This window comes from Psittacula echo (genome assembly GCF_963264785.1).
Source record: "Psittacula echo genome assembly, chromosome: 21".
In the NCBI taxonomy this organism is placed as follows: domain Eukaryota; kingdom Metazoa; phylum Chordata; class Aves; order Psittaciformes; family Psittacidae; genus Psittacula; species Psittacula echo.
This window is the reverse complement of record NC_137757.1, coordinates 6,598,609-6,722,364: the sequence shown is the minus strand read 5'-3', so window position 1 is coordinate 6,722,364 and position 123,756 is coordinate 6,598,609. Positions and strand designations below refer to the sequence as shown.

The window sequence follows — 123,756 nt, the reverse complement described above, 5'->3', positions numbered from 1 at the left end:
GCTGCGGCGGCGCGGGCTGCGGGGACTCCCGGCTCGAGCGCGCTGCTTCCCCGCTCGCCTTGACTTTGCCACAGGACTCCTCCGGCTCGTCCGCAGGAGCTTGCAGCATCCTCAGTTCAGCGGGAGAAGTTCCTCGCCAGGGAGGGAGGGAAGGAGGGAGGGATTTAAGGCAGCCCCTGCCTGGGATGCGGGTGCCTCCGGGTGCAGGTGAAGACCCCCCTCTCGCTGGGCACCCCGTAGCCCTCTTCTCGCACGCCCCATCCCGGGCTCCGTGCCCCAGCGCGTGGCTCGTGGTGCGCCCGGCTCCAGGGATGCTGCACGGGCGAGCCCTGCTGAGCACCCATCTCCCTGCTGGACCCGGCTGTCACCAGCGCGCACAACCCGGCCGCCTCTGCCCCCCGCTGCCTGCCCGTGTCCCCTGCGCCACGACGGGGGTCCTGGAGCAGTGCCATGGGCAGAGCTGGGCCCAGCACTCGGGAGGGTGAAACCGGTCACGGCTGCAGCTCCCCCAGCCCAGGGCAGCCCCACAGGGACGGGCATCCCCGGGCCGGTGTTCTCAGCACCCGTGGGGCAGCGCTTTTAGCATCCAGAGCAGCAAAGCCCGGGGGTCCAGGGGTACCCCGCTGTCCCCAGGCTCCCACTCAGCCTACCTCTGCCTGCAGAGAGCCGGCGGGGCGAGGGGGACCCCGGCTCGGGGCTGCAGCGGGGGCAGGAGGCTGGGAGACACCTTAGAGTGGTTCCCAAAGGGAAAAGCCAGGACAAGCAGCAGCGTCCCTCCCGCGGCGGTCCCGGCGGCTCCGCGGCGCCCTCCCCACGCCGGGTGCGCTCTGTTTGCTGCTATTTTTGGCAGCCTCCTAAGAGCTCCTCTCGGGCTATTAATAATGAGAGTGCGAAATTCGTTTGGCCTCTCCTATATAAGGGAAGGTAGAGGCTTAGAGGCAGCTAAATATACTGGCGCGTGCGGGAGCAAGCGGGGAGGCTTTGGCACTGAGTGTGGAAAAGAGATTGTTTGAACAATGGAAAGACGGACTCAGCGGGCACACGGGGCCCTGTGCGGATGGACGGACCCGTGGAGGGATGGATGGAGGGCGATGGTGGCCGTGGGCCTGCTGCGCAGCGCTCACATCACAGCCTGATACCCCTCAGGGCGCTGCTTCAGCAGGATGAGGCAGCACAGGGCACTCCAGGCAAACCCTGGCTGCTCCTGGGGCAGCTCCCGCAGTCATGGGCCATGCTGGGTGCCAGCGGTGCCACGGTGTCCCAGGAGCCACCGGCATCCCTGCAGCACCCACATCCATCATCACAGGGGTCTCAGTCATTACCTCGTCACCCCAGGTGAGGAGTGAGAGCTCTCGTCAGCGCTGGGGCTCCGGTGGGAGGAGGCGAAGCAGCAGCAATTGAGGGGATCCTGATGACAGAAAGGTGCTGGGGAGCGGCACCAAACCCACGCGAGGAGCAAGGACAGCGCGAGCAGAGCAGGGAGAACGTGCGTGGAGAGAGGAGAGAGCCTTGAACCCACCGCATCCTTGTGCCCCCTTCCCTGGACCACTGAGCATCAGACCCTGGGGCAGCCCCGGCAGTGGTGGGCAGCGTCCTGGAGCTGCTGCCTCGGCCACGGCCACCACGGCCTCAGCTTCTCGAGCTGTGAAGCTCCTGACACCAAACCTGCCCGAGAGGAGCAGCCTGGGGGTGCTCTGAGCCTCCAGACCAGACGCAGACCCCACCTCGGGGAGGTGACGCTGCTGAAGGCAGGAGCACTTCTTTGCCCTTGGGGCAGTGAGAAACCCTCTCCCTGTGCTGCCCTGGGGCTGGTGCAATCGACACCCACCCGAATCCAGCAGGAGCTGTTTGAAGCCTAGGGAGGTTTGGGGTGGCTTAGTCTGAAGGCAGCTGCTGGGGGCAGGATGGGAGCCGGCAGATTTGGCTTCTTACATCCTCAGGTGACAATTGAGCAGCGTGAACTCCAAGGGCTCCAGCACAACCCGAGGACCACGTGAGATGTGCAGTGGACAGAAGGGCGGCTCTGAAGGTGAGTCTCCTCCTCCCTCTGAAATATCCATGTCCCACGGTGCCATCAGATCCCTTCTGGCTGCCGTGGTGCTACAGGGACAGCTGGGCAGCCACCTCCATCTCCTTCAAGGACTGCAAATAAACGCTCCTTTGCCGCACGAGGAGGTGCAGTTACCCCAGGTGTGGGCGCAGCTTGAGCCCTGATGCTGCTGCTTTCCCAGTGAAAGCCACAGTCAGACCCTGCCTTGGTGTCAGGAAACAGCCCACAGCAGGTCAGGAGGCTCCGTACCTGCCCAGCAGGACACCAGGGGCAAGAGCCCTTGGGCTGAAAGGTGACTTCAAGTAGCAGAAGCTAATTACGGTTGTGCTAAAGCAGGGGCAGGCAAACAGAGCAGGGGTCAGAACACAAGCACTGGGGCTGCAGCACGCACCTTGGCAGCTCCTGCTCCCGACACCGAGCACAGCCTCCAGCACGGGGCTGCCGCACACTTGGCTCTGTGTCAGGAAGCTCTTGGCAGCCCCGCTTGCTGCGCTGGTCCTGGAGCCCCACCGAGCTCCAGAGCTGGAGCAAAGGCAAAGCCTTGTCCCTCAGCGCCCACCGGGACCCTGCGGGCGAGGGGGAGCCTCCAGTTCTCACCCCCAGAGCTCAGCGGTCCTAGGAGCCGTCCCCCAGCTGCAGGCGCAGGACGCGGTGAGGCTGGGCCGCGGCACAGCGCCTGCCCTGGGTATCTGCGAGAACACTTGGTTAAAAGAACGACTTTTAGCCTCAATCCAAGCAATGCTGCAACCACCACCACTGCTAAACCCGAGCTCAGGCTGGGCAGGCCCCCCCAGCACAATGAAGAAAAGATTTAAGAGCAAACTGCCTAAAAATGAGACTGGATTTGCCTCAAGCGTCCTCAACCGGTGCTGGAATGCGCTGAAAACAAACCCAAGTGAAGCTGATGCTCAGCTTTTGACTTCCTTCCACACACGGGTAACTTGTAGCCAGCGCCTCTAATTGTGAAATCATCGTGCATAGCAATGCAGAAACCTTCCCCAGCAAGGTCAGCCCTGCTCATGGCACTCAGGTAATGAACCAGCAGCGCTATCAGGGATGCCACAGGGAGAGGGTGCCAAGGGATTCCTTCCAAAGTAAGGCCTATGGGGGCCTGCCTTGGGAGAGGTGCACTGAACAGCCTGCTCTGTTCTCTGGGCCAAGGGGCTCCTACACTGGACCAGAAGTTGCTGACGTCAGCCTGGGAGCATCTCCTTGCCTCCAGCAGCTTCCCAGGTCCTCATGCTCCCATAGGCCAGGGTGCAGCCCCTGGAGTATTCCCTGTTTGTGCAGCCCTCAGTGCTCCTCGGCACCGAGGGTTAAGATGAGGAGCGAGGAAAAGCACTGCACAGCCAGGGAATACCAATGGGAGCCCCATGTCTTGCACTGTGCTCTGTCACAGACCTGCGCTGGGTGATGACAAATGACTAACGAGTGAGGAAGTCATCCCCTCATCCCCACTGACTCCTAACCGAGCCGCTCGGTGCAGAGGGAAAGCCACAGCTCCCCCAAACCCCAGCCTTCCCACGCAGTGCTGCCAGCTGAAGCACCCCAACCCAACAGTTGTTCCCCACAGTGAAACGCACGGAGGAAGAAAACAACCTCAGCTGAAGGTGATGGTGGCAACAGGTTTTAATTCCCTCTTCCATTAACAGGAAGCTGGGAAGCACGGCCTGCACTCCTGCCAGGGGACTGCTCCCTGCAGCAATCACCAACGCACCCAGCCCTGATCTGCGCAGGGACTTCCCCAGGGCCAATCCTGCAGCTTCCAAACCCTCACTTTGTCGTAGTTTGTCCATCTGACACCCAAATGAAAGGACACCCATCAGAAGGTGGCATCACCCCAGAGTTCAGCAGCCACTGTACAGAGCCAGCACTGGGCTGTGCCCCTTTCCATGGGGAGCATCCTGGCCTCAGCCATCCCCTGTGTGGTCCCAGGTGGGCTCAGAGGGAAGGAGCCATTGGGAAAGCGGGTGCAGGAGCTGCCTGGGAAGGGGAAGCCTGGCTTGGAGCAGCAGCTGCGTGTGACACAGACAAGGCTGAGGGTGGCCCCGGCTGTGACGCAGGCAAGAGAGAGGCAATTCCACAGCCTCAGTCCTCAGGAGAGCTGCAGGCTCCAGTGCTGGTGCCTGAGGAAGGCAGCCGAGTGCCCAGGCAAACAAACTTAGCAGCAGCCATGACTACATTCAATGAGGGAACATTCCCTCTCATTCAAGAGTGTTTAATCTTCATCTAGCTCAACACAAGTCAGTAGTGCAGCAATATAAATACAACTGAGGAACTTACAGCCTTTCGGCTTCCATAGCTCAAAAAAAGCCAATGAAACAAGTTTCCAGTTTTTAAATTAAACACAAAGAAAAGGCAATTAACTGCCCACCCATCCACAGAGGAGTAGTGGCGTCCTTCATGCCAGCAAGAGGCTGATTTCTGCAACCCACAACAGCAGCACAGTGAGATAAAGGAACCAGGATGGTCACACACCTGCTTCCCAGAGCCCAGGCAGCAGACACATGGTCCTTTGGTGCTGGCACTCACCATGGGATGCCCTCGGGCAGAGTTCCCTTTTCCACCAACTAAAGGACACCAACATGTTAGGAGCACAAAGGGCTCTTCAACCGTAACATGAGGCTGCTACTGCGAACCAGAGGAAGCAGCCAGCTGCTGGGAACTGAAGATATCAACCTCTGTTAGCCTGGGTTGTGCAAATCTTAAGAACCCCCCCTAAACCCAACCCCCCTGGTATGTAGCATTTCAGAACTGAGATATGGTTAATGTCCAGACTCACGGACGGCTTGGTGACCAACAGAAGCTGCTGGGGCCACTGAACAACATCTCACAGCTTTGGAATTAAGCCAGACATTAAACACAGGTACCAAAGGCGGGTACCCAGGCTCTGGTACCCAGGAGGAGAGCTTGCTGCAGGAGGGGGTCTCCTAGCCCAGCCAATTACCACAGACAGGTCAGCTTTTCACACCTGAAGAGGCACCATGTCATCAACACTCCCAGTGAGTAATTCAGAACAGCTACAAAACCCTCTCCTACCTGCAAGCCGAGGAGTGTGACCATAGTGTTTAGATTCCCCCTCCTCTACACTCCAAAAGCAGCCAAGTGCATGTGAAAGGACAAGTCTATATTAAAATAGTGCTTAAACCATTAGGGAAGGTAGGAGTAAAAGAGAAGAAAGCTGTTCAACAGCACAAGTAGCCCCTGGAAAGCTACTGGAGCATGAAGGGAGCTCAGAGCACAGCTCAATGCACAGCCTTGACCTTCCTTCTCTGAGGATCTCCCAAGGAAAGAGACCTGGAAGTCCATGGGTGTTTCCTCCACTGCAGTCTGAGGTGGGCTAGGAAGGTCCTGCACATTCACAGTGGCTCCAAGTGGTTCTGTCCTGCCGCTTTCCAGACACCAGCTCTGTCCTTTCGTGATGCCTCACCTGGGGCTCACAGTTGCCTTCTCCCTTTGATTTCCCTTGAAGTTCAAATTCAAGTACAACCAGATTTAACTGAAAAGAAACCCACAAAACCAAAGGTATTTTTTGTGAAACGAGTTAGCAGCGTTGTCCTAATCAAAGTGGCCTCCATAGGCCCTTGTAGGATAGGGACGGGAGTGGCCTTTCCCACTGAGCTCCAGCAAAAGGCCACCTGAGGGGAGCTATAGGATTTCCTCCCTCTGGTTCTTGGGTTTGAGCATCACTTGTCCATTGCGCAAGGAGCCGTTCTGGCTCCGCAGCAGTTTCCCTTTCTCATGGTCAGGCCATGTGAAGATGGCTTCATCGCTGTCCAGTTCAGACTCCGAGTGCATCAGGCTAGTGTTGAGGACCTGGGATTTCTGTCTGCCACCTTTGAAGCAGAGAGATTCTCAGGTCAGAAACACTTTGAATACTAGTCAACAACCTCATCTTACTCCATTCCCTTTAAGACTCTTTTCTTATCATGTCAAAGGAGCAGCCTAATCAGACTTTCCTGTGTGGCTGAAGCCAAAGTGACCCTGTTTCAGATACTTTGGCATGACAGGGATCACGACACTCCAAGATACTGCAAAACACAACAAACAGGTAGGAAAGCAAATGACATTACCAGAACGGGCTGTGAATATTTGTGGGAGCTTGTCTCCCTGACCTTCCTTGGCGCATTGCCGAGAAAGCTCTCTGAGTGCTAAAGGCTGTAGTAAAGAGAATATGCAAGTGCGTGAGAGATCATGGTGTTCTTACTACCCTCCTTACTCTCATCTCTGCTTCTCTTGCCCGAAAAGGAAGAGAGATAAATTAGCAGGATGAATTTAGATTAAAGCACAAGGACAGGAGAGAGATATTTACTGTCAGCAGAGGAAATATTTAAACTGAGCTTTTCCTTAATGGACAAATGCAACATTTCCTCTGTTTGCAGAATGCTCCCTGGACATACCTAGCAAGCAAAAAGACTTCAGTCAGCTGCCAGCCTCAGAAGCAGCAAGATGAGTTCAGTTACCAGAGAGCAAACGGTTGAGGCACATTTGCTCCAGCCTGCAGGCAGAACAATAAGCCCTTCATTTAACAGTGCGGCTCTTGTACGCAAGGTGACAGATGCTCAGATTAAAGCAGAGTTGGGTGCTGACGGAGGAAAACACCCAGGTTTTCTTCAAGGGTATCTGTATTTATGCAGCTGGGACAGCCTGGTTCTCAGAGGAATTGTCTGATCAGCTCTGTCACTGCAATGCCCTCCAATGCTGCTGTTAGGTTCTGTTCACTTTGCTGAACACCATTAAATAGGATAATACTAGAGGAGCAGTTATTTTTCACTAGCCAACAAGGATCAGGGACTATTTCCCATGCACAGTTAACCCCTCCTCTAAACAAAACCAGGGTGCACGCTCTTATTAGAAACACACATTTCAAACTACCAGAACCCAGTGGAAAACTTCAGAGCAAGAGAAGGTATAGACAAGACCCAGGTTCGGGCTGCCTGGGTCAGGCTGGTCTGCACAGCTTACATACATTCACTTACTATTTCTGTGATACAGAGACATTAGGACCAGGACAGTTTTGGCTCCAATTTCTAAACCAAAGGGATAACTCGACTGTATACAGATCTGAAACAAGCTCTTAGATCTTCTGAGACTCATCTGTCAGTGCCTAGCATCACATTTGTTTCACTCTGTGATTTTACGTCCGCTGAGGATGAGTGCTCTTAGTCAGCATTCTGGAAATGCTGAGTTCTTCCCTCTCATGTTTTACCTGCTTTGGGATTTGGTTTTAACTCCAGGCTTTCTTGATCTGTTGCATCCAAAATCTTGTATTTGCTTTTTCTTTTGGCTTTTCCTTTTCGTCTAAAGGGGAAGACAAGGAATTCAGAGGCAGTCCATTTCTAAAAAAAGGCTGAATAAAAACCAACTCTGATCTTAAAAGCTTATTTCAGATTACCTTCATATCAGAAAATAAAACATTGAAAACATTTCCTTAGTTACACATTTTTAGGTTAATCCAAATCTTGCTTCTTAACTGAAGCCAGAGTTCTAGGACTTCAACGTTCCACTTGAAACACTAAGTGACAAAAACTAGAGTCCCACAGCTAAGCAGATGACCTGCTGGGTTTGAATCTTTCACCTAATGCAGCTCCTAAAGCACTGGTACAGTGGAGGGGTTATGGCCTCAGTCCTACCTTTTGCAACAGCAGATCACCATCCAGGATAAGATTCCAAAGGCAACCACAATGACGAAAGATGCAATGATCACATACAGGACACTCCACTCTGAAAGCAAAACACGCCAGAGATAGACAGTTTGGCACCTCATACATTTGATGGTGTGCACTTTAGACAACTATTCTTGCGGTGAGAAAAAAGGAAGGCCTGACCCTTTGCAGAATTAGAGGCTACCACCCATCACTGACAGCACCACTAACTCATCCATGGAAGCCAGACTCGCTGCACAAGGGCAATGTGTGTTAATTAATTGCTTTCTCATGGCAGGAAAGCCTCTGTAGGGCACAACAGAAACAAGAGGTGATTTATACATTAAGAATGGACTCAGATCTTAGTGAGCATTCACTGAGAGGGTCTGAAGAGGAGTCCCTTCCCTATTCCCTACCTAGAAGGTTGTGTTGTGAGACTGGGGCAGGGACTTGGTGAGAATCATGTCAGAGATACTGTGAGAAAGGTGCCTGCTACTCTGCCCACTCTGGCTTTCAAACACTGCTTTCCACAGATGAACAACCCCAGGGAGGTTGCACATACCGCAGTTGCTTTCACCGTCTCCCATCTGCACCCTGATGAAGTTCTCCATCCAGAAAGGGTCACAGATGCAGCGCTTGGTGAAGGAATCACAGCGACCATGCTCAGAGCAGTTCAGCTGACACGCTAGGGACCAAAGCCAGCAAGGTGAACTAAAATACTCACACGTGAGGCAAAACCAGGACATTACAGTTCAATAAGGACAATTCCCATAGGCTACTATTTGAATCTAGTCACCCATAGACTAGATTCATAGCTTAGCCGTAATCACAAGCAGTAACAAATGCAAACATAAGCATGTAGGCTCATCCCAAACTAAAAAGTCCCACTTCACTAACAACATAACACACATAATATGCTAAGAAAACTTTGCCTAATAAATCATGAATTTGACATGAAAGTTATGGAATTTGTATATTTGTAACAGAAATGCTTTTAAATAAGGTTTTGATTTCCAAATTCAAACCCAGCCTGCGAAACAAGAAACAAACAGATCCTTTAAAGGGACCAAACAGAACTGAAGAGAGGCTTTTGAAGGCCACAAAACCATAAGATCAGGAAGTCCTGAAAATAATTACTTTACATAACTCTAGTTTAAAATATCTAACAGATCAGCAAATGATCCTCACAGGATGGAACTCATAAAAGAAAAACAGTGCTAACGCAAAGCTGTAACAAAATGATGGAAAGGAAACATTTCCTTCAGACTGATGTATGTGCTGCAGAGGAAATGAGTATGTTCACAGCTACCAAGATCTGCAGTTCTATTGTTTTTAGTATGACACTCATTTGTTGGCTCTATTCCATTAACACAGTATTTTAGTTTTATAAGGATCAATCTGCTTTTGATTTTGTGAATTTTTATCTTCCTAGCAACACAAGTAACCATTTACATAAATAGTGAATAGACAGAGCCAATGGGTAAATAACTGATTAATGTGTAGTCTAACAGACTCTTACTTACTGACTGTGTTAATTTCCAGCGCTCTGAAGATGAGGAAGTCTGACTGTTGTTTCCTTAGTTCGTTTTTCAGCGTCCAGGCTACCTCTCGTCCTTTGAATATCTGATGGGGAGGCTGGTTCTGCACAAAAAACACCATCTTCGTGCTGGAATCAGACAAAAATGATTACCTGCTGCTTCTCCAAACATCAGGTAGAGAGCCATTCTCCCCAGTCTGTCATTAGAGGGACTTATTCAGCATCCCAAATTTGAGGATTAGACTTCTGGCTCCATCTTGAAAGCAATGATGGTAGAGCTGGTCATACAGCACAAGACCCTTCAGGACATCTGAGCCATCCATATTCTCAAAGGTAGGGCTGGACTGTTCTTGAGTTTGCTTATCAAGCACATCTTTGCATGTTCATGCTAAGCCTGCAAACCTCCAAACTTGAAGGTCATCCCATTTTCATAAACTCCCTCTCTTGCTGTGGGATCCTTAGACTTTACTACACATGGAACTTGGAGGTTCATTTAAGCTCAGCACAGAGCTCCAGCATCTGAGAAGACAGTGAAGGTTTACAGTCTTTTGCAAAGCTGAGTTTAAATGCACAAAGCATTCTAGCCAGAAAAATACCCCACAGGTGTAGAGGATACTGTATTCTGCATCTTTTATTGCATTAACTTTATGACAGAAGAATTTGCTCCCCTAGGCTTGCTCGCCTTGCAGAGCCCTGCATATCCTTCAGATTCACTGAAGGATGCTTCGCATTTAGTATTACCAGCGAGCCTGTGAGTCAACAGCATGTTAGCAAAGCCCTCAGAGTATGTGAACAGCAGCTGGGGGAAAAAGATCTTTTTTAAACAGTACAAGATACTTTGATAGTTGAGGCAAAAATGGGATCTTCAAGCCATCTGTCAGAAAATAATCTGCATTTTTGTAACACTTCCCACTCTTTTATTTACTTAATAAACACAGAAACAGATGAAGCGTTAATTGCAAGGATCCCTAACTTGCCTTACTCAGTGAAGAACAGTGGCAACTGGCCTGGTCATGGCAGAAACAGAAAGGTAATATTACAACAGAAAGTGCTGGCTCTTCTCCTCTGAGCTCTTTAGGTTTGCATGGATAATGAATTCTGATTTTACTGCTACAGCAGGCAATGTGGACATGAAGGAATCGATACGTTACAGAATTCAGGAAAGTGTAAAGTACAACTGCAGATTTATTGCTGACTTGCTGCATGACTTCAAGCATGTCCCTTAATTCTTTTTCAGTGCTTTATCTACCTTAAAGCTATGCAACTTTAGTAAAAATTAAGTGCAGTGTTGCACTTATTTCAACAGATTACCACTCTGCCCTTGATAAGCTGTTGCCATGCCACTCAGACCCATGTTCAGGCATCCTCAAACACCTCTACAGTAACGATGGACCACTGTTAGTATGGAGATATGTCCAGCTGCTGTTGTGACAATGCTGTAGTACCAGCAGCTGAAGTTTTCTGCAGAACAGTGCATTACCCTAACCAGCCATCTGTGCAGAGGTAGAAATACCCTTCAGATAGTCTTCACAATTTTCAAAAGCAGGTAAGATTAGTTCTTAATGTAATTAGTTCTTAAAGTACAGATTTGGGGGGCAAAGACATCAGCAACAGCAAACACTTTTTAAGAACAATGCACCATCTCCAGAGGGGAAAGATACCACAGACCTGCCTGGCAACACACCTTCTCTGACCCGAGCAAGCAGGAATATCACATGTTAAGCAACATCTCCACACATTCCACTTGTCCAGTCTATTTTCCAAAAGAAAACAGCTCTTGGTTTACTAAACCCTCAAGCAATCCCCCTCCAGGTACAGTCCCAAATGAACCCTACCTTTGCTCAGTGTATGGCTGGATCTTTTGCACAGTGATGTCCGAGTCGAGGACCCCCAGCAGAACACCTATCTGTCGGATGAACATCCCCTTCTGCCTCTCGGTCAGCTGGCTGACATTAACATCCAGAATTATCTCCACAAGGTTGTTTTTCCTAGGATCTAGTGCGAATGTAGATAATACAGATCCTTAGAACTTCAATTTAACAGTCTGGGGACAAGTCAGGTTTCTAGTATCTTTCCAGAATGTTTCTGCTTTGAACACAAAATTACAGAATCACAAACAGAGGGCTTGCTAGTTCAATGTAGGCAACTGTGTTATAGCGCAAAACCCAGACTCACCAGGTCTGACTTCCACTGTGGTCCTTTCCACATCGCTCTCTCCTTTGGCATCTGTTACTCTGAGGTGGAATGTGTAGGTCCCTTCTACCAGATTGGACAGGAGGAGAACAGGGTGATGGTCTGAATTATTTAAGACTTCCTGAAAGGCAGAGCAAAATAAGTAGCAGGAAACAAACTAAGCATGATATCTCATCATGCTTGGAGATACCACTACAAGGTAACACGTACAACAGTGAGCTTTATAGTTCCTCAGGAGCTGTCACTGCTCCTTTCACTGAATCTGTGATGCACTAGACTGCCATTTGAAAAAGAAACCTCACCCCAGCTGCAGGGCTCCCCTCGTCCCGGGTCCACAAGTAGCTGACAATTCCCTTATCGTCAGAGGACTTCGATCCATCTAACTCAGCTGTACTGGTGGGCAAGGTGATGACAACATTACCAGCAATCTTTGCAACCGGTGGCTTGTTTATTTCTAAGCAAACAAAAAGGAAGCAGCTGGAGGAAAAATCTGGTAACATCTAATCAAAAACTACTGCATTAGATCTCCACTCTATCCCAGCAATCCCCACTAATGCTGGGAGAAGGGAAATTACAAACTGCAGGATTCAGCTGAAGATACTGTCCCTCCAGAAAAGGGTAAACCCCTGACTTAGAGAAGGCCATTTCAGTGCTCTCCACATTATTTTGCACCCATTCCTTACTCTTATTGTGCCTCTGAACTGCTCAGAGGTAACCTCTGTCTCAGGCAGCTCTGCTCACAGTTGGACATACCTTCTTTGACAATGACGTTGACGGAGCTTTGGCTCTGCAAGTTCCGCTCATCTTTAACTGTCAGAGTAAACTCGTATGTCCCAACCTGAAGGCCTGTTACAGTCGCAATGCTGCCGTTGGCATTCTCCAGCTTGACACCATCTGGGCCCCTAACCAAAGTACAAGAGGATCAGTTCAAGCTTTGCACAGACCACAAGAGCTCACACCAAACAGGAGGCTTGAGCTCAAGCAGAGTTTATGGGGATGCAAACAGACAGCTGCCTGGAAATACAGAGTCCAGGACAAAAAGCAAAATTATTTCCTCCAGTTACAGCAAGATAATCAAAAGAGGAAGTGCAGCATTCAAAGCAAAAGCATAATTTCTGGTGGTTTCGTGTTTCGGTTATTTTTAAACCAGGGGAGCACTGATACCAGCATTCAAGTAGGGCTTAAAAAGTGGTACTTTCAGAAAAATTGGCTTGTGAATTGCACAATAAGCCACATTTTTACAGAAAGTATACAGCAGAAATAGTTCATTTCTAAGAGCTTCACACACAGTTTGCATTAGCAAACAGAAAAAGCTACTCCAAGTTGCTCACAGACTTTTTCCTGAATTCCCTAAAGCACTTCCGTGTTATTTAGAGTCTGAAAGGAAGCATGACAATGGAACACCACTGCCCCATCCAAACATTCTGCAAAAGCATCAACTTACAAGAGTCTCTTTTACAAACCACAACCACACTTCATCAGGCCTAGAGATGAAGGCAAAGCTACCTCTAATGCTCAAACACAACTCCATCTCTCTCTAATTAAAGATAACATAAACATCATTCTAGTCACTGGTAAAGCTTGTCAGGGCCAGCGTGACCAGGATTTAACACAAGTAGGAGGAGTCTTGTTTTAAATTAAAGCCCCAGCTCCATGCATAAGAACAAGTTGGAAGATGATACCCACCGGGTTTTTTCCCAAAGAAAGGAGACTATCTTCTGGTCATCTGAGCTCTTGCTGCCATCTAGAGTGGTGCTGTCCACAGGAAGAGTTAATTCTTTATCTGGACCAGCATCTGCCTTTGGGGGCTTATTGTTCTCTGAAAAAGAATGCAGTATTTTTCATACACATGCTACAAACCCCAGCAATAAGAATTTTTTCTGTGATTCCTAGTATATTTCTTGCCCACTATCTCATCTTGCACTCAAGAGAAAGTGATGTTAAAAGCAGTCAGATCAGTGTTTTAGTCACACATCTGCAATAAAATGAAAATAAGATGTAGGAGTTCTGATTTTTGCTCTCATTCTCTAAGTACTACTTCACTTTTCCTGCTCCTGTCCTGGGACCTAGCACTGTGGGCAGAGACAGCTGCTAGGAAATACAATCCTGCCATTACACTGGGATAACATCAGTTAGATTACATTGTGTAAAATAAGAGAACAGCCTAGAAAGGCAATAAATCAACAAATATGAATATCAGCAATATACCAGCCCAGAACAGTCCTAAATTAGAGCAGCGTTTCTGAAGACAGCACAAAGCTACCATAAACTCTGGAGTATGTCAACAGATTGATGCTCACCTTTAACTTCTGGAATAGAAGTGGCAAAAGCAGCTAATGGCAGCTTACCTGGCTGGACTATCACAGTGACCTCTGCCGTGGACTGGTGCCCAGCAGAATCAGTCACTATTAGCTGGTAAGTGTAATCCCCTTCTTGCATTGCAGAGAGCTGCAGCACTGGTGTTCTCACCCCCTTTAAGAAAACATATTCATGTATTAAAAAGAATCCTTGTGCAGATGAAAACAGAGAGAGCAGACTCTGCTTCCAAAATAACTATTATCAGCAGATTCTAGGGGCTTATTACTAATTCCTGCTATGGGGCCAGGAGTCTGTGCCACTTGAGCATACAAGGCACTTACAGCTAAATTTATACACAGCAACACGGACACTGTTGTGGAACGTAACAAGAGTAATGCCACACAGGTGCTCACAACGTCTGAGATTCAGTAGTTAGCAACTCAAGAAAACCCTGTGCAAATCATACACATCATGAAGCTGATTCATGGACTTTCTTATTCCATAGATTTAACAATAGTAATAATCCTTAAAAGAAAAATGATGACATAGAAACAACTTCTGTCTTGTGCTGTTCAGGACTGAGGAGTGTCTGGCCAGTACCAGCAAAGTTTAGACTTCAAGGCTCAACTCAAAAGATCCAGTCCACTGCATTTGCCCAGCTTAGGAAATGCTTCCCCTGGCACAATGGGTTATCCTGTGTGTTTAAATGCGATCCTGACCAGCAGGTACTTAAAGGGTCACACAGTCTGGCTTCCACACCTGCTTAAGAATCCCTGCTATAACACCACTGATTCAGCTACCACTGATGTTCTGAGAAGTCAGCAAACGAACAGAGAAAGAACATGCTTCCCTAGCAGCCACACAAGTTCAAGTGAAATACATGGGTGTGATCAAGTTATGCTGAGACCTGTTGTACGGCATTGCTCAAGAAAGGAAACAGGATGCCAGTGAAAACCTGCGGCTAGACTGGTACACAGCTGAATCACTAAGCCAATCCCAGCTTCATGCTGATTTAGTTTTAAGTATATATTTAATCATTGCATGCTTGCTCTGTAGGATTATAAAAGACATTCACTAACAGTCAATTAAAAATTGTTTGATTATAGAGAAAAAGCTAGTTAATCAGTAAACCAAATTGAGTCCTGGAGACCTGCACCGACCTGCATCTCCATCACCTTCCCTTTGCTGTTAGGGCTGAGCAGCCACTCATAGCTGACAATGCTGTGATCATCGGTGCTCTGATTCCCATAGAGGGTGATGGAGTTCTGAGGCAGGGTAATCACTTGGTTTGGGCCTGCATTCGCCACTGGAGGATAATCCACTGCTTTGTTCACAGTCAAGTTTGCAGTGGTGGAGTTGCTGGCACCATCCGAGTCCACGACTGTTAGACTGAAGTGGGAAAAGCAAAAAGTGAGAGCAATGAAGAGTCATGATCATCAGAGCTGAATACAAAACACTGGCTGGAGTGAACCGAAATCAAATGCAGGTAGTACCACAAAACAGAACTGCTTTTTCCTAAGTCTAGATGTGAAAATCAATCTGATTAGTTCATGTATCAACTGCTTAAGAGGAGAAAAGCATTCAGTTATAGGTACTCAGGTTTATTTTATTTTAAATAGATCTGTTGATGCAGGGCATGGACATCACACCAAAATACAGACCAAAGGAAAAACACAGAACAAACAGGAAAGTAAAATCAGCTAGTCTCCATTACTCAAAGATATGTGAATAAAACTATTAGGCCTCATTCACTTGTCTGGGACAAACACACTGCATTTAAAAACCGGATTTAAAGTCTGCATTTCTTCCTAAGCCTCTACCCGAGCAGTTTAGATTTGATATTTCAAGAGACATTTTGTAGTGCTGGCAGACCATTTGTTCCCTTCTGCCATCATCTTGAACCAGTGCTACAACGTCAGAGTAAAAAGTAGCTGCATAGCTTATTTCTTCTGAAGTGAAAAGCTATGAACTACCTGAAAGTGTCGAAGCAGAGAGAGGACATCACAAAACAGAGTTCTCTCCACACTGATTTTCTTTTTTTTTCAGGAATCTTGTAGGTTTTATTCTCAAGAGATGAGAACTGATCAACTTTTCCAGGGAATAACCTACCTGAATGTGTAATTCCCGGGTACCAGGTTGGTCAGTGTCAATATGGCAGTATCACTAGAAACCTTCTCCTCTCGCAAAGGACCCTTTAGTTCTTCCCAGTGATAGCTGACAATTTTATCATCATCAGTGCTTTCTGTTTCAATTATGGAAGAAAATGCACATACAAGGAGTTGGGAAATGCTGCTTCACAAACCCCAAATGTTCAGTCCCCAAATTCAGTACTGGTTTAGTGAGCAAAGGCATTTTTGGTGCAAGCCCAATTCCTGTTTATGAAACCAGACTAACACTTCAGGAATCTCTGATGCACAGATACCCAAACTGTGTGCTCTCCTCCACCCTGTTTGATAGGTATACTCAAACACCCTCAATCCCAGGTTTCTACGTGTGCAGGGGGAAAAGAAAAAACCCAAACCAAAGCACTTACAAAATAAAGCTAATTGAAAGTAAAACAACCTAAAACTATTTAAAGGAACTCCCCTCTCCTGGCAGGAGAGGCTGATTCTTTTCACTAATGTGTGTTTGACAGTGTCACAATTCCTCTTAAGACTTTTTCCAAAGGGCCAGCCCAGAATCCAATACACAGAAGCCAGGCTTGCTAGACAGACTGCTGCATTTAAAACTGCAGGTACTCACGGCTGCCATCAATAACAGTCGAAATGGTTGGCAGTGAAATCTCCTGGAACTGTGGGGACACGATGGCAACAGGAGGCCGATTCACCCGAGGCTCTGCAATGATATCCGAGCTGTTACAATGACATCTACAGGTAGATCATGATAAAAAGCCCTGGCCAAGGAACTCTACAAGTAAAACTACTCGGCCTTTGTGTGCCAGGAGTAGCAAACAGAATACGTACTACACATCCTCTTTCATCTCCCCAGCCCTATCTATACCCTCAGTCCTGCAGTCAGCGAGTCCAGGAGAGGAGTCCAAAGCGTGGAACTGCTGTGGCCCATAGCTCCAAGACAGCCAAGATCAGACTGACTGCAGAGGACTGCACAGTCAGTGACAATGATTCATGCTTTCAGCAAGTTAGACACCAATTTGGGGAAACAGTGCGAACAACAGGGATTTATGAAAGCAAGGAGGTGAACTGCCATCACACTAGTACTCTGAAAATGGCTGCTTTGCATCAGTTCTCCCATACTGGGTCAAGCATTCAAGGACAGACTACAGCTTCACACCTCAGGAAACGCCTTAATGCACATACATATATCCTGAGTTTACAGCGCAACGAATTTTCATTACATTAAACCACAGTCCAGTCAAATAAGCCAAACACCATGATGCAGGTATTGGTTTGTCAGAGACAGATGAAGTTAAAAGATACAATGCCAGTGACTCACTTGGATTCACCGTTACGTTCACATAACCCTCTCCACGTGCATTCTCCCCATCGACGACGACTTTGAATTCATACAGACCAACAGTAAGCTGGAAGGAAGCACAAAAGATTGTTTACCTTCAGGATGGTCAGGAGCTATTAGAAGATCAAGTTACCATGTTTTAGCACACTAGCAGCATAAAACATGGGCAATTATACTTCAACCTACGCACACACAGCAAAGGATGGTTTCCAAGCCAACAGGGTATTACGTATCTCTTAATTTACAATGGGCTATGCAGAAACCAGGCTAATATTTCTTTCTACCACAGGTGCCACAGGCTTGTCAGTCAGGCTGTATTTTCTAGCAACAAGAGGCCAACAGAAGAGAGATAAGATTAGTTCAGGTTGTCTGGTCACAGGAATCTGTATGAGTGGACTGCATTTGAGATGAGAAAGGCTGAATGGAAGAGAAGAAAATCTCTTCTTGGGTGTTTTTAAACAGGGAAGTATTTCTTCTCTTCCTTTTATGTGACATGGATCAGACGATAACCCCCTCATCATTAACTGTTGAACCAAAATGAGAGGGTGAAGGAGGACTATGTGCTGGACAATGATCGTGATATCCAAAGACCTGAAACTCTGACAGAGACAGACATGCTCCTTTTGAAAGACTTTCATCTGCATGACATTGTGACTAAAGCCTGTAGATGTTTTCTGAGTGCAGCAGAATCCAAGATGCTCAAAGGAATGTCTCATAAATACAGAACTGTATACTCACACAATATTTAAAGCCATTTCCTTGTTAAGAATACTTTCAATGTTACAGCTTGGCTAAAAGCAGCAGCCAGGGACATGCTATGAGAAACTCCACAGCTCTCGTTAATGGAGTCAGCAAGTCCCTTTTTCAGTGAGACTTCAAGGCTTCAGACCTGAACAAACCACCACACTGCTTCAGAAGCAGAAATATTCACAACCCTTTGTTAATGTTAAATTGTGCCATTTGTATGGCTTGACACACTGCTGTAGGCAGCTTTTAGATCCCAAAATCAATTTCTTCCTTCCCTCATGCCAGATCAATCTCATTTTTATAAGAGACTTATAAAGAGACTTGCAGTCAAATGTTGGCTGCCTGCCCATCATGCAATTTCCTATTCATCTTGAAATCACACACAAGTCTTCCCTGGCTGCCAGGGTCCCCATCTTCTCCACTTAGCATTTAACACAACAGGATACGAAGCAGCAAAAGCTTTACCTTAGACAACTTGAGGGTCTGGGAGTGTTTCCCTTCCATTTCTCCACTGTAGTCTTTTGGATGAGTGATCAATTCCCACTCATAGGAATAAGTGGTTCCTTAAAAATAATAATAAAAAAGATCCAGACATCTGTTTTTAAAAGACTGTCTTTCTGCCATGATAAAAAAAAAAGCAAAGGTATTAAACATTTACAAGGCACATTCTGCCACACTACGGAGAAATAAGACAGCTTGGAGTTTGGGCTGCAGCTTTTTGGGAATATACCCAGGAAGAGAGACAATCTGTGCTTCTAAACACATGGAGCCAAAACCCATCTTTCAGCCTCTAAGGCATTAAAGAGCTTTGGAACAATCACAGCTCCAGGATAATGAGAGAGAAAAGTCCTATCATACCCATAAGTCCTGCAGACACAATGTAATGTCAGTTTTTGAACAAGAATGCATCTATTCCTGTTGCTGTACAATACATAACATGCTCACCTTTCCTCTGCAACCTCCCACTGCAACTGTGGACAGAGTTATAGATAAGAACTTTACAAATAGCTGTGAACAATCTGCATGATGAAATGAGGAGTGTGATGAGCAGAGATATGTGTTCCTCAGTGTGCCAACCCTCCCAAACCAGATTTCAGATCACCAAATGACAAATCACTTGCTAAGACAGCTTGTCACCCATCAGCAAATATCATGAATATGATGCTGAAGATCCACTGCTTCCTCAATAGCACTCTGAGAACATGCCATCTCCTAGATCTAATGACTTTGTAGCACTTTCAATGTTTTTTGTGCCTGGCTATTTTCTGCAAGAGGCAGCATAAGGTAATAGCACAGGATGAACAACTTCCACAGGAAAGTGTTCCCTGACAAAGATATTTTCAAGACTGTCCTTATTTAATGCCCATTTGCCATTTCACCATCACAAGCCCTTAGCAGAATTCCCAGGGAAGGTTTACCAGGTGGTGGCTCAGGCAGCACAAAAGCATTCAGCTGAACTTCATTCTTTGGCAGGGTCACTTCGACGCTGTCTCCAGCAGAAACCACCAGCTCCTTCATAACTGAGAGGGAGAAACATAGAATTGAAAGAGGAACAGCGAAAATAATTCAATAGGTACATCAAAACCACCTTGGTTTCAGAGTCTGTGGAATAAAAACCAGCTACAAATGGCTGTATTTTGTAAACATCCCATCACTCAGTATAGTTCGTGTTTCAGGTTTCATTCTCATTGTTAATGCAAAAGCACTAATGGGGTTTTACCATTTTAAGACAAGTCCAAAATGACTCAGTCACCTCTTTCTCTTTGCAGGCTCTGTGCAGCTCCTGCTCCGTTTCTAAAGAGCTGAAACATGACCCTCAGGCCCTGTACAGGGGAATCTATTCACCCAGGCCCAGCAAGATGGAAAGGGTTTTACCTGACAGGTTTTCAGCAGTGAATCCAGCTGCAGCCCCATGAAACACACTGCTATTTACCAACCTGCAGCTCTAGACCCTCATAAATAGATGAAGAATCCATCGTATTTCTGTTTTGAAACACTGCCTGGGGGCTGAGATTTTTTTTCTGAACTGCATAACTACCTCACTGGGTATGGAACCTCAACATTCAATCCTCGTCCTTTTATTTGTATTTTCTTTTCAATCCTTGTCTTTCCATTTCATTTCAAATAAATTGACAGGTAGCTTGCTGTTAAAGACTAGGGGGTGAAGGCTTGAAAACTGCAGCCAGTGGCATCTTTCTTCTTGTTTGTAGCATTAAGGTAACCAGAAAGTTGACTGCATTTTGGGCGCCCACGTTCTCACCTGGAGTGGTGGCAGTAGTACTTGGTGACACAGCAGCGGTGGTCTGGGTTGTAGGAACACTGCCATTTGTGGGAACTCCACTTGGCACAGAAGTAGTTGTCTGCATCTTCACTGTGCTTTTCACTGGCACAGGGCTGACCGTGGGCAACACATCTGAGGAATGAGTATGGATCAAAGAATCATCTGGCTGCCCAGGCTTCTCAGTCTTCCCTGTGGCTGTCAAGCCCTGTGCTACAGGACTGGAGAATGTAGCCAACACTGATGGCTCTGGTGCAGATGTTCCTGTGTGGATCTGTAAAGGAAAAAGCTGTCTTAGTTTGACTTGAACACCAAATGCCAGTTTTATTTACTGTGTTTAAGCTCATTTCACCTCCTCCAGTTAGAGGCTAAAAAGTCCCTGGTTTGTTTTTCCCAGAAGCAGGATATTTTATTGCTTCCTCTTTTCCCCTCTGCATTGCTTCTCCATGTTCTTTCTCCACAGCAGATAGGCCATTTCTAGCTCAGCTGAACACTAGTTAAGACCACAGATTTAACTACAGCACCTTAAGTACCATGGCTGCTCATGTGGCAAACACAACAAAAGATTTAGGCTCATAATTGCAGTGAGTGGAACTAAAAGAGAGGTGGGGTAAGACAGAAGCATGAAACTGGGACCATTTGGGCTATTTTGTCCAAGTATTCTAAAGCCGTGCAGTTGGCAAGCAGGGAGCAGGAGGACTGCACTGGCATTTTTATGTAATAATCAAATCACTGCAGCAAGAGGAAATTCATTTCAGAATCACTCTTCAAAGCAAGGTGAACTGCCCCAAGCAGCTCCCTGCATGCATGCCACAGGAGATGCTGCTGGGACAGGGAGCTGAGCTGGAGGGTAGAAAGCTTGCTCACATCCATACAGGATGAGGCACTTTATTGAAAACAATCAAAGTGTCAAGAACAATTTCCTTCCTTTCATCAGAAAATTCCTTTTACAATACCCAGCTCCATTCTAGTTGTTAGCCTGCCAGGCAATACTCTTGACAATTTGCCTTCCACCATGAAGAACATGTGTGCAGCAGATTTTGTTGAGCTAACTCTATTTTGAGAACATCTGCTAAATATTTCAAATGGAGCCATTTACCATCTTGGACTTGGGAAGTGTTTTGGAGCTGAATTACCCACCACTAGAAGAGCTGATCAAAAGCTCATATTGGAGGAAATATTCTCAAGCTTTTATACCATGCTGTTGGGCATTCAGGCCAGGAAACAGGCACTGGAAAACGCTTTAGACCATAGTGGGCAAAATGCTGCTCAGTGAATGGGCTGGGTTCCAGAAAATACTAAATGCCAGTTGAAAAACTCAAGCCATGTTGCATGTATTAAACGGCCAGCCAAGAGTAGCAACAAAAGCAGCAAAGGCTTCTCTGCAAGAAGTTCCTTTTGCAGTTGGACAAATTGTTTTCTCTCCCATCTCTCAGCTAACTTTCCTTCAGTCACCAAATATAAAACATCTCAGTCCATCAGTAGGTCTGATTAATATCTCAGAGCTTTATGGACCAAAGAATCAAATGCTATTTGTTAGTGTAACATACATGAGCTGTTTTTCTCTATTTGCTTACTTGCTGATGGGTTTCTTTTATCTTTAACAGAACTATGGATTCTCTGGAACAAAGATGCAGGCAAAATCTGGCATACTGCTCCATGCTGCTCTCCATCGGCAGGCTCAGGACTGTGGCTGTCCCAAGCAGTATCATCTTGCACCCATTCATAACTCTGGTCAGCTCAGGATACTGTCTCCCTCTTACCCAGGTTAGAAATGCTGGCATGAAGAGAGGAGCAGGAACTCAAGACAGACTGCACAGGAGCAGAAGGTCTCCTTGACTTCATACCACTATGGGAGACCACTTTTTGCTTAGCAGAGACCAGCATCTACCTGCTGGGCACAGCAGCCAAGGCTCCACTTTGGTAGTATTTTCAGAGAGTTGGATACTTCCTTGACTTACTTTTTTAATGCCTAAAATAACCCACTTAACAGTTAAGAGAGATCTTCTTCCTTCCAGAAGTCTTCGGGATGAATTAACAGCCAAATGTCTGAGAAGAGCTGGAAATAGATAAGCTTTGCCTGGGGCAAAGTAACAGTCAAAAATGCCTCTAATGCAAGCTGAGACATTTCTTATCTTTACTCCATAACCCTGAATTCTTCAAAGCACAGAACAGAAGATTTCATTCTTGGGGATGAACAAGGAAGAGACTAGAAGTTTGCCAGCTGTCCTACCTCATTAGCTTAGAAAATAGAGAAGTAGCATACTGGCCTGAGTGAACATAGGAGTATCAGACACTTTTGATTCCAGCTGCTAACTGCTTTTGGCCTGGGACAAGTGACCTGGTGTCTGAGACTTCTACATGTGTAAGGTAAAACTCGAACAGCTACATGCATCAGAATCCACACTGAACCTGTTCATTGAAGGAATATCTGTAGAATTTTCTTTCATGTTTTTAATTTAAATGGGCCTTGCTTTGCTATGCCTGGTCTGAATTTACAAAATAGGCTCTTTTCAGCTTAGATTGTGTCCTAGATGACTTGTTTGTAAAGATCCCTAATACAAACATGTGGTTAATGTCACAAAACGTGTCAGAGTTAGCGCTGGCTGCGAAGAGAGACCTTTTCTCCTCCTTCGTAGGGTAAAAGCACCCAGCACTAGCAGGAAGCGTGACAGCAAGAGTCAAACACTGGGCTTGCTAGGGCCAGCAGTAGCCAGAGCTGAGTGCAGGAATGAGCTCTCTGGCTCTGCTGTAGCAACTCCACTTTAAAAGGCTGCAGCCTTTCCCAATCTGCCTGCAGAGCTGCTGCAGTGCTGCAGCAGCCCTTCACATCAGCAGTGCTGCACTTAAATACTTCTCCTGCTTGGCTATTAAATGCTGTATTTTAAAATTGACAAGTATTTCTACAACAAGGCAGAAAAAAACCTGGTGCCTGGAAAATGTCACTCACTTTAATGGAAAAGCACAATTTTCTCTTCCTTAGTTAAGGGCTGACGATCAGGGTGTGCTCTGGTTCATCCTGGTACACTCTCCTTCAGCCACCTCTGGTTCCATAGCATGGGTACAGTAAGACCAAATCTAATCCAGGTTAGGTTCCACTGATTTCAGCATGTGTGTAACTTGACTTATTTTGGTCCATAAGCAACCCAACTTGGAAAACTCCCTGCTTTAGCACTGACCTCCTGCAGAGGCTGGCCACATCCCAAGTACACAGCCTTGAATGTTATCTCCTTGGCCTGAATTAAACTGCTCACAGATCAGAAATGCAAGGACAGCTGCATAGGTTGCTGTATAATTTTGCAGGTGAAAGTTGGATGGTTCAATAAGCAAGGAATTAGCCCAGGGCTGGATAGAACCAGCTTTAGCTCAATACTCCTGTTAAGGTGGATTTTTTAATTCTTTCTCCTCCACAAAACCTCCATCCTAAACCTCAAAAATCTGACTGCCAGGAATTCCATCACAGCCAATGTATTTTATTCAGACATTTTTATCTGGACGAACCTGCATTTTGTCAAGAGATATCAACTTCCTTCACAGGAAGAACCAGTAAGGAGAAGAAAAAGATCTTGAGTGAGCCTTAAAAGCTGTGGGGTTCTAGAAAACCAAACATTTGTGAAGCTTTAGTGCATGATTTCACATGCTGCCCGGGCTGCCCTGGAGCTCTCAGCAGCGTCCCTTGGCTGCTCTCCACATCCTGCTACACAGGGTGGTGGCTCAGACCAGTCAAAGCCCTACCTGGAACCAAGATTTGAATGCAAGGGAGAGAAACAAATTCAGTTAAGTTTCCACAATAAGAATGTAACTACACAAAAAAGGCATTGGGCTTCAACGGTGCCAAATCCTAGAAACATGGCAAAAGGTACTTAAGGAACAGTTTCACAAAGCAGAATTCTTTCTACAGACATCATTTAACAATGTAAACGTGCCAATTTCTCTTTACCATCTAGATTTACTAATTTAACATTGTACATGTCTGGAATAGACTAAAGTGGTTTCATTCAACCAATGCCAAAGTAAGCTTTTGTGGATTTGAGAACCTGAAGCATTCTTCAAAAACATAAGAAAAACCATGGCATTAAGATGCCAACCCAAGCAAGCAGCTGATGTGAAAGTACACTGGAAACTCTGTGCAGGAGTCCATAAAATACCATATTTAATTGCCTCTATTCAGCGCTCGAAGGAAAGCAGCTGATTTTAGTTTTGTGGGCCTAAAAAGGTACTTCTACAGGCAACAGTTTTCAGCTCCCAGGCACTTCCCACTGCCATCACGTCTCACTTTTCCTTCTACCTGGCAAATACACCGTGTGATTATACAAGAGATCAGCATTAGCATTACCATGACCTCCATCTCCTCTCACCTTTCCAAAGACAGTTTATCCTGGCTAGGAAGAAGGGGAGAGAAAAAACCCTACCACCCAATAAAGCAAACAAAAACCCCAACCCTTGGCCTTACGTTGTTGACAAGAGGCTGAAAAAAGGTATCCAGAAAGGTATCTTATCACTTAAAGACTTTTAAGTCAAAGTCTACATAAAGCAAACTGAGCAGAAGGGTGACAGCTGTCCAAAGCAGCCCCATTTCAGCCCCAGCAATCACTTACCTGTGCCAGACCAGCACCATCCACATCACTTGATCTGTTCACATTATTGCTTTTAGGAGGGAACAGGCTTTTGGGTTTCTGCTCTCTCGGATTCTGTCCATTTTTCGGCAAGTCTTTCTTTTCATTTGGATGGCCTTCAGGAACAGGCCTGTCTGCCACTAAGCGCCTCAGTGCTTGATCCTTCAAGAGCTCTGCTTCACTTCGGCTGCTTCTAGATTTGCTGTCTGATGCTCTGGCTGCAGCCTCCCTGCTGGGGCTTACTGCTATATCCCTTTTCAGGAGCTCTACTCTGTTACCTGACACACTCTGCTTCTGGAATGACCTCCGCAGTCTTTCTGTCCTCTGGACAGGGATGCCCCAGTGCAACCACTTGTCAAACCAGGTCTTCACATCACCTTCCCTTTGAAACTTTAAGTAGTGCTCTGTGCTTTTTGATTTCTTTAAAAACACCAAAACAGAGTCAGAGAAGCCAGTCCTGTTTGCCTCACACATGCCAGGGACAGTGCAGTTCACCTGGATGCACATATTTTCCAAGAACCAAAAGGCATCACAGGTGGGGCTCTGGCAGCAAGCAGCCTGACAGGAGCGCACGGTGTGAAACCCTTCCAGCAGCTTTAAATGGTGATCTTCCCACCATCTCAAACGGCCACCAAATAGGATCTTCCCTGGCTCACATCTTGATCGGTTCCAGTTTGCATCTGGGAAAGGGGAGGGAAGACAAAGACAATTCTCAACCCTTTAAAGCAACAGACAGTAGACATTCATCACTGTTGTCAAGATTAATTTAGGGCACAGGAGTAATGTGGGGGAGAGAGGACACGGACAACAAAACAAAGGCTTCTCAGAACCTATACCTGACCTCGGTACTTACACAAAGTTTTAAGCACCAATCTGCACCTCCTACCAAAGGGACCATCCCCCTTTTTGACAGTAATGAACAGTAAAGCCATCCACAGCAAAAGAAGTGAGAACAGAAAGGTTTCTGTTTCAGAGATGACTGTGAGGCACAGCCTGGACAGTGAGGCTGAGGCTACACAGCAAGTTAAGAGGCACAAACTGATAACACAAATTATGTCAAACATTTTCAAAAGAGTGCTGATCAGCACTAAAGCAGCAACTGCTTTACATATTTTTTCTATATTTTCCTTAGCATGAAAAAAAATCAGAATGCTTGCAAGGATCAATGGATTAAAGGCTTCCAAAATTCAGAGCTCTGCAGATTAAGGACTCCCTAAAAATAGACTAATGACCTATGAGGCTGTTATGCTGTGCTGTGTTCATCATCCAAGGGATAATAGGTCACTGGAAGATTACAAACTGTGTCGCTGGACTCTGAGTAGTGCGGATGCAGATGCTCCAGATCCAGCTCCCTGTCTGTTGAGAGTGGAGTTCTTGAACATAACACAAATGGGAATCTTTCTTCTCCATTAAAATAGTCTGAATTTCAGTTATAATACCCTGATTCCCATTTCTTGACAGCATATACAGTTCAGTAACATTACTACTCAGTAACTCTGAATACAGACTTCATGTTGCATTATACCCACATTCACTGTGTTTGGAACTAAACAAATAAACAGGCATGGATGTCGAGACTACTGATCCATCTGTCTCCCTGAGAAGTCTCACCTCCCTTCTCCTGTCACTTCCAAGTTACAAACAAATTAAAGATTAAATATGCTGGGGCACAGCAGAAAGACCACACAGATCTCCATGTCTCGCAAGCCAAACAGAAGTAATTTAATGATGGCACTGCGGTGTGTTATATCATTCTTGGAAGAAATCACGCAAGGTCCCCACTGCCTGGCACTACTTGAACCATTTGACTTCAGGACTCCAGCCACAAGGACACTTAACCTCACACTACTAAGATGGCAAGGAACTCCGACCCTCTGAATCAAAGTGGTATCAAAGTGGTGCTATGACTTTGACCTTACTCCTGTACCATACCTCAGGTGCATGGAAAGTTATAGTACTTTTATAACCTTTTGTGACCTGATTAGCATTGTATGACTGAAGAAAGCAAGTGGAGAAGACCTTTTGTTGTTAATTTTTTTTGTTGTTTATTCAGTTATCCCAAACACCAAAACAGGTGTAACAGCTTCTGTACTTGTCATTAAAGATAACACACAATGGTTTTTCTCACCCAGAATGGATTAGCCACTTGTTTAAAATGAAGGAAAATGGCTGTATTCACCTACCTTTTGTGTGGAATCTCTTGTTACACCAAAAATTTCAAGCCAAAAAGGGAACTAACATCACCACAAGGAAAAGTTTGGTTTTGAAATATCAGAAAGCAGGAAACAAAAGTGATATTTATAGCTTATTGTCAAGCCAGCTCAGTAAAGGCAGTTTGAAGATAAGGCTCCAAAAAGCTAGTATCAGCTGCGACAGAATGCACTCTGTTGACCAACTCTGTTGATCTGTGACCAACTGATGGGGGACCCCTGCAGGTGTCTGAACCCACAACTGTGCAGAAGATGGGGAAGCTCTTCACTCAAGCAACGTCCAGCTGCTTGAGTGTGCAAATGAAACTTTGCATATGTTCCACAGAAACCAAGGTTGACATCAGCACCTTTAAAGTCATCACCATCCTTGTCACACTTCATCAACACACAGCACTTCCGTGGAGAGCAAGCAGACAGGCAGCCTGCCTGCCCGGGGCAACAACCAGCCTCATTACACTCCAGAGTGCTTGGACTGACAGTCACCCTGACACAGGGACAAGCACCTGGCACTAACCTGATGGGTCTGAAATTAGGACAGGATATGGGTTGCACACGAAAGTTGAATGTATGTACATACACACACTCCAGGCTTAAAGAAACAAGTAACTAATGAAAGAATAACACTATCGTTGGGAATTTCAAAAGGATCTTATCCATTCAAGCTCAGTTGAGTTTAAAAAAATTAACTTTCTATTAAAGGTGAAGCACTGTCCCTAACATATCCCATGAAAAGAATAATGTACTGCTTCCTACATCCCTAAAATGCCTCCTCCTCCTTGCCAGGGCTGACATCTCAGCTCTGGCTCATACACACTACTCAAATTTTCAACTTGACACAGAACCCAGTGAAATTCAGCAGCAGTTATCTAGTAACAGGCTTAGAACTGGGGCACAAACAGAATGGGCCAAAAGTGTTCCCAGGGAAAATTATCCCTTGCGAAAAATCACCACATAATACAAGTATTATATTAATTCATCTAAAATGTAAAACCTGAATCCTCATAAGCATCTCCTAAGCATGCCAGAGCCATGACTTTGCCCAGATGACACAACACTACCATGCTGAGAACATTCTGCTTCTCTTTTAACCCACTGGTAAACCAAGATGCAGAGATTTGAATTATATTTTTGGCCAGATTTCACTTCCAGAACTCTGCTAATGCCCACAGAATCTGGTGCAGCACCTGCACTAGGTGGACATGGACCTGAACCAAACAAGAGAGGGCAGCTGAGTACCAGCAGAGTTACTAACTCCTCCTTACTGAGAGCAGTCTGGTCTATTCCTTCCAGTTCCTTGTGCTGAAACCACACATAGCAGGCAGGTACAGGAACTCAGGCTGGGTCAGGCCAGTAAATCTGGTCACTGATAGCATCAACACCAGCAGCTTCAGAGAAAAGCACAAGAAACGTGTCAGCACAAACAGCCCTGAGCACAAGTTCTCTCCTAAGCCCCAGCAGCCAAGCCAGCCTTGCACAACACACATCACAGGAGGCTTGCACAGCGGGTGTGCTTAGTCACTTCTTAACAGTGGTTTTGCCATTTTTTTATTCCCTAATATATCAGTAGAAAAACTGCTGCTCTTCTCAGGACCTCAGGAGTTCCTGTGCCAGCAAAGCAGCTCACAGCAGGGAAATGGAATGGACAAGAACAGTTTCTATTAATATGCCCAGGTTCATGGGCTTGCTCAGGCACTTAATCCCTCCTGATGTCAGATTAATGATTAAAGACTTGACTCTATAGACTTTTTAAATCTGTCACATGTAACCAATTATGTCAACACAAGTTCCTTTTACACAACTCCACAGCCACAATTCCTCCTCAGCTTATCAAACTCGACTGCTTAAGTGACACAAACAAGACCAAAAGAACAAGAACTCTGGAATGGAAAATGTCCCCACATTGGGATAATTATGTCATATATAATTTGATTTATTTCCACACACTTCATGGCTTTAACTCTCCCACGCAGACCAGCCCTCAAATAGAGCAGCACTCTCCAGAAGGCAGTCCAGGAGTGACACTGGATTCACAGTTCTATACTTCTAAGATATTATTAAAGGCAGAAAATGTCACACAGGAAGTCCAGTCTACAAGGAAACCCACAATCCACCTGACACACCATCCAAACACACAGTGCTGAGTGCCCTTTGCTAGACCAGGAATACAAATACATCTTTCCAGGTTCTAAGTTAGCTGCTTAAGAATCAAGTCAGAATCTGAACTTTAAAAGAAAGCCAAACAACAAACAAGCAAAACCCCACACAATCCATTACATGAAAGCCCCATACAAGCCACTAACTCAGTTATTTACTTGAGCAGGAGGTTGGTAACTCAAGTTTGAACAGGAAATAAAAAAGCAAACACAACTGCCCATAGGCAAATACAGACTATTGACACACTGCATTTGTGGAGAGTGTTAAACATTTGAGGGCTAAAAAACCATTCCTGCCTTCCCAACTCGCTTTGAGTAACTCTCAGACGAAATTATTTTCCAGATATTTTCCACAATAGCTGTGGGACAGACAGATCCCTGCTGCTGACCACCTCGGTACTCAGAGTGACAGGTCCTTGTCAGAGCAATTTAGGGTTAGAAGAAGGAATCCTGTTATACCCCACATCTTTCCCACCCTTTTGACGGCACATTTAGTAACTATAATAATTTCACTTTCAGAGTATTTTAAACAAGTGAGAGGGACAATATCACAAAAACTACAGGCAGGATCCCAGAGAGAGCAGGAGACTCACCTGCTGAGGAGCACAAGGCACACAGGCAAGCGCACAGGTAGAACAGCTGCAGACTTCTCAGCTCTCTTGCAGCTTTTCCCAGGCAGTATCGTGACAGAAATCGGGCGCTGATGCTGAACTTGGCTTCCAACCTCTTCTCCATGGCCTCTGTGGGCAGCAGCAGGGTTCTGGAAACACGTAAGATATGAAACAAAAACCATCCACTAGCAGTTGGTATGCTCCTGCACAGATCCCAGCGACGCTCTAAAGAGCATGGAGCATTTGCTGAGGTAAAGGAACGTCTTATCTGCTGTGACTTAGTCCAGCTGCTGCTCAGTAACTACCAACATCTGATATGGAAGCAAAATCTGTAGTAGCAAAGTTCCCAGTGTTGAGCCACAGCGGGCCACCATGAGACCCTTTCCTCTCATCCTTGGGATTTCCTCCTCCAAACCCCACCACTTTCAGTGGCAAAACATCCAATATATCTACTATCCAGCCTGCTGGATTGCAAAGACACCTGTGAGAAATGCCAGTTCCAAATACACCCCACGGAACAGACACCCGGGAGCATCACAAGCATAACACAGGCTCCGATTAACCCGGCACATCTGCTGGAGATGTCATCGCCTGCACATTGGTGCTGGCTGGTACCAGCCAGAGACAAAGAGAAACAAGAATACAGCAACACTGAGAAACACAGTGCTAAAGACATGCTTTGCCTCGGGTTTTGCTCCACAGGGCAGAGATCACAAAAACACTGGTGACCCTTCACAGCCTTTCTAATACCAAACGCTCTTTTATAGCCTCACATGGTACTGAAATGTAAATTAGCTTTGGATGATGTGAAATGAAAACATAAATTACTTCACAAGTAATCAATAGTGTCTTGATTTTAAAGAATAGTGAAGCACCTTTAGGCACAAGCAGTTAAACCTGCCATTCCTGGAGAACAAAAGGGAATATTGTTACAGGGAATACTGGGGATGTTCTCACTGACAGTCAGACCCACCAGCCCGCTGCTCAAACACTCCTGTTTGTTAAACCCCAAGGGAATTTCACTCCCCGACCGGCAGCAAAGAGCGTGAGCCGCAGAAAGGACAGACACGGGAGAAAAACTTCGCGATGGGAGATGTAAATCCGCCGGTGCTCTGCCAATGGGTCGGTAACGGAACTTCTCCTCCCGGGGCTCCGCTCCGCCGTCCCCTCGCTCCCAGGAGGCCGCGGGAACAGCCGGGCTGCCCCGTTCCTGCCCGGCCGGCGGGACACGCCGAGCAGAGGCCCCAACCCGGAGCCGCCTGTCAATGCCCCAGGGCCGGGACCGGGAGGAAGCAGCACAGCGGGTACGTACCAAGGGCGCATGGCGAGGCGAGCCCAGCGGCTCCTCGGCAGCCTCAGGCGGGCGGCGGGACTCGGCCGGGCCTCCAGCGCGGCGGGCCGGGGGGCAGCGCGGCCTCCTGCCCCGCGGCCATGGCGCCAGCAGCGGGCACCCGCTCACCCCTCACCCGGAAGCTGAACCTTCGCTTCCCGGAACCGGGACGGCCTCCGCCGGCGCCTGTCGGTCGGTGCCGGAGCTGCGGATCTGATTGCCCTGGCGGTCCCGGCTCTTTGCGGGGCGGCGCTCCCTCAGCAGCGGGCCAAGAGGCCGGGCAGCCACAGGGGATTTGCCCACAGGCCGCGCAGGGGCAGTGGCTTCAGGGACCGCCCAACAAGGCGGCAAGCGGTTGGGCTGTGGCGCGGAAGCCGCGCGTGGATTGGCTGGAAGGCAGAACGGGGCGGGGCATCCGTGGAGGTGCTGAGGGATCGTGGTGCCGCCGTGTCCGCTCCGTGTTCGTGGGGCGGCCGCCGGGACATGGCCGAGGCCGCGGGCAGCTCCGCGCTGAGGCGGTGCCTCGATGTGCTCAGGGACGCGAGGAACGACAGCGAGCAGTTCGCAGCGCTGCTCCTGGTAAGGAACCGGGGCGGAGGGGGGCGGTGCCGCGGGCGCCATCGCCTCCGGAGCGGGCAGGGGGAAGGCGAAACCCGCGTGTGCGAACGTCGGGGCTGAGCGGCGTTGGGAACCTCGGGGCGCGGCGCTTCAGCGCCCTCATGGTCCCATCAGCAAGGCAGAAGGAACCCGGCCTTGTCCTGGTGCGCTGAGGGTCCATGAGTGCTGCCACGCTCCCAAAACCTCCTGGTAAAGCTCCCATTAGCACTTAGACCAAGCGCCCAGCTCAGTGAGTGCTTCTCTGCACTGATAAAAGCTGTTTAAGGCTTCTTACTTGACTGTTGAACCCTGTAAATTCAGCAAAGCCTCTTGCAGTGCTCACCCCTGGTTTGCCTTACAGGTGACCAAAGCAGTCAGAGCTGGAGAAGTAGATGCCAAGACCCGTCGCCAGATCTTTGATGCAATTGGATTCACGTTCCCCACTCGCCTGCTCGCGTCTGGAAAGCCCCCACCGGGCTGCCCCGATCACACCTTCCGGGCGCTGGGCCTTACTCTGCTGGCATGCTTCTGCACCGATCCGGAGTTAGCAGCGCACTCCCAGATCCTGAACAAAATCCCAACCTTCAATGACATCCTGGTTTCCCCGTGCAATCCGGACAGCGCATCCATGGTTGATGATGTGTACCAGTGCCTCAGTGCTGTCATGGCCACAACCAGGGGGCCCAGAGAGTTGGTGACCAAGGGGACAGTGTCTGCCCTGTGCCAGGCCTGTGTGAATTGCAGTTATGGCTCTGACCGTGCGTTGGCTCTGCTCATGGGGCTGTTGGCCATAGCAGAGGAGAAGTGCTGGCAGAGAGATGCTCCACACCTCCTGGCTGTGCTGACCAAGCTCTCCGATGATTTCCTCAAGACTGAAGACATGACCAAATTTGAGCTGTGCAAGGTTCTGCCTCATTTCATCCCCCTGTCACCACCACTCATGCAGGACCCACAGGGCTCTGAGTGCCTCCGTAGGCTTTACAAAGGGCTGGCTAACATCTTGGGCAGTAAACTCAGCCAGTCACAGCGGGACCCTGCCCTCAAGCTCGCTGCCTGCCTCGTGCAGGCCTATGGGTCACAGTGGATCCCAGCAGGCAGTGCTGGAAGCAAGTTCCTGGCCTTGTTGGTGAACTTGGCTTGTGTGGAGGTCCGCCTGACCCTAGAGGAGCCAGATCCCTTGGAGGTGGAGGGGAAGAAAGAAGTGGTAACAGCCTGCTATGTCCTTATTGAGATGGGGATCCAGGAATGCCTGAGAGAAGAGAAACCACTGCTCGAGGAGGTGCAGAAAATGCAGCTCATGAGGATCATGGAGGAGGCATTTGGAGCTGTAATATTCTACCTGAGGCAGGTAATGCAGGGTTTGCAAGCAAAGAGCAAGTTTTTGTGGGTTTCTTTGGGAGGCTTTGACAGCTGCTAACCAGGATGCTTACTTGGTGCTCAGCAGCTTGTGGCTGTAGCTGTGTAGAGCAAACTCTGCATCTGGGCCCACTGCAGTTTTCATACCTACAGCAACTCGATAGGACAGTGGCCCAAACATCCTTTCCTGTCTGCTTGCTTCTTCATGCAGGTTAAACAGGAGGAGCTACAAGATCCTTTCATTTTTGCTTCTGTTCGAATCCTTGGAGCTTGGATGGCAGAAGAGACATCATCCCTCAAGCACGAAATCTGCGAGCTCTTGCCCTTCCTTGTTCTTTATGCCAAAAGGCTTTTCAAAGAGAGCAACTCAGCTGGGAGTCCTCCCCAGCCAGAGCTGCTCAGCACCGAGGGCTCTGGCTTATCCCAAGATGCTCTGAGGTATGTATTTTAAGCACAGAATTGATGCATTTTAGCACAAACCTGCTCAAATCTTCTCTTTTCCATTCTCCCTGCAGTGCCAGTTCCATGGCTCCTTTCCCCGCCCCCCCCCACAGCTGGATTAAATGCAGGGCTTAGACTCATTCAACCTCATGCTCCCAATTTCTTTCCCCTTCCAGGTTTCTGCTACCTGGCTTTTGCCATTTAACAGCAGAGGACAGGCCCCGGGACATCCTCATCTCAGAAGGGGCACCAGCACTGCTGTGTGATTACTTCCTCCGTCAGTGGGAGGTGCTGACCTCCAAGCCTGGGTCCCCGACTCCACTGACAAGCACTGAAATGAGTCTACAGACTATGTGTGGGATTTTCCTTAACCTGGTTGTGACAGCACCAGACCTCATCAGGTAACGGAGCCACAAGAGCTTGCGCCCTCTTTCTTCCCAATGACACTGTGAAGTGAGCTCACGGGATCTGTTAACACAAAGCTGAAGAAGGGATGTTCCTTTTTCAAAAGCAATTACATTACGGTTTTGGTGCTGCATTTAACCTTGACACTTCCAGGTGCTTCTGGCTCTGCTCAGGAAGCATGTCTCAGGTTTTGCTTTCTCTCTAGGCGAGACAGAACCTTTTCCTCCCTGATGGACATGTTGCTGAAGTCTCTTCCACTTCTGCTGCCCCAGAAGGATCATCTGTCTCTAGCAGCAAACGTTGCCACTCTGGGCCTCATGATGGCCAGGATCCTTGCAGATTCCACAGGTAGGAGGAGTTCCCATTGGCAAATCAGACACTTTGGCTGGTTGGGCTGGAGAAGGCAAATATGAGGAAAGCAGGTCCAGTTTGTAGTTGGAAAAGTGGCAAAACCAAAAGCCTGATGGAGTAAGGAATAGGCAGCAAATTCATCAGGCTGATGCGCTGGGATTAAGAGTTTTCTCAGGCCGGAGGAGGGTGTCCTGCTCTCCCCAAAGCCCTGCTGCAGACAGAGACACTTACGGGTGCTCTGTATCGAATAATTAGTTCTTTTTTCTTCCAGCTCTCCAGGAGACACAGCGTACCAAGGAGTTCTTTGGGGCTGCCATTTCCTTCCTATCCCAGGCCCACACTGCCCAAGCAGAGCCTGACAGTGACAGCTTGACCTTGGCCGTGTCGCCTGCCTACATGAGTGCCTGGGCTGACATCAGTGAGCTCTGGTTCCTGGGAATGCAGGCCTTGGCTGGCTGCATCCCACTTTTCCCCTGGCTGCCACAAGCCGTGCTCCAGGCACGGTGGCTGGAAGGGCTCTCCGAGCTCCTGACCCGTGTTGCTGCAGCCTCAGTGGACTTTGAGCTCATCGCTGCTTTCCAGGGGGTGCTGGTGGAGCTGACCAGAGCCAGCAAGCCCTGCAGGGACATGATCCTGTCACACCATGGCAGGGAGTGGGCCAACCTCTATGGTATGGCAGCTTTGGAACAGTGTCTGTCTGAGAAGTGAAGAGCCAGCAGCACCCTGGTGTGGGGAGCAGTCAGAACAGGATCTGTTCAACGTCTGCCCCACACTCTGGTGCCAGGTGGGGACAAAATCACATTCAGATACCAGACTTTCTAAGCCTAGAGTGATGTGGCAGAGCTCAGCACTGCCCAACCTGATGCACAGAACTGTTGCTGCCTCAGAATGTTTTGACATACACCTACTTGACCCTCTTTCTCTATTTCTTTTCAAAACCAGCCTGTGTATTATTAAAGACGTTTTTCTGTTGCTTTATTTTTCAAACTCCTGCAGTGTTGGGATTTATTTCTGCCAAGGGCCCTCAGAGGTTGCCTGCTTCTGCCGTTAACACACTCCCAGTTTTGTAACAGCAAGGATATCACTTTATGTCAGAGGCTTACATGTCTTTGTTAGTAAAGTAACTTGGCACTACACATAGAAGCCTGCAAAAAGCAGGAACAGGGACAGCTTTAATATTTACTGATGGCAGTGAGAATAACTCCCTGTAACTTGACACAGACCTGTCCCCTTCCAATGGGAAGCTGTACAAATGCCCTTGCACTGTGTTGTGGGACAACAACTCTCTGTTCATATCTGTGACTGACACCAGATCATTATTATAATTCCAAATGTATGTTTAGAAACCCTTCACAGCACACTTGAAATGGCCCGGTTTTCCCTGTTAAGCACCCACACATGGCACAGCCGCAGGGATTTGTATTTCCCCGGGCTCCCTGGCTGCAGGGACGGGATGTAATGGGATTTTCCACTCTTGCCAGGCGATGGCTTCAACCTGGGCTGCAGCTTTCCACCAGGTGTCAGTCGAGGAGCAAGTTGGGAGCAGCAGCCTCGCAGGAGCTGGATCTGCCAGACCCAGACGCTGAACTTGGCTGTCCCCAGGACTTCTGCAAGGGGGCTGTGGAATCGTTTGACTGAGAGGAAATCAAGCAAGGAGCTGCCTCAAAAGGAGAACTGAGCTGGGTGTATTCCTGCTTTGTACCAGATCCTTAGCTCTGTGAAAGCAAACACAGCTGGAGAGGAGGCAGCCGCTGCTGCTCAGGGAAAGGATCTTTCTGATCTTTCCAGCTCAGCTCAGAAAAGTTCCTGCAAGTTGGGACAAAGGTGGATGCTCCCAGAAGGCAGCGATGTAAGCCAAACACACAAATGAGCCTCCTGGCCTTGGAAAAGAGCGTAACTGCATGAGTGTGGGCTGGGAGAGCGTCCCCATCCTGCCAGGAACACCTCAGACCTGCACCACAGGGAAACAGCAATGCATTGGAAGAGTCAGAAACACGTTTCAGATTGCCAGAAAAGCCATCCCAATCCTCAAATGCTTTACCTTCCATTCTTCCTGGTCCTGTGTGCTCTTCTGCCTCTGGTCAAAGGGTGTGGAATTCCTGTTAAGGAAAGACTCTCATTAGTACTAATGAGAGAGAGGCACCTGTATCAGCAGGAGGGTGCTCTGCTCTCCTCCCTCCCAGCACTGCACAGGGCTCGCTGTGGTTCTCCATGCTGGCTTGGCCATCCTTCATCCCCACAGGCAGTGGTAGGAGCTTCCACAACACCTGACCAGAGATCCAGCCTGGGCCTGCAGGACCCTATCCAAGACCAGAACAGCCCCAAACCCAGAGGCCTTTAACTGCTTGTCTTCAACTCCAAGCAGGCTACGTGGGAACAAACCAAAGCCTAGCAAAGTTCTCTGTTTTATCCTTCCCCACATCCTAGGGCACTGGGGTTTGGCCACCAGCAGGTGCCTGGGAAGCACCTGACCCTCATTCTCATGCTTCTCCAAGGCAAGTCCCATCAGGTGTGAGAAAGAGCACCCCAAAGACGTGGGTTTGTAGATGTGGGGGCTCCTTGAACACTATCATAGAATTTCAGATTGGTTTGGGTTGAAGGGAACTTAAAGCTGATCCAGCCCCAACACTTGCCACAGACAGGGACGCCTTCCACTTATAGCAGCTTGCTCCAAGCCCCGTCCAACCCAGCCTTGAACACTGCAAGGGATGGGGCAGCCACAGCTTCTCTGGGCACCCTGTGCCAGCGCCTCAGCACCCTCACAGGGAAGGGTGGTGATATCCTCATATCACCACCCTCTTGTCCTGGAACACCACTTTCCAAGCACATTCTAGGACTGAGCACCCCTAAAAGGCTGTTGTCCCTCCCCAAGGCCCCTGGCTCTCACAGCAGGAGCACACCACATTCATTAAGGGAGAGCATGGGTGCTGGTGAAGGCCCCCTGCCATGTGGGTGCCTCCTTTGGCTCTGCTTGTGCCAGTCTGCAGGCCCTGGCGTGCCCAGCACGGCTCAGCCCTGCGCTAAGGAGATGGTGCCAAGGCTTCAAAGGCTGTGGGGTGACTCCTTGGCCACCCCAAGCTTTGTAAACCCAGCTACAAGTTCTACCCTGGCATCATTTACCACTGTGGCATCAATGCTCCAGTGCCAGAAAGGCATCACCTAACATCCCTTGTCATCCGCACCGCTTTGAGATCCCAGCACAGAGTGGAATTGCAGCCAGCAACACCCAGAGCAAACTGTGCTTTATCTCCCAGTGCAGTTTCAACACCAGGACAAGCCCTCCAGGAATAAGGAGATCGTTCGTCGTGGCTTGGATGAGCTGGATGAGCCTCCAGAGGAGCAGATGCGCATTCCATTTCACTTTGGCAGCTCAAATGTCATAACACCATTGCAAACCCCACCACAGCATACATTATCCTACAGCATTTATTCACATCACCTCAAAAGCAGTGGCAATAAAAGTAAATGTTTCGTAAGGCTGTTACGTGGTTGCTAGTGCAGCCCCTTCCCACAAACCTCATGAAGTGAGATGTGTCAGAGGTGGTGAGGAGCAGCAAGGGGCTGCCGCTTTCCTTACCTTCCCCTTGAAAAGGTCCCCATCCTTCTCCCCAAAGCCCTGCCTGGCTCTCCAGCCCCATAGCAAGGACCTTCCTTCCCCAGCTGGATTCCCAGGAAGGAGATGTGGGAAATGATAGGTGCAGCCCACATTTCTCCAAGGTGTTGATGGGAGCCGGGCTTCTGGAGTAAAACCAGTTCACCTTTGGCTGGGGCAGAGACCTGTGCTCACGTGCTCTTGCTTCTGTGTCCCTACTGCCCTGCTCAGCAGGTAGTTTCACTGCTGACCTCCGAAAGCAGAGGTTGCTGCCTCAAGGAAGAGCCAACAGAGGCACTGATCACTGGGAAGCAGCTTAGGGAACTTCGGTACAAAACCAGTTTTCCAGAGATTTCTGGCTTGGGTGCAAACGCAACAAGTGGTCCCTGGGGTGGAGACCTAGCCCAGAACGACAATAAGTGCTCCCCATAGCGGGGGGCGAGGGAACAGCTCTCATGTTGAGGACCTCGACACGGTCGTGTCATTCTATTAGCAAACACAAAGGGTGTTTGGTAGAGCAAAACACGAGCACAGCTGGTCCTTAACCTGGGAGGCTAAAGAGCAGGTAGTGGGGAACTGCATTTGAGCACCCGGTGTTGTGATGACCCCCAGCACTTGCCCTGGCCGTGATGAACCAGTAACAGAACCAGTGTGTGTGCAGCACCCAGTGTGACAGTCCTTTGCCCTGCCTGGGACCTTGGGACAGCAGGTTAAAGCAAGTAATTGTTCATCCTCACTGCTGTGGCTTAACGCTGCCTCCTGCCCATGAGAGACCCATGGGGTTAACTTGTCCTCATCACCAAGAGAGTGAAAATACTCTTAAAGCTGTACAAGCATCCTCCTGCTTGCCCTGGGATCCCACATGCAGGCTGGTGCATGGATTTTGCACAGTTTCACCTCTTTCAGATAAATAAAGACCAACATTATACGGACCAGATGAGCAGCGAACATGAAGAATGAACTGGAAAATAACTGCAAAATACAGCATGTCAAATCCAATTTTTCCCAGGAAATGCAATGGATCTGGTTCCAACGGGCAGGGACACCTTTCACTAGAGCAGCTTGCTCCAAGCCCCTGTGTCCAACCTGGCCTTGAACACTGCCACGGATGGGGCAGCCACAGCTTCTCTGGGCACCCTGTGCCAGCGCCTCAGCACCCTCACAGGGAAGAACTTCTGCCTAATGTCTAATCTAAATTCACCCTCTTTCAATTTAAAACTGAAGTGCCATCTTTAAAACTAAATGCTATCTTTAATAGAAATAAATTAGAATAAATGATCAGCCTTTGCCTCCTAAAGACAGGTGGCAGGGTAATATTAAAAGAAATGAATAAAAATTCATTTAATGAGCATTGTTAATTAAACCTGGAAATCAAAGAGGTCTGCGTTGTGGGAATTCAGAGGAAAAATGAAAATGAAGGGAGCTGTAGCTCGGGGCAGGAAGAGTGGAATTAAATTAAGAGCGATGTGGGATGGTGCATGTTGGTGCCGATCTCACCCGCCGCTCGTTGCAGCGCAGTAAAGGGGTTGTTCTGTGCTCGCACATCAATTACACGCTGCCACCCATGGAAACTCCTGAGCAGCAACGGGCATCCGGGTGGCACGGTGAGACCGCGGGACATGACCCACCCCGGAGCCCGGTCTCGGTGCCCTGCACCGGCGTGGTTCGGGTTGGGGGGTGTCAGTGGGGATCACTCCGTGCCGCTGGCCCGGCCGCTGCTCCCTCCCAAGCCCCGCCGGTGCCCGGTGCCGCGTACACGGCCCCGCTGCTGCGGGCCGCCTCGCCCTGCCCCGGAGGGAGGGCCTAAGCAGAGGGCGAGGGAGGGATGGAGAGGAGGAGGGAGGGAGGAAGAGGAGGAGAGAGGGATGGAGAAGAGGAGGGATGGAGGAGGGCGGGAGGCAGGCACGCTCTCCGTCGTTGCTTCCCAAATTCCGCTGGCTCTGTTTCCCGGCGCCCGCCCGTCCCCCCAGGCGGGAGACCCAGACCCTTCCCTCTCTCCCCAGGTCCGGGCTGAGGGTCCCTGCTTCCCATCGTGGAGGAGCGAGAAGAACGCCGAGGGGAGCCCCTGGCTCTCTCGGCAGCACCAGCCCCAGGCCGCGCTCCGGCCGCCGTTGGCCGGAGGTTGCGTCTGCCGCCGGGGCTCTCTCTGTGTTCCCTGCGGGGGTCCCCGCTCCCTGCTCGGGCTAATAAAGTCAAACCGTAGAGCATCGCCGCGGTCCCGCAGCCCTCCCGCGCCCCCGGCCTCAACCGGCCCTCGGGACTCGGTCCCCGCTGCGGCCCGGGGCGCTCCCTGACTGGGCTCTCAGGCGGCGCGGCCCGGGGCGGGTGGCACCGGGGGGAAGCTGGTGGGGAGCGCGGCACCGGGGACTTCCCGAGGGCGCGAGGAGAGGCGCCGGCCTCGCTCCCGGGGCCGACAGGTGCCCCTCGCCCGCCGCCCCAGCCGCCTCCCGCAGCCGTCCCGCTGCCCCCGCCGTTGGGAGCCGTCGGGCCCCGCGGGAGCGGGCGGCGCGTCCCCGTCCCCGCGCTCTGACGCGCGCTCCCGGTGCGGCAGGCGCGCCCCCGCCGCTATAACTGGCGTGCATGGAGTCGGGGCTGGCGCAGAGGAGCGGGCGGGTGATGGGAGACGCCGCTCCGGCGGGATAGAGGGGCGGAGACGGGGGCACCCCCGGGGCCCGGCCCGCCCGGGGCTCTCCGCGGGCCCGCACAGATGCTGGTGCACAGCTACCCGGGCATGGTGAGTGCGGGCCGGGGAGTGGGCGGGCGGGCCGGGCCGGGGGGTCGGGGCCGCCGGGGGTCCGCTCCCGCCTCACCGCTGCTGTCTCCGTCGCCGCAGGACCGCGCCGAGGGGCTGCCCGGAGCGCCGGCCGGGGCCCGCCTGCCGCAGCTGCCCGCGCTCAACCAGGCGCCCTACGGCTCCGCGCCGCCGCTCTGCCACACGCCCGCCGCCGACTTCCAGCCGCCCTACTTCCCCCCGCCGTACCCGCAGCCGCCGCTGCCCTACCCGCAGGGCCAGGAGCCCGGCTACCCGCACCTCGGGGACCCATACGCGGCTCTCAGCCCGCTGCACCAGCACCAGCAGCCCGCCTGGCCCCCGCAGCGAGGCCGGCAGGACGAAGCGGGGCTGCTCTCGGGGACCCACCGCGCTCTGGGGCTCGACCCGCGCCGCGAGTACCCCGCCGTGCCCCGCCTGCTCCACGGGCTGCCCGAGGGCGGACACGGCCTCGCCGACGGCCCGCTGGGCCTCCACGGCCTCGGACACCACGGCATCGAGGACATCCAGGTACCGGGGGACAGAGGGAGGACGGGAAGTGTCCCCGGGGGAGGCGGGTGAGGACCGATCCCGCCGCCGCCTGTGCGGCCGAAGGACCCACCGGGACAGGTCGGGCCCCGCGGCGTCCGTACCCCTGGGCAGGGAGCCCCGTTACTGGGGCTCGTCCGTTCACGAACGATCCCTCCTGGCCGGGGACTGCGGGTGGACAGGGTCTCCTCGCGCCGTCCCCACTCCCCGAGCGGCCGGTGCCCATCCTCACCGGGAGCCGCCGGCTGACGGCTCTTGCTTCGGTGCTTTCAGACCGTGGACGACGGCGGGATGAACCTGCTCGATCAGTCCGTGATCAAGAAAGGTAAGAGCGCGGCGGCACCGCGGGACGCGGCACCGGGCCGGGCTCCCCCGCGTCGGTTTTCTCCTGCATCAGCCGTCCCAGCGGGCCGCTCCCCTCCCGTCGGGAAGGGCTCCCTGCTGGCCCCAGAGAGACTGAAACGAAAGCGGCGGGTCCCGACCGGCGAGCGCGTCCGTCTGCCCCCCGCTCGCCGGGATGCCTTGGGCGGGACTGAGGCCGCCGCTCCTTCCCGGTACTGGGGACGGAGGGGCCCGGACGGGCGGACCCGGCTATTGGGTGCTCACTCCAGTATGGAAGCCCCGGGGCTGCCCCGGCGGCAGGTCCCGGCCGGAGCTGAGCTCAGCTCAGCACCGCCTCGGGCCACGGCAGAGCGGGCCCGTTCCGCGAGACCCTTACCGGGGAGAAGGACGCGGTTAACGGGGGCGAAGCGGTGGCGCGGCCGTGGGGATCGGTGCTGCCCGTTCCCTCGGCCTCCGCCTCGGAAACAACCGAGTCCTGCGGATACTGCCCGTCTGCGGCTCCAAAACGGGTTTCCCCCCGGGGACCGGTGGGCAGGCAGCCGCTCCTTGCCAGTACGGGTGCAGGGCAGCGGGGCTGCGGGAAGGGGTCCTGCACGGCCCCCGGTGCCTCCCGCTGCTTCTCCTGATTTACCGATTCTCCCGCACCCGCTTAACAGCCCCTCTGCTTCCAACAAAGCCCCGGGGTTCAACCAGCTCGACTCCGTTAAATATCCTGCTGATAAAAGCTCCGCTGCGGCGGAGCGGGGGGACACGACAGGGGCCGCGGCTGCTCGGGGCGGCAGCTCCCGCGGGGGGCCGCGGCGCGGGTCCCGCTTCTCTTCGCGGGTTTCCACCAGAATACGTAGATGGGAAGGATGCTGGTAACGGCCGCTCCGTTGTTCGGGCTCCAGCACAGGCGGGCAAACGAACCCGCAGCCGCCCGGGCGGGCTCGGTGCAGGGTTAACGGGGACGGGCCCGGTGCCTGCAGCCCAGCCTGGTGCGACGTTGCGGCGTGAAACGCCGAGCGCCCCGGGGACGGGGGACGGTTGGATCCGGCCAGGCCGGCCCAGGGAACAATGCAGTTGAAACCGGGAGCTTTTAGGTCGTCGCTGTGCCCGGGGCTGCAGAGAGCCCCTGTCCCAGCCCCGGCCCGTCGCGGCTCGGGGGAGCGTCCCCATGGCCCGGCCGCAGCCGAAGCCTCAGTTAAGTGCCCTGCCGGTTCAGGGAGGGAGCAGTGTTCCCGGTGCGTTACAGCCCCTTCCCCCTCAAATCGTTATTATACGAACGCAGCTTCGTTCCACGCAACATTTCAGTGGGGCATTAACGACCGTCATTAATTGAGCTTGAATTAGAACACACGAGAGGCGTTCCATTAACGATCCGTGCCTGAGAAAGTCTGCGGCAGGCTGGGGGTGCGATGCCCCCACCTCGAGCCGGAGCAGCGCCCGGTTCTTTATCAAACCCTGGGCTCGGAGGGGTGTACCTGGAAGTGCGGCTGAAGTTACGGTGCTGGGGTATTTTTGTTCCCTCCCTACGGTGCTGTTTTATTCAGTTTCTTTTCCCTTCCTTTTTCCAAAACGCGCTATTCCTTAGAAATTCTTGTCTCCCGCGGGGAGGATTTGTTGTTGTTTGGTGCCAGATTTGTGCCTGGGGATCCTCTAGTTTCAATTTCGAAGAAAAAAGCTAATAAACGAGCGCTGAGTGGGAAGCGGGGGCCGCAGAGCCTGTGTGCTCCTCCCGCTCCGGTTCTCTCGGGCTCTCCGACAGGGATCCCGGGGGGTTCTTGTGCGGCGGCAGAACCGGGGGCAGACGGGGCCGCATCCCGCAGCGCTGCCCGGGGCTCTGGCTAAGCTCCGGCTGCCTCTGGTCTCCGTTGGCCCTTATTTCGGTGGCTTCCCGCCGAGCGATGCCCCGAAAAGGGCGAGTTCGGCCCAAAGAAAAGATGCGGAATTCGGAAAGCTGCAGCCGGATCCCGCCGCAGCCCCGGAGGACGGTGACAGCGGGATTGGAACTGCCGTTCGCGTCCCGCGGAACCGGGGGCAGCCGGTTCTCCTATCCCAGGGCTGCCGGGGGTAGCGGCGAACGCCGCTGCCCCGTCTCGAACGGGGAGAATGAATTATTCTGCTTTATTATTATTAATAATAATATATACTACGGAGTCGTTCTTCGCCCGCTCTGCCTGCTCCGAGCTGACTCCTGGAGCCACAACGGGAGCGAGAGCTGAGCCCGGGGTGAATTACACCCTAGGGAAAAAAAATCAGGAATATCAGAGGCAAATCCCGAGCGGTTTCCAGGCAGGAGGGGAGGCAAGGACAGGCGGACGGGGGAAGGGGAGTCTCGGTGCGCTTCTCTCCGTGGGGAGTGATGGTAAGCGGTAAAAAGAGCAGTTTTGTCATAAATCGCGCCGAGATCTCAAAATCCCTCACAGGAGATGATTAATCGTCGAATTCCTGCCGGGATGGCCCTTGGACAGAAACCTGATAGAAATCTGTGCATGTGAAAACAGATAAATCTCTTCTTAATTAGTTGCCGAGATACTGTTGTCCCGGTTCAACCAAATATTAATCACCTACCCCGAAGCAACCTTTTAACTGCCCGACTCGGAGGCGCTTTTCTTTCTTTTATTTCAATTCCAAGCGCAGGGCCCCCCAACCAAAAGGAGCCCGACTGGAGGGACGCGCCTGCACCGAGCTCGCAGCCGGGTTTCCATCCCGGGGGGGCTGTCACTGGTGTATCCCCCCTCAAAACAGGCCCCATCGGCGGGTGCTGGGGCTTAGGAAGGGCGCGGAGCCCTGCAGCGCGATGCCCGAGCATCCTTGGTTTTCTTTCTGATGTTTGCTTCTCTCCCTTTTCCTTCTTAACCAAACTCCTCCGTGTTCAGCAGTCAATGTCATCACAGGGGTTTGCTGGGGAGCGGGGGGGTGCAGCGCCTTGACGCACCCCGCGGTGTCCCCCTGAGCCGGCACCGCTCCAGTCCCTTTTGCTGCCGGTAGCCTCAAATTTAGCGAACGAACGAGGGAGAAGGGGAGGCATCTCCCCACCGACGGCTTGGGGGGAGCCGGTCACTGAGAGAGCAGGGCTGGACCCGGTCGTTCGGAACGCGATTTCCATCGGTGCTCCCAGGACTGGCTCCGGTTCGTTATTCCCGTGGAGAGCCCCGGGGCTGGAGGCGCTGGCGGGGCCCAGTGCTGCGTGTGACCGGGTAGAGCCAGGGTTCCCCTTCAGAGAGCTCAGAATAGCGCTGTGAAACGGAGGATGAGCTTCCCTTGCACTGCCGCGACAGACAGGGAATGTGTTTCGTTTGGGAATTAAATGGATAAAATCTTGGATAGGGCAGCAGAGCTCTCATGAATTCTTTTTCTAACACATTTGTTCATTCTTCCTCCGTTCCCGAAGTGTTTCAGAACTACTTTTATTGTGCCTTTTTTTGTTGGTGATTTTAATTTGTTCGGGGTTTTTCTCGTCTTCCTCCTAAGCATTTCTATTTGGAAGACGTTTGACTTGAAAACAGTAAAATGAACTCTCAGAAAGTTTAGGCTGTGGCTCTGGCTGCTTTCACCTACCTCAGCTACGGGCATTTTCCACTCTGCTCACCTGCTGCCCTGGTGTTAACGCTTATCCAGACATGAAACCCTCAAATGGCTGGAGCCCCAGCGAGCCCTGAGCAGCCGCTGTTCCTGGTGCGGGTCCTTCCCTCAGCTGGGTGAGGAGAGGGCGAATTTCTGTTTCTGAAATCAAGCATTAAACCCACACACTCAGTAGCAAAAAATCTTTCTGCTCGGTCGTAAAATAAGGAGGGGTTTTATTGCTTTGCCATCCTTTCGGGATCAGCGGAAAGCTCCTGATAGAGGCGGTTTCTGACAGAGGAAAATACGAATTGCTTTCCCTGGCACCTCGGGGCACGCTGGATGCAGGAGCAGCCCTGGGTGCTGCCAGCGATGGGTCAGGGCCCTGCGAGCAGTGGGGAGAGCCGCAGGGGCCTGCACGCCCTGCTCGCGGGCAAGGGTTTTGGCTGGAGCATTTTACAACCTGGAGTAGAGCTGGAGCAGGGTGTAACCAGCGTGGGCTCACGCTTGGCACCCAGGCACACACAGCCCATGGGCACTGTGTAGCTGATGGGGACTGAGCTCTCTTGGCTTGGCGCTGAGGCAGCAGGATTTGGCCGCTGCTCTCTCCCTCGTGTTTGTGACTTGCTTTGAGTTTCCATCCGAGGCTCCAGGGTGGCAGCGCTAGCGTTTCTGCTCAGGAATGTGGACCTGTTTGGCTGGATGCTGGACAGACAGATGGAAAGCTGTGCCTCAGAGTGCTCCGAGCCCACACTTAGAAATATTGCAAGGAGCTGTCACTACTAAAGAATGCAGCAGAGGAAGCAGATTAAGGCCAAGATCCTCAGGTCCACTCGCCACTGCACGCGAGCTCCAGGTTTTGAAGCAAAACCTCCCCATGGGCTCTGGGTACAGCGCTGCTGGTGGGACCAGGGCGCTGGCCTGGTGGCGGTGGTGCCATTCCTCCTTTGTTTTGGTGCAGGGAGGAATGGAGCTGTAACAACACCGCGTGAAGCCACATGTGGCAGAAAAAAACCCTGCAAGAACGGTAGATTAGATAAACACCATTTCCTGTGAGGAGCAAGGTAATGAATGAAGTCATCCTGTAAAGCACCTGGGGCTGCAAAGACACGTCTTTTATAAGACTGGCCACGGATGTGGGTGGAGGTGCTTGGACTCCAGTCAGATGCTGGGTGCTGAGCTCAGCTGGCAGAGCCCTCCTGGCTTCCTGCAGCTTCATCCGCTGCCGTAGATCACCTGAGTAGGAAAAGGGGCTCACCTGGAACAAGCCGGGTCTTGACTGGAGGCTTTGCTGCCTTAGCGCTGCTTACAAAGGCTTTAAAGTTGAGACAAGCCCTCGCACACACCACGAGATAGAGCGTTCATCAACCCACAGTCACACCTCCCCATCCGGGCAAACATGAGCACGCGGCAGGAACACCTACAGTCAAACAGCCACACTTAAAAGAAAGTTTTTACTCTGAACTGCATCCAGATCACCATTCCTCCATTAAAATTACCTTTTTAATGTCCTATAATTGCACCAGGATAAGCCCAGGTGTGTGTTCATGTGAGATAACACACGCGGGTACCGGTGAAGGCGCTGGGCTTTGTCTCAACCTCACCGGTGCCTCCTGGGCATGTGTTATCTGCAAGTTTCATGTACGTTGTCATGACTTACTGTTTAATTAGATGGTTTTAAATGAGTATTTTTTCTCTTTGTTAGAAATAAAGAGCAGTTCTTACAGGGTAGGTTTAGGTTGATGTCTGGCAGGTGGCTGGAGAGCCAAAACAGCAGGGCTCCTCTGGAGGTGGACTCTAGGCTAGGCTTCTCCATGGGCAGCACTGAGTGGGGCACCACAGACACCCTGGGCTGCCTCTGGAGCTCTGAAACTTCCCTTCCCGCACTTCAGGGGCTGTGGATATTTTGGCATTTATCCCCACATTTGCTCTTTAGGCACTGGAGCTGCTCTAAGGTCTCCCCTTAAGGAGCCTTTTCTTCTCCAGGCTGAATCAGCCCCGCTCTCCCAGCCTGGCTCCATAGAGATTCCTCCCTGGTTAGTAATACTCCAAGATACATGATCTCAGGAAAAAAGAGTTTTCAATCTGTCTTAATTATTTGAAGAACCTAAACAAGGTTCTCTGAAGTCCTAGACTAGCTCCCTAACCACTAAAGCATCCCACCCTTTCCTGTGTGATCCTAGGGAATTACTCATTCTTGCTGTCCTTCCATTTGTTTGTTTATTTGAATTCTTAATGGAGAAACTAATTAGCAAACGTGGATCCACTGCTTGGAGATGCTGCATGCTCAGGTCTCATCTTCATGCTCCATCCCATACCCAGCTCTTGCTACCTGTGGGTATCACCTTTGGTTTGGAGAGAGTTTAAGAGCTGTGATGTGGTGGAAAAGAGCAGAGAAGCACAAGGAAGTGGGAAGGAATTGCTAGAAATAAGCCCCAGCTACCCACTGCAATTAAACATCCTGGAATACAGTGTACCTGCATCCCGGGAGCAGGACAAGGGCAGCTGTGAGCAGGTTCAACTCCACCGCCTCAGAAGCCATGGCAGTGTCTGCGGCGCGTGCTTGGCATTCCAGCCCTGCTGAGCCTCCCCACCCTCTATCTCAGGCATTTATCTGGCATCAGTCACCCGAGTGCCGAGGCGCCAGGGAGTGAGGATCGGGTCAGGCCCTGTTCCCTCTGGACTGGTCAGACAGGTCCCAGGGAGCAAGCCGTGTCCCCATGAGGTGGCTCAGTGGGGATGGTGTCCCCCGAGGGCTCCCTGGGAGCCCCAGGGGCTGGTGCAGTGTGAGCAGAGGATCTGAGTGTGGGTATTCAGGGTGGCTTCAAGCACAAGAGCCAAGTTGGCAAGAGATGGGGGCAGGCACTGAGGAAACATCATCAGAGGGCTTGTAGATGCTGCAGAAGCTGCACCGCAGTTACCTGTGTGCAGATGTGCCCCATCCTGTGCAGCTGGTTGGCCTGAGCTTGTTTCCCCATAGGAAGATGTGATGTTGCTTCCTCTCCGTGGCTCCCCCCTGGCACCATGATGGGTCCCATGTCGTGCATCCTGGGGCTGCCAACACAATCTGCTCCGTTGGACAACCCGGCAATACATAGGCATTAGAAACCCAGAGCCCCTTCTGAGCAAGGAAAAGGGAAAGCATTTTCTCTGTGGCAGTGAGCAAGTGGTGCCTCTCCTCAGAGCCATCCCCAGGCAAACTGGTGACTCCAGCACAGATTTACATTGCTGTGGTCTGAGACTCAGATCGAAACCCTCCCGCATGCTCCGCGGGTTGGTAGCAAGTTCTATCTGAAGTGTTTTCCTATTATTACTCTCATCTAATCTTTGCTGAAGGGTCTTTTGCCTTTTGATAACCTGAACACATTTCAGCAAATTGATAGCAACATCACCATGGCTTACATGGGTTCTGCTGCCGCTTGCAGAAGACACTGCCTCTTTCTTCTCCCTTTTCAGATTATGTGGATCCAAGCCACACAAATTCAGGTGTTTCTATGGGGAATACAGGGAAAACCTCTCAAGCATGTTACTGTAAAATGGATTATGCTGTTTAAACACAAAGATCCCGTAGACCCGTTGCCAAAACGTAATGGGAGTTTGTGCTGCTAAATGAATAAACCTGTGATAGGAAATGCTGCCGGGCAGAGCAGTGCAGCACGTGGCGGGGAGCGCTCGCTGCCGTGTGGCACGGCTCAACCAGGCTGCGGTGGCATCAAATGAGACGCTTTCCTTGGTGTCAGCGCAGAGCATTGCAGTCTCCAGTTCCCCTGGCTAAAATCCCTGGGCTCTCCAGCCTCCTGGTTCAGGTTCTTGCCTTCCCGACACCTGTATGTGCTGGGAAACCCATGAAATCAATAGGAACAGAGGCAGAGCCACTCAAATCCATCCAAAGAAGTAGGTAATGGAACTGAATTTTGAATGGGTATTTCTCTAATGTAGCTATGAAGGCTCCTAGCTGCAGGTTCTGAAAAGGGAGATAATTTTGAATCGGGGGACTCTGTAATCACCAATATTCGCTGTGTTCCAGGGCAGTATTTCTGAGTTTACTGCTGGGGCTCCCTGACAGCACAGCCCAATCCATGAATCGGAGCGCAGCAGGGAAATGGGTGGGAGCTCACAACAAAGTGTTTGGGAGCAGTTTCCAAAAATCCACACACTGTCCTGACCAAGCAGCGCATTTGGGGCCGAGCCATTCCTGAATGGGAAAGCAGGGAAACGCATTAGCTGGAAGTATTAATTACAAACCATTTACTAACCCCCTTGCAGAGGTCTGAGTAAATTTGGTCATTATATTGATTGGCCATTCCTATCAAGACACAAGGTACTAAGCAGGTACCATGCTTAACCAGGACACCACATCCCCTGGTCTCCAGGAGGCTGAAGCTTCCTGCCCCATCAATCCATCGCAGAGCTCACCAGGAGACACCTGCAGTGACACAAGGCAGGTACTTGGCTGGGTAAAACAGAGGCACAGAAAGAAAAATGCAATTAATATCACATGGCACTCTAACTAATGTATTGATTTGCATGGGAAAGAGAATGTTAAGTACAGGAGCTTTGCATAGGCATGGGACCTCCTCTGATTAGCTTTCTCATGGGAATTGTTTGAGTTGTATCCCTGCTCCATCTCTGAGGGTCCGAGATCCATTTCCCTATCAGGACTCAGCAATCTGGAAAGCCCAGAGATAAAACAAGATTCTTTCCATCCTTCCATTTGAAAAGGCCTTCAAGCCGATTACAGCGTTTCCTAGAGATGCTCTTTGACATGGGGACCTGGTTCAGGCTGTGCATTCAAGATAAAGAAAATACCTGTATAATCCCCTCCGGGAAGAAAGGATAATTACAGACCACAGGTTTGAAATACAGCTGATGGCACTGACCTCCTTCCCTGGACCATCAATAAATACCTCTCTGCTGAAACACCAGGAAACTGGAGCAGCTGAACTCCACTGCACCTCCTCCGTGAAAAAGGGCTTTGAAAGGGATGGTAGGAGCAGTTGCCTCTGGCTCACACCCACATGCACATACTTCTTTATATATGTATCTCCATCTTATAATTTACATCAGAGACATTCAAACGAAGGTTAGATTAGCTCACTGAAAGCTCTTCCTCAAAGACAGCAGCAACCCCTTGCCTTTCGGAGCGCCTGCCATCAAACATCCATTGGACTGAGCTTTCCATTGCTGCCTGCCTGGAGCAGAGCTGTAGAACAGAACCCAGAGGGCTCAGGGCTGTCACCACTGCACTCCAATACTGTGGAAGCAAAACCTCAGCAGCCACATAAATAGGTTTGCACCTTGGGGCTCCCACAGCCGTGTTTTGGGATACCCTCAACCCACAGCGATGCCCAATACAACTGAGCTGACCAGTGCATGGCCTCAGAGAGGGACCAGGGATCGAGATGCTTTCAGGGTGGCTGAAGACAGCACTGTGCCTGGAGATGGGAGACTGCTTTGTCCCAGGTAGTCTCCTAAAACGATTGGCTGATACCTCTTTAAAACACAATCTGAACTGTAACACACTCCCACCTTTGAAAGGTGTTGCAACAGAAGCCCCGATACCCAGGGATTCCACTTTGCAAAGGAGGAGGGTTTACCTGTAATGTACCTAAGGAGAGAAGAAAACAGACTTGTCAGACAGGCAGCGATCTGCATGTTCCCTCTGGACTTGTTTTTCCCCCCTCACAACACCCTGAGCTCCAGCTGGAAATGAAAGTAAGAACACCACGACAAGCATTCAGCTCCCAAGGACCACAAATCTTCCTGCTTACAAATTACCTTGCAAGCAGGCAGCGCGTTTCTCATATGGAAATGTGTCAGTGCTACTTCTTTTTACTTTTACAGGCAAAGTTCAGGTTTCCCTTAAAGCCCAAAGCTGATGGTGCGCAGCCACCCCCAAGCACGGGCACTGGCAGCAGCCACATGCAGAGCCTGAGCCTGGACTGCAGATGCCCCTTTTGCACTCAATATTTACACATCAAAGTGGCTGTTTCAGGAAGCATAGTGGTGATTTCAGGCACAAAGGCTTGTGCATGCAGAAGAGGAAGGAGTATGGAAGCTCAGGGATGGAGCATCGTCACCCTGGACAATGCAGATCAATTTGTGCTGAAACTCATCAGGGCCAAGCAGGAAATTCTCCAAGGCTTTCTAGCTCCCTGGGTAAAAGCCTTTGAAGAATGGGTTCTTTTTGCTCCTCCTTCTTTGCACCTGGAACTTACAAGCTGAGAGACCCATTTCTGTGAGCCAGAACAGAAGTGTCAGAAACTTCATGCTTCATCCTGAAGGCACAAGTCTCCTCTCTCCATCCACCAGGTTCACAACAGTGATCATCAGTACAGTGGCATTTCTCCCCTTTCACCCTGTGGTTTGATATCTCTTCCTCACAGAGACAAGGCAGTGGCATCCTATCCCACCTGCAGCACCACTGGGGGTATCAGGACCCCATGCTCATGACTGTTGCCTTCCTACACCTATCTGCTTCCCCAGTGAGCATCATCACATCCCACATTTCAGTGCTGGACCAACTCCTTCTGGCTACATTTACCATCGGGAGACTTCTCACCTGGAGAAATCTCTCATCAGGGATCACTTCGCAAGTTTTAATTAGGTATCACAGCATCTCTCCTACACAGATGTTACTATCTCAAGCCCACACTGGTGAGGTGACCTGCCCAGTGGCATAAAGCAGGCTCCTGGCTATGCAGGGAAAGCAGCCACACACAGGCAGGGTGCTCTGCAGCCAAGGAAGTCAAGGGATGAAGCCTTCAGACCTGTTTTGAAATCACTCTCTCTGAATCAGGGTTTTTCACACCACAGCAAATGGAGCTGTGCGAGTGTCATCATCTGCCAGTTACACCCAAGGGGCGGTTAAAAGACAGCCTAGGTCTGACTCAGCACAAAAAAGCATCTCTGGTGGGAGATCACAAGCTTTGGGGCTTCAAAGGGAAGATGAGGCCGTGCGTCCCTGCTCTGTAGCACCAGGACAGGCGGCTGGTGTGGGATTTTCTCTGCACTGCTGCTCAATGCACACGTGAAATGTCTAAAGCATTGCCAGTGGTACCTGCCATGCAGCAGTGAGATGCTGTGCCCCATGGAAATGCTTCCCGTGACGTTATATGGAAGAAATGAGGATCATTTCCCTTCCTGCATTCAGCAGGACGTCGTATGCTTATTATCGACATGCTGCCGTTCTCAGTGGCTCACTTCAAAATACAATATCACCATGAGACAAGATGAGGCACTGACAAACACCTCTATTTCACAGCATTAAAAGAAGTCTGGAGCTATAAAAACAGAGGCCATACACCATCAGTTTTCTATATAGCAATTCCTAACACCTGGACAACATCTGAAGCCTGGATTGCTTAGAAGAGCCTTCCCACAGACCATAGCTGCATGCATTCAGGTCATGGCCATTTACCTGAGCTTTGGTAAATCATTTAACTTGTTCTGTGCCTCAGTTCTCCCCAGCTGCAATAATGAACCAGCTCACACAGGCACTGGGAGCAAGTTAATGACTGAAGTGGCTGGTCCTGGACCAGCCCTGGGCAGGGATCAGCAGCGTGTGAAGCTCTGAGGTCTGTCAGTGCAATCTCATTCCAAAATCAGTTTTCCCTTTCAAATCAGCCCCTTGTGACCCGTGCAGCCCCGCAGTGTTTACCTCCATCCAGCTCCACTGCAGCATCCCCGGGACCAAAGGTTCACCAGCGCAAAACACTTCACTGGGGCTTCAGCTTGTGAAGCCTGATGTCCCTTCCTTACCCTTTCTTCAGCTGAATCAACCCAAACCAAGCCTTGCAGGGGAAATGCAGCTTCTGTCCTGCCCTTTATACCTTCCTGGGGGGGGGTGGTGGGGGTGTGTGACCCAGCTGATCCCTGTTCTCATCAGGCAGAGGTCAAGCACTTGGGCACTGGGTGGTTTGGGCACCAGCATCTCACCCTTGTCAGCCTGTGCCATGTGTTGGTGCATCACTGAATGAGCATCTCTGCGGTGTGTTTCTGCTCATAACCCCCTCCTCCATGGTCATGAGTGGGAGCTGAGCCTGCCCAACCCCTGCCATGGGGATGAGCAGGGTGCGAGCAGGCTCACTGATGTGAAGGCGATGTCCTGCCCCATACCAGGACAGGTATTGCCTATGGCTGACCCTGCAAACCTCAGGAGGGGCGACCGGTGCGGTGGCACTGATGTGACATTTCTCTTGCCAGCTGCAAAGGGGGTCGGCACCGGGGCTCTGGGCTGTTGGCTGCGTGCGGTGCCGACCCGCAACCGCTCTCATGCTTCCTTCTTGTCTGCAGGCTGGCTCAGGTGCTCCGATCACCTGCTGCTTGCGGGAACAGGAAAGCAGCAACTGAAGATCGAGGGGGACTTTTGGTTTACTCAGATGACAAGAGACAATTTTGGTTCCCCCAAAGCCAAGGAAACAAAGCTGTCAGGCTTTAATGGTAGCTTGTCTCCCTCCTGCAGCATGTTTATGGGCAAACAAGCTGCAGATCAGACCAGGCAAGCAGCAGCAGGTGAGGCCAAATAACAATAATTCCTAATTAATGGCAAATGTGGCTGTGTTTGTTCTTGTTGTATTGGGGCAACGCTGTCTAATGGATGAAGCACTGTTACAGGACTCAAGAGACCGGCTCGGTTTCCAGCGCTGCATGATGCCGGGCCAGCCACCCGTTCTGTTTCTGCCTTCTCACTTGGTGTGCCTGCTGCTGAGGGTGCCAGCTGTCTGTGACATGGGTGGCCCACTCCCATCCCTCCATGTGCCAATTCCAGTGGAGTTCTGGCCTCAGCTGTGGCCTCGAGGCAGAAGAATGGTGCCAAAATCCATGTTCAGTTATGGGTGCTGGGTGCCTGCACGGTTTGCTTGTGGCACGGAGCAGGGCTGACCTGGCTGCTCTGGGTTACAGCTTTCAAGGGGATTTGTTTCTGATAGCAGCATCATTCCTCAAAATGCCAGTTTGTGTTTCGGAAGTGTTGTGGTGTCTCTGTGCATCAGCATCCATCCGTGCCTTCCCCTGCCCTGCCCCGCACGCTGCCGGTGTCACACCGGGGCTCCATCGGACCCATCTCCAGCCCAGTTTTCCATAGGCTCCAGTGTTAACTCACACTGGTGCCAGCTGCGTTTGCCTCTTCCCCAGTGCCGTATTTCATGGGCATGTGTGCTGAGCCACGGTTCCCCTCCCTCCTGCACGTCTGCCCATCCCTTGGGTCCCCAGCACGCATGCGGCTTGCATGCACGCCACCGCATGACTTCCAGCATGCACAAATGTGCCGGTACATACAGTATGTGAACAGACAATGTATATGATACTACAAGCAACATCTGCTCTCCAGCGGTTTGGGGTGGTTTGGGGTGGCCCTTGCTGCAGCAGAACCCACATCCACTGGGTACCTGCTCCTGAAGCAACACACTCATTGGCAGCAATGCATGGATGCTTGTGAAATGCACCCTGACTCTTTATTTCAAGGGTGTCCTCTAGAGACAAATATAACCTGTTCTGGGACTGTGGAAGAAAGCTTTGAAGTTGCTACTTCCTGGAAATCCAGCTCAGGTTTCCTGTGTCTCCTGGTGATGTTGCCGTGTTTGTTCTTCCCTGAACATCTCTCAGCCAGCTCCAGTCATGGCAAACGCCAGCACCGCTGCTGCTGACTCCTGCAGGGCACTGGTGCATCTCGTCCTTCAGCCCCCTGACTTCGTACAAGTTCCACACTGAGAGGAAACTTAATGCACCCAAATGCTCCTTCCCATTCATCTTTCACTCTTAAAACACGACCCATTTTTATGTAACATGTGCTGCCTTTTTACTGCCACGCTAACAAGTTCTTGAGCTGTGTTTACAATATGCTGATTGTAAGCACCCCTTAATAGGGCCAGTTCACGCACCCTCCCCAGTTAATGTTTGGGGTTTCTGTTTCATTTTGGGCATGTGGATTTCCTTTCTAAACCCTGCATCTCACCCTGGTGTGTGTTGCTGCGTTACTCGCAGGAACCATCTGAATGTGCATTGTGGAACAGTCATTACCGAGCAGCCACAAGGAACGCCAGGGCTGGAATGATCTTTGGATTCCTTCAAAGCCTGCTTTCTTTTCCAGCGTTAAATGAGTTATTAATTTCAGAACGTAAAGGCCAAGGAGATTTGGCACAAGTTTCAGCCACGGTTTTCACCTATAAACCTTTATTGTGTCTAAGAACGTTTTGTAGTGGAATGACGTATGGGAAAACTGTGCCCAACGCGCTGCTGCAGCCTCCATTGCCTGTCCAACCTCTTGCATTAGCTGACTTCTGCCCATTAGGTAAAAGGAAGTCTGTGCTGGGTTGATTTGGTTTGATCTTCCCAAGCTTCCTTTAAGCCAGGTGTGATGGAAGTTCAGGGCCGTGGCTTGTGGGGCTGATCCCAAAGCTGAAGCCAAAGCAACTCTTTCCCTTGGCTCCTGTGCACTGACAAGCACAGCCCTCAGCCACCCCAGCACCTCCTGGGTTTGCTGAAGGTGGTGGCTCAATGCCATCCAGTGGGATACAGCCTGGGCTGCACAGAGCTGGGCTGTAGCTGTGACCCCATCCCAAAGCCAGGACAGCAACATCTTCCCCAGCGCTTCTCCATCCCATCCCACCTGCATGGAGCACCCCAAGGAGGCAGGGAGGGGAAGCCGGTCACAGGTCCAGCAGCGATGCTGTGTTCAGTCCTTAGCATTCCAGGAGACCAGCCCAAAGCCTTGGGTTTCAGTGCAGGGAGGTGTGGGAAAGCAGGGTCCAGGCTGCTTCCATTATTCCTGTTTTCCTTTTTTCATTTAGCCTCATCATCCCACCTCTCTGCTTTTGCTGAGGAAAGTAAGGAACTAACTGGGCTATCCCAGCCAGCTGTGCTGATGGCTGTGGATGGTGCTGGGGATTGGAAAGCTGCCGGCAGAGGCACCGGGCAGCTTCCCTGGCTCTGGAATCTCTCAGCCACGATCTCTTCCCTCTCCCTTCCTTTTCCCTCAGTGCCCATCCCCTCCAAGGCCAATGGCACCACCATTTCCGCCCTGTCAATGAACAAGGACGGCCTGATCGGAGGGGTCACGAATCCCAACGAGGTTTTCTGCTCCGTGCCCGGCCGCCTCTCCCTCCTCAGCTCCACTTCCAAGTACAAGGTGACGGTCGGGGAGGTGCAGAGGAGGCTCTCGCCCCCCGAGTGTCTCAACGCCTCTCTCCTCGGTGGAGTCCTCCGCAGGTAAGCTCCAATAGGCAGCCCAAGCACGCTTTGTGTCCAGCGCCAGCTCTCAGATTGATGGAGATTCCGGCGTGGGGGGTGCTGGGGAGCAGAGGTTTTGGTGCTTTTCTTCTTTTCTTTCAAACCTAAAACCTTAAACTGGGATTAGGTGTGGTTATGTTAATATTAATTAATTATTATTTAATATTAATTATCGTTCATATTATTAAATATTAATGACTATAAATATTATTAAGAGACTAATTTACACACACACCCCCCTTGTTTTTTCTTTTCAGAGCAAAGTCGAAAAACGGGGGTCGGTGTTTAAGGGAAAGGTTGGAGAAAATCGGACTGAATCTGCCTGCAGGAAGGCGCAAGGCTGCCAATGTCACCCTGCTGACATCCCTCGTGGAAGGTAAGCATCGCCATCCCCTCCCATGGAGCCTGGGAGCGCCCAAACCTCCTCACCCTTCATCTGCAGCTTGCCAAAAATGAGAACACTGAAAGGATGCAGCAGTCACCAGTGCCCGAGCCTGGAAACAGCCCCGTGTGAGCCCCGTGCTGAGCCCAGCCAGGCTGGCTCCCGACACTCGGACATTTCTGTCGGAGCAGCCGGAGCGCTCAGCTCCAGTAACGCTTCGTCAGGTTCACAGAAACCAAATGGAGCCAGGCTGAGAGAGTGGGGCTGGGGCAGCCTGGAGAAGAGAAGGCTCCTTAAGGGGAGACCTTAGAGCAGCTCCAGTGCCTAAAGGAGCTGCAGGAAACCTGGAGAGGGGCTTGGGACAAGGGCCTGTAGGGACAGGCCAAGGGGAATGGCTTTAACCTGCCAGAGGGGAGACTGAGATGAGCTCTTAGGCAGAAGCTCTTCCCTGTGAGGGTGCTGAGGCGCTGGCACAGGGTGCCCAGAGAAGCTGTGGCTGCCCCATCCCTGGCAGTGCTCAAGGCCATGTTGGACACAGGGGCTTGGTGCAGCCTGTGCTGGGTGACAGCAACCTGCTCTGTGGAGGCTCCATCACCGCCCTGTACCGTGTGAGGTGCCCCTGCTTAAGGCCGCTTGTTCGTTTGCTCCTCTCCTACTTTCCGCACGATGGAGATGATGACGTTGCCGCCGCATCTTGGGAGCAAAGCGCACGGGATGCAGACAAATGCAGTGACAGCTCTGACTCCCTTCGAGCTTTGGAATCCATTGTGTTTGCACCCAGCGTGTTGGAGGCAGCTGCCTGCAGTTTCTGAATAGAAAATCATCTCCATTGTTGTCAGCAAATTAAATGACCCGCTTCATTAGGCGGGGGCTGTTACTGAGGGCACTTGGTTCGTGCTGAATGAAAGGCTGATTTCCATTAAAAGAAAGGAAGGAGAGAAAGAAAGGAAGGAAGAAACGTACATTTGGATTTCAGGTGGCTGCTGATGGTTTGGTTCCTGCTTACCAGCTCGTAGTAAATGAGTAGTGCCATGTGTGCCTGACGGATAGGATCTCCTCCTGCACAGAAGTGTAATGGTATGGAGAGATGGTGCCATTGCGTTGTCATTACTCAGCATGCAGAAACTGGCTTGTGCCCCTGTGCCCCAGGCACCCTCTTGCTTGGACACTGCCTGAGTTGGGTTGATTCATTTTCTCCCCTCTGTTTTTCCACTGTTCATTCAACCAATTCACTCCGTGGGGTTTTGAGTGCTAATAACACGCTGACCCACAGCCATTCACATAGATGGGGAAGGATGGGTACCAGGGGAGCACCATGAGGGCTGCAGGTAGAACCACAGCTTCCTTTGGGAACCCGTGTCCTCTCCTGGGCACCTGCTCCATGAGAGGAGCTCCAGCACACACAGGGCAGTGGCAGGGCTGTATTTCAGCCTCACAAACCCCCTTCAGCTCTCAGGCGGAGCTGAGCACTGGGTCTGGCTCCTGCAGCCCCTCTGCTTGCTGCAGCCTCCTGCCCCATGAGCATCTCCTCCTGGCCTCTGGCTCTTTAACCCCCCCCTTCAGAAGCTGGGCTGCCTTGTGCCCTCCACAGAAACGTTTGCACCAGCATCCCAATGGCCTTTAAATGTTCGGCTGTGCAGCCACTCAGATGCACCATGGAGGAAACAAACCTGGCTCCAGCCTCCATGAGGCCCCACAGCCCTTTTTTACAGTCACAATAACTGTTGTTTTCAGCACCTATTACTTTCTGGTTGTTTTTCAACATCCAAACAACTGCAGCTCTGATTCTCTATAGCTTTTCCTTATTTGCTCTTTCTTTGGAGGAGGAGACAAAGTGGGAAGTGTTATCATGATATGGGAAGCACAGACACTTTCCCCATAACAGGGAGCTCAGGCTGAGCTCTGGAAGCTGGGGGGAATGTGATGGGATCTAGGTTAATGCTATTAGGATGGATGGCCTAATACATATGAGCAGCAGGGGGGCAAGTCAAATTAGCTGTGCCTGCCTAACTGGGATTTTGGGTGTTGGGCATGATCAATTGCCATCAGCTCTGATTATTTCCACGGGGATGCCTGGAGATGGATCAATTCCATCAATGGGTGGGCATTTCCATGGGGTGATGAATACGCTGCCTGCACATCCAGCCCGAGGGCTCCTGCTTACTGCAGGAGGATGTAAACCCCTTCCTTCTGCCCCTTTCTCACATCCCCATGTTGTTTGGCAGCCACGGGGCTAAGGTCACTTTTTCACCCTCCAGCCCCTGTTTAAATCTCTGCTCAATTAGAGAGGCCAAGCAGGGAATTTTAGAAGACGTAGGGAGAGGGAGATGCCGCAGGGGAAGTGCTCATGTGAGAAACACCTCTGCTGTTCTTCCTTTCGGAGCAGTAGCCCCGCATCACACCTCATCCTGCTCTAACTCCAGCACCAGCCTTTACAAAAGTTAGCAAAGGAAGGCACCAGCTTCTGCTTGGAGCTGGCATTGGTTCACTTGGACCCCTGTAGACTGGCTTACAGGGGAGTATAAGAAACTCGTAGAGGTGTCTGCACCAAGAGCCAAAGGTGCAGAAAGCTCTTGAGTGGAAGCAGAAGAAACAAGCCCCATCAGTGGCGTGGCTGAAGCTGCTGCACAAAGTGCTCCCCTTCTACACAGGCACTGACTCAGCTTTGATTTGTCCTGCTCATAGGTGAAGCCGTTCACCTGGCTCGGGATTTCGGGTACGTGTGTGAAACTGAGTTCCCAGCCAAGGCAGCGGCAGAGTACCTGTGCCGACAGCACTCGGACCCCACGGAGCTTCACACCAGGAAGAACATGCTGCTGGCTACCAAGTGAGTACAGATGGCAACAAGCCACCGGTGTGCTGGGTATCAGCAGCGCGGTTGGGCAGTGTTAGCCCCGAGAGCTTCCTCTTCCGCAGGGAAGAGACGGTCTCACTGCACATGGACCTGAAGGATGTGCAGGAAGGTGAACCATTTGCTCGCTCCTCCTGGGAGAGGTTAACCTGACCCCAGGGAGCATCCCAGCACTGCCACACGTGCCAGCTCCAATGCTGCACCCAGGGGCTCTCCCCAGGCTGGAGCTGGAAACTCCCAAAGGGGAAGCAGACGCTTGAGCCAGGAGCAGGAAAAGATCCTCCCAGACACAACCGTGCCCCTGCAGTGTTCGCAGTAACCACAAACCTTTCTCTTCCAGGCAAATCTGTAAGGAGTTTGCAGACTTGATAGCGCAGGACCGCTCGCCGCTGGGGAACAGCCGCCCCTCACTCATCCTCGAGCCCGGTGTCCAGAGCTGTTTGACTCATTTCAGCTTGATAACCCACGGCTTCGGGGGCCCTGCCATCTGTGCAGCGCTCACGGCCTTCCAGAACTACCTGGTGGAGTCCCTCAAGGGGCTGGATAAGATATTCATGAACAGCACAGGGAACGGGCACACGGCCGGAGACTCCAAAGCATCAGAGAAGGAAGTGAAGCATCGGAAATAACGTGCTGTCTGCATCCCTCTTCCCAGCAAGATGATGCAGCGCACTGTGTGCTGAACTGTCTGAACACGGGAAGAAACTCATACAGAAAAGACAAGAAATAAGAAGATTTAAAGAATTGAAGGTGGTAACAACTCTCCTGGGCACGGTGAGGTTGAGAAGATCAGCCAGGCCAATGGCTTCTGCATTGTTGGTTTCAAATCGTGGATGCAGGAAGCCAAATCATGTGCAATTCTGGTTTGTTTTATTTAACCCCCCCAGTGAAATCCTCCAGGAATTCCTTCCAACTGAAAAACTACACAAGGGCAAAAGCCTCCTCAATGCAAGCAGGAGAGGCAGGAGCCGCAGAGCGCAGGGAGTTGGATCCCTGCTGCACCTGGATTTATCGGCTGGTTTCAACAGGCAAACACACAGGAAACCTTCTCGCTTTCCCCACCTAAAGCCAGGCCAAGAGGAAGTCGCCAGTGCGGCTGCTTTGGATCTGAAGCAGTTTCAGACTTCGTTTACAGTTTGCAGACTGAGACCCGAGGTGGATTTTCCCTTGGGCTGTAGCAAAGGGGAGGAACAACCGCACACCCGATGGGTCCCAGGGCAGGACCCGGCCAGGGAGAGCCCTCCCGATGGCCGCAGTCACAGCTGGGATAAAGCAGGTGAAGTTAAACCCAGGACTGATTGAAACTCCACAACTGACGGCAAACAGCAGACACGTTTCTAAAGTTAATAATAGTAATAATAATAATAATTAATAAAGCACAAGGAGCAGAACTTGAACCAGGCCAAACTGAACTGTTCGAAATCTGTATATATTTATTTATGTGTAATTAAAACCTGAAAGTTTTAAAATGTCCAGTGCAAGTTATTTATATCAAATTGAGTTAGGGGGTTGCGTTTTTTTTCGGGGGGGGGGGGGGATTATTATTTTTTTTTTTTTTTTAAAGATGAAAATCTTTGGATTTTCAGCCCTTAGAAATGGAAATGAAGTTTTGGATACACAAAACTGTAGCATGGACAAGATAGGCTGTGATAATAATGACTATAGAAGTTCTTCAGGATTTTGTACTTGCTGTTGTTTCTCTTAATGCTGCAATAGATGTACACCACCACAATGTCATTCTCATTACCTTAATAAACCTCTTTTTATTTGAAGAAAGCCCCTCCATCGTCTTTGTGAACCAGGAGCCTTCTGCCCCTGTGGCTGTATCTTGAAATATGACATAGATTTAAGGAACAGCCTCCTCCATGGCTGGTGTTTGATCTGTGCAGTCACAGAGAACGAATGATGGGAGCTGGCGTGATGATGGGAGCTGGCGTGAGCACCCTCATCTCCCCAGCCACGGCAGCCGAGCCAGCCGGCGCCTCTGGTGATGCTGGGGATGAATAGTGACCTGATGTGTCTGCAGATGTGCCAGCGCCACTCAGGATAGGCAAATCAAAACCTGTCTGCAAAGAGCTGCAGGAGGACCTCACATTATCAAGACAATGAGTGATAAATTAGCAGATAACATAACCCCGCTGATCTGTCTGCAATGAGGTTCTCCAAGTCAGCTGCTCTGTTGCATAGAATCATGGAATGGTTTGGGGTGGAAGGGACCTTAAAGCTCCTCCAGCTCCAACCCCTGCCACGGGCAGGGACCCCTTCCACTGGAGCAGCTTGCTCCAAGCCCCTGTGTCCAGCCTGGCCTTGAACGCTGTCTTGGACCTTTCTCAGAGTTGTAGCCATCAGTTTTGTCTGGAGGTTGCAGAATAGGTTGATGCTAACAGAGAAAGAACCCAAACTGTCCCACAGGAGGTTAGAGAAGTGTGAAAGGAAACATCTTGTGTACTGATATCATTTGTGGGGATGGCACAGTCAGAAACCTGCATCCAGATTCTCCCTTCAGAAGCTTGGGGATGCATTTAAGTTGGGAATCAAATTGGTAATGTCCCTTGGTATGAAGTTTGGGAAAGCAAAGACCTAAATGACAGGCTCTGCAGGTCTGGTTTTGCTTTGGACCTTCCCAAAGGAAGAACCAGGGAACAAGGAGGAGCCAGGGAGCAGAATGGAAATACAGAGACACATTAGAGGCTTGTTTACACTTCAAAGCTGTTTTGGAGAATGCAGGGTGTGAGCCAAAAGCACAAAACCTATTCCCATTTAAAATTATTCCAAAATAGGAGTGCCCTGTTCTGCATCAGCATAATCCACATTTCAAATGGATTACGATAAAGGAGAGCAAGGTGCTTTGTGCTACAATACAGGTTTCCCTACATGGAGTTATTTAGGATAACCATGCTGAAATAACTCCATTTGTAGACATCCTCTGGTGCGTGGTATCAGAGCAGAGCAAACTGCGCTCTGATACGTGATGAAAGTGCTTGTGTGCACGCTGTAATATACAGGCGTGAAAGAGAATTTCATAATGTAATCATATTATGGAAACCTGACTTGGTCAGGGCACTTTCTGAATATCAAGGAATTCTTAGACATAGCCGCAACGAGCACTACGGACAAAGCATCAGGATATGCCTGCCATAATTACATGCCACATCCATCAGGTGGAAAAATCCCTCCCTCCTCATTTTCCTCTTTGGATAACTCAAATCTGAATGTTTTATGAGGAACCGTCTGGTGCCTGAGAGGCCGGGATGCCACCAATTACCTGCTAATTGGGAGGAAGCTTGATGATTTGGATTCATTTGTTGATTCTGCCATGGATGCTCTGTGAATGACGGATGTCTTATGTGGGATCAACCTGCTAAAAGCACCGAGACTTCCACCCCCCTGGATTTTGGACACCTTCATGTCTGCAGGCTCAGAGAGGAGCAGATTCCAGAGGTTGTGCCAGGCCAGCTTCTGTTTGTAACGAGGCAGTGCTGGAGTCCCCGTCCCAGCTCGCTGTCAAACAAGGCCATCCCCTGATGCGTTCTTTGCCTTTCCATCCTAAGAGATAAATAAGAGGCATTTTACACAATGCAAGCCTCAGCCCTGGCACAAATTCCCACACTGATTGCAAATCTGATCGTGGGAAAATACATGGGATTGTGTCAAAGAGTAAAAATAGATCGAGGCTCATGGCTTCTACGCTTGTTATAGAACGCTCTGGAATTCCAATCCTAAAGGGAAACTGAGGAAAAAACCCAATCTTTTGGGGATTAATTTTCAGTGAAGGACAAGCCCAAGGAAACCACACGACAATCACTGACAAGGGAGGAAGAAATAGAACATTAACAGAAGCTCTTAATTCCCTGCAGTCAGCTACCCCAAGGGTAAAGTGAGGTTAACACTGAACGGTGACTCTCTGCTGTATCATTTATGTAAACAAGCAGAGGCTGGGTTCACATTCTGCATGGCTTTGGATAGCCTAAATAATTACCTTTAAGCAGGCAGCCTCAAAAGCAACAGGGTAATAATAGCTCTCCCTGCTGAACCAACCCAATAAACAGACTTTGCTGACCTGTAGTTAATGCATTCTTTCATATATGAGCGAGTCCCTTAAATTCCAAACTTTACATACAGGATCCAAGGAGCCGCGCCGTCAGGGAGCAAAGGAAGATTTTCCTGTCAGCACAACTGACTCAAAACCCCAAACCCAGAAACATTTTCACATCAGGCTGCAGAACAAATCCTGCTTGCAAGGGTGACGGAATACCTGCTTCAGAGAGTATCGGTGTAGCACAGTGTCCTGGGCAGCGTGTGACAAGAGCCTGAATTACCCTACCAGACTTCAGCAGAAACAGCCTAAACCCAGTCATTACCCAGAATCAGAACATGTTGAGCCAGAAGGTATCATTTTGGTTTTCCTGCCTGTCCTCCTTTATACAGCAAAGGATTCCCACTGCGGCCTCCCGAGCAGCACTGTATTTTCAACATAAATAGCAATAATAATTCCAGACATCAAATATACACCTGAGTTCTGGCCCCATAATGGCAGTGCTGGAGCATCCCAGAAACCAATCTGAGGCAGGTAGGCAGCAAAAATCATGCCAGCATTACTCTGGACGGCTCCTTAGTATGCTTTTTATCCTGACACCTTCAGATGCTTCTCATCTGATTCTTTTCAGCACAGAAAAGGCCCATCCCCATAGGGATAGCTTCCTTTTCGTAGCAAATGTTAATAGCCAAAGATTTGTTAAATGGAGACAACTCAGATTCTTGGGGGTGTGAAATGAGTTCAGAGAAAGATCAAGTTCTAGCTTCAAGTCAAGAAGTTTTGCAGCGTGTCAAGACGTGTCTGGGTGCTGCAGTCTTCTCATCTGATGATGGCTCTGTCCATGCAGAAGTGCCTTGGGCTCCCCTTGAGTTTTTCCACTATAGAGAGACTTAAACTGGCTAAAGAATCGCCAATTGGAGTGACTGAGCAACCTGCACCGGCACAGATAGAGTCTGTAAGTATTTCCAGTGACAAAAAATGATCTCCTTTAAGGATCCCTGTTCTACTTTGCTGCCTGTTGCTTCACTGCAAAAACAAAGGCAGAAAAGCATTCAAACCAGCAAGGCAATACCTTAAATGTTCGTGCTGCAGGTGCTACAGGCACTGCTGAGGAGGAGACTAGTGGAAAGGCCAGTTTGCTCAGTCCGGACAATGAAACCAGCCTTTCTTACACCCTCTTTGTAATGTGCTGCTGTTTTGACTCCTAAATGGACCCTGGCACCACAGGGAATTGCTTCGGTCCAGGCCTCCCACTCTTGACCCATTTTCATTTCATTTCCTCTCCCCCAGCCTTGTCATATGTCAGGAGCACATTATACCTGTTAGAGTTTCCTGCTAATTTGGTCATCACAGGGAGCCTCCAGAAGAGCACAGTAATTACCAAGCTCCATCAGAATGGTCTTTTAGCACAGATAACTCTGACTCTGCCCCAGCTGGGATCTCTCTGAGAGGCAGACAGGGTTTGACACAGTTCTCTGGAGCCAGCCCTGTGTGGGACAGGGAGCCCATCACCACCTTGGCATGGCACAGGCACACAGGCACCAGGCACAGAGGCAGGTGTCAGGCAAACCGAGAAGCATTCAGCTCTGCCCAGGGAACTGAGCAAGGCAGAAGTGGGAAACCTGTCTGCCCTATGGAGCATCTTTCATCCTATGTGGAAGATGGAGTTTAGAGGATCTACACTATAGGTATCACCTGGTAAAGTCAAAGACTTTGATGGAAAGGTAAAACACAAAGGAACATTCCTGTTTTAAAGTATTCTTTAAAAAGTTGTCAGTGCCTTTGAATCTGCTGAGCTAAGGAATAATTCAGCTGAGTGCTGCAAGGAAAAACAGCTCTGTTCAGTCCAGGGCAAATTCTTTTCTATTCATGCCATGTGTTAATAAGCTTTTTCACAGCTTTTGAACATGAAGAACCTTTTGGTTTCACTCTGCACCAATTTTGGAGCCAACATGAAAACCAAAACCAAAACCCAAACCATCTGGGCTTTACAGCTCCCAGAACCAGCATCAGAGGTTAACCTCAAACCTTTAACCAGCTTAGGCAAACATCTGAGATGAAGGCAAGCTGACCCCTGGCAGCGCTCACATAACCAGCCTTCTTGATGTTCATCTAAGCACAGGCAATGAACACCAACACACAGATCTAGGAACATCAGATGTACCAGACCCAGGTGGGATGGTTTGGATGGGTTTCCCATGTGCTGTGAGTGAATGCTGTAAGGGGAATGAAATTAGAACCCAGTTGTAATTGTTTTCTCCTCGAAGGTGCCCGCTCAGAGCAGCATGATTTTAAGGATGATTCTAAAAATTAAAAGAGAGAATTGAACCTTATTGCTTTAAATGAGGGAAACTAAGAAATAAGTAAACCCTGGAGATCCTTTTAAATACCCAGACCGAGCTTCAAAGACTCAAGAAACTGCTGTTCTAAGTAAGAAAACCATAAAGTGCTCCAACAGCTTAGGAAACGTCTTCCCAACTCCGGGATGTCAGAGCCTGGTGATGTACTTTAACGCTTCTGACTCCCATCGACTCCGAGCGTGGATTTGAATTAGTCAAGTGCATTTTCTGCTAAACCCAAAGCCACAATGACATCTTTCAGGCAGGGCCTCAACACACTACGTGTTTGTTGAGTAAGGGCGAATGAATGTGCTAGAACATTCCACGTTCCACAAGAGCCATTTCAGACTTTTTCAGATTATTTTTTTTCTCCTTAAGCAAATTTTGCTGTGGGATCACAGGAAAGTTCATGGAAAGTAGTATCACATGGGGCTTCCTTCCCAGCATATTGCTGTTGCTAAAAACATCCTCACTTCACGCACATAGTCAATGTTAAGAGCACTTTTGCAAGGGAGAATGGCATTACCTTAAAGCATTAAACACGTACCATAACTTTACATCCCTGCTTGTTAGTTCTTGGACTAACTCATAGAGGATGGATTCCAGCTACTCTTTTGGGTTGTTTTACCAAGTCACTCTTAGCCCTCACTTGTGCAAACATGAATAATTACCTGTTCCATAGGGCAACTGTCCCATGTGAAAATAAATGTGCATCTTCCAAGGGAAGAAACAGCCTCGTACATCCTGCCTGCCGCCGATGGACAAGGCATTAACCCGTTCTCCATAGCGCTAAGTTTCTGTGCTGAGATGCCAAGACCCAATGTAGAGGAGGTGGTGGTGGCGTGCGTGCAAGTTCACTGCCCTCTGCTGAAGGGAAGAGGCTTGCGAGATGAACGGGTTTTCTCCACGAAGCCCTCTGGTAGCAGGATAATGGCATTTGTTGCATTTCCAGTGCAAGAGGAGATCAAGCATCACCTGAGCCCACAGGCCTTCCGGGGGTTCTATAGTAGGATACTGTCAATAATCCTAAAAGCACTGATATGAAATATGATGAAGCCCGTTTTGTCTCCTGTGAATTAACTAAAGAAGATGCACTATTCTCATGTTTGTGCATAAACACTGGAAATATTTGATAACATCAAGGTTCTACTAAGCAAAAGGTACTTTACCCAAGTTAAAATACACTTATCCAAGTCATCATTTCAGGCAATTAGATGATTATCTAAGTAATAGATTATTAGTATCTAAGGCAACCATACAACCCAGCTTCTATGGTTGCCTTAGAGTTAGTTTATAGATCTAAACTTACACTGTATTTGCTGGGATTCAGATCCGTGCACATTTTGCTTTCACCTCTCTATAGATTTGATCAGCAGAATTTAATTTTTCACAAATCTTGCTAACCTTTAATGCTTTACTGTGTTACATGGGCAAGAGAAGAACAGACTGGCAATTCTGAAACAGATCCTTCTAAACATCCTTTTCCCTCTCACCATCCCTCAACAGCAAAGGCTTTTCTCTATGCCTTCCGCAGCTGTCTTGAGTTAGACTACATGAATAAGCTTATTGGATAACTACCTAATTGCACATTAGCCCAGAAACAAAACACTTAAACTGTCACTTTGCATTTTCAAGACAACTAACTTGGGTTTTAACCCAGTCCTCAGCAAGTCAGAAGCACGCAGAAATTGAAGCCAACAGAGTCGAGAGCATGGAAAACCGAGAAGTTGGACATTTTAATTCCCCCGTTTCCATCTTGCTTACACAAAAATCTGTTAAAACAACTTGTGTCTGTTTGGTTTGATCAGTGCTCACATGAAAGTTTCCTGCGCTTAATGACTGCTGATGGCAGACTGATAACACACAGAAACTCTGTATGAGGTTAAACCTTTCAGGAAAAGGAATTCAAAATGGCTGGAAGGATAAACTTTCTTTAAGGATAAATCCAGTTTTCCTTACACACAACACACATATTGCTTCACAGGTAGCAAAGTTAAAGGTTTTCCTTCCTTACATGTCAAGCTGTTCTATACAAAAGGAATATTCTGTCCCTGCTTCAGACTGGGAAACGGAATCAAACCCTAAGCACTGTGAACATGATCCATAACATCAGCCCCAGCATCAGCTAACGCTTCTTGTAGGAACCTCCTGTCAAAACTAGAGACAAGAGCAAATGAACACACATCCTTGGGAGAGCTGAGCCGGATTCTCCCCTCTGCTTCTACATCTTTACTCTGAAAAGCGACAGCTCCATTTGGTTGTTTCTGCCAGCGACTGTTTCATCACCAGGAACAGAAGTGAACTCAGACTGCCAGGAATACGCTATAGGATTGCTCCAAACATGCGTTATTTCTGCACCTTTGATATTTCTCTTGCCGTGTAGTCTCTGCCCTGGCTCTGCAGACCTGCTGAAAGAGCAGTCCCAGCCCAAGGCTTTTCACCTACCCATGGCTGAAGCATTCATGGTTTAACTGAACAGGCTCATGGATTTCTTGGATTGGAGAGATCCTGGGGAAACACACAGGTGAATCCACCGGTAGCTGCACACAGAAGCTGAATACAGCTGAATGCAGAACTGTCCTCACATTACAAACTTGCACTAAGCACAATTAGACTGGCTGAGTACTGATGGCCCCTTCTGTGCCAACATCTTGAGTATGCATGCAGGTCTACAACAAAATACAACTTTCTTCCATGAAAAGGTACAATTAACACCAAGACCTACGAGCACTGCACCTATACTCTGCTTCTTCCAGCAAAACACTCCCAAGCTAACATGGCCTAAGGCACAGAGGCTCTGTTCCCCTGTAAACCGATCTTGGGAGCAAGGTCCAAGCAGAGATGAGCTGGTGCAATGATCTGTTACATGCACAGGGCTCAGGAAGAGCCCTTCTTTAAACAGGAAACCTACACCAAGAAAAAGTGCCTTGTTAACTCTTTAGGCCCTGAGGCTTTGGTAGCAAAACATATGGTCAGAATTACCAGCCAGAGCAAAGCAGAACAGCTCACTGTAGCTGCACTGCCAGAGGACTTCGTTACCTTGCTTTACAACATTCATTTTTTATAATACAAAGAACCAAAGACTATTAGTAGAGAGCAGTGCTTGCAGTGCTCAGTTCCGTCAGATTTAAGAAAGAGAGGCCTGTCACAATAGACACAGATGCTTTTCAAATAGAAAGGTGAATTCTTTACAAAAGGAATTCCTGGATCCAAGAAAAAACATGGTTTCCAAAAGCTTTAGGGCTACATTTGAGGCAGGTAAGAAGTTTTCTTGTCTTCCATGATAATGGAAAACTTAAACCGCTGATTTCAGATTCCATATATCACTGTCAAAAAGGGAAACTGACTGCTTCTGAATTCAAACATCAGCACTGTAGACCTTCAAAACAATCCAAAGTCATACAGCAGGAGTATCACACCTCTCCTTAAAAAGCGTAAATTCTTGGAAAGTCCTTAAAAGAACCCACTTCATTTCAGGCCACAGTCAAACCTCACTGTGGGCCAATTCTTTTGTTCTGCTGGTTTGAAATAAAGGTCTATATTTATTCATTCCTAAAGGTTGCTGCTCTTTGGCTTCTGATGCAACCCCTTGGATCTTCCCTCAATGGGGGATTCATATCCTGGGCCCTGCCCTCAGGCAAAACATATGTTCCACTCTGACCTGAATCCAGCAAGGGTGTTTGCAAGGGAATAATTGTTTTATGTTTATTAATCACCTGCATGCAAATAGGTGCCAATAAAAACTCCAGGCAGATTCTCTGCCAGACTCAATCTCACAGCACCACGCCCCAGGTTTGGTGTCTGAAACAATGAATACCTCCAATAAGGAGACATCATCACTTCGATATGCAGTGACAAAAATTTCACATCAGCTCAGCCCCTCCGCAATGACGGCTTTGAAAAGCGAGACAAGAAACCTGCAAGAACAGTCAACATCAGTGGTAAAATAAATTAGAGATGCTGCATATTAAGCTAAACAAATACATTAATGCAACATGAAGGGGTGAGATTTCAATCAGAGAACTGGAACATGCAGGCTCTACTCATGTTAAATGTGACCTGCCAGGAGAAAATCATGAGGCAGGGGATGGCTTTTCTGAGTGTACAAAAGTCTGAAAAGGTTTTTAAAAACAAAGTAAATTTCAGCAAAATGTTTCAGTTATCTACCATTGGCCTTAAATAAAAGCCATTGCAGCCGTGACTACAACAAAACCAGCTGATAATTAAACTCATTCTGGAAAGAATTAAACTACAAAGCCTGATGGAACTTGAGTTAAGAATTAGATTTAACTAAGGGCAGGATGAGTTAAGGCACTGAAGCTGCAAATTTCTTCTGTAGCATGAAGCAAGTCCCAGTCTCTAATCTAGTTCTCACCTGGCCAGTAAGATGGGAATATTTGGTCTTTACTGACAACTTTCTGTGGGAGACACTAACATTCTCAAACACATACTTAGGCAAGACCAAAAAAGCTTTGACAAATAGAACAGTTTGGTCTGTTACTTACCTTTCTCAACTGAGAGCAGAGATGTTAGGCCATGCCACACAAGTACATACACTCCGTACATCATCATGTACACGTCCATCCTTCTATTTATAAGGTTATTCAAACATGAAATAAGCAACCAAACAGAGCATTTTAAATGGCTGACCCAACGCAAATTCAAGTAGGGAAGGGATGAAAACTGCTCTCAGAAGAATCACTTCCGGGCAGACTGCAAGGATCACATGATAATTATCTGAGGCTGTTCTCTGAATGGAGTTTTTATATGGAAGCATAATCTAGAGCCAAGATAGATCAATGACTGTTCTCATGGAGCAAAGCTCTAGCTCGTTGTCAGTAATTCAAAGATTTATGAGAAGTGCTGCAGTTTTGTCATTGAACTGCTTTCATGCACTTCTGAAGGTACAGACACATCAACTAAAAAACCCCATGCAATTGATACATCAGTTCATATTTAAAATACTTAAGGTAGTTATGAGCCCACTGTACCAGCAGGAGAATATTCTTTCCCAGTAACAGAACCATGGCCAGGTGAGTTAAAATGACACTAATGTTTTAAAATCCTTTCTACTTGCAGATCTTTTCTTTCACCTTCCACTTGGATTAGACTGAAACAAAGTATAACAGAAGCAAATCAAGCCTTTGAAAACCTGATTATTATTGTTTTATAGAGCAAACAGTGGCAACATCTTTGGACAAATAAAGTAGATGCTCTATGTTTAGCACGAAACACTTGCCTGGTGTTTGCTGAGCTTTAATTATGAGTGGGTGACAGCACAGTCATCTAGAAAACGTATTACCAGGTTTTTCCACATGTAAAAAAACTTGGGGAGTGAAATCTGAGAAGAGGAAAGATAAGCAACCTGCATGTGCACCCATTAACAGTAAATCAAGTCTCACTTTCTCTGTGGAACAATTTACTTAAATACTCTCAGGAAGGATCAGTGGAATAAAAAGATAAAACTGGCTATATAAATGTCAACCTTTATTGAATCTCCCAGTGCAGTACATGACTTGTGTGCTCCAAGTGAATAGAAAAACACCCAGAAGTGAACAAAAAAAGACAGAAGACTCCTGAAGAAAGATCTCAGGGGTTAGGATGTCGCTTTTGGAAGGGGTATTTTTTCCATGTCATGGATGCCATCTTTGTCAATGAACCGGGCAGTGAAAGAAGCCAGGTTGAGGATGAAGCGTTTCTGAAGCTGTTTAACAAAAGACAAAAGGTGAGATTCATTCAAAACTTAAATAAAAGAGGAGAGCACAGTTTCAGAGATACGTTGTTGCACATCAACATTACCATCCTGGTTCTAATAGCCTGAAATATTAGGAACTAGTGATTTCTTCACTGCTCAGGAATCAATTAGCCCAAGTTTATTCTCTGTGGTAAGACTAAGCCTAGGCTGGAGATGGAAAATACGCAATCCTGTTAACAAGGAAGATACTTATGCAAGAAGCCCAGAGTGGGCTACAACTTCGGGCACAAAGTGTATGTATCAAAGGTACTTCAAACAGAATGTCTTCAGAGTACTTCTTCCTGCTGTTTCCCCAGAGGCTTCTTCCCAGTTACATTCAATTCAATCTCTTAAAGGCAACAATAAAGGACACCTTCCTGCAATAAAAGCCTTCAAGTCTGAAAGGTTATGTCTGCACTAAAATTGATCACGAACTTTAAGGTCAAAGCTTAGCCTCAGATACCACTTCACAAGCTGGAAGAGAAGCACACCCAGAAGTACACACTAAAATGGAATACAAGTCACAAAAGCATGCTTGAATTATGCTCAGAAAAACATAAAACCCCAGTTATAGACAGTATCAATATTATGCTAAGCATGGAAGAAGCAGAAGTAAAGAAAAGCTTCAGGTTTATGTTCTGAAGGACATGAACCATGCTAAGTCAATGCAAGTGCCCACAAATCCTCAGTAGCTCTTCCACATCTGGTCAGTGTACGTTTATTACCCCTTCTGGCAAAGGCAGCCAAAAAATGCGACAAGAGGAAGAGGAAAATATCAGCAAATGAATGCAAACAAATGTTCCTTTCTCAAGATCACAAGGGTCTAAGTTTGGCAACTCACCTCCTCTAGACATTTCTTTAGGAGCTCCACAGCTTCCTCACGTGTCATACCTGAAAGAGAAAACATCCACGGATTGATTTCATTAGAGGCCATCTCTCCCAACAGAAACTTTATTAAATTTAAACAACTGTTCAGCTGAGCACCAAACCCTCTCCTTCCCAGCTCACAGAAAACACTTTCCAGATGTACCGAGGATGCCCCGCACCAAAGCGCTCACACTGCAACAAGCCATTGAGAATCGATTTGTTACACTGAATGGGAAGCATGACGGAATTCTGCCTCCCATGGCCAGGGACCAGGCTCCGGAGAAGTCCGGACGTCTCTCCCTCCTCCAGTTTATTACAGTTTCAAATCAGCTCCATCTGTCTACACCCGGCTGTAAGTCAGGGACAGTAGGTAGAGATCGGTTTTTGTGCTGCCTTCCCTGCTGGGTATTAGCTTTAATAATGGGAAAGGCACGTGTGTGATGCCCCTGCTTTTCTCACACATTAGGACGAAATCCAGTGCTCTATAGGGATGTCAAGCCATGACAACATATTGTAGCTCACTATTTTTCTCTTTTCACAAGGAATGGTGAAAATGGAGCAGCTGAATTTCCATGACTAGAAAACAACTAAGTCCTGCGAATCTCTCAAAACTTGTTTCTAGAGTTTGCTCCAGATCTGTACCCACTGTTCAGGCAGAAGCCCCATTAGAATAAAACTGACAGTTAGCTACACTTCTTGCAGGAGAGATGAAAGGATTACTAAACCAACAACTCTGCTATGAGATTAAACTCAGCTTTGCACACAGGAGCAAAGCAGTTTTGTAGCTAAAGCCAAAAGATGTCAGATTAACAATATTCCCAGTTTTGCGCATTTTCTCATTGGAAAGTGGGGATGGGGTTTATTAAGAACTGGATTAGGATTCTGAAATTAAAAGTTCAGACAGGTACAGACATATACAACAATTATGACGAACAGCTACCACATGCATAAAACTAAACCGACTAATCTTCATCACCACCACTTCAAAGTACTGAAGATAATCTTGCTAAGAGTATCTTCTCACTTGTATGTTTTTAATCTATCACACAAAAAGCCAGTCCAAGATGTGGAGCAACAGGACCTGGGACTGCCCTCTGAAGATTGGTACTCTGGGAAAATGTACATGTCACAGCCAACAGATAAGCAAGTAGAATATAAAGTTATCAAAATGCTGTTGAAGACAGACTACTAGCAGCTGATGGTCCAGGGAAGTCATGTTTTACAATAAACTGAAGCTTCTTTCACTTACAGTCTGTTATGCCTCAAACAGGAAAACACTTTAAGGAGTTGACTAGTTTCATGTTACCATCTCAGCAAAAACAGAAGGCAGTCTTCAAAGCTACATTTATTCGAACAAAAAGCCATGTTCAAATCTGCAGCAGCAGAGCAACTGCACTCAGCAAACGCCAATCTTTCAGTTTAAGCCTTTAATTTATCAATTGGGGACAGGAGAGAGTTCTTCTCTGTACACCCCTTACCTGGCTTGTAATAGCGGTCAAGGATGCTGAGGGTAAGGAATGCACCATATCCATGTGCTGCAAAAGGAGCTTTAGCCAGAGCCGCCAGGTAGTCCATGTAGTAAAGGGCAGGGCCTTCCTGGTCGTCATAGCCAGCCAGGAGAAGGTTGACATGATAGGGGGTCTACAAACAGAAACCACGTTTCCATTAAAGCAGCCACTCCTAAAGCTTTGAATCTTAATCCCCTGCCACCTACAGAATAGCAACACAGTTGACTTCATAATTCTTTGCCATAAAATGCTACTAGTAACTATACCAATACTGTCTGCAGGAGATTATGGTCTCAAACAAAACTGATTAGGTCTTTCGGTAACATGGAATGCAGAAGCAAATAAAACCACGAAACTTTGGTTCTCCTGAAAACGAGCATGTCTGGGGTTTTTTAAGAGCTTTCATGGCACCTTCAAACTTAAGAAAACTTTAATTATGTTTTCACACCAGATTCTTTCATCTCAGCATAAAACCTGCTGAGTTTTACTGTCAACATGTGAGCACAATGTGAACATTTTGCAGTTTCTAAGAACTCCTTTGTTAATTTAGCATGCTCTTTTCTCAGTCACGCTACTGTTAACCAAAGCCCTTTTAGCATATATGAAAGCTTACATACAGTTTAAACAGTTACACACAGTGTTACACTGTCTTGTTAACTGGCAGTTAGTTTTTTATTGCAGGTATTTAATCTTTAATATTAAGCTAACTTGACCACGTGAATGAAGAAGATCTATGGAATCGGTTCAATTCTGTTCAAACCCGACCACTAAGATACTGCAACATCCCATTTGCAGTAGCATTTTTGTTTGGCTGGAAACAGTTTTCTCATACTAGAAATTTAGCTGCTGCCTTCTCTAATTCTTGTTTATGACTTCAGCAAGAGCCTATCAAATATGGTTGGGAAATATCAACATCTTTTCCGTGTAACCACATTAACGTAGCCATGCTTTTTTACCCTGGTGTACTTGGAAGTTTAGCAATTCCTTAGCCATTGCCTTCATGGTGTAGGTTTAGTGTGTTTCACCATAATGAATAAAGCAGATGTCTCTGTACATCTTCTTCCAAGATGTGTACTTTGTAAGATCATGAAACGTGCTTGCACTGTGTTATTTTTACGTGTAGGCTCAAAGAAGATTTTGGAATTGTGTATATATATTTTTTAAAACAGCTTTTATATACTTCCAGTATTTTCCTATCTACAAAATGTTTCTTATTAAATTAATCATACTAACAGGATATTTCTTACAGTGCTGGGAAGCCTAGATCAACAAAGCAACAAGAAAATAAAATGATGCAACCAACAATAGATTAAAACACACAAACACAATTTCCCCCTAAAGCCAAAACATTATAATTGGAAAAAGTTCATTTTGATATCAAAACCACTGAATTTGTACTCAAAAAAAAACCAAAACAAAAAGTATCACAGGATAGTGTATTTCTACTTTGACCAGACAGTAACAAAGAATAAAGCGGGCTACAGTTATATGTCAAACATATCACTGTAAATTGTGTGATTTAATCTTCAAAGCATTCAAGAATACTTGGAAGCAAGTTACCATGCAGCTGTATTCCTTTAATTAGTCTCTATTTCATCATTTATTTATTCTGAAACATCACACAAGTTGATATTTAAGAGCCATGACACAAGATCACTCAACTTACTGTGTGACTTTGAATTACCAACATTGGCATATGTGAGATACTCAACCATAAATAAATGGTGTTATATAGACTTAAACAAATCTGTAAGATGTTTTTCAGTTGTAAGTTCGCCTGCTAATGTTCTATCAGACTACTTAAAGCTCCCACACCTTCCTATTATTCAAGAAAGGCAGGATTTAACCAGAAGGAAATATCCATGATGCCTTTACTAGTTCCATTATTATAAATGAAATTTGCAGACAGCCCCTCTTAGTGCTTAGTGGCACTAACATCTTCATGCTGGGACTGGTATTCCTTGTCCTTTTGTCCATTCCAAAGGCAGCCTTGGCTTTTGTAACTACATCCATGCCAAGTGTTCTAAACTCTTTAGAAGACTGCTGTGATTCAAGAGCTACCAAATGAGCAGATGAACAACACCCCAGGATCAATCAGATCTCTTTCCCCCCCCCCTTCAAACTCACCTTCCTATTAGAGGCACTATTTCACATCCTAAGTAGCTTTGCACTTTACGCTGTTTGATTTAAAATAACTACAGCAATTAAGGGATGTGTGAAATTCTTCAGAATTTCCAGCAGAAGAGAACAGTTGTGATAAATACTCTAAAGCAACCAGACCAGCAGCAGGAGGCTGGGCGGTGACAAGCAGCGGCGTGACATCTGGCGGAAGCCAAAGTCACAGCAAGGGGGGGAAAGGTGGGCACAAGGAAGCATCCTGCCAAGTGTGGACAAGGAGAAAGGAACTGGCAGTCTTCCTCTGGACTCAGGCCAGACCATGTCACCTACAATTAAACATAGCATCACAACAAGAAACTGAACTTCATCGGGTTTGAAGAGGCAAGGCGGGTATTTTTCCTATTCCCTACCTCCGTCTAACCTAAGTAGTATGTTACACGTGCTAAACCTGGTACTCAAATCAGCAGGTGAATCAAGTGAGGTACTGGAGTAGGTATAGGGGAAGCGAAGCTACAGCACCACTCACCTATGCAAAAGACAGTTGGGTCCAAAGCAGTTTCTAAGTTTGCCTCCATTGCAACATATAAATGGAAATCAAAGACTCTTTCCAGATCTTACTCTGGAGCATAAACCCCTTGCTTTAAAAAACAAAATGTCATGCGAAGCCACATGTTGACTATTCAGTAAAAGAGCATAGTAATGAAATGCCTTAAGTCACAAGGGCAGTGCCATTACACTTAACACTTCTACCAAAAGAACAACTTCAAGGCACTGCCTTACAAGGCAGCCACCCCCAAGATACCAGAAACTTGGCCAATATGAGCCACAATGTTCATAAACAAAATCAAGCTAGATAACAGAGGAACCCAGATGGTGATTAACAATGCAGAACAAGCTCTGTTTTGGGCTGGGCCACAACAACAGTATCATGTCTGAAAAAGTGCTGTTTCAGTGTTAGCCACCCTCCTTCACATTCCTTCCAGCCTTCCATAACAAACAGCTTCACACGGTGTGCAGCAATACAGCAACAAACCACCTTTTTCCTCAACAAACTTTTTACTTCTAAACTATTTTCTCACTCCTAACAAGAGGCAGTGGCATGTTTTACCTTTCCATTTTTTATTTTTATCACCCACATAATTAGCAGCCTCCAGGAATCCTATATGCAATTTAAATAGATACAGAGCGCTGGTGTTAATCCTTCTGGTATTCCACAAATGTAACAAAATTCACAGGAAAAAAAAAAGAATCTGATGGCAAGGTTTGTACCATCAAATTCTAAATCCCACAAACAAATCATTAAGTGCTATGTTTAAAGAAAAGGAGTTCTCCCTACAGTACAGAGATCACTGTAGTGTGACAGTAGTGTCAGAGTGCTCCACTTGCTCCAGGGCATTGCCATCTGCAACACAACAACATTTTGTCTTCAGTAAATAAACACATCTGCCTTTGCCAGTGTCCTCCCACTGTGCTGCCCATCTGGAGCAGGTGAGCTGGAAGGCAGGCATGGGCTCAGGAAGGAGGGGAGACACACAGAGGATCAGGTCTCAAGGGACACAGCACAGAGGAAGACAACAGTACCACATCTATGCCACATCTTGCAGGCCTACTTTAACAAAAACCCTGTTAAATTACTCCCATTAGAGATACTTTAAATCATATGTAAGAAATAGCTGCCTGTGCTTAAGCAGGCAGGACATTCGGTGTCAGCCTCATCTACATCATCTGTGCAGATTAGATGCCCCGAGACAGCCACTAGCACCAGGCAGACAATGGCCCTCTGGGCGAGGCACCAAGCAGCATGGCTCCTTCAAGTCAACCTCAAAAACTACACCAAATTCCACAAAACACACACAGGCTTACAAATCACATCTGAACAAAAGCTAAAGCAAGCAGCACCACTGCCAGCTGTCACCTACCAGCCATGCTTAATCCATGTAGTTAGCTGAAGTCATCTAAACCACAAGAGTTTCATGTATGATATTGAGGCAGGACCCTGCACCAAGTTGTACTGACTTGCTCCAACTTTAAAAACTTGCTACCTGCAGTTGTAATCCATGTCAAAAGTTAGATAAATGACCTCTGGCTGTGACCAAAGTTCTTGCAGAAGGATCTGAGCTGCACTCCACACACATATCATTCTCAACAATACAGCTCTTATGTTAGTCCTGGCCTTCATTTGTTACTGTACACACAGTGTAGACAGAACAGCAACATGATTTATCCCACATACTGTCCCTGACAGAGCAACTTCATTTTCAGCATCTCATTCTTTGTTTTCTTTCATATAGCACGCCAAGAGAATGCCAATGAAATGCTTCCTAACCTTGGACCTTTCAAAGTCCATCTGCCTCTTCATGACGTCTTTTCATACTTTGAACAAATTACCATGAGAAAAAAATCAGTAACTGCAGTTTAGTAACCTGAAAACACAGCTTCAATTTGGATTTGATATTTATGGAAAGCCTCATGTTGCTGTTTACAAAAGGGGCTTGTTTTGCTAAGTACATCAAACAGCTTGGCTCTACTAAATCATTTTCCAAGAAGATTAAATGGATTCAGTGCATTTGCATGAAAACCAACAACCTTATCTCTACGTTAAAGAGGCTGGATTCACATCACTGTCTGCAGCATTCATGACAAAACATTTCTTGGGCCCAAGGCTGGAATTTTAAGACTATAGTTGTATCAGCTAATGATAAGTGGTGAGTTTTTTAAATAAGCAAAGCAAGTCATATTTTGATAAAACATCCTTTCAAAGTGAATTCATCACTAAAGACAGGAGCTGCCACCTTTTTCATCAGGCTCCCTTACTCGAAAATGGGAATTCTCCCCTGTAAGCCTTAGCAAAATCTTTCAGCTCTTACTCACTCGACTCCGAAGATAGTCAGCGAGGTTTCGTCGTGTAAAGTTTGCAGCTGCAGTAGGAGACAACTCATAACCTGGAGAAGAAATGTGTGTATTTGATAACAGTACAAATCCATATTCATGTCTCACTTCCTTATTTTAAAAGAGCAAAGATAGTCTTTGGTAACAAAATCTTACGCCATTTGCCTAATTCCAATTTATTCTGACAGCTACAAGCTTAAAGAGGGCCCTCAAAATCCAGGCAGTTCATATCTGTGTAGACCATTAAAATATATAGCTTCAAAAGTTAAAATACCATGGGCATGCAGCCTGAATTTTTCAGTCCAATGTATCAAGAAAACCACTAACAGGTGTCACAACAGACATAGTAAGAGAAATATTTTCCTAACAAACCTCTTATTGTGTCATTTATATTACAAATAGGCCAACTGGGCTTTGGATAAGCCTCTCTGTTTACACTATATAATCTAATTGCATTTTTAAATCCTGACTTCATTACCACCTCTACTCGACACTAAAATAAGCTGAAATCCTTAATGCTAGAGAAGCTTCGAGAAATAATCACCTGTAAACTGCACCTATCATTAACTCTGCTTCCAAACCCTCAGCGAGTAACTGTTCTACTTCACTCACCATTTCTCATTTTGTAGAGCTGAACATTTTTCTGGATGTATTCTGCAAACTGAACAGTGTCTCCAGCCTCCCCAACACACAGGAGTAAGATCTTTTCACTCATCTTAAACATTTTGTCATGATCTAGGCAAGGAAAAATAACATGGTCATGAGAAAGAATAAATTATTTTGCCAATATCATAACACATCATGGCTTCTTTCAGAAACAAGAAAGTAAGACACAGATAACTACATTATGACCTGGAGGGCTAACAAAGAAAGTGCTTCTGAGCAAAGCCTAGCACTCAGCTTCTCACAGTTGGTGGCACAGTACGCAACACTTGTTAAACACATCACTGAGAGAAACAAAGCTGAAATGCACAAAGTGTTTCCTTCAGCAAGGAAGGCACTTCAGAAACCCACGCTCTTTCTTATACAAAGTCTATAGCTCCACAAAGACTATTGTGTTGATGCAAAGTTTAACATATGTGGTGCTTCCTGGGCACTCACATCTCCAAGACAGAAGAACTCTGGTACCCAGTAGTGCGAAAGGAAGATCACCTCTGTGTGCTGATGGGAGCCTACAGAACAGCATTAAACCTCCACCTCTGTGCTTTGCTTTCAGCTCGCTAAATGCTGCTTAATAATCTCTGCTGCAAGGCAGGTAGGAAGTGTTACAATCCTCTAACACCTGAACTGGAGTTAGCAGAACACCCAGCAGTGTGCAGAAGCTGCATGTCTTGAGAGTTTAGGGAAGCCACTGACACTGATCAGCCCTTACAATCTAATTACAAATTTAAGTGTTAGTAAATGTCGATACCTTAAATAAATACCTGAAATTTGTGTGGGGTTTTTTCCCCAAAAAAGACAAATAAGTCTTATGTTTAAAATACATTTCCCTTAAATTTTATAAATACAGCTACTTGGAACCAACTTCAACTTGCAAAACATGGTTTGTAGTGATTATATTTGTATTGCGTGTGTGCCACCACCTTTCACAACCATCTTTCTAACACCATTCCAATGACCTGAAGAGAAGTATTTTAGGTAAAAGCAGTGCTATAGCATTCATGGGTTTGTGATGATGCAGTTCATCAATACTGCATCTAAAATGTGCTGACAGCTGTTTAGGGTGTTTTTAAGAGCTTCTAAAGCACAGTATTCAGCTTACCTCACTAAACCTTGTATACAAGCTTCAGTCTAGAGTATAGCAACAGTAAGTAGAAAAATTGCTTTCAGAGCATTTCAGAGGCTTGGTAATCATAGAATCATAGAATAGTTAGAGTTGGAAAGGGCCTTAAGATCATCTAGCTCCAACCCCCCGCCGTAGCAGGGACACTTCACGCTAAACCAGATGTAATGCCCCAGATGTTTTACCACATAAAGAAGTCAAATATATATTATAGCTTCACTCACATGCCTTATGCTAAGAATTTCACTGATGCTTTTACTTCTAACAAAGAGCTCCTTTTTAACATGAATTACATTTTACCAGTGAATTAGACACAACCAAGCATTAAATCTCACCCTTCGCTACCCCTGCGCTTATTTTAACACACCGGTATCGCGGTATTTGGGCTGACAAGACACCGCTTATCCAAACCGGTACATTAACACAACCCAAGAGTGGCATTGGTTTAGCCTTGGAAACTACACCAAGCAACCGGCCCTTTGAGATTGGGCTCACTCAGCTGCCCCCACAACGAAAACACCCAACAATAAATGAACGCCCAGCAGCGTTTACCTGCACTCACACCTATTATAACAGCATCTCCACAGCGTCAGCGGCTCAGGGCCTCCCCACCGCTGGCCGCTCGCTCACGGCTGGAGCCACGGCCCGCACAGGCCAACACCCCCCCCGCCTCTCACCGTGCTTCATCTGAACGATGCTGGAGGCCGCCACCGTGTCCGCGGCCACCAGCACGTAGTCGGGGCCCTGGATGCCGATCAGGTACTCCATGGCGGCCGCGCTGCACCGTCCCCTCCGCCCGCGCCGTGACACAGCGAAGCGCCGGCACCTCCCCTCACACCCGCGCAGCGGCGCGCACCGATGACGCCATCGTCACGTGACTCGACGGTGGGCGGGCGAGAAGTGTTCCCGGTTCCCCGCTTTCTCCCGGGCCGGCGCTGGGGGGCCTGTAGGGACCTGTGCCCGGGCCGGGGGGCTCAGCCCTCGGCGGGGCTTCAGGCAGACTTGGGTCTTCTGGGAGGGGTCCCGGGGTTTTGGCTCCTGCCAGTCTTTGGTGCCGTTCCTGGCCAAAACGGGCGGTGTTTGGTGTTAAAAAGCACAGTTCCAAGGTAGAGCCTCAAGGGAGCGGTGATAATGGCGCATCCCACTTTGTACACTCTGACCCCCCACTGTACGGCAGCAGGCACACTAACGGAAATAAGTACCAGCCCCTGATCTCTGTAGTCAAAGAGAATTGAGCTGTTGAGACAGTGAAATCCTTCCAGGAGCGATAGATTTAATGGATTTAATTGCTGCCCATCTCCCTGTGTTGGGAATAGCGAGCGGTGCTGGCTGCTTGCAGGGCTGAGCGCAGAGCTGCTGCGTGGGGCTTCCCGCAGCTCCCACCGCGGTCGGTGCCGGCAGCCAGCCGGGATGCAGCGGGGAGCTGTGATTGCGTGCTCAGCAAGCGCAGGATCCCTCCTGCCGCCCCGGGCACTGTCCCGAGCAGAGCCCGGAGCCAAAGGGACAAGCCCTGGCTTGGCTCACCTGCTGAGCCAAAGGAGGATTCTTTCCCCTGACTGACATGACCACGCCAGCCACCAAGGGAAAGCTGTGGCACAGATATGCCTGCGATTTTCCTATCAGTTGGTGGCTTCAGAGATGCTACTTGAGCTCAGACGGAGACCCTGGATTTCATCACCTGGCTGGGCACGGGTTCTGGCAGCCACTGATCAGCAACTGCTGTTCTCTCCTGTTTCTTTCTTCCCCCCTCACCGGTTCTTAATCTACTTAAATTTCTTAGGGCAAAGAAAGTGCTTAAGTGCAGCACCCAGAAGCTTCCAGGTGTGGTTGTAATTAATAATAAGAAGAACAAAACGACTCCTCTAATTGCTTGGACATTGTCTAACTCCAGGCGCCATCCTGATGAGCGGCACAACTCCGGCTGGCACTTGGTTTATTGATTAGATTCTGCCCCTGCCTGAGCCCCGTCTAATACATTCACTGAGTGCAGCTCCACAAAGACCCAGCCCCTCACTGATGAAAGGGGCCACCGGAGCATTAAACCCCCCGGCAGTTGCCGTGAAGGAGGCAGCCCCAGGAGATAAAACTCTAGATACTCAGCACATGGCAAACACCCAACTGCACCTACAAGCAAAAAAGTCACTATGTAATTATGAGAACTGGGCATAACCTTTGTGTGGTTTAAAAAATACTAGGCATGCCAAAAAGCAACAGCAAATTGTCTTCAGGAAACAGTATAAATGAGTGTAAGCAGCAAATTCACCATTTTGACTGTTTTCCAATTGCCTGTAGCTACACTTGTTAAATTGAGTGCTGCGTGAATAAATCAAAACAGGACGTTTTCTTTTGCCTAACAATGGCCAAGCTTGGTGCCAGTGTTTAAGTATTTTCTGTGTGGATCCAATCTGAAGTTTTAAACACATTTTTCCCTATCCATCGCCATGCATATTGCACATGTACATAGAGCTAGCATGTCTAAGCAGTTATTTTTTGAGACCTTTTTAAGAGAAGGTTAACGAAAAATCAACAGCTACCAACCTCGCTGATTTTTATTGGGCCCTAGGGTACAATTAAATGTTAAGGTTGTTACTGAATTTTCTTGACAGATTGAATTTCCCCGTTTAGGAAGCACGCGTGCAGCCGATACACACCTAGCTGTCTTCCCAGAGTGCAGGCACTTTGGCAGTACATCAGCGTAAGAAGGACAGTGGGACATCTCTGCCTGGCAGAAACTGGGGGCTATTTTTCACCATTAAAGGGAAATTGTCCAGGCTGCAGTATATCTGGGTCTGTTTTCTAGTCCAGGTCATGCTTTGCCTAGAAAGGTTGGACTAGGTAATCCTTGAGGTCCATTCCAACCTGGTGTTCTATGACATGATTCTATGTCTTGAAATTGTTTGTTCCTATTTCATTTGTTGCAGCTACATGTATTTATACATGTGTGCTACACAACCTTGGTGCCGTTACTCCAATAATAAAAGCTGTGAGTAGCACAGGAATGCCAAGCAGGCTATGTAAAACCCTGTGAGCTACCTGTGCTAAACCAAAGCTGGGCAGTGCTGGCCTGAAGCATCTGGGCTCAGCTTTTGGTTCTGTCCCTGGCTCACAAGGCAGCTCAGCAGTGTGGAGCTGGTATATGATGCATGACTGCGGTGCAGGGGGTATTTTTCATTCTAGGGATTGTTTGCACGAGCTTTTGCCCTTTGGTGTCATCTGTCTCTATACAGTATTAGTAAAGATTGTGTTACAGTTACTATAATGCCTAGACAAGTTTTCCTGCTGGGAGCTCACTGCTTCCCAGAAAAGAAAAGAATCCTCATGCTCCTGCTATTTCAGGTGCAGGAAATGAAGGCACAAAGAGAAGAAGTGATTTAGTGGAGATTACAGGGCAGGTCAGCGGACTGGATACGAATAGAAATGTCTTGATTTCTCTGGGCTCCTATCTAGCTGCTGAAGCATGCCATTTGGCTCACACAACCCCAGAATGAACTTTGCAAGGCTTACATGGAGCTTTGCTCCTAATCTCTCTGTCTGGGCTCCACAGAGCTCCTCAAGATGACTTTCTATGGGCTTAAATGTGGTATATTTAAACTGATTCTCCTTAGGGATGGGCAGGGACAAACCTTGCATTGTCCTCCCCTGCCTGAACTGGTGGCCAGCCCTGATACCAGTCTTTCTGGCTGCGTCTTCCCCACCACGACGCCTCTGGAGAACAGCTCTTGCTGAAGTTTCAGCTGGCAGAAGTTGAAGTCTGTCTTTCACGTGTTTGTTTTGACAGACGAGTGCTAAACACTGCCTGGATGGAGGGGTTTTGCCGGTGGTGTTTAAATCACGAGCCTGGCTCTCCTGGGATGCAGAGCGGATTGTTGGCATTGCCCTGCAGTGATTGCTTCAGGTGTACAGTAGCACTGCAGAGGGGTTGCTCTGAACTCAGGAGCTCCAATTCACCTCTCCTGCCATCTCCCAGGCTGAGATCAGTGTGAGGGAGTGTGTCCCCCTCACCTACCACCAGCAGAACTCCTCCCTGAGTCCTCATTCCTACCGGACTTGTCAGGAAATGTCAATGCCTGGCAGCATCAGTGCTGCAGGCATCCCACAGCAGCCCCTGCTTCCCAGGTCCATCGCACAGTGTTTACCCTCCACCTGAGATGGCAAGAATGGGGCATCCATTGGAGTGTGCAGGTGAAAATGGATTGTAACCTGCCGTCTGCCCTCAGCAGATTACAGCCTCTGTGGCTCTGGCAGGATTGATCTTGCAGGTGAGAACGTTTCAGAGACCAGCTGGGGCCCTGCTCCTCGGTGGGATGCTCCTTCCTGAGCATCATCAGCGGACATCATTGTCTCCTTGCAGCAGGCAAGAGGATATTCACTGCAAGCAGCTGGGATGCCTGGGACAGGGAGTGTTATTTCTCAGTTTTCCCATTTCTGGAGCCTCCCCAGCAGTGCAGAGCATTGCAGCTGCTTCCCACTGCAGTAGCTTCTGGTCCCTTCTCTCAGTTTAATTTGTGCTCAAACCTTCTTGGCGAGGCAGGGAAGCCACAGGCACTGCAGGCTAATATTGCAAACGCTGTTATGCAAAACCAGGTTGGTGATCCCAATACGGTGTCTAGATTTGAGTGGGGTGTGACCCATAACCATACAGCGGGTCCAGCAGGATGATCTCTTTCCTAACCGTTGCTAATTGTAGAATGAAGGCATATAAAGAAAAGCTGCTTCAGGTCACTGGATTGATTTTTTTCCCCACTGAGGAGGCACAAATCAAGAAATCCAAATGTTTAACAAAACAAACATTTCTACAGGGTTGTGGCAGATTTAGAGGCAGCAGCATCTAAGCAAAGCTCCCCCCAGCTCCTTGAACTCTCGTTCTGTTTGGATTCCTGCTGCTCACTGGATTATTACTTTTCTTACTATTTCCTGTGCTTTAAAAGTGGGGAAAGCACAATCAAATTATCGTCATGCTCATTTGGTTAATTACCCATTTAGTTACTTATTCAGTGCATTAAAAAGACGCTGGCCACTGTCAGTTCGGAGGAAATTCAGAGAGGCAGGCAGTTAGGAGACAGGATACAGGACGAAATAGGCCATTACACCAGCCCAGTGAATGGCAATTTATAACCCTTGTTTTCTGCTACGTCACTTCTGTGCCCAGTTTGTACTGGATTTGAAAGAAAATACCCAGCCAAATGAAGAAAGCATTCTGCTGGAGATCCCCAGTGCTTGTTAGAATCCATTTAGGTTTAAGCCAAAGCTCTGCAGAACAACCAAGCCACCTATTTAGGTCTCCTTTTCTTCAGCTGAGAAAAATGTGCTGCTGCACAGGTCATAAGATGCCTGCAATTATGACCATGAATAGAGAGAAATGTTGCTTCTTGAGACAAATTCTATCTGACAGTTTTTACAGTGCGTTCGTTCAGAGCAAAATGCCCTGTCCCCTGTCACCCAGATTGAAATTATTAAGGAAGACAGACATTTCACTGACAACTCTAGCCGCAGGGGGGGAAATATTCCTTCTGTTCCCCTCTGAAGGTCAGAGCTCACATAATGCAGAACACTTGGAACACGCGCATACACGCGCTCACACACGAGGAGCAAAACTTTCTCTTCAGCAGAGCTCTGCAGAGATTTTGTTTCAAACAGGAGCCCTCTTCGCATGCATCTCAGAGGGGTTTGGCCAAAAAAAGATGAGTGTTTCATGTCCTCAGTGGTAAGTTCTTGTCTTGTAATTGAGCTCTTTCTCCTCTGCATGTACAACACATCAGTAGATGGTCATGGGTGCTCACATGTTCGTACTTCCACTCACATGATCCGTGCCCCGATGTGGCACATCAGGCAATTCCTCCGACAATCTGCAATCTGTGGGAAAATCACTTCCCTGGCATCTGTGTGTTCCTTCCAAATATTTCCTGGCTTCTTTTCCTTACTGATAAAAGCCCATTTGCGGCCTGGATGTCCCATTTATCACTTGCGCTGCGTTGGCAGCTGTCATTTGGCCACAGAAGAGTCCCTGTGCCGTGTCCATGGGAGCACCAACCAGCTCCTGTCTGATCAAGAGCTTCTTCATGCTGGAGGAAGGGCAAAGCCTGGCCCTTCGATGCATCTACAGTCCCAGCCCGATGTGTTAATGCAGAGGTGCGGTGCCGCGTATGAGCTGTCAGTCACTGTGTCTTCCCTGTGGATCACTGGGCTCACTTAATCTAGGGCTGATAATTGGACTTGAGCCAAGGTGACCGGAGATGGGAAACCAGCCTGCAATCATTAACCTCTGCCCATTGCACAGGGTGAAGCAGCGGCTCCGTCTTCCCCATCTTTCCAGCAATTTGGCGTCCGTCAGGCTCACGCCAGGTCCCTGCTGACCGCAGACATGTCCTGGTGCCATTTGCAATGGCTTTCCCTGGCTGGATCCAGCTCCCAAGCACAAACCTCCCTTTTTCAGCCTGTCTTAAAAACACTTCCTAAATCAGAAGCCTTTGTGCCACATTTCCTTGCAGAAAACCAGTGAAAACCCTGAGTCCTCAGTACTGCCCATTCTGACCTGTGCATCCTGCTGTGCTCCTGCTGGGTGGGATTGCAGCCCAGCCCAGATCTCATCTCCCCATCCTTGTTCTGTCCATAGAGTCACAGAATCATGGAATGATTTGGGTTGGAAGGAACCTTGAAGCTCCTCCAGTTCTGACCCCTGCCACAGGCAGGGACCCCTTCCACTAGAGCAGCTTGCTCCAAGCCCCTGTGTCCAACCTGGTCCAGGCTGGTGAGGAGCTGAGCAGGGAGAGCAGAGCGCTGAGCGGGCAGCACAAGTGGGAGCACCTGAGAGCAGAGGAGGGGAGAGCTCCAGCGGCTGCTCTCCAGCCCCAGCCCGTATCCCTGACTGCGCTTCCCAGGGGGACCCCAGCTTCTGCTCAGCATCTTCCCTCAGATCCACAAGAACCTTCAAACTTTTCTTGCTTCTTCCTCTCCCTCCCTCTTCTCCGAAGTTTCATTCTGAACAGCCGGCTGCGTTCAGCCTGACTGGTTTGTTATGGCTTATAATTTGTGTTAGGATTAATTAACTAATTACCGACAAATGTCCGTTGGCAAGATTCTGCTTCTGCTTGTCAACTTGAAGTATTTAATTATTTTAATCATTTACTTTCATCTTCAGAATTTATGCTCTTCCAAGAGCGTTTCTAGGCATCTTTTAATTATTATTCTGATTTTTGTTCGCAGGGGTGGGGAGCTGGGGGGAGCGGGATGGGGGATGGTTCCATTCCTCATTAACTATTTCAGCGAGGAAACTTCCCTGGAAGCTCATCCTTGGGTTTCAAACCCTGGTGCTGAGAAGGACCAGTCTGAAACGAAGGTTATGTGGAGATGCGTGGAGAGGGCTGGGCTGGGCTTTTGCTTCCTGGATGCAGTTCTCCCTTTCTGAAAAGGATTTCAGGGATCCAAACTGGGGAATGCCGCTGAACCTGGTCCCTGGTTTAGCAGGCGCTGGTTTACACAGATGCTTCACTCACTGGGAATAAACCCCTGAGTTCAGGGGAGTGCTCAGGACACCCCATTAGGCACAGAAGAGCCTCTGAAGGCTCCAAGGCCAGGTGGGCTCTCATGCATCGTGCCAGCAAGTAAATAAAACAAAAGATCATGGGAGAATGTGCATTTAAACAGATTTTTCATCTATAAAAGATCATGAATGGCTTAAACCCCACAGACAGAATCCTGCTGTGAGCATCCCATGGGTTGGAACAGGGAAGGTGGGAGCGCATCTGGGCAGATTTGGGCTGTGGGCATGCATGGGAATCCCAGCCCCGGGATGTGCTGCAGCGGTGGGATGGGAGGGCAGCAGGTAACTGGGACAGTGGAAAATGCAGCCAGTGACATCTTGCTCTCACAGGAAAATCCACAGGGAGGACCCCACCTGGGAGCACCCTGAAGGAAGAGTCAGCCATGGACTATCTTAGAACATGTTGCCTCGATTCAATGCATCCATTTAAGTCCTCCCTTCCAAACACGCTGTCCTTCCCGCTCCTTCCCGCTCCTTCCCGCTCCTTCCCAACCTTGATCTCAAGATAGGGCAGGATGCGGTGGGTTCCGCATTTCCAGTTTGCACCTTTAGCTCCCGCTCACACAGTGGCACAGGCAAAGAATTATCCCAGGCACAGAGTGTGCCTTGGGAAGCTTCCCTCGACTGCCTCCACGCTCACATGGAGCTGCAGTTTAATCCCAACAGTAAGATTCCAAGTCAGCACAGGTCTGCGTGCCGCAGCCTGGAGTTACCCTGTGAGCGCACCGGCAATGGCATGCATCCACCCAAGTCTCCCCACTCCGACCTGGTTTGGAGAGCACCAGGAGATGAAATGGCACTGCAGCAGCTCCCCGTGCCCGGGCAGATCCCAGGAAAACAGCCTCACACTCGGAGCTAAGGAGCCAAGGGATCTAATCTCTCTTTTTAGCTTCATATATCAGAGCTGCAGCACTTCTGCAGGATTAAAACATAGGAAAGGGAAGCGTGATAAGCTGATAAAAGACAGTGAAACCCAAAGTCTTTTGCTGCTACTTTCCAGCAGACTTCCAGGATTTTTTTCCTTGCCAAGTGCTGCCAACAAACCAAAGTCTGAGGTGCTTGCAAAAACCTTCCTTTGGTGGCCAGCTGCTCCATGGTCATCACCCCATGTCCTCAAGCAGGGCACATGGCACACGCACCCTCCTGACTTGAGCAGGAGTCTCTCTAGCAAAGACTAATGAAGGATTCAGCTCCAAGAATATTTCTTTCCAGAAACAAATGAATCCCTTGGACCAGAGCTCTGATGGGAATGTGCTCTTTAAAAGGTTTCTTGAGGGTACGTAATTATATTGAATATAATTAGGGGTGAGGCAGCAGTATTATTACTACTTATCTTATCACTCCAAACTTAATCCAGGCTGATCTATGGGAAGGCATCGGGAATGCAGAAGATGGACTTTTCTGAAGCAAGATGAATCCATAACATTGCCGGGTTACTGGCCTGATGTGAGAGGCAAGAGGCCAGATTCCCCTTTGGAGTCACCTATTGGGGCTGGTAAGTTTGTACAAGAAATGAAAGGAGAAGACTGGGAAGGCTGAAGCGTGTTCCTGGAGTCCCTGGAGTGTGAGGTTTGGTGCTGAGCACTTGGTTCTTTAGACAAACGTGTATTCCAGGACCTTTAAGGTGACATCCAGGACCCTTGCCCTGAGACACGGCAGCTCCTGGGGTGTGAGCTGCGAGGTAAGCAAAGGCTCCCAAGGAGCCCAGGGAAGCAGCATTGCCCTGGTGAGCGCTCCTGGAGAGATCTAAATGAGATGAGAAAGATTGTCTTAATTAACATCAGAATCCTGTTAATTAGAAGCCTCTCTGCATTACAAAGGGCTCCAGTGACCAGACCAAGTCCTGCCTGCACACGGAGGCAGCGGTAGAGGCAGGTCAGGGGTGGATCACACCCAGCTCTTTTGGGGGGCAGAGGCTGTCAAATGTCACAGTGCCAAAAACGCAGCCGGAGGAGAGCCTGCAGATGGGGAAACTGAGGCACGAGGAGAAGCACGGCATCAGAGGAAGGTGCTGCGGAGCCTCTGCATCCCCCAGCTCCTGGGCTGGGCTGTAGGTACCCACGACGCTAAAATCAGCCCCAATGGAGGGCACAGGGTCTTGCAGGGCTCCGGAGGATCCTTCTCTCACTCCCAGCAGAAGGGGAACAGCTCTGGGGTCACCGAGGTGCAGGAGCCGGGCTCTGTCTGAGGGTCCTTGTGGGAAGGAGAGCCTCGTCCTATTGAAGGCTGACAGAACGAGCTTCGGTTTATGCCCCAGGCAGTTTTTTACAGCTCAGCTATTCCATTTAGGGCTTGGGAGCCAGTGGAAGGAAGCTCGGATCGCTTCACTGACCACCCATAACATCTAGCCAGTACATTAACTGCCCTGCTGCCCTGATCTGATGTGGTTTTACAGACAATAGCTACTGGCTATTTAGGCAATGTATAAATTAACATATTCTGCACAAACTAGGAGCATATTTAAATTAAAAGAGAGTGCCCTTTATTTGTCAATCACTCCAACAGCCTTATTTTTACATTCCTTTAAAAAGACAATTTCAGCCTTCTTAATCCTACCTCAAACCATTCGTCTTCACGAGGAGAAAACATGGTTTGACTGCTCAACTGTTTCTTTGCGTCCCCTTCCCCTACCTCTTTCCTTTAATTAAAACAATCCCAATCTACTCTCCTGGAATTTCTTTCCCAGTTCGGCTCAGTAACTTGTGACCTTCGAGTCAGAGCACCTTCACTGCTGACCAGGCATTGCTTGGAACGCAGGGGTCAGAGATGCAGCGATAAAGAAATCACCTCGTGAAGGAGCCACCAGCATATGGATGCACGGCAGCGTTTGGGGTGGCCTCAGTTGCACCTTGTGCAGAGAAGATTGCCAGGGCTGGTGCAGCAGCAGACTTCATCTGCTGCTGTCCTGATATTGATGCCTTACACTGCAGTAAAGCAAGAAACGGGCTTTGGAGATGCATTGAACTGATGGATTGGATAAAGTGGTGCTCTAAGAGGGAATAAATGTTTTTAAGGACTACATAACGCTGGTGCAAAAGCCAAAGAGGAGTTTTCCAGTTCTCATTTCCAAGAATCTCTGGGTTTCCTGGAGCTCTTGTTGATGGGTACTGTGATAGCTCAGCAAATTATCAAAGGGCTTTGCTCTTGACGGCAACTGTCAACACGAAAGCACCTTTCCCTGCTGGATGCTCTGATCAGGCAGCAGTGAGATATCTGACGCAGGACAATGCTATTTGAATACTTGAACTCCATCTCAGTTACTTTCCTGCCTAGAGAAAACGCAAGGTAAAGGAGAAAAACACAAAATAGCCCCTGTCCTGAAGCCTTCCTAACAGCCACATCCCAGCTTTCGCCTGTCTCCCGTGCCACAGTGCTGATAGAACAGAAAATACATCACAAAGCAGTGCCCGTTCGGCAGTTTTCCCTCCCTCTGCCTGTCAGCCAGATGCCGACACCTCGCTCTTCCCCGGCAAACCAGGGCCAATGTGTTTATTTAAGACCAAAATCAGCATCGATCAGGGTCTGTCACTCACTCTCCCGGAAAAAAGCACTGGGATGTGGCGGGGTTTGGAGTGGGGGCCGGTAATGGAAGCACGCTCCAATGAGCTTGCAGCCAGTTCACTAAATGCCCTGAGGCTGGAATTCTTTTTATTATTATTATTATTTAGAAAATAAACATTTTGTTTGTTAAGAAATTGTATTTAAGGTGCTGAAATGGAGCTTTCCTTAGCACTGAGGGGCCTTTCCCGTAACTCTCTGCTGACAGGCTGCTTTGGAGGGGGTTTGGAGAATGCAGCTTGGTGCTGAGCCCGCTGCCAAAGGAGCTGCTCCAGCAGGATCTTGGCTTCGTGGGGTGCCTGGGCAGCAGTGAGATGCACAGTCCAACAGCATCATGGTGCTGCACAGGACCTGGCTGTTAATAACGTGCCCGAGAGGTGTGAATGCCGCAGCGTTACGGGAGACTCCAAATGAGTACCAACACATGAAGGGAAAACCACCCTGACTGCCCTCAAACCTGAGCTGCCTCCTCCTGCTCTTCTCCTCCCTCCGCCTGCCTTTCGTTTCCCTCATGCATGGAAGGTATTAATTACCCAACTCGCTTTAATGGCTCGCAGGAAGTGCCCTGCAGCAATCCCAGCGCGGAGCGAGCTTTGCCCGGTGAGAAGCTGCCAGGGGACGAGGTGTTTCTTACGGCCCTGTGGAAAGGATCCCGTTCTTCTGAGCCCTCTGAACATCCCTTTTACCTCTGGTGTCCGGCTGAAGCGGCTCCTGTGCCCTCGGGATGGCTGCACAGGGTTTATTCACTTCTGGGACAGGCAAATCTCAACCTCTCACCTCTCCATAATGAGAATGGCCACTCGCTCCCACTCACTGACTTACTATTTGCTGCCACTGAGCTGTGCCTCACCTTGTTAACCTTGTTAACCTGTGGGGCAGAGCCAGGGGAGCAGGACCAGGTAACTGGCCCCTGGCTACGGGAGAGCAGAGGGGAGATGCATCCTGCCCTGGGATTCCTAAACCCCACTGATCCCAGACAGCGGGCCCCTTTTTCCCACACGGATCTGGATCCAGTGCTGGGGATCCTCTGGAAAGAAAGGTGACAAAAACCCCTTCTCCCAGGAGCAGCGTTAATTCATCGACCGTTTCCCGGCCAAGGATAAGTCATTGGGTTGGAGTCTGGGCTCTGCCCTGCCCCTTCCCTGCATCGCCAGCTCCATCCTTGCTTTTGTACCCGGAGAACGAAGCGCCGTTCCCTGCAAAGCCGATTGCCTGGTGCCCGCGGCGCGGGACCTGTCGGGGCAGCAGGGCTGAGCGCACGGGAACGGAGCAGCGAGGCACGGGAGCAGAAGGGCATTAATCACCTTGCTGCGATCAGGGGCTCACTGAGCACCGGCTGCCTCGGGGCCTTTCTGCTCCCTCCAAGTGCCCCAGTTTGCTCTCAGCCAGGTGCATGAGCCCTCGGTTCAGGGAGCAGGTTTGCATTCCCCGCACTGGCTCCAGCTCCTTCCCACCCCCTGCCAATTGCTACTGCAGGATGGGTTGCCACAGTGGGAATGGATGTTTCTTAATTGCTGTTAGCGCTGTGCTGCACAGGAGAGCAGTAGAAGCAGAGTTTGCCTCCCGCTCCTGGCTGTAAGTCACTTCTCTGGGGCTGAAACTTTAGCTCAAGCCCTGGGGACCAGAGCCTTTGTTCTGTTCCTCATGGAGGATGAAGGCGGTGGCAAGGGCAGGAGGCTGAGGATGGGCCAGGGAGGCAGAGAGCAGGAGCACAGCAACGCAATGCACCCCCAAGGGAGAGGGCAGCCCAAGCCACGTTGTCCTGAAGAAGAACACCTGAGAAAGTCAAGTGCCAGAACACCCAGAGATGCTTTAGTTTTCCACCTTGAAGAGCATAAGTTTATTCACTCGGAGCCATCCTTTCACTGCATGGAGATGGATGTGTCCGCACATGTTATTTTAACTTTGTGGCTCTCCCATCCGTACATAAAACAGCCCAGGGAGCCAGAGCTGATTCATCTGTTTGCCATGGAAGATGGATCAGTTAGCAAATTATTTTATTGACCCGCAGCGCTGCTCAAGGTCATTTGTTTCGGTGGACAAGGCAGCATGGCTGGCATGGCAAACAGGGCTGAGGAAGGAACCTCCATATGTGAGAGGCATTTCCAAGCCCCTGGGAAATTGGCCTTATTGAGAAACCTTCAGCATCACTCTGGACCCCTCACTGGATAAGCTCAGCATTTGGGCTCTAATGCTGCAGCTTTCTCAGCTGTCTCCGGGCTTTTATCCCTGGCTGCTGCTGGGAAAGAAAATCCCTTTTTCTTCACCAAAATGTGGTTCGAAATCTTTTTGCTTTGTTCTTGAAGGACAATGAAAATAATTTCTGATGAGGAAGGGAGGAAATGGAATCAAGCAGCTGAGTCCTCATCCAAAGTTAACTCAGGTCAGCAGCCCTTAGGGATGATACGTGCACAAAAACACTACGGAAAAGCTGGACCCTTCTCAGGCTCTTGATCTGCACCTAAAACCAGGCAGCGAGAAGAACACAGATTTTCTCATAGCCTGTGGGTGCCTGAGGGGTTTCTCTGCAGGGAGCAGGTTTTGTGAGCATCTCTGCTGCTCCATGTCCCTGTGAGGTCCCACCAATGCGCAGAGACCCCCAGCTGCTCCAGCACATCTCCTCCTTGGCTCCTGCATTCAGTGTCCTGCTGCCTGAAGCCATCCGCTGCTCCAGTGCATCTCTGCTTTTTGCTGTCCTCTCCGAGCCTCTGTTGAGCTGGGCCCTTGCAAACCTTCATCGACTGAGCCTAAACATTTATTAATTGATGGCTGCAGGGGTACCATAGGCTTCTGCTCACGTTCGGGGGAGATGAGATGTCCATGGAGTATCCTCGCATGAACTCCATCTCTGCATCCCCACCTACATTGTTCTGCATCTGCTGCTCTTGCTGCTAAAGCAGCTTTTAGCCAAAGACATATGGGACCCATTAACAAGGGTTTGCTCATTTGCAGAGCCCGATCTTCAGAAGAACTGGCTGATTTCAGCTCATAGTTAAATATCTCCAGCCTACATAAAACTGGGTGCAGAAGCAGAGACTGGAGAGCCAGCCATCGGTGCACGTGGTTGCATCAAGCTTGGAACGAATGTGGATGAGGTTGCATCCACAATGAACCCAAAGCAGATTAATTATAGCAAAGTCACTGATGTTTTCTTTTGCCCAGCTTGATGCTGAGCCCTTCCTGTGGTAAGGGTCTGCTTGGATGAGGGGAAAGGAGCTGGGAGGAACGGCTGGGCTGCAAGAAAATGATCCTGACTTGAAAGTACCTGAGCAGTGCCTCTGCCCCCCACATCTGCCCCGAGAAATGGATCAAAACTGGAGCTGGGCTTTCTCCATCTGCAGCCGCACCCTGGTCCTCACACTTCTTTTTTCAACTTTACAAATGTGCCAGATTGCAAACACTGAAGGGAAGAACCAAGCGGGAAAGCAGCGCATCCCTTTGTGCACGCCGTCCTCTGAATCCCTGTTAAGTTCCTGTACATGCTGACAGTTTTACGATTTACATGACAGCTGGCTTGCTTGGAGGAGAGCTCTGTTAATTAAAATAACACAAAGGGAAAGAAGTGAAATCGTGTCAGTGGATAATTAATTCGGAGCAGGGCACCAGGCTGCGCACCGATCCCGCTAACAAAACACCGCAGGAATTCACAGCTTCACGGAGCCCAGCCCTGCTGAGCCTCATCCTGCACACCGGGCTGGTCCCCATCCCTGCAGGACACACATCGGAGCTGCCACCCTGCCGTAGAATCATAGAATCATGGAATGGTTTGGATTGGAGGGACCTTAAAGCTCATCCAGCTCCAACCCCTGCCACGGGCAGGGACCCCTTCCACTAGAGCAGCTTGCTCCAAGCTCCTGTGTCCAACCTGGCCTTGAACACTGCCAGGGATGGGGCAGCCACAGCTTCTCTGGGCACCCTGGGCCAGCGCCTCAGCACCTTCACAGTAAAGACCTTCTGCCTCGTATCTAATGTGAACTTCCACTGTTTAAGTTTTAGCCCATTACCCCTTGTCCTACCGCTACAGTCCCTGATGAAGAGATGCCATTCCCTGGGTGCCAGGCACTGCATCCCATAGAGAGCTGGGATTTGGACAAGTGCTTTCTCAAGGTTTCCGGCTCCCAGCCCCAGCCTTCCTGCCCTCCTCCTTGCTGAAGCTCTGCCTCTCCCAAAGGGATGCTTTCTGCTCCTGCCCCTTCACACTGAGCCGCGTGCATCCCTCATCCCACCACCACCTCTGCTGCTCGATGCCAGAGCTTGATGCAAGTGGCCAGTGGGGACCACAGCCAGCAAAGCCAAGGCCAAATCATTCCTGGCACAGCCGGGCGGGTTATCTCCCTGCTCCAGCCCCGCTCAGCCGGGGAGCCCATCAGAAGCTAGTCCAGAGGCAGCCGTGCTGCTGGAGATGAGCTCTATCCCTTTTGGCTGAGTGGCTGAGTCCTTCCGATGCCTCCCCAGCAGGATGGGATTTATGTGAGAGGTGAGGAGTGGGTGTGTGAGGGGAAGGAAGATGGGAAAAGGGGGTTCAGGGAGCCAAGGGGACAGGAAGTTGCTCCTGCAGGGAGCAACAGGATTTAATGGGACTGGAGGAAGCGGAGCCAGCCAAGCCCTTGGCTTCTGGCTGTGGCCTAGGGGTCCGGCCGGGTGCAGGCTCTGCCACCATCACCATGCCCAGCTTCCCTCCTTGCCACTCTGGTGGCACTGATGCTGTGGCTCTGGGCAGGGACAGTGGCTGCACCCAGTGCCCTCCACAAAACCGGCCACTCAGCAGCTGGCAGTTAAAGTTGTGCTTAGTTAACTATTCTGCAGCTCGCTCGCACTGCTTTAGTGTGCTGATCAGGCGAGCTGGAGATGGGGAAAGGGGAAAAAAACACAGAAAGGAAAGAGAAAGAGCAGCCCAGGGCTCCAAAGCAGCTGAGGTGTCAAAGACAGAGATTTAATGAATGTGCCTGCGGTTCACCTGAACAGATGAGCACCAGCTAGAAGGAGAGAAGGAAGAAAATGGAAAAAAGAAAGGATCATTTTTCAGATTGGCAGCTCCCCTCCCAGACATCTTTTAACAAGAGAGGGGAAAGAAAGGCTTTAAAGGGCCAGCTGCTTCCCTTCACTGCAGCGGGAACCCGGGCACCCTGACACCCGTTGCAGGGGTCGGGCTGAATTGGTGCTGTGGGTCCTGGGCCCTTGTCCCCCCTTGGGGACCAGCTGCTGCTCACGTGCTAGAGGACCAGGGTGCTGCAGGGCCCGTGGCGAGAGGAGGCAAACCTGTCGGCTCATCCATCACCCTGTGCCAGACCCTGTTTGATGGCAGCAATAACTGTCTGCCTGCAGAATAAATCTGTGCGCTGAACATGTTAATAAACACAGGGGGCTTGCAATAGCCAGCTCCGATGTCTGGAGCTGCCCTGGAATGCTGCTGGCACCCACATGGGCCCAGGCAGAGCACCCCTGGACCATCCCTGTCCCCCACCACCCCATGCTGGAGCTGGGCTCCATCTGCTCTATCCCTGGGTCCTGCCTTGGGAAGTTGCATGGGGAGCTTGGGAGAGCTTCAGTTCTGGAGTTTCTTTGTGGTTTACTAAGAGAGAGGCTGTATTCTGGGCAGCTCCTTTTCTGTTCTCCTCTGTAACTGTTTCCTATGTAAGCCCACTCTTGAATCATGTCCAAGCAGTTGGCCACGAGTTTTATCCAATGTTTCTCTTTCAAATGTTGAAGGAACTAATTTTAGACAGTTGTATTTAATGCAATTATGATAAATACAATGCGCAATGTGCTGCAAGCCAGCAGCTTCCTCTGCTCCTTCATCCTGAGAGGGAAAAATCAAAACTCCACACAAGAATATCCCTTAGAAAAGTCCTGGCCACAAAGGGGGCAGCTGGCATGGGATAGGGAGCTGGGGATACCCTGTGAAAGCACAGGCAAGGACCCACCATCACCCCAGCAGTGTCCTCCAAGGGCAGGGGATGAGCCCGGGCTCTTCCCAAAGACTGGCATTAAACAGGAGACAGGCACCATTTTGGGTGCTGGAGGCAGGCAGAGTCCTGCTCCACCTGCATCCCTTGTCTGTCTCCAGAGCCATAACCAGCCCGATCTGGATCACTGTGCTGGAGGCACGGGAATACTGCCTGACCCTGGGAACCACGGGCAGCCGCAGGTTGATGTGGTGGAGGCAGCTGAGAGCAGCCTTGCTCCATGCTGGGCTTGGTGCCGTGGGGCCCTATGGGGCTCTTCTGCATGGGCTTGATAGAACCTGGTTATTCTGTACGGGAGCAAGCAGGCGGCTGGTTGAGCACAGAGAATCCAGCAGAGCTGCGTTAAAGCTGCACAACTGGCTCTGATGACTGAGCATCGCACCCCGGCCTGCAGAATAAATGACAGGAGAATTAGGGCTTAGTTTTCCCTGTGTCTCCTGCAGTTGCAGGCACAGGCACTGTTGGAAGAAGCTGCTTTAGGCTGCTGCAGACCCTGCTCACCCTTTCTATGAGGACCAGCACCACTTCTCACTTGCACATCGCTCCCGAGCTCCATGGGCCTGTGGGAATGGGGCAGGAGTACTCCAAAACCAAAAGGCAAGCCAGCATAGCCCTGGTGTTCCTGTCGCTCCAGGCTGGGTGCTGGGACCTCATGGTCCCCCCAAACCATCCTCCACTGCATGGCCAGCCCTTGCTCCCATGCTGCGCCCACACGACGCGCCGCTGCTGCAATTAGGGCTATCTGGGTTTCTTCGTAGCTGCAGGACAACATTTTTGAAGGCAGGACTTTGATCTTCTCTCCTAAGAGTTTCTCTTTGCCTTCCTTTTCATGTGTGTTTTCCCTGGGTTTTGTCTCATTACTCAGGTGAAGGCTGATGTTCCCCAAGGCGGCTGTGCCGGAGCCGCGGTCCCCATCTCGCCCCCGCTGCCGCCAGGACCCCAAGGCACAGGGATGGGGCATCGTTTTGTCTTGGAGCAAGTTTGTCCATGGGCCTCTCCCGGGCGGAGGCTGCCAATTACACTCAACACGCCGAGCTCTGTCAGATCAGGTTCTTGTCAGGGAAAACACTGCGCTGCGATCCTTATTCCCCTTTTTTTTGTTGCTTTTTTCTTGTCGTTTCTAATGATTTTGCCAAGGAGCCCTAACGATGGAGATGAGGGCGCTGCCTATGGGTCCCTCAGCCCCTGAGTATGAAAATCAGGGATAAACAAGCAAATCTGATCCCCTGAACTTTAGCATTTCCCCTTAAAACAGGCCCAGCCTTCTCATAGCTGTAATCCTCCCCAACACCAATCTCTGCTTACAACTCCAGTGCTGAGTGAGTCGCAATCCTTGCCACCTCAGGGCCATTCATTACTATTATTATTATTACTACTATTATTACTATTGCAACTATTATTTCCATTAAACTTTGTTTACTCTAAATGAAACAAAACAGGGGCAGAGAGAACAGAACTTGCTCTTTTTCACATACACCTAAAAGAAAGAAACATTTTGCATGGAGGGGAAAAAAAAAAGTTAATAAATGGCCGAACCCCAGCAGATGGGGGGGGGTGGAATTTGCATTTTTCAGATTAACAATGCACGAGCGAAGATGGAAACGCACTTGCCCCGGGGAAATAATTTGAGAAATCTTTGCATATTTTATTTAAAAGCATGCCGCGTTAGGCAGGGTAATAATGCAGAGCGATGGTGATTAGGTGAGGCCTGGAGGGATCACAGCCTGGGACCCTCCCTCCTCTCGCCCTCTGTCTCATCCTCCCTCCAAGCCCCCCTCAACCCCTCGGTGTTACAGTCCAAACACCCCTCTGAAAGCCACTTGGGGAGTTAGGGAACTGGGGGTTTATCCCTAGAGATTTGGGGCAGAACCCATCGTGTGGTCCGTGCGGCTCCGAGGGCCAGCAGGATGCTCCAGCCCCGTGCATGTCCATCCTCCCTCTGCATTCGGGCACATCACAGGTGAGGTGCCTCCCAGCGGCTCTGCAAATCCCATGGGATTCAAGCATCCCACAGGGGTCTCAGCACCCAAGCTGCTTGGGAAATCCCAGCCACGGATTTGGGTCCTGCTTCTACAAGGAAAAGCATTTGTACCATCATCTCCTGTCTGAAGTCAGGTAGTAAATCAAGGCTCATCCCATAAAGTGCATCCCAGCCTGGGAACACTGCATGTGCATGGCCTTTGTTGTGGGGATTCAGGCAGCTTACAAAGAAATTGGGTGATGTCTCACAAGCTGCTTCTGCTGTCGCTAACAGCCTGCTCCCCACGTCTAGAGATTCCCAGCCTCTGGATCCTAAAGCACTTGGCAAAGGTGGTGTGTCTCCTGTCCCGCAGCAAGAGGCTCACAGGGACCTCACTGCACCGGTCCCTGGGGCTTCAGACCCTCCTTTGGGTTCCTCCCTGCTAATTAATACCTCGCTCCACAAAAGCCCAGGCAGATGGAGGCTCCCCTCATCCCACCCCTCCATGGAGCAGGAGCTGAGCCTCCGCAGGGTGACTGCTCCTACAGCTCCCATTAACACCGGTGGTGTGAGGCTGGGTTAAAGCCTGCAGCGCACAAGTCTGAAGATGAAAGTCCCCACAGCTGTGCAGTTTAACAGGGTGATAATTGGGCACAGGGAAGGGAAGGGGCATAAATAGGAGGCACAGTAGGAACAGGGGCTTTTTGTACTGAGCCAGAGGCTTCTTCCTTGGTGGGGGAACTGCTCCTGCAGTCCAGGGGGATCTGTGTGGTGGATTGGTGCTTTGCTCTTGCTGGATGGTGCAGATCCTATGGGGCACCATTCCACAGGGGGTTTGTCCCATTCCTGCTGGTGGAAAGGGAAATGGAAGGAGGAGCCCAGAGACCTGTTCAGAGCAAAGCTTTGTTTTCCTGTCCTGCTGATGCATGTCACGCCTGCAGACTCCTCTCAGGTCAGGGATGCTGGGCTGGGGGCCATGCAATGCTGGTGGATGCAGCCAGAAGCTGAGCAGACCCCAGCAGCAAAGGCAGCAATGAGACGAATTCTGCAATTCTACCTAAAATGGATAAAAGCACCAAAACCAGGGCAATGATGCTGTTACAGGCATGAAAATCTGAATCTCTTCCTTAATGCGGGCCTCTTCCTTCCAACATTTAAAGCTTGAGGTTTTGTTTGTCAAGTCTTTTTCAAGGTGATGAGGTCTTGCAATCGCATAAGAAATCCTTTAGCTGGAGGCTGTAGGGGGGACAGCCCTGTGCAGCGCAAGGAAACGGCTTGAAACAGCTTTGGAGCCATCCCCAGCCCCTTGCTGCTCACCAGCAGCTTCTGCAGCCTCCAGATCCAGCTTAAACCATGGCAAAATCCCTCCTCCCTGGCGAAGCCAGGCCCTTGGAAAGCTCCTGCCACTTCCCGGGCTTTGAAATCTGACCCAGAGCCCGGCTCTCTCCCTGTCTGCTCCCATTATTAATAAACGTTGAAGGGCTCCCTTCTGTCCTTAATGAGATTAGTGTGATTTTCATGCATTGCTGCAGGGCAGGGGACTGAAAAAGTGGCTGATCTGTAAACTAAAGGGTGCTAATCTATAGAGGGTGGGTCCCCCCTGCCCATGGCCTCAGGGGCTGGGTGAGAGTCATCAATTAAAAGAGGGGATTAGAGGTGCCCTGGTCACCCACTTTATTGAGGTCACCCTGACACCCTCCCGGCCCTGGGCACCCTGTGCTGGGTCCACCCAGTCACTGAGGCTCTTAAAAGAAGAAATAAAAGCCTTAATCACCAGCCCCTGTTTACGTGCTGGACCCAAAGGAGCAGTAAGGGAAAATCTGTTGTTAATATATTAATGGACACAATTTGCTTAGCGGGTCTGCCTGGGCTCCGTAAATTAATGCTAATTTAAAGCACAACCTCAGTGTCTTTTTCTTTTTTCTCCTTTCAGCTTCATTCAAGCGCTTTCATTTTGCCAGGGACTTGGGAAGGGAAAAAACCACGCGACTTGGCCAAATACACGATTGCTTTTGCTTTGGTTTCATAGAGGGGGTTTTAAACGTGGATTAGTTAGGGAAGAGGGTGGTCCTGCTCAGACTGCGTCGAAACACGGTTCCAGTGCCCACAATTGTGCATGGAAGAGATTTGCTCTGATTTTCCTCACCAGAAACACCTTGGGTGGTTTGTGCAGGGCTTCAGTCGCTGCCCATGCTCTCTGCTACCTGCTGGTTAAAACCAAGGCACGCTGCACTGGCCATCATGGCACGCTCCTAGCATCTCTGTCCTTCCCTCTGGATCACAAACCTGTGCCTGGAAACAGCACAAAGCCCTGACCTGACCCAGCCCATCTTTGGGGAGAGGAGGGAGCCGTTTGCGTGCTGTGGGACTCAGGCACTGACAGTAATTAAATGCCTCTTTACGGAGAGCAGGAGCCTTGCAGCATCCCAGGCCAGGGACCATGGCACATGTGAGCCTTGGGGAGTGGGATAAGGAACATCCTTTGCCTCTCTTCTAACTTCCTTCCCCTGGGACACCCATGGCATTTTCCATTGTGGACAAGCCATGCTGTGACTGCAGCCAGGGTGCAGGGCTTGGTGAGCGGTGCCAGTCAGGGGTGCCACCATCAGCACCCACAGACATGGCTCGGTGGCATTGTGCTAATGCTCATCTGCCCTGAGCGCCAGCAAGGAGCCACTGGGACGTGTTGCTCCCACCATAACGCATCCATCAACACCCCAAGAGGGGTCCAATTCTCCCCTGCTTCCCAACGAGGACCCTCCGATGGTTCTTTCCTCACTTCCATGTGCGAAAGGGATGTCACTTTGGTTTTATCCGAGCCCCATTCCTGTCTTGGTGATAGCTATGGCGTGCTGAAGGGATTAGCACTGCGCCAAGCAGGCACGGCAGCTTGCTCACGCAGATAACATGGGTGCAGCAATGCAGGAGTGGAGGCTGGGAGAATAATTCCCTTCATTTCAAGACCACCTTTGGGGAGAGGAGAGGCCTGATGCCATGGGGAGAGATGGTTCCTTTCCCGGGTGTTGCGGTCACTCAGTGTCAGGCTCAGAGGAAGGAGCTTTTTCTTTCTCACATGCGGCATCAACGGCCTCACCATGGGTGCCCACAGATGGGATGGGTCAGGAGCACGCCTGAGTGCAAGGTTTGGGTTGTGGGACATGGCTGGATCCTGCTCTGTGATTCCTCAGGCTGTTGCAATCACTCCCTGGGATCAGAGAGGCTGTTTGGGACACGCTGGCTCTTGCTCCACCTTCAGCATCTCTGCTGATCCCAATGGTTTTGCATCCTCAGTTGGCCTCAGCATCTCACCTCCAGCCCCCGTGGGGTCCATACCAGCTCCCCCCAGGGATAGAGGGGATTCAATTCCCTGGGGCTGTTCCTGCAGAAAGCCCCTTCTGGTGGGCTGGGAAGGGGGGACACCACTAAACCCTCCCCTTGGCAGCGGGTTTAATCCTCGCAGGGCTGCATTGCCATGGGCGCTGGATTAGGGACCATCCCAGCAGCACTCCTTTGTCCTCCCTATTGTGGAGCATTTTGCTCGCCTCTGCTCTAAACCTTGTAACCGTTTTGCTGCCTTTTTAAAACGGGGTTGAATAGGGGGTGGGCTGGAGCGGGGTGGCGGGGAGAGGAGCCGAGGCTTTGAGGTTGAAGAGAAGCATTCAGGCTGCAGCTGCTCCGTCTCAGCACATTCCCCGTGACCCCCACGGGCACCGCGGCAGCCACCGAGCATCACTGGCAACTTGGCCGCTGCGGGACAATCCACCTGCTTGCTCAGGACAAGCACTTTCATGCCTGTTGGGATTAGAGACTTTAAGTGTCGTTCCAAATTGTGTGGATAAACAGTCTTGTGAAAACTTGTTATCGTGGAGAAAAGGCTCCCGCCACCACCCTCAGTCCCTGGCCTTTTGTTCGGGCAATTTTTATTGCCGGATTGGATTTGATGAGGTTTAAGGTTTATTCTTAGGACTCCATTGAAGAGCTGATCCTTTGTCTCCCGCCGTGGAGCGTGAAGAATATGAAACATAGGCAAAAATAAATCTGCTTTTCACACGCTTTAGCCCCTGGAACATGCGGGGACCACCAAATGCAGCTGAGAGCAGCAGCACCCGGTCCCTCTGCCCCGGCCTCCGCCTCTACGGTGTCTGCTCTGGCCTCACCGGGCTCTGCACCCTCTTCCTGAATCCCCTTGTCCCTCTTGGAGCAGGGCCAGACTCCGGGTGGCCACAGAGAACCCTCTCTAGCCAGGCAGTGGATGGCTGGATATGGATTTAGGAGGTGTTGGGTCTGCAAAGAGCCCCAGACGCCGCAGCGTGGGGAGAGCATCGCTCCCTGCCCACCCCCTCCACAGCTACCCAACTGGCAGGGCAGTCCTTTAATCACTTCATTTATCACCAGTGACTTCAGGAGGGATTAAGCAGCAGGGTCATTCCTGAGGAAAGGTTGCTCCAGGGCTGCCTTTCATTGCAGAGGAGCTCCCCATGAGTTTCACCTTTATTGCAGGGAACCTGCCCCGACAAGCTCCGCATTGCCACGGCTGCCCAAGCACCGCGGATGAGCCCATGCCCCAGGCTCTGTCCTCACCTTGTCCCTGCAGCCGCGGGGCTGCTGCTCAGCACCAGGTAAGGTTCATGCCCAGGGTCTGAGCTGGTGAGTCCTGCGCAGGCTCCGGGGCAGTTTGGCAGCACCAGCAGCCGGCAGCAGGCTGTTGGGGCTGTTTCTGGACAGCCTCGTGCTGGGGCAGGATCTCAAGCAAAACTCAGTGCATGGGGCTGGTTCCAAGCAAAGAAAGTACCCCAAGGCCTGCAAAACCTGCCCGGAGCTGAACCGGAGCAGGGCTGGCATGGGGGAGCATGGCCAGTTTCCAGCGATACCTCTCCCAGTGGCTCCCACCACGTACCATGTCCAGCAGAGGAGGAGCGTGATGAAGGCTCTGCCTTCAGGAGGCAGGAGTTAGCTGCGCTGGGATGCCCAAGCCAGTGCTGCAGGCTCAGCACAGCTGGTGTCACACTGTCCCACCAGGCAGTCCTGGGCAGGGTTGGCATCCTCCTGCTGTGGGCTGGTGAGCCTGTCCCCAGTCACTTCCCACTTTGCATCTGGCAAGATGATTCCCAAGATACCCAGTGATGTTCGAGCTCCTCCTGTTTGGATAAAGTATCTGTAATTACACGCATGCCTAATGTGAATTATTTCCACTGCACAATCCTGGTGCTTTGGACCCTACTGAGCAACCTGGCAGGAGACTCCTTTGTCAGTGGGGAGGAGCTGGGTGATGGCACTTCTGCCCCTTGGCTGGATAACCAGCATGGCTGTGGGGAGATGTCCACAGGGTCATTCCCAGCACCCAGAGAATGCCTTCCCTGGGGTCTATCAGGCTCCCAAACGCCCTTCAGGTGTCTGATGCCATAAGGAGATATAGGGAGGGGTATTTCTACATCTACTCTTAGACCTGCCATGGTCATTGCCGTTTTGAACCTGGGAGGGTGTGAGAAGTCAATTGCTGTGCCCAAGGCCTCATTCGTAGCTGCAGAGACGATGGATGCTTTCCCAAAAGCGATGCTGCTGTCAGATAATGTGGGGCTGGTGGAGAAGGTGCTGAGTGAGTTCCCTTGGCCCATGCTTGGGAAGATGTCAAACGCGATTCTTGTCATGGTCCCTTCTGGCCCTGCAGTCGAGGGGCTCGGAGCTGGCCTTGGCCGGGGAACAAGAACTGCTCCAGCAAACGTTCAAGGTTTCAAAACTTGGTTTTCTTCCAGTGTTCAAACAAAGACGTTTTCCACGGCAAGAGATACCCCCAAAGAGTGGTGCGGCCACAGGCAGTAGAGCCCCCCACTGCAGGCAGGGTGGTTTGGGGTGCAGCCGCTTCCCAGCATGTCAGCATGTCCCAGCAAGGAGCATGTTGAGCCCCAAGACCCCATCCCGTCCCTGCAGCCCACCCTGCTCACCCCAATGCCCCATCCCTGTGCTCCCGCAGGTCCCTGCCTGCCCGCAGCCTGTGCTGTCAGGCAGTGCTGTCTCTGCATGATGGTTTCCTTCAGTGCAGGACTGCTGTGCATCCCCTCTGAGCAGCCTCTCGCTGTCACGATGTGTTATTTGCTTGAGGAGGTGACTGAGGAACCTTCCTCCCCCTTCCCCTGCCTGCAAGGTTCCCAGTGGCTGCCCAGCATCACCAGGGCGCAGGAGGGTGACACTGGGTGAGGGCACCGCAGACCTCAGCATCCATCGCTGCCTCCCTGCCCATCAGCATCCACAGAGGTGGTGCGGTGGCTGGGAGTGCAGGGGGATATTGGTTGGGGATTGGGAAGCGGCACCTCAGTTGGGTTTCAAAGGTGTCCTAATCCCCACCTCAGGTGGGCATCTCCCCTCCTGCACTCTGGGTTTGGGGTCCGGGCAGGGGTGAGCCCCTTGTCCAGGGCACATCAACCCCCTCCCTTTCCCCAGTTCTTAATTCGTTCTCCATTACTGTTGCCTTCCCCTCCTCCTCCTCCCCGTCTCAGCTGCCTGATGAATGAAGGATGGGTTTTTAAGCCTTTTTTACCCCCAAGGCCCGCAGCGCTGGCTTGGCTGCTATCGCTGGGATAAATGCAGCCTTTCGGGCCTGGAGCAGCATCCGGCAGAGCCGCACCACCCCCCTGCACCGGGTTATCAATCCCTGCTCAGCATCGCCAGCGCCGGGCTGGGTCCTCTCCACTGGGAGCCCTTTTCCTACCCTCTGGCCACAAGAAAGACCAGTGTGGCTTAATTCTGCTCAGTATCAACACCAAACAGACTCAGCCCAGCACTACTGAATCCTCTGAATTCGTCTTTGTGTTGATGTTTTTCATGAATTTTTAAGAAGTTCACATTTCCCCCCTTGCCTCCGTCTCATCTGCTGGGTTTCGGTGGGTTTCGGTCCCTGTGCTCTGCATCCTCATCCCCACGGAGCAAACAAAGGGAAGTCAGTTTGGATCAACCCACCCCGGGAAGGTTTTGGGTGGCTGGAGGGATGCAGCCTCCCGCAGCCCAGCAGATGAAGGGGTTACCAGTGCCCTGGGCGCGGGTCCGGGTGGCACCGGCCTCTCCTTCCAACCAGCATCACTCAGATGTAACAAATGCAGATGGTGCCACTTGCGGGGCAGGGCTGCAGCCGAGGGGTGGAAGGAAGCTTTTGGAAGGGAAAATGGTCTGAGCTCTCAACAGGCTTGGAAAAAACCCCAACCCAAACGCGCTGCTTTGTGGTTTTGCTCTAGCACAAATTGTAGCCTCCATCCATGACTGGGAACTGGAAGCTGCCTTCTCCCTCCTGGCTGTGTCCAGAGAGCAGAGACCTCAAGGCAGGACAGAGGAAAATGGAGATTCCAAGATGGAAAGCACAGATAGAGGCTGTGAACGCAGCCAAGCTGGGCCTGTTCAGAGCCAGCATCTCGGCTGGAACCTAAACACAGGTAACCTGGGAGCCTTCCTCCGCAGGGAGCTCAGAGCCTGCCCCATGTGTCAGAGCTGAGACAGAGCCTGTCCTCAGCAGCCCTGTCCCCATCCTAGTGCAGCAGCCCCCAGGGCATCATCTCCCCCCTCCCGGCCAAACGCAGCCATCAGAGCAGCGCAGGGAGCCCTGTTCGGGGCTGGGGAGGTGTTTCTTGGCGGTCCAAGCAGAACCTTTGTTTTTAAGCCCTCAATCAGATGCTCACAGACAGGCAGCCTGCCTGGCACTCGGATTATTATCCCCTTGGAGGAATAAAGTGCAGTATGGAGGCTTCTGGGATTCAAACTGATGTTTGCAGGGCTCTAGATCTTTCAGCGCTGATGCTAAAGCCCAGGAAGGCATTCCCTCCAGCGAGACAGCCACTACATCATAGGGAACTGCGCCATGGAATAATGATGTACAACTGGCCTTGAGGCACTCTTTGCAGCTTGATTGGCCTCAATGGCAGAAGAATAACCGAGAGTTTATTGCTTCTCTTCTGGTGATCTTTACTCCCAGCTGTTTTGTCAGGGAGGCCTGGATCCCCACACCTCATCTGAAGAGCCATGGGCGGCTGGCATGGTGCTGAGCACAGGCGGTTCCTGGGATGGGGCTGTGCTGTTATGGGGTTATCCCTGTGGGAAAATCCCCCCAACCTCTGCCCAAGGCAGGCAAAGAGACCTGGGCACAGCTTGGACCCCTTTGCCCCTCCTGCTATGGGTGCAGTGAGTTCCTGGAGCAGCACCCTTGGCCTCAGCACCCAACCATACAGAACAGAGAGCACCCATCGGCTCGCCCCTTGGCACCACATCCCCTTCACCAGCACCCAAACCACCCAGCGTGTGCTGCAGTGGCAGCGATGGTTTCTCCCACTGAAATCCTGCTGCCTTGGCAGGAAAAGTGAGCACGGAGCACTTTTACACACAGAAAGCTGCTGGCGATCCCCAGCCCCTGGTGCCATTCCCAGAGGGCAGAGGTCAGATGGTTGCCGGTGATGATTTTCCCTTTCCTTTTGAGGAGCCGGGCTGCAAGAAGCCGGATTTCTAAGGTTTCTCCATCATTAAAATGTAAATGAAAACAGACACGAAAACAATCTGAATTTCCAGCCGAGTTGCTCTTGCTTAATATTCTACCCCGAAGGGGGATGTGCGGAAGCAACAACATTTCAAAGGGAATCATTAAAGAAGGCAGGCTCAAACTGCGTTTTCATCAGATACCGTGGCAGAGCCGAGCACTTGGGGTCTCGCCCATCCCATTGCTGCTGGAAAGGATGAGCAGGAACAGCTCTGGAAAACAGCAGTGTCCAAGCTGGGGCTGTGCTGAGGCTGTGCTGGGCTGGGCTGGGCTGTGCTGGGGCTGTGCTGGGGCTGTGCTGGGCTGTGCTGGGGCTGTGCTGGGCTGTGCTGGGCTGTGCTGGGCTGTGCTGGGCTGTGCTGGGGCTGTGCTGGGGCTGTGCTGGGGCTGTGCTGGGCTGTGCTGGGCTGTGCTGGGGCTGTGCTGGGCTGTGCTGGGCTGTGCTGAGGCTGTGCTGGGGCTGTGCTGGGCTGTGCTGGGGCTGTGCTGGGCTGTGCTGGGGCTGTGCTGGGGCTGTGCTGGGCTGTGCTGGGCTGTGCTGGGCTGTGCTGGGGCTGTGCTGGGCTGTGCTGGGGCTGTGCTGGGGCTGTGCTGGGCTGTGCTGGGCTGTGCTGGGGCTGTGCTGGGCTGTGCTGGGGCTGTGCTGGGGCTGTGCTGGGCTGTGCTGGGGTTGTGCTGGGCTGTGCTGGGGCTGTGCTGGGCTGTGCTGGGGCTGTGCTGGGGCTGTGCTGGGGCTGTGCTGGGCTGTGCTGGGCTGTGCTGAGGCTGTGCTGGGCTGTGCTGGGGCTGTGCTGGGCTGTGCTGGGGCTGTGCTGGGCTGTGCTGGGGCTGTGCTGGGGCTGTGCTGGGGCTGTGCTGGGCTGTGCTGGGGCTGTGCTGGGGCTGTGCTGGGCTGTGCTGGGGCTGTGCTGGGCTGTGCTGGGGCTGTGCTGGGCTGTGCTGGGGCTGTGCTGGGCTGTGCTGGGCTGTGCTGGGGCTGTGCTGGGGCTGTGCGGGGCTGTGCTGGGCTGTGCTGGGCTGTGCTGGGGCTGTGCTGGGGCTGTGCTGGGCTGTGCTGAGGCTGTGCTGGGGCTGTGCTGGGGCTGTGCTGGGCTGTGCTGGGCTGTGCTGGGGCTGTGCGGGGCTGTGCTGGGGCTGTGCTGGGGCTGTGCTGGGCTGTGCTGGGGCTGTGCTGGGCTGTGCTGGGCTGTGCTGGGGCTGTGCTGGGCTGTGCTGGGGCTGTGCTGGGGCTGTGCTGGGGCTGTGCTGGGCTGTGCTGGGCTGTGCTGGGGCTGTGCTGGGCTGTGCTGGGGCTGTGCTGGGCTGTGCTGGGGCTGTGCTGGGGCTGTGCTGGGCTGTGCTGGGCTGTGCTGGGGCTGTGCTGGGGCTGTGCTGGGCTGTGCTGGGGCTGTGCTGGGGCTGTGCTGGGCTGTGCTGGGGCTGTGCTGGGCTGTGCTGAGGCTGTGCTGGGGCTGTGCTGGGGCTGTGCTGAGGCTGTGCTGGGGCTGTGCTGGGGCTGTGCTGGGCTGTGCTGGGGCTGTGCTGGGGCTGTGCTGGGCTGTGCTGGGGCTGTGCTGGGCTGTGCTGGGCTGTGCTGGGCTGTGCTGGGGCTGTGCTGGGCTGTGCTGGGGCTGTGCTGGGCTGTGCTGGGGCTGTGCTGGGCTGTGCTGGGGCTGTGCTGGGGCTGTGCTGGGCTGTGCTGGGGCTGTGCTGGGGCTGTGCTGGGCTGTGCTGGGGCTGTGCTGGGGCTGTGCTGGGCTGTGCTGGGGCTGTGCTGGGGTTGTGCTGGGCTGTGCTGGGCTGTGCTGGGCTGTGCTGGGGCTGTGCTGGGCTGTGCTGGGGCTGTGCTGGGCTGTGCTGGGGCTGTGCTGGGGCTGTGCTGGGCTGTGCTGGGCTGTGCTGGGGCTGTGCTGGGGCTGTGCTGGGCTGTGCTGGGGCTGTGCTGGGGCTGTGCTGGGGCTGTGCTGGGGCTGTGCTGGGCTGTGCTGGGACTGTGCTGGGACTGTGCTGGGGCTGTGCTGGGCTGTGCTGGGGCTGTGCTGGGGCTGTGCTGGGCTGTGCTGGGCTGTGCTGGGCTGTGCTGGGGCTGTGCTGGGGCTGTGCTGGGCTGTGCTGGGGCTGTGCTGGGGCTGTGCTGGGGCTGTGCTGGGCTGTGCTAGGCTGTGCTGGGGCTGTGCTGGGCTGCTTGGCCGGGGGGGTCATGTCCTGGTGCAGTTTGGCTCTGGCTCGGGCAGCGCAGCCCAAGTGTAAGAGATGTGGCCATTATCAAGGGAGGGGATCCTGCTCCTTTGCTGTGCGCTGGGGAGCCCCCCCTTCAGTCCTGATCCAGCTCTGGGGCAACAGCACAAGAGGGACCTGGAGCTGCTGGAGAGAGTCCAGAGGAGGCCATGGAGATGCTGCGAGGGCTGGAGCAGCTCTGCTCTGGAGCCAGGCTGAGAGAGCTGGGCTGGGGCAGCCTGGAGAAGAGAAGGCTCCTGAAGGGGAGACCTGAGAGCAGCTCCAGTGCCTAAAGGGGCTGCAGGAAACCTGGAGAGGGGCTTGGGACAAGGGCCTGTAGGGACAGGCCAAGGGGAATGGCTTGAACCTGCCCGAGGGGAGACTGAGATGAGCTCTTAGGCAGAAGCTCTTCCCTGTGAGGGTGCTGAGGCGCTGGCACAGGGTGCCCAGAGAAGCTGTGGCTGCCCCATCCCTGGCAGTGTTCAAGGCCAGGTTGGACACAGGGGCTTGGAGCAAGCTGCTCCAGTGGAAGGGGTCCCTGCCCATGGCAGGGGTTGGAGCTGGAGGAGCTTTAAGGTCCCCTCAACCCAAACCAGGCTGTGAATGAACCCCCACAGTGAATTCCTTCCCTATTCCCTGTTGCCTCCCATGTCCGTGCTTCTCAGCTGTCTGGACCGGGCTGTGCTGCTCCGTGCCAGATAAGGAGCTGCATGGAAAAGGCTCTCGGGTGCTGCAGCCGGACAGAGCCCCCTGCATCCCATCACCCTCCTGGACCTCCCAGGCAGTGGCAGGTGCTCCCAGCACACCTGCACATATGGATCCTATAGGGGCTGAGATCATCTCTCTGGGCAGCCTCACTCCATGTACAGGGAGCACAGGGGAGGGAGGGCGGTGGTGGGACCGGGGGGGCAGAGCCTGGGTGCTGCCTGGGTGCAGCGCTTGGGGTGAGCAGAGCAGCCCTGGCTGAGCTCTCTCTGCCAGTCAGGACCAAAGGAAATCCCTTTTCCTCCTGCAAACCAAACACAGGGATCTGGAAGTCTCCAAGACACAATAAGCAGGAGATCCTGGGATGCTTTAAGTGTGTCCCATCTCTGGATGTTAATGGCCTGAGATGATTCATTTTTTTTTGTGCTTTGATGGCATCAGTTATCATTTGATTTTATTTTTAAAGCCTTTTTTTTTAAGCCCACAGAACACTGGGAAGGGTTAGGACGGATTCCCATTACAAGGTAAAATATTTCCCTCCAAAGCTTCATAAAGACTTGATTTTTTTCTTTAAATGCTATTATTTTAACTTGCACAGAAAGGCACCATCTGCCAAATGTTGCTTTGCGCAGTGAAACCAGCCCAGTGTTACAGGGATTTGATACCATAACAGCAATAAACTCAGAGGAGACCTTAAAAACAAAGGGCCCTGTCTGCCGTGCATGGAAATTCAAACTCGCATGCCCCCGGGTCCAGAGGCAAAGCAACCACACGCAAGCCCCAGCCCCAGTGTGGCTCCCCACTTCTGCTGGGACAATGGCCTCATCCAGACCCCACTGGCAGTGCTCAGTCTGCCCAGCAGACCTGAGCGAGGTTTGGATCTGGAGCATCTCCCTGAGCCTCACGGTATCCATCCGCAAGATGTGAATCCAGCCTCTTATTTGTGGAGGCTTGGAAATACAGAGGATGGAGACGCTCTCGGTGTCATCCTCAGGTACATCCCTATCCCAGCCCCGAGCTGGTGCCTGTCCAATGCACCCATCCCAAAGGTTCCCGATCCACAGAGGGAGCTGAGCACTGGAGCTGCCCTGGACTGTGAGTGCCTGGGGGCAGAGCAGGGCCCTGGCTCCCCCCAGGCTCTGCCTGTTTGTGTCTCCATTGGTTTTTCCCCCTGCAGTTGGTCGGGTTTTTAATTAATTCCCAACTCTCATTTGGGATCCAGAGCTGGGGTTGTGATCCCTCTGTGTGAGGCTGATTCTGCACATCAGCACTGGCCACCTCAAAGCAGCTCTGGGGGCATGAGCATCCCAATACCCGAGGAGGAAGCCTCTTGCTTGCGGAGCAGATCCGTCCCTTTGATGTGCTCCCGCAGTTGTTCCTTCATTCCTTGAGCAAATAATCTGGATTTCCACAATATTTACCTTGGCAAGAATCATCTGTGCAAAGCATTCGACCAAGATCAACAGAGACCCCCTCGGCCTCTCTGCGGGGCTGCCAGGTCTCACGTTCCCCTAAACCTGCCAGAGCGGGCTCCATGGGCAGTGGGAAATGGGCCTTGGAGCTGAGCATGAAGCCACTGAGTGCTGGGGACGAACCTTTAGGGAGTATAAGGATAGAAAAATGCCACCCCTCTGCCCTCCAGGAATTGCCAACCCAGCCCCTGCGCCTGGAAGAGGGGTATCGCATCCCTGAATTCCCACAGCTTCCCAGGCTGTGACAGGAGAAGCAGGAAAGGGGGGTGGGAAGGTGAAGGAAGGTTCAAAGCCCTGCTACGGCTTCGGGTTTTTCATCTCTCGTTAATCTCTGCAAGGCCTGAGGCAAAGTCACCTTTGGGTCAATACTCAGGTGTTTTTATCTGCCATCCCCATCTGCCCTCAGCTGCTCCGATCCCATCCCATCCCATCCCATCCCATCCCATCCCATCCCATCCCATCCCATCCCATCCCTCCCAATTAGCGGGTCACAGGGCAGGGTGTTCAGGTGCCTGGGGAACCTGGTCCCCCCCCAGTTCAAGCCATGCTCTCCTATGGTTAGAGGGTCAATCCTGCACCCCAGGACCGCTGCGTGCCCAGGGATGCAGGGATGGGAGGAGGGTGCCAAGACCTGTGCATGACCCATGCTCTGCGCACTCCAGCACCCTGTGGGGAGCATGCATGGACCCGCTGCATGCCTGTGGAGGGAAAGGGGGGGGACATAAAAGAACAAATCCACCCAGGGCTCAGCTCCTTCACCTCCAAGGCTTTTATTAAGGTGTGCAACATGTCCACGAACACACGCTTGGGATAACACAACACAGGCAGCAGGCACTGGATACGAGCAAGCAGGAGGGTGGCGAAGCAGTGAGGGTGCGATGCTGCCGGATCCCTGTGGTCCCCAGCACCGCGTGCAGTGGCCAGCACAGGTCGCTTTGAGCCCAGGGTGCCCCTTGCCACCACAACGCCCTTTTTGGAAGCAGAGTTTTGCAGATCTCAATTTACCCCCAGGCTCGGGCAGGAGCAGAGCCTGGCTATGCCCTGGTGAGGGCTGCAGAAGGCTCGGTGCAGCCCTGGCCATGGCCATTTCTTTGTGGTGCAGCAGCATCTCGCGGTCGATGGAAGCTGGGATCTGCCCCGGCGGCCGGACCCTGTCCCGGTGAGGATGCAGCCACCCCTCAGCTCCACTGCGAGGGCAGGAAGAGGTTTGGGACCTCAGCAATTCCTCATCACCCTCCTTTTGCAGATGAGAAACAAAACCAGTGCCTGGCTTTGCACAGGGGCTCCAGGCAGGGGCATGGTCCCCTCCATACAGTGAAACCACCTCACTGCTGCTCCATCCACTTCAGCAACAGAATGCATGTCCTACTAACAGTTAAATACAGCAAACAAACACAGCACCTCCGCTGCAATCTCCAGCTCTTTGTATTCCGTACACAGTCCTCACTGGGTAAAATGCAGACTAGAAACAGATTCTCTTTGCTTCCAAAGGATAAATTAATATAAACACCAACAGCACCAGTTTGCAAGCAGCTTCCTGACCATGCACCATGTGCATCTCCCACGACAGACAGATGTGCACACACACACTGCCTGCAAGGACAGATCGAAATTCACTCCTCTCTAACACTGAAAACAAAAGAACGCTGCATTTGAACCCGCTGATGATTTTTAAGCATCCTGAGGTCACTTTTCAGAACCCGTTTGGTTTTTTCTCCCTCTCCATCTCTCTGCAGGAGTTTAGATCTTATCTGCAAAGCTTTCACACGTGCTTCATTAAGCAGTGCACCCGGGCTAGTCCGGAGGCACAGCTCAGGATGCCTTGCCCACACCACACCACTGTTTCTGTACATGCACACTGGTGTGAGCGTGATGAGGGGATAAAGTGAGCTTGTGCTGGTGCCCGAGCACATGTGGAGCTCTCTTTTACATTGAAAAGCTTTGCTGCAGTGAAGCCCTCGAGGTGACAGCACACGGGGCTCACCGCAGCGCCTGTCCCAGCACACGTCCCGGGCTCATACAAGGGACCACAAATAGATCTAAAAGATGAGCCTCATCATGCTGGGCTCAGCAAACCCCAAGGTCCTGAGGTCCAAGCCACACGGCCCCCAGACCAGCAGGACATGGAGCGGAAGGAAATGAATTCCCATGCAGAGGGAACGTTTGCGGATGCTCAGCTACACTGGAGAGAGATGGGAAGGACAAGGTGGGTGCCCTGGTGCCCAGGAGCACTCTGCATTGCACGCAGCATGGAGATGCCACCAGCCAGCCCCGTGCCAGCCAGGAGGACACCAGTGGCACCTCATGGGCTGGCGGCGGCGGCGCTGGTGGGGCACACGGGGCCGTGCTGCATGCAGCGGATGAGCTCCTTGCGGTTATCCAGGATGGTGTCGAAACTCTCCTGCAACCGGTTCTGCTGGTCCACGACTTTCTGCTGGAGGCCGTGGATCCAGCGCAGCAGGGCCAGGCGCCGGTACATCACCAGCTGGATGTGGTGCTTCTCCTTCTCCCGCTCCTTGAAGCGCTCCTTGTCCTGGAGGTGCTGCACGGCCGCTGCCAGCACCGGGAAGAGGGTCCCCGGCTCAGGCTCAGACACCTCTGCCTGCGGTGGGCTCCTGGGGATGGGGACAGAGGTAGGAGGGTCCCAAGCGCTCCCGCAGGTGTTGTCGGGGCTGTCGATGCTGAGGGAGCTGCTGCCGTAGCCAATGTCCTCCACGGGGGAGCTCAGGGTCTTGCCATAGCCCCCGGCTGCCTCCTCGCTGCCAGCGCTTTGCCCCCCGGCCCCACCGACCTCCGCTCCCTCAGGGGGGCTGCGCACCCCCTGCTCGGGGGGCTGCGGCCGCGCGGCGCCCAGGCTCAGGGGGGTGTCCCCAGGCTGGCCCTGGGCCATCTGTCTCTGCATTAATAACAGCAGATTATCCGATGGATTTGCCGTGGTTTCGCTCTGCCTGCAGCCCTCCTCCGGCGCGGGGCCCGGCGCTGCCCGGCTCCAGTTCTCGTTGCTGTCACACACCTCTCCCACGAAGTTGGAGTTGGAATCCTGCCCATGCCCGGCCCCTGGGGTGGCCGTGTCCAGCGCTGGGCCCCCCCGGCCCTGCCAGAATGGGGCATTTGCCGCAGGGCAGACAGCAAACATCTCGCTGGTGTCCTGCGGGCAAGAGAGATGCTGAGCCATAACATGCCTGGGGGTACCCGGGCTGGCCCAACCAGCACTGACCGGCTGCAGCAGGAGCAATATTCCCTTTATTTACCTCTCTTAATGCTGCTGAACCCAAGTCATGGGCTTATCCCTTCCTGGCATTTGGCTGCTGCTCTCAATGTGTCCCCAGGCAACATCATCCAGAGGTGATTTTTCACCTGATGCTAAGCCTGAAGCAGGGACCCATCCACCCATCTCTCCTCCAGCCCAAACTCAGGCTTCCACGGCTTCCCTCGGTGCCTGTCGGAGGGCATTGCCAGCACACTTTGCTCCAGCAACGTTTGAGCTCCAAGCCCCTGTGTCCAACCTGGCCTTGAGCACTGCCAGGGATGGGGCAGCCACAGCTTCTCTGGGCACCCTGGGCCAGCGCCTCAGCACCCTCACAGGGAAGAGCTTCTGCCTAAGAGCTCATCTCAGTCTCCCCTCTGGCAGGTTCAAGCCATTCCCCTTGGCCTGTCCCTACAGGCCCTTGTCCCAAGCCCCTCTCCAGGTTTCCTGCAGCCCCTTCAGGCACTGGAGCTGCTCTCAGGTCTCCCTTTCAGAAGCCTTCTCTTCTCCAGGCCGATGCAGCCCCACTCTCAGCCTGTCAGGAGGGATGTGCAGATGCACCATGGCACAGCACAAACCTGGTCCCATCCCCTTCGCCCTGCACCCCACGGCTGGGTTTGGGGTACCCAAACGTTTGGGGTACCCCCTGCGGCGTGCACTGCCCAGGCCAGGAGCACCCAGCCCTGGAATCGCTGTTTGCAAGGATGGCACCGGCGGGAGGATGGCGAGAACCGGGGCGGGGCGAGGGGGGAGAGCCCAGGGACACGGGCACCATCACCTGCGCTGCCCAGGGGTGGGGGGCACCGCTTTAACCCGGGGTGGGGGCACCCCTGCACCCTCAGACCCGCACCCGGCCGGGGGGTCCCCGCTCCGCCCCGCGGCCCCGCTCCCGCCTCCATCCGCTCCGCCCGCCCCGCCGAGCACTCACCGGGGCTCGGTTCGCTGCTGCCGCCGCCGCCGCCGCCGCCGCCGCGGGTGGGAGCGGAAGCGGCCCCGCGTGGGGACGCGTCACGGCCGCACTTCCGACGGCGCCCGCGGCCCCCCCCGGCCACGTTGAGGGTGGGGGGAACGGGGCTGCGGGCACCGCCTGGGTGCATCAGTGCGCACCCACAGCATCCCGTGGGGAACAGCCCTGCTGCCTGCTTGGGAACGGGAGAGCTCCCACCCGTGTGAGCCCGGATGGAAGAGGTTCGGTTCTGCAGGGGGCCATGGATGGAGCCCCCCGGCTTCCCCCCTTGCGCTGGGTGTGTGGGTGCATCCTGATCCTGCCGCGGCCGGGACACCCGGGTGTTGACATCCCAGCGCCTGGGGTACCCGCGTCCCGTCGGTCCCGTGACCCTCAGCAGGTCCCGGGAGGACGAGGGGGGCGCTGGGTGCTCAGTGGGGCCTTTATGCCCAGAGCCCAGAACCGGGGCGTCCGGACGCTGGGAAAGGGAAGGGCTCAGCGACATCAAAGCGTTCTCTGGGGGGTCACATGAAGCACCACGGGTGCTGCAGGGGATAACGGGGCTTTGTGTGGCCCGGGTGTGTGCTGGGGTGGGGGGGCCGCAGCGGAAGGTGGTGAGACCGGTGGGAGCCGGGGCGGGGGCAGCCGGGGTGCTGCAGACCCCCCCCGTTACCCAGAGCTGCCTTGAGCAGAGATGATCTCACCTCCTGCTTGATCCACCCCGTGTAGCCTTCAGCAGCATCCCCTGGGAGCTCTGAGGGGAGCACAGCGCCATCATCCCAAGGGCTCTGCAGACCAAGGCCACCCCATCGAAAGGCAAGGGCTCAGCATCTCCCACCCACCCCGAGTGGGAGGAGAGGGGGTGAAGGTGCTTTCAGAGTGCACAAGGATTCTCTCTGAAGCTCTGGATTGTTGGAGGTGGGACTGGGGTTGAAGCACAAGCTGATGTTCCCCCGTGATGTTGCAGGGGTTCAGAGCAGTGGAATAATGCTAATAAGTGATAAATAGGTTCTTTTAACTTCCCATCTGCCTGGCAGGCCCCTAGGCAGCCTCTCCTGCGCCGGGCTGCTCCAGCCCCAAAGGCTTCAACACCTCCATCAAGGAGAAATCGGTGGGGCAGAAACAAGAGCTGTAACTGGGGCACTTGGGCTGCAGCACTCCTAGGGAAGCTGGGGATTAAAGAAACAAAACCTTCCTGCCACACAGGAAAGGCAGAACCTAACTCAGACGTGTCTGTGAATGGGCAGGAAAGAATCTGGGCAAACAATGGGCTCCGCTTTGCCCTGAGCTGAGCGTTTGCTTCTTGGTGCTGGTTTGTGGCCTGGTCTCAAAGCAAAGTGAAACAGCCCTCACTGAGAGCAAGGAGGAAGGTTCCATCCATTCGGGGACCTTGTCCGGCTGGCTGGGAGGAGGCAGGTCTGGCAAGGGGCCTTTTCATCATGGACTTCAACAAGCAAAAGAAAACTGAAGTCTGGCTCCTGGGGTTTGCTCCTCTCTCTGCTTTACTCATCCCCAGGGATTCCGGTGGGGCTAATGGGTGCGGATGTGCAGGAGCCAGCTCCAACCTGCGCTGGCTCTGGCTCCATTGGTGCCGGTGGGAACCTCCCCGAAGCCATGGCAGGAGCCGCGTTGGTGCCAGGGTCATGGAGGGATCCAGGAGCAGCGTTCACAGGAGTCTGTCTCGCTGGCATTGGTTTTACTGGTGCAGCTCAGGTTCCGGCCAGCACCCCCGAACTGGGATCTGGTGGAGACCAGAGGGGTTTGCTGCTCACAATGAAAACAGCTCCGGTTCCCTGCGAGCCAGCTGCCCCATGGACACTGCCGGGGGGGATGGCTGTGAGGAGCCCCAACCTATGGTACAGGAGAGAGGGGACATGGGGGCGGCTGGGCTGATCCCTTTGGGGGCAGGAGGAGAGGGAAGGTTTGGAGGTAGAGGGGGCTTAGTGATGGATTTGAGTCCTCTTCCCCTCCCGTTTCCTTCCCCTGCTTTGTTCCAGAAATAAATCAAAAGCTCTCCCTCCAGGAAATTAAAAACCATTTGAGCAGACTGAGGCAGGCCCCGGGGCTCCAGGGCTGGATCCCGGGCGAGACGAGCACCGTGCACCTCGGCGCTCAGAGGGGTCCAGGGTGACCTCCCGGAGCCAAGCCAGAAGGCACCAGACTCCTGCACCAGATCAGGTCCCTGGCACCCTCCCTTGGGCTCAGCGTTTGTCCTCGCTGCACCCGTGCCGAAAGAGTTAAGGGTGAAGCCCTGCAATAAAAGGAAACGCCAGAGGAGGGAAGTGCCCCGCAGCACACGCGGCTCCCCAGCGGCTCAGCTGAGTCCAATAACGGAGGAGGGAAAGCTCCCAAAAAGCTCCCAGGGAAATGAAAGCAAACAGCGTCCTGACCCCAGCGCTGCTGCCCCGCCGCTGACTCCCCTCTAATTGTGAACACATTCGGGTAAAGGCAAAGGGGGGGACACAAAGGAGCGGCCCAGGGAGCTGGTGGCTGGGTGGGAGCAGCGCTGCTCAGCGGGGCTGAGCATTGGGTCAGCTGCGTGAAGACGTGGCCATAGGGGATGCTGATGGAGGATGGATGGGTGCAGGGTTCGTGGCCGTGGCACATCACGGGCTGTGAGTGGCATTGCATGGCCAGGGCTTTGGGTCTGATGTTCCTGGTGGGAACAGGAGCCACTGAGACCATTGCGTTGCAGGGTTGGGGCTGGAAAACCTCATGTCAGGAGCACTGGCAGGTCCTCCTGATGGAGAGGGGAGGGTGCTCTAAAGGATTCGTCCTCTTGGCCTCACTACATTTAAAAACGGTGCTCTTATTTTCATAGATCTTGGCCATCTTGTAGGCTGAGGAAAAGGAAAGCGTCCCCAGGCTGTGCAAGTGCTCCTGCTCCTCTCCAGGGATGGGCTGGCAAAGACACTGGCTTTGAGGTGCAAAGCAGGAGCTGAGCATCACTGCCAGCCTGGCCCCATTCCACCTTCATCCCTGTCCCCATCCCATCATGGGGTGCCCTCACATGCAGCATCCCATCGTCTGTATTTCCCACAGGTTCTGCAGCCCCAGGATCTGGGCTGGTGCCTGCTCTACCTGTAAAACAAATCTTATTTCAATCTGAATCAAAGGCGGTGACAGATGCACTGGATTTGGTGAAAAATGCCAGGAATCTGCAGCCAGATTGGATTTCAGAGGAACCGGGAATCCTGCAGACTCTTCCCACAGGACTGGAGGTCAGAGCCTGCACCCCCGAGGATCAGCCCTTGGGATGCACCAGGGGGAGGAAGAGGAGGAAGTGGAGGAAGGCATGGGGAGCCCAGCAGGGAGGTGAGGGAGGGATGAGCCGTTGGGGATGGTGACACAGGGCCCCATCACCCGAGGGTGGCATCACCTGAGGGTGGATTGACCCTATCACCGAGCCGGGGAGCAGCCTCCTTCCTCTTTGCTTTCCCCACCTCCCCAGAAAGGGCTTTATCCTGTTCGGGGAGATGTGCGGAGCTGCTGTCCTGCAGGCGTTTCCTCTGGGGTTCAGCCGCTGCTGAGCTACAAAAGGGGAATATCGATGCCGGCTGCACCCCTTCCATCAGAGCAGGGCCCGAAAAATCACCCTTTCCTCTTGGCCTGTGAATCACTGATAAACGCCGGACAGAAAACTGGTTAGGAGATTGTTTGGGAAATGGAGAGGAAGGGGGAAAGACAGGAGCTCACTGCCTCGGCGGTGGCTCTGCCCATGGAGTCACTTCCCTGTGCTGCAGGACCCTGCCTCTGGGTCCCTGTGATTGCTCTGGCCATGGGCCACATCCCCAGCCCAGGGCAGGGGGCTCCCAGCTGGCAAATAGTAGAATCATGGCATGGTTTGGGTTGAAGGGACCTTAAAGCTCATCCAGCTCCAACCCCTGCCACGGGCAAGGGCACCTTCCACTGGAGCAGCTTGCTCCAAGTTCCATCCAACCTGGCCTTGAACACTGCCAGGGATGGGGCAATGCTTCCACTACTATAATAATAAATAATCCAAATAAAAATATAATAAATAATACAATAATAATATAATAAAGGCAGAAACACCCACAAATTACGGATTATGGCTCAGTGTGTGTTTGGGCGTGCTGTTGCCCTCACCAAAACCTAACCATTTCAAGCAAAACAAGCCACTGCAATGAGCCTCCCCTCAGGAAGGGCAGGTGTAAGTAATTTGGAAGGGGCTGATGTGTTTAATTGAAAAGAGCTGGTGGAACAGGACCTACACAGCAAACACTCCGTGCCAGCATGATCCTTGTCCTGTGCTGGTCCCCATCCTGCTGCACAGACCTCTTGGCAGTGATGGGATCATCCCCGTGGATGAAACAGTCACGGCAGCACAACCTCCTGCACCCCAACTGCTGCACACTTGTCCTGAAACAGAAGAGCTCCGCATTTGGACCTCGTAATGCAGGAAAACTTCAGGATTTTGAAATTTCAGTCTTGGACATGAATCTGATGCATTCCATAAATGCTTTAATTTATCCCTTTGTCACAACATTCAATAAAGGGCTTTGTTTCAGCTGCCCTGCTTTGATTAAGAACTGTAGCAGATTCTAACCTGAAGGAATCATCTTATATTGCATTGGTGGAAATGAAATGTTTGATTGCACAGAGAACTTTGTGATGTGGAAACTGCTCCAGTGGAGAACTTTGAGCAAGCTTCACCCGGGACAAGCCCAAACATCTGCGAGAATTCAATCCGAGCAAAACCGGCTGAAAACGTGGAATTCCGAGGGTACAATTAGACGCCTGCCCACATTGCAGCTGGGTGGGACAGTGGTGCCCAGGCTCTGCATCCTGCGGGTCTGGCTCTGAGGGATGGATCCTTTCCTTCCCATGGCAGGGTGAGGGGTTTAGATTTCCCTAAGAGAGAAGGCAAGGGGATGGAAAACAAGAAGGCAACCCAAAATCCTGTGGGTATTTTGGAACAGGAGCACTTTTCCTTAGGGATAGCAGAGCGGGCGGCTGGCAGCCGGTGCTTTTCCATGCTAATCCTGGGCTCTGCAGGTGCCCTGTGCTGGATGAGGAGCAGTAGCACATTTTTGAGGTCAGAAAGCAGAGTTTTCAGCAATTAGAGCAGGATGCCAAGATAAACCCCTGCTTCCCAGTGGGTCCTTTCCCATCAGCCATCATCCTAGCGAGACAGACCCCAGCAAAGGGCTTTCCTGCCGGGAACAGCCTGGCAAATGCTCTCTGCATGGGTGAAATTCCCTCCGCTACTGAGGTTATTATCTCCGAACAGGAACCAACAATATCCTTTCACTTAGGCTCTAATGTGAACAATGTGCTCTGGCCAGGGGAGGAAGGGAGTCACTGCTGCTCCAGAGCCTTTGAAAGACCCAGGCGGGAGCCAAACCAGAGGGGAAACAAAACCCTGCAGTGATGCAGTTGCTGGGACATGGGATCCAGCAATGCACCAGTGCAGAGGGTGACACTGGAAAGGGCCATGGTGCATGGCACAGGACTCACAGCGCACCAGGCACCCATGTCCCAGCCCTATCAAAGGAGAATGCTCCTTCAGGCCATCCTGGAATCAAGAGCCCCATCCATGGGGGTGTTTTGCCCACTGGGGAAAATCACCTCCTCTGCTCAACTGGCCTGTTCAGCCTCGTAATTACAATTCCCATAGGGCTGGAGGGTGCAGTAAAACACTTTTAAACTCGTTCCATCACACAGCTCACAGGAGGCACCGCACAGGTCCCGGTGTGTAATTGATGATTATAAAACCACTTTCATTTCCATTTCTCAGGCGCAGACAAGACAAACACAGCAGGGAAGGGAGCACCCAGAGCCGGCACACGCATCCCCTGCAGCTCTTGGCACTGCTGCTCCAGCACCCAGTGGCTGGTGGCAGTGTCCCAGGGGCTGCAGCCAGTTCGCTCCGTGCGGTTTGCAATGGGACCGGTGTGGTTTGCAATTGCTCCCCAATAGGGAGCTCTGCTGGCATGTGACTGATGGCAGAAGCATCCCCATCCCTATCTTCATCCTCATCATCACTCCCATCGCCATCCCTGTGCCTGGTGGGATGCAGCATCCCATTTCCACTGGCCACTCCAGTGCTATTCCCTCCTGAGCAAACCCCACAGGGGCTCGCAGGGGAACATGGGGGGATTTCTCCTGTATTTACTCTCGCAGTGTAGCCATTATGAATATTCACACCCGTGTGGGGAGAGCAGGCGCGTTCCCCGACGGGGATATCAGTTGGAACATCATCTAATTGATTACATGGAAATTGCTCCTGGTGGAAAGGGAAGCCCTCGCCTTGCTCTTGGTAAATTAATTTAGCTTTTGCCATTCTTTGCTGTGCTCAATTAATCTTGTTAAAGTGATAGAATTTGAGCTCGCACTTCACACACAGGGGTACTGGGGAGGACCTGCCTCATAATGATGGGTGGTTAATTAATGATGGGGTTCCTTTATGTGGGATTGGGGTCCTGCCCTGTGCTGGCCATGGCCACGATGTGCAGGACCAGGAGGTGCTGTCCCCACAGGGGATGCCTGGGCCACCGGGATGCAGGATGCTGAGGCAGGGATGCGCCATGGGTCGGGTGCTTGGGCTGGCCCCAACTCTACACCAAGACAAAGAGCATCAGCTCCTGGCAGCTGGTGAGAGGGACATAATCCCACAAAAGTCCTGCTCCAGGGGGATCAGCAGGAGAGGTGAGGGGCACCCGGCGAGCCCCCACCATGCCTGCCCCACTATTGACTGCCTAAACAGTTCTTTGGTGATTACAATGTAAATATAGCTTTTCATGGAGTAAAGGCCTTTTATGGGATCCACACACACTTAACCACTTAACCCCAGCGACAAAAAGAGCAGTGAATTAGCTGTTTAGAGG

The 123,756-nt window shown here is 50.9% G+C and overlaps 5 protein-coding genes across 10 annotated transcripts; 2 read left to right on the top strand and 3 right to left on the bottom strand.

The window, feature by feature from the left end:
• Positions 1-3,777: 3,777 nt before the first annotated feature.
• Positions 3,778-31,416, bottom strand: KIAA0319L (KIAA0319 like). 5 transcript variants are annotated; one of them, XM_080632662.1, is made up of 21 exons: positions 31,125-31,416; positions 29,795-29,961; positions 24,821-25,518; positions 20,205-20,496; positions 19,363-19,464; positions 18,410-18,507; positions 17,177-17,264; positions 16,466-16,558; positions 15,833-15,965; positions 14,884-15,112; positions 13,774-13,897; positions 13,112-13,244; positions 12,179-12,327; positions 11,728-11,813; positions 11,408-11,546; positions 11,068-11,227; positions 9,219-9,361; positions 8,258-8,380; positions 7,684-7,774; positions 7,260-7,351; positions 3,778-5,886 (listed from the first exon to the last, which is right to left on the bottom strand). In XM_080632662.1, the coding sequence occupies exons 2-21, from the start codon at positions 29,934-29,936 to the stop codon at positions 5,699-5,701; spliced, it is 3,303 nt and encodes a 1,100-aa protein (XP_080488788.1). In that variant the 5' UTR covers positions 29,937-29,961; positions 31,125-31,416; the 3' UTR covers positions 3,778-5,698. The 5 variants fall into 5 exon arrangements, 4 of the variants coding, with proteins under 4 accessions (XP_080488788.1, XP_080488786.1, XP_080488787.1 ...); XM_080632660.1 differs by having other exon boundaries at positions 3,791-5,886; positions 11,728-11,879; XM_080632661.1 differs by lacking the exon at positions 31,125-31,416 and adding an exon at positions 30,786-30,870 and having other exon boundaries at positions 3,791-5,886; positions 11,728-11,879.
• Positions 31,417-31,572: 156 nt separating this feature from the next.
• NCDN (neurochondrin) lies at positions 31,573-35,822 on the top strand. 2 transcript variants are annotated; one of them, XR_013958266.1, is made up of 7 exons: positions 31,573-31,721; positions 32,101-33,087; positions 33,307-33,533; positions 33,713-33,937; positions 34,147-34,289; positions 34,564-35,076; positions 35,774-35,822. XR_013958266.1 is itself a non-coding variant. In XM_080632328.1 (6 exons), the coding sequence occupies exons 1-6, from the start codon at positions 31,626-31,628 to the stop codon at positions 34,998-35,000; spliced, it is 2,115 nt and encodes a 704-aa protein (XP_080488454.1). In that variant the 5' UTR covers positions 31,573-31,625; the 3' UTR covers positions 35,001-35,229. The 2 variants fall into 2 exon arrangements, 1 of the variants encoding a protein (XP_080488454.1); XM_080632328.1 differs by lacking the exon at positions 35,774-35,822 and having other exon boundaries at positions 34,564-35,229.
• A 4,769-nt stretch (positions 35,823-40,591) lies between these two features.
• Positions 40,592-60,161, top strand: TFAP2E (transcription factor AP-2 epsilon; the record flags this gene model as incomplete). Its single annotated transcript, XM_080632638.1, has 8 exons — positions 40,592-40,618; positions 40,718-41,164; positions 41,456-41,507; positions 53,366-53,584; positions 56,050-56,278; positions 56,557-56,675; positions 59,367-59,508; positions 59,873-60,161. The coding sequence occupies 8 exons, from the start codon at positions 40,592-40,594 to the stop codon at positions 60,159-60,161; spliced, it is 1,524 nt and encodes a 507-aa protein (XP_080488764.1).
• An 11,212-nt stretch (positions 60,162-71,373) lies between these two features.
• Positions 71,374-81,642, bottom strand: PSMB2 (proteasome 20S subunit beta 2). Its single transcript, XM_080632555.1, has 6 exons — positions 81,484-81,642; positions 79,636-79,758; positions 79,006-79,076; positions 73,987-74,149; positions 72,483-72,532; positions 71,374-71,611 (listed from the first exon to the last, which is right to left on the bottom strand). Exons 1-6 carry the CDS (start codon positions 81,572-81,574, stop codon positions 71,504-71,506), a joined length of 606 nt encoding a protein of 201 aa, XP_080488681.1. The 5' UTR covers positions 81,575-81,642; the 3' UTR covers positions 71,374-71,503.
• A 33,375-nt stretch (positions 81,643-115,017) lies between these two features.
• Positions 115,018-115,851, bottom strand: LOC308228874 (UPF0500 protein C1orf216; the record flags this gene model as incomplete). The annotated part of the gene is made up of 1 exon (XM_080632481.1): positions 115,018-115,851. The coding sequence occupies one exon, from the start codon at positions 115,849-115,851 to the stop codon at positions 115,018-115,020; it is 834 nt and encodes a 277-aa protein (XP_080488607.1).
• Positions 115,852-123,756: the final 7,905 nt, after the last annotated feature.

Bases quoted from the DNA above. Each gene is read 5' to 3' on its own strand.
- KIAA0319L (XM_080632660.1), bottom strand. From the start codon at position 29,936: ATGGAGAAGAGGTTGGAAGCCAAGTTCAGCATCAGCGCCCGATTTCTG. The intron at 19,465-20,204 runs GTGAGAACGTGG...TCTCCCTCTCAG, and splicing joins TACTACTGCCACCACTCCAG to TTATGAAGGAGCTGGTGGTT. The intron at 16,559-17,176 runs GTGAGTCACTGG...ATATCATTGCAG, and splicing joins GAACGTAACGGTGAATCCAA to AGCCTCGGGTGAATCGGCCT.
- PSMB2 (XM_080632555.1), bottom strand. From the start codon at position 81,574: ATGGAGTACCTGATCGGCATCCAGGGCCCCGACTACGTGCTGGTGGCC. The intron at 74,150-79,005 runs GTGAGTAAGAGC...TTCTGTTTGTAG, and splicing joins CTGACTATCTTCGGAGTCGA to ACCCCCTATCATGTCAACCT. The intron at 71,612-72,482 runs GTGAGTTGCCAA...TTTGTTAAACAG, and splicing joins TAAAGAAATGTCTAGAGGAG to CTTCAGAAACGCTTCATCCT.
- NCDN (XM_080632328.1), top strand. From the start codon at position 31,626: ATGGCCGAGGCCGCGGGCAGCTCCGCGCTGAGGCGGTGCCTCGATGTG. The intron at 33,938-34,146 runs GTAACGGAGCCA...CTTTCTCTCTAG, and splicing joins ACAGCACCAGACCTCATCAG to GCGAGACAGAACCTTTTCCT. The intron at 34,290-34,563 runs GTAGGAGGAGTT...TTTTTCTTCCAG, and splicing joins GATCCTTGCAGATTCCACAG to CTCTCCAGGAGACACAGCGT.